This window comes from Furipterus horrens, unplaced genomic scaffold (genome assembly GCF_987537825.1).
Source record: "Furipterus horrens unplaced genomic scaffold, mFurHor1.1.pri manual_scaffold_4, whole genome shotgun sequence".
Classification (NCBI taxonomy): Eukaryota; Metazoa; Chordata; class Mammalia; order Chiroptera; family Furipteridae; genus Furipterus; species Furipterus horrens.
This window is the reverse complement of record NW_028327174.1, coordinates 34,923,615-35,045,510: the sequence shown is the minus strand read 5'-3', so window position 1 is coordinate 35,045,510 and position 121,896 is coordinate 34,923,615. Positions and strand designations below refer to the sequence as shown.

At 38.3% G+C, this 121,896-nt stretch overlaps 1 protein-coding gene across 3 annotated transcripts; it reads left to right on the top strand.

The window, feature by feature from the left end:
- The first annotated feature begins 7,646 nt into the window (after positions 1-7,646).
- Positions 7,647-100,127, top strand: BCAT1 (branched chain amino acid transaminase 1). 3 transcript variants are annotated; one of them, XM_090272926.1, is made up of 11 exons: positions 7,647-7,838; positions 34,637-34,708; positions 49,028-49,228; positions 56,664-56,774; positions 58,745-58,864; positions 75,211-75,374; positions 82,165-82,307; positions 86,930-87,015; positions 89,924-90,064; positions 92,456-92,530; positions 99,765-100,127. In XM_090272926.1, the coding sequence occupies exons 1-11, from the start codon at positions 7,833-7,835 to the stop codon at positions 99,804-99,806; spliced, it is 1,161 nt and encodes a 386-aa protein (XP_090129052.1). In that variant the 5' UTR covers positions 7,647-7,832; the 3' UTR covers positions 99,807-100,127. The 3 variants fall into 3 exon arrangements, with proteins under 3 accessions (XP_090129052.1, XP_090129054.1, XP_090129053.1); XM_090272928.1 differs by lacking the exon at positions 7,647-7,838 and adding an exon at positions 33,441-33,552; XM_090272927.1 differs by lacking the exon at positions 7,647-7,838 and adding an exon at positions 34,095-34,563.
- The last annotated feature ends 21,769 nt before the right edge of the window (positions 100,128-121,896 follow it).

The following is a 121,896-nucleotide window of genomic DNA, read 5'->3' as shown; positions in this document are numbered from 1 at the left end:
GCTGGGGATGCACTGTGAACAAAATGGATCAACTTCCTGCTCTCATAGAGCTTACTTCCTACCAAAGGACACACAAAATTAACATAACTGATCAAAAAAAGAGTTTGCTACAATCTCATAAGTACTTAAGAAAGAAAAATAAAGAGACTGTAAAAAATGAGTTTGGAGGGAGAGCTGCCATTGTACATGGGTTAGCCAAGGAAGGGATCACCAGAAGGTACTTCTGAATACAGACCTGAAGGAAGGGGAAGAGCTAGCCAGAGAATACCTGTAAAAATGCATCAAGGCCAAAGAGCAAGAGCAAAGGTCCTGAAGTACAATTTGCCTGACTTATTTGGGTAACAGCAAGGAAACTAGTGTGGCTGGAGTGAACAGAACAGGGGAGAGTAGTAGGAAATAAAGTGAGAGCATTAATGAAGAAGAATTAATTATGTAGAATCTTAAGAGTTTACTCTGAGTGAGATGGGGAGACATTGGATGATTTTAAGGGGAGCAGAGATAAGCTCTGAATAAATGAGTAAACTGAAAGGAGTCAAGAGTAGAAACAGTGAGATTAGTTGTTTATAGCAATAATCCAGGAGAAGAAATGATGGCAATAATTTATAGGTAGATGAATGATAGGAAATAGATCAATAATAGATAGATGATAAATAAAGACAGATACTGTTAGATGAGAAAGAATATGCTGGCAGACCATATGTGGGTTATGAAAATAAAGGAAGAATCAAAAATGACTTCAAGATTTTGGCCTGAGCAACTGTAAGCAGGTAATTGCCATTAGTTGAGATTGTCTGAGGAAGGGATGACTATCAGGAGTTCTATTTTAGAAGGCTGAGTTTGAGATGTTATTAAATATTCAAGTGAAGGTTGTCAAATATGCAGTTGGATATATTGTCTGGATTCAGCAGAGGTTTGGCTTGGAGACATAAGTCTGGGAGTCCTCAGCATAAAGGGGGTATCTATGTAAGGTCATGACACCTATTGAAACCACCCAGGGAGCAAAGGTAGATAGGAAAGAGAAGTCCAAGGCCTGAGCCCTAGGGCATGTCAGATTTATCAGCGGGTTGATGAGATGACAAGAAACCAGCAAAAGAGACTGAAAAGGACCAGCAGAGAAGTCAAAAGTGGAGGAAGGTGGAAAATCAGATGAGGGAAGGGTCCTAGAAACCAAGTTTCAAGGAATACAAAATGATCAACTGCTGATAGTGAAATAAAATGAGGACTAGAAACTGACCTTGGAATTGCAGTAAGGGAACAGGTAACTGGTGATCTTGAGGACAGCAATTTCATTATAATGTGTTCAAAACTGAATGAGAGGGGAGACGTTATAGACTGTGAGAACGCACGCTGCTTTTTAAGTGTTTGTTGTGTTGCTGTAAAATATTGTGCCTATTATTAATATAACGGTGGTATGCACTTAAAAGTTTAAGAGGGTCAATTTCAGGTTAAGTATTGTCACCATACACCCACACACATAAAAGCAAAAAGACATAAGGAAACTTCTGGAGGTAATGGATATATTTATTACCTCAATTATGGTAATCAGAGAAGGAAAACTCTGACTCCAAAAAACCTCCGCTGCCTTGCGGCATACCTCTTCAGGGAAAGGCTAAGGAGAAGGGAAACTCTGACTCCAAACCTCCGCTGCCTTGCGGCATACCTCCTCAGGGGAAAGGCTAAGGGAGTAAACCCCGACAGAAAATCTGGAGCTGGAGTCCCTAAGGCGGTTTGACGTTGTAGTCAACACCGGCAACTCCTGCGGCGCACCTGAACCCAAGCTGTATCGACTCCGTCTTTCCCTTGGACCCTTCAGCTGCGAAGAGAGGGGGGGTCTGCTGCATGGGCAACAGCAGACCCTCCATATTACCCTGCCCAGGCTCTGTAGCTTCAGCGTCATCACAAGATGTCGATTCAACACGGGAGGAGACAGATACCATGTCACTCCCGAGTCGGACTGCACAGCCATTCTCGGCGGTGCAGATAGACTCTTAAGAAGCTACACCATCGTCTCTCGAGACGGACGGCTGCCGACGACGACGAATTATGGTAATGATATCATTGGTGTATACATATGTCAAAACTCACCAAATTGTGTAGATGTTGTATATTACCTTAATAAAGCTGTAAAAAAAAAAATTAGCTGTGAAAGGAAGGAGAGAAATGGACAGAAGCAGAGAGAAATGGAGTCAAGTGCATTTAGTGTTTTAGTTTTGGGTTTCTTTTAGTTGGAAGAAATAACATGTTTACATGTTTGTGAAAATGAGTTGATTTGAAAGGAAAAATTGAGGCTGCAGGAGATAGTAATGGGAATGGTGGGCCCTGTCACTAAACATGTGTCAGAGGAGGAAGCCGAGGGCCAGGTGAGGGTTCAGGCTTCACCAGCCACAGAGACAGCCCGCCCACAGGACAGGGGAAGGTACTGAGTATGGGCATAATGTTGTTAGGGGTGGCGGATGGGAATCTTTTCTTCTGATTGCTTCGATGATTCCAGCACAGCCAAAAGGGAAATAGTGCTGGGGGTTTGAGGAGAGAGGAGAAAATATAAAGTAACCTAGAAAGACTGGATAAGGAAAGCACAGCACCATTGCCAGACAGAACGAGAGTGAGCATGAAGATTTGTAGACCCAATGTGAGACCGGCTACCGTGACTACATGGTTTTGAGCTGCATGGGTACAGACACAGAGTAGATGGAGAACTAGAGTTAACTAAGGTTGTGACGTACCCCGTCAGGTTCTATGGGAGACAAGAAAAGGAGTCAGTAGAGTTGAGAGTGTGTGCAAAGCAGTGACTCTACTGATGGACATGGGATTTAAGCCAGCGAGGGAGAAAACATAGGACATACGTGTTGGGATGAAAAACAGTGCAACAGTAATAGGATCAGTGAATGGAAGATCCTGGTAGAGTCAAAAATACTGGCGATGGAATAGAAGATGGCAGTCAGTGAGGAATCCAGAATTTGAGATGTGACGGGGCTGCAGCTATTGGTAATGACAAGATCCAGGGTATGGCCACGGCAGTGACCAGCTGTGGGAGTGTTCCAGCCACTATGCAAGTTCAAAGCTTATGTTCTTTCTTCAAGAGGAGGCCTCCTATGGCATCTAGCAACTGAGCTAGTTGACTCAGGTGCTCTCTTTATATATCTTCCTTGGATATACTTTTGGAAAAAGAAAACAGCCCTGAGTGGTTCATGTTTTCATATTACACACCAGCATAACAAATAGAACACATACCAGTATTTTTTAAATGGAAGAGGTATTTTATTCTTCCTAAATGTGTAATCATAAATACTTCGAATGAGAGCCCTATATACCTTGCAAGACAAACATGTTTTTATTATTCCTCCCTGGCAGATCAGAATTAGTATTATGGTGGTGTTATATAAACATTGCATGCACCTTCTTGTTTTTATGATATACAAAATGGAATCACTTATTCTGCAGGACTTTTCCTCTATAAAATTCTCACAAAGTAACTAGCACAGGGCATTGAATAATAAATCAAACACTCTGTAAAACCTAGGCGTTCTCTATACACCCAGATCAACAGACTGATCTTTGCCATGTTATGGGAGACCGGAAGTTTCTCAGAGAAGAACTTCTACTGAAAATTAGCAGCCATGCGTGACACTGTTACAGGGGCAGACTAATCCTGACCACTGTAACACATATCAGCACCTTGTAGGTCATAAGAGGGAGATATCAGTACATGTATCTTCATGAAAACTTTGTCCAACACGTGCTTATCCATGGCCTGCAATCTCTTCTGGGACAACTATACTGGGTTAATTTCCTGACACTCAAAGCATTTTTATCAGCAACAACCAAAGGGTGCTGGGATTTATTGTTTTCACCAATCAGGTCAGACAGTGTTCACAGTACAGACACCTGGGATTTCTTGACAGTCTCTGCAGGGCCAGGGCCAGCATGAAGTACATCTGTGGCTCTGCTGAGACATCCAGGTACTTGCTCCTTTCACACCAGTCTAAATGCCAGACCCAGGTGCGTGGAGGTCACTGTCAAAAGGAAGAAAGAAAAATCAAAAGAGCCTATGACTTTCATTATTTGTGATGAGGCACAATAATATATTTTGTCTTATCTTCGAGGAAGGCTAAAGGGGTCAATGTATTGATGAATTTATTTCTTGAGTGAATCAGGCAGGATAGAAATGTTAATTTATTTGAGAAAACAGATAGTATCCCAAACAACCAGTGATGGCCATACCCATTGTATCTACTACTTGGGCTTTTTGTCTCCATTGAAAAATGCCCCTTCTGCCAAAATAGATGGGTTTCCTCATAGTTTGCTCATTGCTGTTAGTACGACAGAAGGATGGGTAATATTTTTCAGGTAGATAATATTAATGCTTAATGCTTAATAAATTCAAACAGCCTTCAGTGAGTATTTCCAGCTTTTCTTCTTTGTTCATTCACCCTTCCACCGCTGCCTATAAGGAAGGTCTCCTGACAGAATTTAATTCACTCTTCCCGCTATAATTAACCTCAAAAGGAGCAGTAATACAGCACAGAGGTTGAGAGCATGCATTTTAGATCTAGATTGCCTAGGTTTTCCTCTAAACTCTGCCTCTAGGACAACTAATGTAATCTCTCTATGACATTTTCTTGCATGTAAAGTGGCCATAAAAACAGTATCCAAGTGAGGACTAAATGAATTGCTAGTTGCAACATACATAGAACACTGCCCAGCACATCACAGGTACTCTGAGTATTAGCTCTGTTATTGCCAAAAATATACCAGACACCAAGTAGTTTCTCTCAGCTTCTCTATGTCTTGTCCATTTTTATTAATTATCTATTGCTGGAATGCAAATCACCCTGAGATTTAGAAGCCAAGATCAACAGATATTTCTGATTTCAGAGTTTCTGTGGGTTGGGAATCTGGGACTGTTTTGCTAGGTGGTACTGCTTCCAAGATTATTCACATGGTTTTTGGTGGCCTCCATCCCTCTCACATGGGCCTCTCAGCAGGTCACTCACATGGTTATTGGCAGGTCTTGGTTCCCCTGCCCATGGGCCTCTCAGCAGGGTGTCCTCCCAGCTTGGCACTGGCTTTCCTCTGGGTGAGTAATCTGAGAGGGGGGGGGGGAGGAGAGAGAGAAGGAGAGAGAAAAGGAGAGAACATCTCTCTCTCCCTCACACACACACAATAGCAACAGTCTTTTTAAACCTAATTCTGGAAGTGCTATCCCACTACTTCTGCCATATTCTATTCATTATTATCAAGTCCCTCAATCTAGTCCATCCTTGGGGTAAGAGATTACACAAAGGCAGGGATCATAAGGGACAGCCCACCATACCGACAACCATGAACTGATTTAGAGTGTCCCTAACTAACTTTGCATATATATAATAATATAATAATATATAATATTATTTTCACCAATGAGAACCAGTTTCTAACATCTACCCTCTTAATGAGCATACAGACAGAAGCTTTGCCAATAGAAGCCCCTATTTAACACCCAATATGCTAATTCACAAGTCCTGATCAGTGGAGGTAGTGGAGAGGAGGTAGCCTGGCCTTTTCTGTGCAGTGCTGGATGACCATTCTGGAACACATGCTGGAGAGCAGGGCTGCCTAAACGAATTGCCATGGATGTAATATTATGCCAACTACACTGCAGTTTTTTAAATTACAGCCTTTATTATTCTTCCTCTTAAGATTTGCTGTTTTACCCAAGTCCTACATCTGTGAAATCCTCTTATTAAAAAAATGACTATAAATCAGAGCATAAATAAAGGAAGTAATAAAATGATAGCACTTACATATTTTCCTACCTTACAGGAGTCTCAGAATAGAAAATCCAGGCAAGTGGAATGTCTGTGTTGAATCCCACAGGACAGCAATTCGAAGCTGAGAGAGTACTCTGTTGACTTAATAAAGCTCTCACTGGCATTTCTGCCTCACAGAGTTTTGAGGGCTTGATCTTCCTTCCATTCTCAAATGCAACCGGACAACAGGAGGGCATCCAACACTGATAAAATAGAAATAGTACAAAAATAATCTTTAAATTAAAAAAATGAAGGTTTCAAGTAATAAAAGCAAAATTTATATGTAATATATATGATCTCAAATGTAGAGAAAAGAAAAGCCTGAAAAGTAATATCTATATTATTAACAATGAAAGTTCTGAAGAGTAAAATTTTACTTTTCTTCCATTTCTAATATTTTCAAAATAAAGCCATGTGTGTGTGTGCACATGCGTACTTGAAATATATGAGAACTTAACCATAGTAGACTTTGAATGCCAATCATTAGTTAAAATCCATTTAGAAAACTTGGAAGTTGAAATTCAGCTACCCTTGAATAATCTAAGACAGTGGTTCTCAACCTTCCTAATGCCACGACCCTTTAATACAGTTCCTCATGTTGTGATTCCCAACCATAAAATTATTTTTGTTGCTACTTCATAACTGTAATTTTGCTACTGTTATGAATCGTAATGTAAATATTTGATATGCAGGACGTATTTTCATTGTTACAAATTGAACATAAAGCATAGTGATTAATCACAAAAACAATATGTAATTATATGTGTTTTCTGATGCTCTTAGGCGACCCCTGTGAAAGGGTCGTTCGACCCCCAAAGGGGTCACGACCCACAGGTTGAGAACCGCTGATCTAAGAGATTAACGTTCAAACTTAGAAAACTTTCTTCATAGCGTTTTAGATGCAGCCTGTTCTGTTCCAGAATAAACACTGTAGTAATCTATTCTCTGTCAGAATCCACAGTCCAAGACCCCTAAGCATCTATCTTTTCCAGGTGTGGGATTGGTTTCTCACTCTTCTGGTAGTCCATAAGGCCTGAAATGTTGCCTATTAAGAAAATGTTTCCCCAAGAGGTAATATTGTAAGTAAATACGAGTTTAAATATGATCACAAGTATATCATTCCATCTTTCTATTTCCTGAACTTGAGAAACTTGTTACGGCAAATCAGTCTGACCGAACATCCTGCCTGCTCTACATTCACCCACAAAGCGGAGACTTCTGCTGATCAGTCTGTACACCACCCATTTTCTGGAACCACATCAGCGGTTTTGTGAGAATTTGAACTCATATATAACTATCTACGCACTGCCTACCTGTGGCTACTTAAATTTAAATTTAAGTGAAATAAAATAAAATCCTATTCAGTTCCTCAGTCACACTAGCCACGTTGCAAGTGCTGGAAGATGAGACTTCCAGGTTGAAGAGCACTCGGTTCCTGGGGAAAAAGGGAGGAGTACCCAACGCATTGTTGCTGATGATGCAACTAGACCAAAGCCGAAAGGATGCCTAGTGGCTGAGGCACCCAACGGTGCGAGGAAGGTAAGGATGCTGCACAACACAAGCAAGGGCGCATGGCCGTCAGTAGCAGGAACCAAGGTGAACTGGAAGTTGTAAAGCCAGAAATGGAACGTCTAAACATTGTCGTGCTTGGTGTTAGCCAACGAACCCGGACTGGCAACTCCAGCGTGTTCTATCTACCCTGGAAATGGCAAGCCCCAGAAGTGAGCGGGGAGTGGGTGGGTGAGGCTCGGGGCTGGGATCTGAATTTTCATGCTGGAAGAGACTCTACCCTCATGGGGTTGCGGGGTGGAGTGGGAGCGAGCAGTCTGGGGGAAACACACCCTCACAGCTCTTCCTGCTGATGCAATCTGCCCGAGCGCCAGCATCTCCCCGCGAGAAGGCCAGTCTGCAGTCCCACCGCCACGTGTAGCAGCTACTGCCCCAGCCACTTCCTCAGACCTGCCCGCAGCCAGGCGCAGGGGGCCTGGGACTCATCGGGTCTGTCCTCCGCTCCGTTCCGCCATCCGCACCGCCGCGGGAACCATGCAGGTAACTGCTCATGATTTTGACTGTCTTTTACCAAAAACTGTGTGTACGGATGACGCCTGCGAATCCTCCAAGACGCAGTGGGCAGAAGGGGGCCGGATGAAGGACCACGTTTGTTAATAACTTCTTTGTCCGTCACCGCTGGACAGGACCTTTTCTTCTTTCCAGACTTCTGTTTAGTCTCCGCTCATGGGATGTGCCCCGGAATCTTTCACAGCTGCATTTGTGAACGGAGATGAAAGGCTGCGGGCAGCTCCTTCCCCTGCCTGTTATGAAGCTTGAAAAGGAAGAGGAAGCTTTTGTCAATTTCTAAGATGCACAGGAGGTGGGGGAAGAGGTCTAGGGGGTGACCCTGGCTGTAAACAGGGGTTTTCTGCTGGGTGTACCTCGTGAAAGAGGGAGGTGTTCAACTAGGTGAGGTTAGTGGCAGGGGTACCTAAAACTGTCTCATCGGCAGGAAAAGCAGAAGAGTCTCCTCTTATCTGGTACCTTTCGAAAAGATTCTCCTCTATCTGGTACCTTTCAAAAATTAAAGCTTCTAGGAATTACAAATCATATAAGCCCGAGGGCATTCTTTTTTTTTTTTTTTTTTTGCATAAAGAGACTTTACTGAAAACAGAAAACCGGGCGAACCAAGTATTACAAACAGGAATGTAGACTCGTAGCAAAACAAAACAGAAAAAAAAGGGGGGGGGGCTGAGGGCATTCTTTTATTGAAAGGAGTGAGCATCCATTATAATGGCGTTCATTCTTATGCTAATCAAGGCTAATTAGCTTAGCTCCCTATTGCTTCTGAAGGGTTAGGTGTAGGAGTAAACACTCAGTCTTCTGTTTTCTGGGTCTCACACATTGGAAAACTGCAATCACATAGGAAACTGAAGAGCAGCTTTTTAAAAGGAACGTGAAGGATGGGCAGCTCATCTTGACAGCTAACGTCTGGGGAGTATGAGATTCCTCTATGCAATCCGAATTTTGAGGAGAAATAAAGCCATGCTTCAGGGTTTTGAAAGAGAGAGGTGAAGTAGGGTTCTCCACTGCACTTGTCCACAGTCTCACTTACAAGCAATAATAAGTAAATGGTGCCTTTTTCAGCAACAAAAATACCCACTAAGACTAAGCAGGAACTGAGTGGAAACACTATCTTGCATTGAAAAGAGATCATGCAAAGGTGCCATGGTGAAAAATTTAGCAGCCTTTTTATTCTATAGTTAGGTATTCTATTTCTGGCTTGCTGATGATGTCTGTTTAACTGCAGCTGAAAAATATACTTCAATTGAATATAGCATTATGAAGTGAAAGGAGAAAATTATGAGAATAAACAGCCTTGGTTTTCCAGCTTTTCTCTCTTATGTAGAGTTCTAGTTGATAAAGCATTTTTGTAAGTTCATGGCCTCTTTCATATGAGTTCAGAATCCCCTGTTCCTTTTATAAGGTACACAGGAAACTGGAGGATATGTTTAGGTAGACTCATTTCTGTTTTTTTAAATTTTACTAAGATCTGGAAAGAAAGGATTTTATTCTAAGCATGATCTAAGGAGGATGTGAGGTTTCTTTAAGTATGTTTTTATTATTCATAAAGCTTCCTACTTACCATTTACATAAGTATTGCTATCATAATTATTAGTTTTAAAAAAATGTTATTTACCCATAGCACCACGATAAGCTCTGTCCTCAATCAGATTCTCAAGACATGGCCTTGCCTGGGAGCTTGTATTTTAAGATACAGTCAGAATGGGCAACTGAAGAAGAAACATAGTACATATATTGAATAGCATGTGTATAAAAGGTTCTGTACATATGTTTTACTAGATTAATTAAAGGTGGAGATTTTAAAGAGACACATACCCTAAAGGGACAGAGATATGAGAAGCCATTGCCAAGGATAAGTGAAAGAAGGCAGAGAGCTGTTATTTTTTCTCAGGAGGCAAGACTTGAGGCCTAGCAGTGAGATGGGGTTTCCATTCCAGACACAGGATGTGGCCTCTGTGCAAGGCTCAGAGACGCAGAGGTGGTTAGGCCGGCCTAGTGAAGTGCACTGGTGGAATGTGTGGTAGAGAGAAAAAAGAAAAAGGCAAGAGAAAAGGACAAAAATTTAATTTTGGTCAATATTTCATTTAGTGAGTTTCCATAACGAACAATTTCATTTGACTATAGAACTACACATAGAAAGAAGAGTTAGGAAAATTTTCCATTTATAAGCAAGAATTTTTCTTGCCTGTCAGCTCATTGAAGCTGAGAAGGTCTAATTACTTGAAATGGGTTTAAACCTTATGAAAGAAAGTTGAAAACAGTCTCTTGATTATTACAGAGGTTTGTGCTAAGAATTAAAACCAAGTTATGATTCCCTTCATTGCCTGTGTATCTACCAATTGTTTTCATAATTTTAATTCAGGTCAAGACTTTTAGTTTTATAGGGTAAGAAAAAGAATTTTCCTCCTACCCCTCTAGGTTCTTGGCGGAGATTCCCGTGTTATAAAACACAGATTAACAAGAGAAAAACAAAGTTTAACAACCTCCATGTATACCTCCAGTATACAGGGGAGAGACCCAGGAAAACCCTGGAACTCCCTGAAATGGCCCAAGCTACCACCTTACATACTACCTTCAGCTAAAAATAAAAACAAACAAAGAAATGTGAAAAAAAAAACACAGTTGAAAGGACAGTTATGGGACTTTATCAGGGAAAGCAGAGTAAACAAGGGTAAAGTTGTCATTCAGATTTAAATAAGGGCCTTCTAAAGATTTAGTTATCTTTCTCTTCCTGCACAGAGAGGGAGATACACTTACAAATGAAGATTTCTCTTTTAAATGTAAATTTCCATTAGAGAAAGGCAGCTTCTCTGTTTTTAGAGATTCTCCTGAGTCTGCGGCCACTCAGAGACATTTTTGGGGTGGCATGTGCTCTCTCCTTCAGTTCTTTATTTCTAATATCAAGATGTAGACCAGCGAGGTCGGGGCCTATTAGTTAATTATTTCTGTGCATAAATGAAGGCATGTTTCTAAACTGGGCATCTTGAGTGTTTGGATTGGCTATATCTTTTGCAATTTTAGGTTGTGTGTCTTTGAATGGCCTCTTCTTAATGGGTGTAGGAAGTTGGAAAAGGGAAGAGCTTCCTCTATTTCTCGCTTTAGGCTTGGCAACCAGTTTCTCTAATAACAGATACCATCCTGCAAAAACCTACTGGAATATTCAGCCTTATGCCCAAGGGCATTTGGTTACCATATCAGAGTGATAATCTGGGACTTTCCATCCCAGGCATCCTCTGCTTTCTGTGATACTATCATTCTTTTTGAGCACAGGAGGCAAGTGTGACTGGTCTGCTCACTTGACAGTTGTAAATATGAGCAGTCTTTGTGTTGTAACTTTATTCTTTAACAGCTGTCCAAATGTGCTAAATATTTAATATGACTTATTGTAAACATTCCTACAGATGGGCTTTCCTGACCTTCTGTAGTGCATTTGGTAATGCGTTTGGTGCCCTCAACTCAGGCCTCTGAAATTGGATTCTATATAAGTCAACTGAGATACAAATGTGCAGTGAAACTCAAATTTTTGAAATGTTTCAAAATTAAGGATTTGGGATGCTCTGATTCATACACATAGCTTGGCAAATATGTGCACATATTTTCATCATAAGATGTGTTTGATTCATAATGTCCATGGTGAATGCAAAATAAAGCAAAATTGGTCTTTTCTGTAACAACAGGGTTCAAGTACCAGTTGCACCTATCGTTCCAATTAATTCCCTCAAAGTGACAAGCTGATAATATTGCCTCTAGACATTGAGTACTTACATCCTTAGAATAACTTAGAAATTATATCACCTTATTAACACAGCATAGCATATCACATAAACATTTTTCTATTGTCATATGGGTCATGCCTTTTGGTGGGAAAAGCTATTTTGCAAAAAAAATTTTCTTGTGTTCAGTGGTTAATGAGAGAAAGAAAATCTCAAGAAAATAATCATGCTCCAAAAATATAGACAAAGTCAAGAAGGAAGGAAATAAAAGAAGACAAGTTTTAAAAATAATAGGGAAAATAACATTATAGCAAGCAATAATCCGGAGAGGCCATGTGGTAAGACACATGTTTCTTTGTGAAAAAAAAATTGTGAAGTACTTGTAAAATCAGTTCCATTAATAATAGTCCTATATTTCATCTAAAACAGGAACCAATTTATTAGTTCTTTATTTGGATATGTAGATCTGGATATTTGATCAATTGTATTTACAGTCTATCCCTCAGTTTGAGAAATATTTTTCACTCTTTTGACACTAGCTGGTTATTCGCCTTAGGAAGCTTTAAGGAGCTTGGGATGGAATTAGAGTTCAGATTATGTCTGACTCCTTATAAACCTAGACAGAAAGAACACCTGCTGGGATGTTCCAGGCCAAACATTCCACTGATGTCTCTAGCATGACCAACAAAGATCTCATCACAATTTGGGCATGAGGCCAAGGGTGGATTTGCACAGGATGATCACTTAGCAGTTGTTAGAATTCCACCACCACATTAAAGGGTGATTTTGCCATGTACATTTTATGGTAAATTTTTATCATGTATATTTCATTTACTCTTGCAGATTCAGATTCAAAGTTAAATTGTTTTGATTTTAGCACTTCCTAGATGTTGGTTCAGGAATCTGGAATCACAATAAATGTTTCTCTGAACTTTGAAGATAAAAGATAGAGTTAGAAAGTCTTCTTAGGGAAGCATAATGCATTACTTAGGGATTCCATGGTTTTCAGCATTGGGGAATGTTCTGTACACTTGCAAGGTAACTTAATGCTGGTGTTTATAGGAGAACACATCCAGGCTTGAGGAAAGACTTCTTTGCTTAACTAAGATAATGATTCTTTATATTTTTAAATGCCATGTAAATTATATAACATGGAATTGAAACCTCAAAACATTTGTATGAGGAAAGCATTGCAACTATTATTAAGACCATTTTACAGGTGAGGAAAATGAAGATCAAAAAACTTACTAGAATTACTTAAGATCAGAAATAGCAAAGCATAATGAGACCGTAGGTATTTTGACTCCTAGTCCAGTCTGCTTTCCTCTTCACTGGTGGCTCTAGCCTCTCTTGGATCTGACATCACTTTGTAAATCTTATGAAAAATAGGACAATCTCTACAGCAAAATTTACACACATACATAGGCACAAAACTTTGTATCTATAATAAATTATGTGTTATTAAAATCAGCACAATAGAATCCATGAAGACTGGTAGAAAATACTGAAATAATCTAGTTATTTAGAGCAGCAAAGATCTGTTGTCTCTTGCCTTTGCAATTAGCTGAGATATAAAAATATATAAGCAAGAGATCCACACTGCCCTTTGAATACTGACAAGCTCAAAGAATCATCTGCTTTTAGTTCAAACAGAAAGGGAACCAATAGTTTTTGTTTTGTTTTTTGTTTTTAATCAGAATATGAGTCACCACTTTCTTTTTTATGTTTTGATAGTCTGAGGAAAGAAAAACCTTTTTTTTTATCCTCCTAGGTTCATTTCCTGGGGCCTTGCAAACTAGACTGGAAAAAGACAGATTAACAAGAGAAAAACAAGACTGTATTGACAGGCAGTGTACATATACATTGGAGAAATTCAGTGATGAATGCAAACAGGTATTAGAACTTGGGTTTACGTAGCATCTCAACAAAGACTAATACATTTGTGGAGAAGTGACAAGACATAGGTAAAGATTTTAGGCTTCCATGATGGCAAACTGTGGGAAGGTAAATATATAGGAAAATGAATGCGGTAAGGCTTGCTTGTGAAGGTCCAGCTCCTGGCTGACTTTCTGCCTTCCTCATGGCCATAAAACTTCCCTGGGAGAGATTTATCACAGCCCTCATTTCTGAGGTTTCTGCTTTTAGTCAGGGAAGGAAGCTCCATGAAGGCTTCCTTCTGCGTCTGTTAGGTCATAAATGCCTTCAGCTCAAAATAATTCTTATGCCAAAGTGGCATATTCAGATTCCCTCCAACAGTCACAGATTAGGAACTGCTTTACAGAATCTGCACAGTAATTTTTTTAAATTTTAATTTTGTTTTGAAGTATGTGCCTGATTGTTTTGTTAAACAGGTAGAGTGAATACACAATTTCTTAGTAAAGTTTTGTAGCTTGGGGTGGCTAGCCTTCCCATTTCTTAGATAACATTCCTACCTGTCTGTCATTCCTGTCAAAGAGACAGGACTATGTGGCTTTGTTCCTAAAAGGTTACCACCCCACCTTGGCCGCAGCTGATTGTAGCAAGGGTGGATATTTGACCCAAGTCTAACCATCTTGTACTTCTTTCTTACTCTCTCACCCCCACATTCAATTAGATATTATATCCTGTGGATTCTATTTTCTCTATGTCTATAAGTCCTCTCATTCCCCTTGCTAGCGTACTGATTCATGCTGTCATTATTTTCCTAAGGTACTAATTTGATCACTTAATTATCTCATTCAAAATACCTTTATGACTTTCCCTAGTATACACTGAATTTAGCTTAGTACTTGAGGTATTTTTCTAATCTATTCTCCCACAGTTGTTCTGTGTACATGCATTCCTCTGTAGTCATAATGGAGGGTTTGCTGTTCTCACATTTCCATACAGTCATTTCTAACTCCTTCTTCCCCATTTAGACCTTCTCTCCATCTATACCCTCCATCATGCCACTCACCATGAAGTTCGCTCATTCCCCAGGCATTTTTTTTTTAGAACAGCAACTGTATTGTATGGTGGAATGAATATGGGTGGGAGGTGGGAAGGTAAGAGTAGTGTAAACTTTTGAAGTAAAAACATAAGATATTGATCATATCTTGCTATCTCTCTGCACTTACCTTTCCTCTCCTCTGGCATGAACCTTGCACCTTCAATGGTGCTTTACAATATTAATTGAGCAACATTATTTTTTCCTTTAAGTTTTTATTTATCAATTATAGTTGACACTAAATGTTATATTAGTTTCAGGTGTACAACATAGTGCTTAGACATTTGTATAACTGATATTTCTTGCACACATCTGGCACTATATATAGTTATTGCAATATTATTGACTATATTTCCTATATTGTATTTTACATTCCTGTGACTATTACGTGATTATCAATCTGTACTTCTTAACCTCTTCACTTTTTCATGTCACCTCCCCCAAGCCCCCTCCCTTCTGGCAACCATCAGTTTGTTTGCTGTATCTATAAGTTTCTGTTTCATTTGTTCATTTATTTTGTTTTTTAGATTCCACATGTCAGTGAAGTCATACGGTGTTTATCTCTGTCTGATTTATTTCACTCAGCACAATACCCTCTAGGTCCATCCATGTTGTTGCAGATACTAAGATTTAATTCTTATGGCCGAGTAATATTCCGTGGTATTATATATATGCAGGGCTTCTTTATCCATTCATCTTTTGATTGGAGCATTTAATCCATTTATGTCTAAAGCAATTATTGACAGGTATGTAGTCATAGTTATTGCCATTTTATCAATTGTTTCCTGACTTTTTTGTAGCTCTTCTCTGTTTCTTTCTTATTCTCATGCTCTCTCCGCTTGTATGTTGATGACGTTTTGTAGTGTGTTTGATTTCTTTCTCCTTATTTCTTGTATATCTCTTGTAAATTTTTGATTCATTGTTACCATGTGCTTCGTATATACTAAGTTATGTTTTAACAGTCTATTTTAAGTTGATGGTTGGTTAACTTAAAACACATTTTAAAACAACTACTATTTTTACTCATCCTCTCCTCATTTATGTTTTCATCATTTTTTTTTTACTTCGTGTGTATCTTTTAATTTGCTAGTATAATTATACATAATCTTCCTACTTTTGCCTTTTAACCTTTGTACTAGCTTTAGTGTTGGTTGACCCACTGCTTTTTTTATGTGTCTGCCTTTATCAGTGAGAACTTTTTTCTTCATGAGATTTTCTTACTCATATTTTTGACTTCCTTCTTTTTCTTAAAGAAGTTCCTTTAATATTTCTTGTAATATTGGTTTGGTGGTGATGACTCCTTCAGCTTTTTCTTGTCTGGGAAGCTAGTTGATTGTTTTATATTTGTTTTAGTACAGCAGATACATTTTTCCATATCTAGATTTGTTTAGAGTCAAATTGACTCCCCAAAGATAGAGGTTTATAAACAGCAAATATTTACATGTTATGATGCCTATTGCTACACTCTTCTTAAAGAGCTGCTATTTCTCATTGATTTTTACAAAATATCAGTAATGAAACTGTATATAGACTGTAAGCATACATTGTAAATATTTGTGGAAAAGTTTATAAAAAAGATGTAACCTAGGAATATGAATTGAACACTACGAAAATCATAAGAAACAAATCCAATAATGCCAATCTGCTAAATCATTATTATTTTCAGATTTAGGCAATTATGTAAAGGGAAATGGCCCATGTGACATCCCAAGGAACTAACTTAAAATAGAGAACAAAGTCATGTGTCTGAGAACGTTAGCCAATTCAAATACTGTTTAACATGGTTTTCTTTTGTTTCAAACAATGCCATTTTTAGCAAATTAATTAATGCATACACTGACAAACAAATCCAACAAAAGAGGCATTTAGAGGCAGTGTTCATTGAATACTGAAATTTGGAAAGAAAAAATCTATTAGGTCATTTTAGGCATTTATTTCTGCGAAAGAAGGATTGTTCTTTTGAGTTTATTTTTCTGCCTTTGAATTCTATCCGTTAAGAACCAATACTTTCCAAATTTCCTGTGGAAAATTCTACCTAGGATGCTTACTATTTAAAAATTTTTTGATTATTAATTTACTTTCCTTTCTTTCTTTCTTTCTTTTTTTTTGGTTATAGAAATCATCAACAATTTATGCTTGGCTATGCTAATAGTTTTCCACTAGTCTTTGTTTATTTTTTAAAATATCATATATTATTACATATATCACATACTTCCTCCTGTGAAAGCTCTCTCCACTATTCATATCATCAGTCTGTGCTACCTCTCTCTTTTTTGTAATTATCATGTTTTCATTACTTATTTATCAAATTGGTTTTTTTAAGTAACATTGAAGCAAATATTCTATTAATAATGTAATTCAGTAAATATGTAGATATAGGATGTTTATTAGGTTTATGCTCCTTTAATAATTTCATGCATTCCTCTTACATTAACGTTGTGTCTGCTGGTAAGCCAGATACCTTGGCTCCTCTTGACCAATGTTCTTAGAACATTGTTTACAGTGGCCCATCAGTCTACCATTTGATGTTAAAGGTCAGTACTTGGATGCTGGAAATGAGGTGTCATTTGCAACCACATGAACTTAACTATATAGTTTGAGATAGATTTAATGGCTTAACGTTATTGCTAATACTTAATTAGAAGTGCCTTATATATACTTATACATGTGTGAAATGATGTTGATCAAAAGTATTACAGAGTTGTTTACAGTAACAAAAGATTGAAAGTCATGTGCTTACTTATCAGGTGTAAAAAGGAATGAGGTAGGCCTGGCCAGAGTGGCTCAGTTGGTTGGGCATCCTCTCCAAAGAGGAAGGTCACGGGTTCATTTCCCAGTCAAGGTGCATGCCTAGGTGGCAGGGTCAGTCCCCCCTTGGGCAATAAATTGATGTTGCTCTCACATCAATGTTTCTCTCCATCTCCTTCTCCACCCCCCTAAAAAAAAATATTGAGGTAAAAACAAAATTAATGGAGGAAAGAACAACTAAGTTCTCTATAGCTAACAGAAAAAGATCCATGAATTGTTTTACTGTATACATTTATACAATACGTATTTTTATTTTTTACACATTGAGCTTATTCTATTAAAAGCTGGAATTAAAAAAGAAATAGAAATGCCTAATGTCACTAATATTGAGATTAACTTGACTCTAGAGCCATTATCAAGAAAATCTGAAATACTGGGTAATTTAGCACAGTTAAGACCAAGGATGTATATCTTGACAGAATTTCTAGACTGTATATAATTGTAACTAACTTAAGAGACCTATTGAAAAGCAGTTAAAAAAAAAAGAAAGAAAAAGAAAAGCAGTTTAAACATAATGTGAACACCAAACTTTACAGTAACTATTATATGAAGAGTATGCAAACTCTTCTTCATATCTAACATTTATTATATATAATAATACTGACCAGGAGACAATGATTGGTTCAAGGTTCATTTAATTATGCAGCTCTTACTAAGACTATCAAATGAACATCAAGCATTCTTCGTACTCTTGAGAAATTATTTAGGGAGAGAAATATATAAAAATCGGATAAAGTATATCAGGTGCTATAATAAAATTCTCCATAAGGAACATAAAAAGGTTAGTTAGAGAAATCAGAAAAGGCTTTACAGTGGAGGTGATGTTTGAGCAGAACAGTGAAAGAAATACAGATGAACAAGAAAGTAAGAGTATTTTAGACACATACATGGTCTACTTTCAGCCAACCCCACACTTCTGGACCTAGATTCAATCTTTCACTCCCTTACCATAGAAGACCATGAGGAAGAGCATGCCTGGCCTTCCTTCCAGACCATGGGTAAATACAGAGAGGCCTGAATACCCATCATCCTCCAGGAATAAAATTTTGAAACTTGTAACATTGGCAACCAGTTAAATTCACCATTTCACAATTATTTTTTTATTTTTTAATTATTTTTCACAATGCCTTAATCATATCTGCTCTCTCTTGATGCTCTTTGCGTTTTCTCTCTTGGCTCAACCCTCACTAGACCCTCTTACCCAAATTTTTCCACAATACTCTTGGCAACTCAGCATAAGCATAGCCCACTTCACCCTCCTTAAATATTTCCTGCTCCTTCTGCCCTTAGGTGAGGTCATTTTCCTTCCATCCTGTTGAGTGGAGGTTGCTCATTTTCTCCATTCTCCTCTCTCGGAGATGGAGCCAGGCTGGTCTCCTTCACCCTGCCCACTGCTGTCTCCACATCAGACTCTACCTGTAAAACCCCTCTCTACCACTCCTCCCATCAGCCTGAACTGCCCCTCTCTTCCTTGTAACTATTGTTGAAAGGCAGCCTGGTCACTCTGCCCCCACTATTACTGAAGATTTTAGCACTTGGCTTCTGATTATCTCTTCCATTCCAGGTCCTGTCTTCCCATGTTATTTCAAGGTGCATGCATGTCCCGTTCCCTTTCTGGCATCTCATTCCCTTTAATTTCTCATCTCCATGATTAACTTGCTACATCCCTCATATGCCACCCATACCTATGGTCATATCCCAAACTTTTGAATCACTCTAAATTACACTAAGTCCTGTGGGTTATTTTTAGTCATGATGGACTGCAGGATGTAAGCCAAGAACTCAGACAGGTAGAGGAAAATCAGGTGTGTCGCAGGTTATATCCTTTACTTTTGTATAAGTGTGCTCTGTTATGTTTGCAGAATAATGGAATCACCTATCCGTGCATTTTGCAGAATGTATCCTCATCGTTATGTGACACATGACGGTAGTAACAAAGTATTTCAATTGGTGATGCAACAAGAAGAAAATAAAATATTAAAATGAAAATAAAATGATATAAAATAAAATGTTATAGTGGCAGAGTTGAGGGAAGCCAGTACTAATTCACACTGGCCGGTCAGGGAAAGCTTCACAGAGAAGGTAAACAAGACCTGAGTATCACCCTCCGCCCCACCCCACCCCCCAAAAAAATCACACACACACACACAAAACCCCACAGGGTAATAGTGTCCAATTTATAGGAAGAGGCAAATGAGACTTCCAAGGGTTTAGTGAGTAAAGGGGAAGAATTACAGGAATTGGGACACATGATTTCATTCCAAGGGCAGAGTGATATCCCTGGAGAGCTTGGAGCAGGGTGGAACTACATTTTTAAAAGTTACTGCTGAGTCAAGTGGTACACAATGTTTCCTTTTTTTTCTTACACAACATTTTGTTTTCCTTAGTTAATTATTGCATTATTTTCTTGCATTTGCTTACTTATGTACTTATTGTGAATGCTTCCCAAATACCTGGTAGCCTCTCAATATCATTTTGCATAGGTCAAATGTGTCCACTTGTTTTTTGCTTTCTTTTTTGTTTTTTTCTCTACTTTTCTTTTCTGCTACCTTCCTTGTTTTTGCTGCAATCTGTTCTGGCTTTTCTCTGGGCCAGCTGCACAATTGTCTTTCTAAGACTTATCCTTGCCTCCCATTATCCTCTCTTTGTTAGATCTCCAGATTTCTGTGTCTCGTGGCTTCCTCTTCCTTAGTTTACTTCCTCATTCGTGTGAAGTGTATCCTGCAGTAGTTGCTAAATAAAGAGTGCATGAGAGGTAAATATTTTGATTCCTTGCATGCCTGAAATACTTTTGTTCTATCACACTAGGTTGGTGTTTGACTGTGAATAGCCTTCTAGGTTGGAAATGACTTTTCATCAGAATTTTAAAGGAATTGCTTTTTCTAGTTTCCTCTATGTCACTAATGAGAAGCCCAAGAGTACTCTTATTTCTGGTTGTTTTTACGTGTAACCTGTTTTCTGTTCTTTCTTGACACATTTAGGATCTTACTTTATCATTTGTGTTTGGAAACTTGATGGTAACATAAGTCATTATTCACCCTAGGAAATTTTCTGGTCATATATGTTTGGTAATTTCTTCCCCTTTTGTTTGCCTGTTTTTTATTCTTTGTTTTTGGTTTTTTTTTTTTTTTTTCTGCCTTAAACTCTCATTAACTTAATGCTAGTCTTCCTTGATTGATCCTATAATTTATAAAATTTTCTCTCGTATTCAATTTTCTGGGTATGTGGTCAGCAGTTAGACAGACATGAGGAGAGCAAGGACAATGGGCAGATACAGAAGGTCACCACGTCAGGAAGCCCTGGATGCCTAGCAATGGGTAAAACTGGGAAAACACAGACCTCACCCTCAGGGTGACTTTTCCTCCCCTAGCATATCACTGATCATATGGTTTGGACCCCCTGACCTTTCATATCAATGGTCATACAGACTGCCTGACCTTTCCTCCCTGGAGATAACAGTTGTGTTTCAGCTCCAGGCCCAGAAAAGCAACAAACCTGGACAAGCAATGCCACCAATGCCATGACCAGCTGCATTGACTAATGATCCCCTGTGCTGATGCTGACCAATCAGTAGAGACCATGACCCCAAAAAGATCCACCTGGAAAGCTGATGAATATTCTATTGACATCCAGCTCTGGGACCTCTCCTCATATCTCCATCCTTCACAATTTTGGAATAACAGCTTTCCATAAGAATTAGTCACTTAAGCCAATCAATTAAGGCTAAACTCTTTAACTCTTTAGTTACAGCTTTAGTCACTCAAGTCTATCAATTAAGGCTAAACTCTTAACACCTGGGTTCTCCTAGCATTTTTTTCCCCCCTGTTAGTTTTTAGTTATCTCATTTCTATAGGGTTAGTTTACAAACCAAAACAACATAAGATACAAAAGTTACCCAATTTTGGAAGAATGGCAGTCTTCTGCCTCAGAGCCTGTTCCCCATGGAACATCCAAAGAATAAACCTGCCACCCTCTGCCATACCAGTGCAATCTAGGCTGCACCTGGAGTTCCTTCCCATCTAAAATACTCTCTGTTGGGAAACGTATGCAGCTGCAACATGATCATCCAGGCATCTTTGAGGAAGAAGAGCCTGAGAGCCAGAGGGAGCCAGCCAGGAGCCAGAGAGCCCTTCTTTATTTCAGATCTTCTTACCCATAATTCCATGCCCTCTGTAGGCATTCAGGTTCTTAGCCAATCCTGTCATAGACTGTTTACCATTGCCCTGGCAAACTTTTCCTACAGTCCCTCCCTACTCCTCCCCAGTGATCTGATCAGATCTCTATCATTGGCTTACTAGCCTATCTCAGGGGGAAGATTTTATCTATGTCATATTCCAACCTTTCCTTTAATTTAAAATGTTAGCCTTTATATTTCTAAGAGCTTTTAAAAGTCTCTTTTTAAAATTGCCATGTTCTTATTTTACGGATGGAATATCTTCCCTATATTTATGAACAAATTGATTATAATTAACACTTATATTTCTGAGGAAAGTAGTTATAATTAAAATTTTTTTTTTTCTGTTCTTTGCATTGTCCCTTCCCCATACCTCATTTTTATTTCTGTTTATTTTGGGGGCGGAGTGCATTTCATATAGGGGGCTTTCTTCAAATATCTGGTGACTTGTGTTGATATGTATATGTATTTATTTAATTTTTCAATTACAGTGTGCATTCAATATTATTTTGTATTAGATTCAAGTGTACAGCATAGTGGTAGACAATCATATACTTTACAAAGTTATCCCCCCGATGTTTTAAGTACTTACCTCACACCATACATAATTATTAGAATATTACTATATTCCCTAAGCTGTACTTTGCAACAGTCCATTTATATTTAAGAGTGAGCCAGTAAGAAGCCTATAGGAAGTGCTGTGCATATGCTTTGCTCCTTTTCTGGTTATTTTGATGTTGTATGGCAGAAAGTGGAAAAGCTGGTGTTTGTGCTGCCTGTCACCACCAGAACCAATAAGTAGAAACAAGGGTTGAATTTTTATGGCTGCTTTCTTCAGATACCAGAGATCTGAGGAGATGGCAGGTTATGTACCCTCAAAAACTGTCGTAACATCTTAAGTAGAGTTTTTTATAATGAGGTAAGGGGTTTGGAAAAAAAGATTAATCAGATAACATTAATCTGGCATATGATTTTTTACTAGCACTTCTTTATCTGCTGATCAATAATTCTTTATCTGTGTTCCCTCCCTGGAACACAATGGATCAGATACCATCTCCTTCACTTGCAGATTCCCTGGAGTACAAAGGCTGAAACACTCAATGACCTCCTGGAGTCACATAGGTCACAGAATAACAGCTTTGCACATGCATTAATCACTTAGGCCTATCAACTATGGAAGCTAAAACCTTTGACTCTTGAGTTCGCCTTCATGATCACATGGAAGACTAGGCAATTTTATTGGAGGACCCCTAAATATTATTAACTCTATGGCCTTTCTAAGAGTGTTATGTAATTTTTACAGGAAGAATCATCCAACACATATAGGACTTCCTGCCAGTGTTCTGTGGGTTCACCAGTGCTAGGGGACTGTTATTTCATCACTTAGTATATGAACTTTCACTTAATCTCCTTGAAATCCATGTTCATATTTCCTCAAGACTGGCTCTTTTGTGGCTCATTTCTCCAGTGAATAAACGTCCTGCATCCTGCTGCAGTCAGGAAGGGTAGTTACCTGGCTCCGCTGGGTGGACATGGGAACCCACTTACAAGTACCAAGTGGTATAGCCTGCTGCACACCAAGGCTGTATGGTATAGCCTTTTGCTCTGTAGGGGAGGAGAAATAATTTTTTCTCTACATTCTAGGTTCTTGGCAGATACACCAATGTAACAAAAGTCAGATGAACAGAAGAAAAACGGAAGTTTAATAAGCTGTATACCTTCTGTGTACGTGAGGGAGTCCCAGGAAAACTGAATAACTCACCAAAATAGCTGAAGCCACCATCTTATTATAAATACCACCTCTGACTGAAGACAAAAGATGTTGGGTGTGGGAGGAGTCTGTTATAGGTGGCTCTTAAGAAAAGCACAGTCATCAAGGATTTATCTTTGCACTGTTAAGAGTTTCTAGAGACCTGTTCATCCCCACTGCCCTGCCTGCACCTCCCGCTTCCTGGTAGGGGAGGAATATACCCTTAGAAATGGAGATTTCCCTTAGAAATGAAATTGTAAAAAGGGTAACTTCTATTGGTTTTCAGAGCTCCTTCCATGTCTGCTCTTTCTTAAAATTAACCAGCCTAAATAATCCTTAAGTTACAGAGAGTTTTTTGGGGGATAGTAACAAACTCTGTTCCCCTACAGCTCCTAGGCTACAAACCCGTGCAGCAGGTTACCTTACTGAATACTGTAGGCAATGGTAATGGTGGTATTTGTATGATGTGTTTCATGTTATGCTGGTTACATCATCCCTGGTCTATGAGAATTTTTCAGCTCCATTATCATCTCCTAGGACCAGCCATCATATATGTGGTCCTTCATCGACTTAAGTGTGGTTACGTGGTGAAGACTGTACTTGAATCCTCATGTCCCTTGTCCTTAATCGCAGCCCCTATTTTCTGCTTCTCCACTGTTGATTACAGCCTCTGGAGTATAAGCCCTGATAGTTTGTTTTCTTTTTGTAATGCAGACGCCTGACTTAAGCCTTGATTGCTGAGGCATCCTTTTAAAGAGGGCCCACTTCTAGGAAGGCTATTTCCAATAAACACATTGCCAGCCCCAGGACTAGATAAAAATCCAGGCCACCTCCCTCCCACTGAGTCTCCTTTGTTTTAAGACTTCTTGGTTGATTCTGATAACTGACTGAACTACCTGTCTTCTTCTTTTTCTGTCTTCCCAAGCTCTAAATTCCCACTCTTATGTTTTAAATTCATCAATTAAGAGTGAATCCATGAAACTCTAGGCCCCCATTTTTGACCCCAATAAATGGGGAATCCCAAGTGCCCGCTCTGTCTCTCCACACAGGTCCCTCCAGGGACTCGCTATGGGCCCCTCATGTGATAAACTCTTTTGTCACACTAGGGCCTATAAATGATAAACTTATAAGTGATAAATTCTATTTTTCTTCAAAGTTTCTTGAAGGGTATCGCTGAAGGATGCCTTGCAAACCATATTAAGAACCATAAGGTTAGTCCAGTTGTAACATTGGTTTAGAAAGAAAAGAGAGGTCAGTGGGAAGCTCACTGGGCCCAGGTGCATGACCCCCAGGCATTTCTAGCCAATAGCATTACTTTTGATAGACTGAGACATGCACAATTCATCCTCTGTCTTCTCTTGTGCAGAAGGAGTTAACAAAGTAGGCCCGAGGCTGCCAGACTTGCAAAGGTCCTTTGCAAATCTGGCCCTTGGTTGATGTTGGGGAATTGTGATTTCTATAGAGTTCCACAAGTCCCTGATAAGAGTGGCTCACTGTGCCTAAACTATTTGCATAAACAGTGTGGTTTCTGTTGAACACCTGCTTTTGTTCTTGAGAGTCTGAAATTTCGGTATGTGCTAGGAAGGGTGCCTACTTGACCAGCCCCCCAACAAAAAACTTAGCACTGAGTCTCTAATGAGCTTCTGTGGTAGACAAAATTTAACATGTTTGTTGTAACTTGGTGGTGGAGGAATGACGTGCATCCTGTGTGACCTCAGAGACCCTTGGAAGCTTGTGTCTGGTTTCCTCTGGACTTTGTCCCATTGCCTTTTCCCTCTGCTGACTTGCCCTGTGTCCTTTTATGTTCTGTAATAAATCACAGTGGTGAGCACTGTGGCCAATTTTCTTATCTGTCAGATGGGTTTTATGATGAAACTGTCCACCTTATAGGTGGTGTTATGAGCATGGAATGTGTGTAGAATTAAGGACCTGATGCAGGATGCATTTGATAGAGGATGGTTGTTATTCTGGAGTATGTTCATGGAAAGAACAACTTGTGTTTGTGTGTGCATGCTTGTGTCTTTGTCAGAGTAATACTGATGTCTGCTCAAATGCCTCATTTGACAAAAACAGGTTCACATGCCAGCTTATAAAAACCCCTGGTTCTTTCACTAAAGTGCGTGTGTGTGTGTGCGTGTATATTAGTTTCATCGCTTAACAAACAAAATGATTTGGGAGTTTTTTATGATCAAAATTCACATGTTGAATCCTAACCCTCTAATGTGATGGTATGAGGAGCTGGGGCCTTTGGGAGGCCATCAGTCCCTCAGCAGTAGGATTGATGCCTTATAAAGGTGGATCCCGAGAGATCCCTTGCTCCTTTCACCCCTTGAGGACACAACAAAAAAGCTGCAGCCCTAAAAAGGCCCTCACTTAGCCATGCTGGCATTGTGATCCAGCCTCCAGAACTGTGAGAAATGTATTTGTTGTCTAAAAGGTGCCCAGCCTGTTTGGTTAGAGCAGTTTCCCTTTCCTTGTCTTCCTGCTTTCCTTTGATGTGCACCTGGCAGTCTGTAGAGTAAGCACCCATGACATTTTCTAAAGGCTGAAAATTACAGAAGGAAGGAAGGAAGGGGTATGGAGTACCTACTGTGTCCTAAACACTGAAAACCCAAAACAGAATCAAGTCACTGCCCAGACAGGAGGGAACTGGCACATCAACCAGCAGGGCAACCACCAAGCATCCTAACTGTTCTAGTAAGTGGCAGGTTGCACTAGCGTCTCCAACCCGCAGGACTCACACGAGTGTTAGGAAGTTAGTTAGCTTCTGGTTCTCCACCTCTATTTAAGTCTTTCCCAAGCCTTGCTTACAGGATGCTTCCCCAAGCATCTCGCCAGTACTCTTTCCCCACCTCCTTTTTCACAACATTAGTCTCTCCCACTCTACAAAAGAAAAGCTTTTTTCCCCCATTCACTCTAAATTATTCAGCAAGCTGCAGAACCACCAGGGCTAAAGAGAGGTCAGATTATTGTATCAGTAAAACCTCTTCTAATCAAGTCACCACAGACCCATTTATCAGGCTTCATGTCTTTGTCTCATTGGTATTTTACGCTTCCACTCCAGTGGAAGACGACCCCAGAAGCAGAAAGTTTTGGAGTGCGTGGCAATACTCATTTTGTCCATGTTAACGATGGAGGCAGCGGGAGCAAGACAAATTTTCCTTGTCTTCTTTCCTCCCCTTGACTGTGGCTTGTAAGTTATCAGAGCTGTGAGGAGCCCTTCTTCATCCAGGTGACAGATAGGTGGTATGGCTCCATACTTCATTGCTCCATATTAACATTCAAGTATCTGAGATGCATAAAAGGCAGGCCAGGGATGACAAAGCTATGAGGTGTGCCAGTGGTATTTTCACCATGAGGAAGCTTGACAGTCTCTCTCATCCCACCTGTGTCTCTGCTCCGTACTTGGAATGATCTCAAAGAGGAGGAGGTGGTAAGTGCCCTGTTTACTTCTGATGGAGCAGAAGGGACCCCTCTGAGAGAAGTCGGTATTTTACATTTTCTTGAACATATATTATACTCACAGGAAAAGCATTTTAACTTCTACCAAAGATTACAGCATTCTAAAATAGGTAATTTTCCTTCTGCCCATTGTCAAACATCAACCACTTCTTGATTTTCCCTGTCTACCATGTCCTTATTAAAATTAGTTTATCTTAATGGGAGTGTGTTGTAGATTCTATTGCACACAGTTTTCTCACAGTAAATTAAACTGCACTCTTGAAAGCAGAGTGCAGAGAGCAGCTACTTCTGTTCTGGTATAAAACAAATTGTTCTCCAAAGCAATCCAGGACATAATACCCTGAATTTTAAATAACAACCCTCATTTAGTTAGGATTAATCCCTTCCTCTCAGAAGATGATATGTGATTCTATTTCTGTCAAGAGCAAAACCATAACCTGAATGGTTTCCAAAAATGAAATTAAATTTCTAATCTTTCTATCTAGAATCTCTGGTTGTCTGTCTCCCTGTCCACCTGTCCTTCCTTTTCAGGGCACCTTGAGATGACCTACACACGTGCATAGGTAAGGGTTTCTTTATACAGAGGAGACAGGGAGTTCAAATGAGGACAAGGGAAAGGCCAGGAAGGGAGAGAGAATGCGAGAGAACATTCTGACGGACAGGCAGCTGCAGAGTCTGTTGAACACACAGACGAGCTCAGCAGTTTGCCCTTCGAGCCCAGTAGTTTCAAAGTAAGTGTGTGCCCACGGGGACATGTGAAAGAGACCACTGTAGTATCAGAAGCATTCATTGTATACATTTATGTTTTCTATAACCTGTAGGAAAAGATTAAATTGTACTTATATTTAACTCACATGGGTTGATATGGGCACTCTCCACTCAGCCTGTCACATCATCACACTGTCACAGACGTGGAGCAGAGTCTCGGTGAGGGGGAAGGGTAGCTTGCTTCACTCCTCTGAAGGGTCACTGGGCAAGCCTGTATGTGCACCCTATTTTAGTAAGTTGTGATTGTGCTTACGTGAGCCTGGTTAAGAAGATTTACAGATGATGTCACCCAGCATTAATAATCCTTGCAGAAGAAACAACTGGCTTTAAAAGATTTCCTCAAACATAAAAATTTAACAGCATAAGACCAGAATAAAGAAAATATTCATAATGTAAAAATCAGAAAACAACAAAAACAAGTTAATATTTTTCCCATTTTTTTTCCCCCTCACTCGAGGACATCTTGTCATTACTTGTTAGAGAGAAAGGAAGGGAGAGAGAGAGAGAGACATCAGTGCAAGATTTATTGCCTCCCTTATGTGTGCCTGGACAGGGGATGGTATGCGTGCAGACCAGGGATCAAACCCACAACCTTACGGTTATGGGACGATACTCCAACCAACTGAGCCACATTGACCAGGGCTACTTTTTTATTTTTTATTACAAGTTCCACATTATCCATATTCTGAGATGAAAATATCAATGCTTCAGTCAGAACTGACAAACAGTGGGCCACAAGATTTTGGTATCATCAAGAAGACTCTTTAACCTGGCTGCTGTGGCTCAGTGGATTGAGTGTGGGCCTGCGAGCCAAGTGTCGCTGGTTCGATTCCCAGTCAGGGCACATGACTATGTTGCACGTCAGGTCCCCAGTTGGGGGCGCGAGTGAGAGGCAACCACACAGTGATGTTTCTCTCCCTCTCTTTCTCCTTTCCCTCTCTAAAAATAAATAAATAAATAAACAAATAAAAAAAAAGAAAAGAAGTCTCTTTAAAAGGTATTTATATCTGCTATCATTTATGATTACTTGGCCCTTGTATATATTGGACCTTTAGCCAAGGATAGTATAAGAAAAGAATCATAATTAGAAAGATATTTTAACATGGTAATTATTTCATGCTTATCTCATCTTTTTTATTCCTTTTTTTTCATGTATTAGGTTATTTCCATAAATAATTAAATGAACATGTTAGGCTTGCGTGCTGTTCTGGTTAACACTGCTGTATAACCGGCCTGCTAGATTGTCTGGGCTAAGCTGTGTCATTTTAGTCTGGGGCCTACCACATGGCTTCAGTCCTCTGAAGGCTTAAATGGGCTGAATGTTCAAGATAGACAGTTCACTTTGTTGACAGTTGATGCTGGATGTTGGCTGGGAGCTTATCTGGGACTGTTAACTAGTGAGCCTGAACATCGCCTCTCCATGGGGCTTGGGCTTCTTACAGCTTGGTGGCTGGGTCCCAAATGGGGAAGTTTCAAGGGCCCTTAAGAGGAAGGAAGCAAAAGCTGCCAGGCCAGTTAAAAGTGTGTGTCTAGAATTGGTACAGCATCACTTCTACAATTCTGCCATATTCCATTGGTCAGAAGAGTCACAGGGCCCACTCAGACTCAAAAGGGTGGGGAAAATAAACTCCAGCTTATGATGGGTTTGAGCAGAAAAGCATTTGTGATGAAAGCTAAGGTTGCAGCTATTCTTGGAAAACACAATCCGATTTTTGGAAAATATAATATGTTATACATGTTCAAATTTTTTAAAAATTTTTATTTATTTACTTTTAGAGAGAGGGAGACAAACATCAATGTGCAAGATATACATTGATCAGTTGCCTTTTGCACACCCCCATCTGGGGATCAGGCCCGTAACCCAGGCATGTGCCTTGACTGGGAATCAAACCTGTGACCTTTTGGTTCACAGGCCGGTGCTCAGTCCACTGGTCCACACCAGCCAGGGCTCAAATTTTTACTGATGGAGTACAGAATCATAATGGGGACCACTGGAACTGTAGGCAAGGTTACCAAACTTGTGGTCAAACTGACTTCACCCATAGGTGTTTGATCTTGGGAAACTTAGCTGACCTCTCTGAAAATCTATAAAATAGACCCCATGGTACATGGTGGTGGTGGTAGAGGGTGCTCTTTTGAGTATTAGATAAGAAATGTATACTTAAAGGCCCAGGATATCATAACTGCCTGAACCACTGGCAGATATTATTCTGATTTGAGTTGGGGAGCGACTGGTTTAGAAAAAGTTTTTTAAGTGAGTACTCTGATGACAACATGAAGGATATATCAGACAGGGGAAGAAGGGAGCATGGGGAGTGCTGGGGAGACCATCTCTGGGGGAAAGGAGTGACTGTGAAGGACAGAAGTGGGTGTGAAACAGTGGGAAATAAAACGGTGAGAAATTGTAACCTAACCCACCATTCTTTTGACATTGTTTCTGTAAATGCTGACTCTGACTAATATGTACCTTGTAGGTGAATAGCACATTTGTATCAGAATCCTAGGAACTAGTTTCAAAAGATACAGACCCCGACCTTCAAGCATCCAGCTCCAGGAGATCTGCTGACCTTCATCATGGAGCCCGGATGACGTGAAGTCAGGATGACAAAACCAGGATGATGCACAGCAGACTATCACTTGCCTTATGAGAATGGACTGTGCTTGTCTGCACGTAGAGAACTTTGCAACCCCCTCCCTTGATTTCTTTGTTCTTTTCCCTTGCCCACCTTATAAAAACCTCTGTCTTCCCTAAGAAGGGGAGATGAGTTTTGAGACATGAGTCTCCCACCTTCCCCAGGAGATGGGCTCTGAGACGTGAGTTCCCCATATTCCAAGTTACTGGCACCTGAAAAAAATCCATTTTCTTTTACATCAGCACCTGCCTCTCAAATATTGGGTTTTGTAGCAGCAGGCAGCTGGATCTACTTAGGGTTACAGTTTTTGGTGACTCCAGATGGGACACTCATGCTTCTATCTTTAACTCTCTCTATAAGACACTACCTGACTGGCTCTTTGCCTGCCCTTCCAGTCTCACCCTGACTGAACACCCCCTGCTTGTCACTACCCCAGCCCTGGCTCTCTTTTGGGCCCTTGCAATCACCAGGTTCCTTCCCTTCTCAGAGATCTTTTGCCCTGGAACTCATTTTCATTCTGGATGTTCTTCACCCTTTCATATATATACATATATTTTTAATCCTCCAGATCTTCGCTTAAGAATCCCTTGCTGGAAGACCAGGTTGACAGCTTGGGGTGGGTGTGGGGGGCCTGAGCAAAAAATAAAAATAAGAGGAAAACTCATGGGCATAGACAACAGTGACTGCCTGCCAGGAGGGGGCGGAAGGGGTGGAGGAAGGTGTAGGAGGAGGGTACAGGGGGAATTAATGGTGAAGGACAGAGCCTTGCCTTGGGGTGGCGAACACACACTACAACGTACAGATGTGTTGCAGAACTGTGCTCCAGAAACCTTTATGATTTTATTAACCAATGTCACCCTAATAAATTCAATTAAAAAAAAAATCCCCTGCTGGAAAGTCTTTTGAGGACTTTCTAAGTCTGTTACATTCATTAGAGGCTCTTAAAGTATAGGTGACACTTGTTACATTTGCAATTTTACCTCTGTGAGATTAGTTAACACTTTTTAACATAAGTAACATTTTTTTTTCTACTGGGGCGGAGACAATTTATGATAATGGGATGGACTTAGGCTCACACTGTATTTGCGGCTCCTAGCCCAGTGCCTTCACAAATGCAACATACATCACAATATTTGAGATATTTATTTTTTATTTTTATTTTTTTACTGTTAAGTACTTACTGCTTAGGAAAGAGGTAGAATGAAAAATATATGTATAGGAGTCATAAGCATATAGATGCAGCCATGAAAATGCACAGGAAGCAAAACCATTGGGTTGAGCAAAATGAAGGCTATTGGGAATCTAAACGTGTTTAAGCAGAATAATTGGACAAAAGTCAAACTATAGTCACTTGAAGGGGAGGAAATAGGAGAAGTTAGTAAAAATGGCACTTTCACAGATCTCGCCTCTGAAAGGGAGGGAAGGTAGCAGTGGCACTGTGGCCACTCTTTCATGACACCATTCTTGTATTATATTTGCTTTCTTGACTGAAAATTGTGGATTTACAGGTAACCTTTAAAATAGCCAAGGAAATTATAGTTGTATAGTGGCAACCTTTAAAACACTAACAGGCTCTGAATGAATGTCTGGTGTAGACATTTAAATCAACCTTTTGAATGAAGTTTCTCATTGTTGAGCTTTGGGCAAGAGTCTCAAATTGGCAGCTCTAGAGTTTACTTAGCCTTTATTATTGAGATGGAAAGGGAGAGAGAGACAGACAGACAGACAGGCATTAATTTTGTTGTTTCACTTATCTATGCATCCATTGATTGATTCTTGTATGTGCCTTGACCGTAGAAATCAAACCTGCAACCTTGACATATGGGAGGATGCTCTAACCAGCTGAGCTACCTGGCCAGGGCTAGAGCTTACTTAGTCTTCACTTTTTATTTTTAAAATTTGATTTTAAATTTCTTTAAAAAGAGACTCCAGCTCTGGCTGGGTGGCTCAGTTGACTGAGTGCGGTCCCATGTAAGAAGAGGCTGCGGGTTCCATGCCAGGTCAGGGCAGAGAGAGAGAGACAGACAGACAGACAGACTCTAGGTTTCTGGGGACACTCCTTGATGAGGCCTGCCTGGGCTGTATGATCTTTGGAGCTTGGGACTCCACCCAGTAAAAGAGGCTTTTCTGTTCCTTGCCTGAAGGAGGGTGGGGTAAGGAAGAAGGGAATGTTGTTTCTGATAAAATTAGTTATATTACCTTTAGGACTGTACTAAATCAATTCTAAAACCAGACCAGATTTACCCGCTTTTACCCAGAATAAACTGCCCTCCTTTTCCCAGTTCGAGTCAGCCCGTTAACACTTCCTATTTAAAAGCCTTTTTGAAGGCTAATAAATTAGGCTGACATTGCCCTCAAGCTGGGGAGACACACCAGGAGAGACAATAGGTATTACAATTTTTCTTTTCTCTTTCTATTCCAGTAGTAATTCAAACATTCCTTTTCCAGTCCTCCTTCTAAATATTGCTATTACAGGCCTATACCAGAAAACTGTCAGAACAGTTTCATTGGGAGTCGTTGACGACCTATTTTCCCTGAAAATGATGTAGAGGTGGATCACAATGGCATCCAGGTCTTTTTTTTTTTTTTTTTTTTTTTTTTAATTTTTTTATTTTGGTTTTTCAATTACAGTTGTCCCCTTTTCCCCCAATTTCTCCCCCACCCAACCCACCCCCTCTCCCACAATCATATCCCTCCCCGTTGTCCATGTCCATGAGTCTTTCATACAGGCTCTTTAATTAAACCCTTCCCTTACTTATCCCCCTTCTCTCCCTCTCCCCTCCCCCCCAGGTCTTTCTTTGGGTAGAAACAGCTCTTAGAGAAGGGGAGCCTGGTGGCCCTGCAACACTCAGTTACAAATCCGACATGGTTTGCACGTGGCGTTTGGTGGCGGATGAACAACTGCCCAAACCTGGCTGCCCACTCTCAGGTGGGTGGGGGGCGGTATCGGAACCCAGTACTGCCTTCTGTTGGTTATCCATGGAAAATATGCCCTATGTAAATATATTTTCCCGAGGTTGCCTTTGTCTTAGCCGAGGGGCTTTTCTGGGCAGCTCCCCCAAGTAAGGATGCTCGAGAAGTGCCTGCACTCAGAAAGGTGCTCCCCGGTGGCACGCACCCTTGTGCCCCGGCCCGAGAGACCCGGCGGCAGGGAGGGACTAGGGCTTTGGTTTTCCCGACTCAAGAGGGACCAGGCTGGTGAAGGGGCTACGAGGGAGGATGCGTGGTTTCGTGCGTCTGGCCCTCGCGCGGGGCCCGGGGCGGCGGCAGCCCGCGCCACGAGATCCGTGCCGCTGGCTGTGGCATCCAGCCTCGCTCTGCGTGCCGCCGCCGCCGTTCTCTGCAGCCCCGAGCTCCCGGAGCCTCGCCATGGCCAGCCTGCCCGGCGCCGCCGCCGCGGCCCTCGCCCCGCAGGTACCTCGAGCCTGGGCGTTTTGAGGAAGCGGGAGGTGGATTACACTCCGGGTCTCGGAATCGCGCGTGGGCCTGGCCAGGCGCATTGCCGCCCTTGCCTGCAATATTTCGCTTCGCCTTGCGCCGCCGTTCCGCTTCCACCGAGGCGTCTCCCCTTTCCACAGCCCTGCCCGACAATCTAGGGTCACAGCCTGCGAACTCTGCCTCGGATAGGCCCCCGCGGGCCAAGTCTAAAGCCCCGCGGTAAAGTGCCGGTAGCGCGGAGCGCACCGCCACCGAGGACGTGAGAGTCGCCATGGAAGCCGCTTTGGGGAAGGAGGCGGGAGCGGGATTTCTGGGGTGCCAGAACTGACAGCCACCTCCTACGTGCCTTTGCCACCCCAGAATATTTTGCTGGCAGCCTTCTGCCTTTTTGGATTCCTTTCTTCCCTCTCTCCCGCAGTTACTTAGCAGATTAGGCTGTATTAAAATTTTTTTAAAAAAGGTTTCCACCTTTCTCCAGTTCGCCCTTTATCCATTGTGTCTCTTAAGTATTTTTTTTTTTTTTTAATTATCCCCAGTTCCATGAGGTTTTGTCCATAGCGTGTGGGGTTTGGTGTCCATGCGCCTGCATCGGAGGACCCTGCCCAGGGAGAACATAATTCACTCTCCTCCCCATCCCTTTTCCAGGCTCGCTATTGTGCGCCAGTGATTGACAAGACCACGAGGCTGAGCGCGCCCTGGAGATTTTTCTATAAATGGCTTAAAACCCTGGACTAGACTATTTACTCGGATATAAGGGAGACAATTACCTTCTTGTTCTGTGCTGGTGAACCGTGGCTCCGTAGGGCGAACCTGGATTTTCAGCAGCCTGCCCAAGCCAGCCGTGGAAGACAAAAATCAGCCACGACCCGGGCAGGGTGGGAAGTGAAGGACATCAGCCTCACGACCCTTTCCTTTGGGGCTGTGCCTGGGCGTTCGATCTTCCTTTTCCTGTTTGCTTGGGTACTGCAGCAGAGCACAATTGTAATGGTGAGTGGTATTGATTACCCCAGGCCCCAGTTACCCACCTGGTTTTACTTAATGGATTTAATTCTTCTTTAAGGACTGCAATAATGGATGCCTGGAAGACTGTACCAGGGAAGCAGGATCAAATGCGGTCATGGGAACTTTCAAGGTAAATTGTGTGCCAGGGATGAACTGAAACAACAATTCAGCTGAGGAAATTCATTTCTTGTTGACATCTGGGGCAGTTTTCACTGTGCTGGTTATACAGTAGTTTTTTGTTTGTTTGTTTGTTCTTTAATCCTTACTCGAAGGACATGCTTATTGATTTTAGGGGGAGAGGGGAAGGGAGGAAGAGAGAGAAAGGGAGAGAAACATCAATGTGAGAAAGAAATGGATAAGTCACATCTCTTCCGCACCCGGACCCCCACCGGGGACTGAACCTGTGACCTAGGCATGTCCTGACCGGGATCAAACCTGCAAACTTGTGGTTTACAGGACACGCCAACCAACTGAGCCACACTGGCCATAGTGACAGTAGTTTGATGTGTTGTTATGCTTTTTAAATTCCACTCTTAGTGAGAAAAACAATTTGGGGAACAGGAGTATATACATCATATCTAAAACTACCTAGCAGTTAATCATTGCTCATAGTATTTCATAAATCATAAATATTTATTGGAAAGTAATCAGTACGTGAATATTCACCTAAAGGTTTATCTGATTGTATAAGTATAACCCTCACTCCACTTGCTGAAAGTTAAACTCATGATTTTTCTCTTTAAGCAGCACCTAATATTTTACACTAAAAGTGTTGCATTTTCTTCTTTCCTCAATAAATTATGATATTACATATTAAATTTCATACTTCACAGAGGAATACTGAGGAGCAACTGAGAAAGAATGTTATAACAGTACTTTGAAAACCATAAAAAATACAAATGTAAGGCATTACTTTCTCTACAGTAATCATCATCTCCACCTCCGCCTCCTCCTCCCTGCCCCTCCCCTCCCCAACCGTGGAGGTTTTTGCTGCTTCTCTCTTCCTGCGCTGCTCTCCTGCTGCCTGTTTTAGTCACTGTCAATGGTCATCCACAGCACAGAGTGTCCTACTGATCTCATGCCTGGCAGGGCTCAGAGAGGGAGTGAAACTTGGCTCATCAATTTTACACACACCCTCAGCTTTTCCCATGTACCAGGAACTGTGCTAGGCTTTGTAAATCCAAAGATACAGTCAAGATAAGGTCTCTGCTCTCAAGATTTAGCATAGAGTAATTTCTTCACGAAAATAAGTATGTGAATTTTATTTGTCCACGTTATTCCTGGTCCTTTAAGGATAATATCCTCTATAACTTTGTAGCCAATCTGCTTGCTTTATGAAGACTAAACTCTAATGCATTTCTGGGGGGCTTAGATTTTGCTATATGGGTCCTTGAAAGAATACGCTAAAAGGGACTCCTACATGATAATCTCTAAGGGTCATCTTATACAGTAAATAAATTACTCAAAGAGCATATAGATAAATTCAATTTTTCCCAACACTTCTTTATACTTTTTTTTTTTTTAGAGTACTATGCATTTATTAAAGCTGGGGGCAGTGTAACAAGGGCCTGGGATAGAAGGCACAGCAGGAGAGAGCCTAGGTGGGGCTGCTGCCAGCTCACTGAGAGGTCAGAGAAAAGGGGCTTTGGAGACAGGTTCAGGGGTTGCCCCAGACAAGCTGCAGCTTCCCATGGCTCCCCTGGTCGCAAGACTCATGGGGTCCCTTAGAGTTCAGGAGATGCACACCTGAGAGGGAAGAATGGGGGAAGGGAAAGCCTTGGGCGTGCTCCCCCAAAGCAGGGGACATTCTTTATGCTTTTATACGTAGAATAATTTTTGGCAGAGTAAAGAATTCACAAAGTAAATAATGTCTTTATTTGTTAATTTAGATTTCTATTTATTAGATTTTAGTTGAGGGAGGCATATTGACATTCTACACTCATGTATGTACCTATCAAAACATGTGTTCTGATGGTGGTTGTATTCATGGTGCATATATGATGAGGCAAGTGAAAAAGGAAATTGATAATTTTGGGGGAAGAAAAGGGTGGATTTTATATGACCATCTTTGCTCTTGACCTATTTTTTAACCTCTTTCTTGATTTACCCCATTTATAAGTTTTAAATTGCCTTTGGGGCCTCTAGTGAATAGTTTTCATCTTGCATGCCCTCCCTCATTTTGAAGCGGTCATGTTACAGTGAGGATGCAGTTTTCCAACAGGGCCTAGCAATGAGATGCCTTATTACTGGGGAATCCTATGGGGTCTTTTTGTGGACTCCAGAGTCTCCTTTGTTTCGAAAAGGTCAGCTGTCTGTCTCTCCCCATTCCCCGTGCTTTGCAGGTCTCCACAGAATGTGACACTCCAAATCTGTCTTCTCCTCTTCATACCTCCTGTGAGTTTTCGTCTCTGAAAGACAGCCAACAGAGTATCTAAAACCCTTTCCAAATAGAGTTTAAAAAATGCACTTATTGTAGAACAAAATCATGCAATTTCTGATACAGTTGAAATGCAGAGGTAGTTTTTGAAAGTTTTTGTTGAGTTCAGCACAGAGACTAGCAGATGCAATATTACGTGTGCTGAGCAGAAGCTCTTGCCTGAATGTCGGCTAACACAGTCCTCAGGTGCTCTCAACTCGGTCGTGCTAGCCTGCTACCGGCTTCCCTATTTCAGAGCAAATGGTTATGCAGACATGTGTTTTGAATTAGGAAATTGTTGTTTTTTTAATATGCCCTGTTTTTGTCAATATTTCTTGTCATTTCACAATCCGGTCATGGTGGCCTTCCAAATTCTTCCACAAGCGAGCCTGTGATATAAAACATTCTGACTTGAAGTCATTGGGGAATATGGTGCATTGGAAGGAGACAGATTAATTATGCAGAAGAAAGTATCATTTTACAAATAGTTACTTTTTTCCTTCTTTGGAAAGGAAATATAGAAAAAGAAATTGGTTTTAAAAAAACACTCATTAAAATTGTTTATAAAATTTGTTTCTTCTATGCCAATGATTTTTTTTGTAGAACTGCATTTTATACCTACTCAAAACCAATGACACAATTTTAGTTAATATTGTTTACTTTTCCACTTTCTTCAACTGCACCACCTAATTGTTTAAATTTATTAGTGTTAGGTAATTTCTCTTTGAACTCAGGATAACAGCTGTTAATTTTAGTTTCTAGAATTAAAGGAATTTTCTCAAATAAAGGACTATTGAAGTTTTTGATGACATTCCAAAGCCACCAAATAGTACATTACTCTGAAAAACTGCATATAGGTCAATCCTTATATACAAATCAGAAAGTTAGAGGGTTGCTATTCACATCATTAAGAAATTGCATGCCTTACAAAAGAATGTAGTGGTTTACTAAAACAGAACTAGTACCTGGTAATGTAATCATTTATATTCAATTTCTAGAACATTACCTAGTATTAGCAAGTTCTTATTGCAAGAACACTAAATTGAGCATAAAAGCACCTTATTCATTATATCTGCTTTGATATTGACTAAGTTAATCTCTCTGGGTCTTGCCTCACTATGGTTAGCCCACAAGTATTTTAAGGAGAGTGTTCAGAAAAGTAAAAATTATATACTGGGCCATGATCATTTTTTTTTTTTTTTTTTTTTTTTTTTTCTTGTTCACCCTCTTCTCTGATAAGCTTTATTTTTAAAAAAGCTGAAAACTTTCAGGAGGTCCTCAAAGAAGATTTTGGCTTTGAAATACTTAAGTATCAGCGACTAGTTTTTTTTTAAATATTTTATTTCTTTATTTTTATTTTTTTTTTTATTTTGGTTTTTCAATTACAGTTATCCCCTTTTCCCCCAATTTCTCTCCCCCACCCAGCCCACCCCCTCTCCCGCAATCATATCCCTCCCCGTTGTCTATGTCCATGAGTCTTTTATACAGGCTCTTTAATTAAACCCTTCCCTTACTTATCCCCCTTCTCTCCCTCTCCCCTCCCCCCTATTGACTTCTATTCTGCTCTTTGTTCTATTTAGTTCCTTTGTTTGTGTTGTTCTTTAGTTTCCTGTATTAGGTGATATCATATGGTATTTTTCTTTCTTTGCCTGGCTTATTTCACTAAGCATAATTCTCTCTAGTTCCATCCATATTGTTGCAAATGGTAGGAGTTCCTTCTTTCTTTCTGCTACATAGTATTCCATTGTGTAAATGTACCACAGTTTTTTGATCCACTCATCTACAGATGGGCACTTAGGTTGTTTCCAGCACTTAGCTATTGTAAACAGTGCTGCTATGAACATAGGAGTGCATAAGTTCTTTTGAATTGGTGTTTCAAGATTCTTCGGGTATAATCCTAGTAGTGGAGTCGCTGGTTCAAAAGGCAGTTCCATTTTTAATCTTTTGAGGTAATTCCATACTGTTCTCCATAGTGGCTGCACCAGTCTGCATTCCCACCAACAGTGCAGTAGGGTTCCCGTTTCTCCACATCCTCGCCAGCACTTGTTGCTTGTTGATTTGTTGATGATGGCCATTCTGACTGGTGTAAGGTGGTATCTCATTGTGGTTTTTATTTGCATCTCCCTGATGGCTAATGATGTTGAGCATTTTTTCATGTGTCTATGGACCTTCTGTATGTCCTCTTCGGAGAAGTGTTTGTTCAGGTCCCTTGCCCATTTTTTAATTGGGTTGTTTGTTTTCTTGATGTTGAGTCGTATCAGCTCTTTATATATTTTGGAAATCAGTCCCCTGTCTGTGATGTCATTGGCAAATATGTTTTCCCATATGGTTGGTTTCCTTTTCATTTTGCTGATGTTTTCTTTTGCTGAGCAGAAACTCTTCAGTTTGATGTAATCCCATTTATTTATTTTTTCCTTTATTTCTCTTGCTTTAGGAGATGTATCCGTGAAGAGATTGTTACGTGAGATATCTGATATTTTCTTGCCTATGTTTTCCTCTAGGACTTTTATGGTGTCACGGCTTACATTTAAGTCTTTGATCCATCTTGAGTTTATTCTCGTGTGTGGTGTAAGTTGGTGGTCTAGTTTCATTTTTTTGCAGGTCCCTATCCAGTTCTCCCAGCACCATTTGTTAAAGAGGCTCTTCTCACTCCATTTTATGTTCCTTCCTCCTTTATCAAAGATTAGTTGACCATAGAGGCCTGGGTTTATTTCTGGACTCTCTATTCTGTTCCACTGATCTATATGTCTGTTCTTATGCCAGTACCATACTGTTTTGATTACAGTGGCTTTGTAGTATTGTTTGATATCTGGTGTTGTGATTCCTCCTGCTGTGTTCTTCTGTCTCAAGATTGCTTTTGCTATTCGGGGGCTTTTTTGGTTCCATATGAATTTATGGAGTATTTGTTCTAGGTCTGTGAAATATGTCATTGGTATTTTAATAGGGATTGCATTGAATTTGTAAATTGCTTTGGGTAGTATGGCCATTTTGATGATGTTGATTCTTCCCATCCAAGAACATGGTATTTGCTTCCATTTATTTGTTTCTTCCTTAATTTCTTTCTTCAATGTTATATAATTTTCAGAGTACAGGTCTTTAATCTCTTTGGTTAAGTTTACTCCTAGGTACTTTATTTTTCTTGTTGCTATAGTAAATGGTATTTTCTTTTTTGTCTCTGTCTCTGCTATTTTATTGTTGGTGTACAGAAATGCCTTGGATTTCTGTATATTTATTTTGTACCCTGCGATTTTGCCAAATTCACTTATTATATTGAGTAGTCTTTTAGTGGAGTTTATAGGATTTTCTAGGTATACTATCATATCATCTGCATATAATGAAAGTTTCACTTCCTCTTTCCCAATTTGGATTCCTTTTATTTCTTTTTCTTGTCTGATTGCTGTGGCTAGGACTTCCAACACTATGTTGAAAAGGAGTGGAGAGAGTGGACAACCTTGTCTCGTTCCTGAGTTCAGGGGGAATGCTTTCAGTTTTTGTCCATTGAGTATGATGTTGGCCTCAGGCTTCTCATATATAGCCTTAATTATGTTAAGATATGCTCCCTTTATTCCCATTTTGCTGAGTGTTTTCATCATAAATGGGTGTTGAACTTTATCAAATGCTTTTTCTGCATCTATTGATATGATCATGTGATTTTTGTCTTTCATTCTGTTTAGGTGATGTATTATATTTATTGATTTGCGAATATTAAACCATCCTTGCATCCCTGGAATGAAGCCCACTTGATCATGATGTATGATCTTTTTGATGTGTTGCTGGATCCTGTTTGCCAATATTTTATTGAGGATTTTAGCATCGATGTTCATCAGTGATATTGGCCTGTAGTTTTCTTTCTTTGTTGTGTCTTGACCTGGTTTGGGGATTAGGATAATACTGGCTTCATAGAAAGAGTTTGGGATTTTCCCTTCTTCTTGGATTTTTTGGAACAGTTTGAGGAGGATAGGAGTTAGTTCTTCCCTGAATGTTTTGTAGAATTCGCCTGTGAAGCCATCCGGTCCAGGGCTTTTGTGTGCCGGGAGATTTTGGATTACTGTTTCAATTTCCTTCTTTGTTATTGGTCTGTTGAGACTTTCCACTTCTTCTTGATTCAGTTTTGGAAGGTTGTATGTTTCTAGAAATTTGTCCATTTCTTCTAGATTGTCAAATTTCTTGTCATACAGTTGTCTGAAGTAATTTCTAACTATCATTTGTATTTCTGAGGTATCAGTCGTGATTTCTCCTCTTTCATTTCTGATTTTGTTTATTTGTGTCCTCTCTCTTTTTTTCTTGATTAGACTGGCTAGAGGCTTGTCGATTTTGTTGATTTTTTCGAAGAACCAGCTCCTAGTTTCGTTGATCTTTTGGATTGTTTGTTTAGTCTCTATGTCATTTAGTTCTGCTCTGATCTTGATGATTTCATTCCTTCTTCTTGCCCTAGGCTTTGTTTGTTGTTGTTGTTCTAGTTCTTGTAGCATTGTGGTTAGGTTTTTTATTTGAGATTCTTCTAGCCTTTTCAGATATGCCTGTATTGCTATAAACTTCCCTCTCAGGACTGCTTTTGCTGTGTCCCACAGGTTTTGGGTTGTTGTGTGCTCATTATCATTAGTTTCTAGAAATTTCTTGATTGCTTCTTTGATGTCATTGTTAACCCATTCATTATTTAATAGCATGTTATTCAATCTCCATGAGTTTGGGTGTCTTTGATTTTTTCCTCTGAGGTTGATTTCTAGTTTCAAGGCATTGTGATCTGAAAAGATGCTTGATATGATTTCAATTTTCTTGAATTTGTTGAGGCTTGTTTTGTGACCTATCATGTGGTCTATCTTTGAAAATGTCCCATGTGCACTTGAAAAGAATGTATATTTTGCTTCTTTGGGGTGAAAAGTTCTATATATATCAGTTAGATCCATGTGGTTTAGTGTGTTGTTCAATGCCTGTATATCCTTGGTGTTTCTTTGCTTTGATGATCTGTCTATTGTTGATAATGGAGTGTTGAAGTCCCCTACTATGAGTGTGTTGTTGTTGATATCCTTTTTGTGGTCTTCTAGTATTTGCTTTATGTATTTGGGTGCTCCTATGTTGGGTGCATATATGTTTATCAAAGTCATATCTTCTTGATGGATTGTTCCTTTAAGTATTATGAAATGTCCTTCTTTGTCTCTTTTTATTGTCCTTGCTTTAAAATCCATTTTGTCTGATATGAGAACTGCTACCCCGGCTTTTTTTTCCGGTCCGTTTGCTTGGAATATTTTTTTATATCCCTTTACTTTCAGTCTGTGTAAATCTTTTGTTTTGAGGTGTGTTTCTTGTAGACAGCAAATATGTGGGTCCTGTTTTCTGATCCATTCCGTTACCCTATGTCTTTTAATTGGAGCATTTAATCCATTTACATTTAAGGTTATTATTGACGTGTATTTATTCATTTCCCTTTGTACCTCTGTTCCTCTCCTCTCTTGTTTTTTCCTTCTTTTTTCTTAGAACAGTCCCTTTAGCATCTCTTGCAATGCTGGTTTGGTGGAGATGTATTCTTTCAGTCTTCCTTTGTCTGAGAAACTCCTTATTTCTCCTTCTATTTTGAATGAGAGCCTTGCTGGGTAGAGTATTCTTGGTTGTAGGCCTTTGTTTTTCATTGCTTGAAATATTTTTGACCATTCCCTTCTGGCTTGTAATGTTTCTGTTGAGAAATCAGTTGATAGCCTTATCGGAGCTCCCTTATATGTTATTTGCTGCTTTTCTCTTGCTGCTTTTAGGATTCTCTCTTTGTCTTGGAATGTTGCCATTTTAACTATGATGTGCCTTGGAGTGGGTTTTTGGGGGTTCCTCTTGATTGGAACTCTCAGTGCTTCTTGGACTTGCATAGCTTTTCCTCTCATCAGGTTCGGAAAATTTTCTGTCACTATTTCTCCTATCAGATTTTCAATTCCATGTTCCTTTTCTTCTTCCTCTCGTATTCCGATGATCCTTAAATTATTTTTCCTAATGCTATCCTGTAATTCCCTTACATCTTGTTCATATTTTTTCAATCGTTTTTCATTTTGCTGTATTGTCTGGGAGTTTTTCTCTACATTATCTTCTAACTCACTAATCCGATCTTCTGCTTCGTTTAGTCTGCTTTTGACTGATTCTACTGTGTTTTTCAGTTCAGAGATTGTATTCTTAAGTTCTTCCTGGTTCTTGTTAACGATTTCTATGTCTTTTTTTATGCTGGTGTAGTTCTCTGCAAGTTCCCTGTAATTTTCTTGGAGCTGCTGGTAACTTCCTTGAAGGTTGTCATAGTTGATTTTAAGGATGTCGAGTATATTGAGCTTCTTTACCACCATTGTTTTGAATTCCATGTCTGACATTTGGGCTATGTCTATTTCGTCTATCTCTCTTTCTGAGGATTCCTCTTTTCTTTTCATTGAGGGGTTATTTTTGCGTCTTACCATGTTGGATTCTTTTTGTTATTATTTATTTATTTATTTATTTATTTATTTATTTATTTATTTATTGGGGGGGTAGTCTGCTTTGACTTCCCTCCTTTGTGGTGTAATATTCTTTATCGAAGGTCTGGGAGTTTCAGTGGTGCAGTCTCTTTGATATCCTGAGCCTGATGGTCTTGAGTTACCCTTTATGTCGTTTGTTTATGCTGTTCGGTTATATTTCAGATGTTCTTTGATAGGATCTTCCTTCTGGCTACTTGGTTGAGAGTCACTCTATCTGCTTTGTCTTGAGTTCTTTTGTGGATATGCTGTTAAAGACATAAACACACAGCCCAGGCAGGAGACCCACACCCTCAGAAAGTATCCCCCACTCTATCCTGCTATCGTTAGCCAACTAGCCCGTATTAATATAAATGTAAAGAGATTTGAGCTTTTATACTATAAGAAGAATAGATACGAGTTGTTTTTGGGGAGGAAAAATATAATTTTTGATAGAGGGGTTGATAGATTAATAATAGTTGAGACTGTGCAAGCCAGTTAGTAATATTTACATTGTATGTTAAGAAAAATAGAAGAAAAGGATAGAAAAATACTTAGTATAGTAAGAAAGTGGGATTGTATTGTATTTGGGTTTATATAGTAATTATATTGTATTATTTAAAGTAATAGGGGGGCTAAGCTAGACACACAAACGAATAAACCACTATTAAAGAGAAAGGATGAGAAGGAGAGGTTATATGCAACACGTTAGAGATAAAGTTTGTTATTATTGGAAGAGGTGGATGAAAAACACCCCCCCAAAAAATCCCCAAGAAAATAGAAGAAAGAAAAGAAGAAAGAGAGAAAGAGAAGAAAATAAAAAATTTACCACAACCCCCCCAAAAAAAAACCCCAAAGGTAAGCAAGAAAGGAACAAAGAAAGATAGAAAAGAAAGAATACAGAAGAAAGAAAGAAAAAAGAGAGAGAGAAAAAAAATTGAACCAAAAAAAAAATATATATATATATATATACCCCCCAAAACCCCCCCAAAAAAACCCCCAAAGGTAACCAAGAAAGGAACAAAGAAAGATAGAAAAGAAAGAATACAGAAGAAAGAAAGAAAAAAGAGAGAGAAAAAAAAATTGAACCAAAAAAAAAAAAAATATATATATATATATATACACCCCAAAACCCCCCCAAAAAAAACCCCAGGAAAAGAATAAAGAAAGAAGGAAAGAAAAGAAATTATTAAGAAGAAAGAAAGAACAAGGGAGAAAAAATTTGGAAAGAAAAAAAAAAAAAACAAACGATGTTTTTACTCCGTTTTAGCCTTGGTGTGTTGCCTTCTTTTTCTGGGTCCGCAGCTGGTCTAGTGTGGGAGGTCAGAGGTTCTTGTTCTTTTGCCGGACTGGTGTGCGCACCCGGTTGCCGGCACTGCGCGCTACCTTGCTGCCCGCTGTAGCCAGTTGAGGTGCCCCTGCGCGCTCGGACGGCCCGAGAGTTTGCCCCGGGGTTGGAGCCCACTGCTGTCGGGCCGCGGTGGTTCCCCGTTCGTGCCAAGGTGTCTCTGTCCGCGCGGGCGGCCCGAGCGCTTTCCCCGGGATTGGCTCCCGCCTTCGCTGGGCCGCGGCGGTTCCCCGTTCGCGCCGAGGTGTCCCTGCCCGCGCGGGCGGCCCGAGCGCTTTCCCCGGGATTGGCTCCCGCCTTCGCTGGGCCGCGGCGGTTCCCCGTTCGCGCCGAGGTGTCCCTGCCCGCGCGGGTGGCCCGAGCGCTTTCCCCGGGATTGGCTCCCGCCTTCGCTGGGCCGCGGCGGTTCCCCGTTTGCGCCGAGGTGACCCTGCCCGCACAGGCGGCCCGAGAGCTCCCACTGACCCCAGGCTGAGGTGTTTTCGCGCTCGCGCGCTGCCCCGTGCCCTCAGTCCCGCTGAGCCGAGCTCCGGGAGTTGGTCTCTCGGCTCTTAGGGCAGGGCCAGGGACACTTGCGCTCAGTGGAATCGAGCGTCCGTGGGTCGCCGCCTCTCGCTGTTCCCGTGCTGCAGCCGCCCCGTTCCCTCACCCGTCTGGGTGGGCACAAACAGAGCCTGCGCTAGTGGTCTGCTTTCCGGCCTAGGGCCCTGCGCCCACGGGAGCTGTCTAGGGGTGTCTGTGCACAGTCCTCTGCGTGTTCAGTGGGCCCACCCTGTGCCCGTTGGGGCACTGATCTTATGTCCGTTGGGGAGTGTCCGAGGGACGCCTGGACTCACGGCCCCGCGCGCCTGGGCCAGTGAATGAGAGCACTTCCCTATGTGCGCCCCCGCGACCCAAGGGTAGGGTTGAGGAGTGGATTAGCGCGCCCCTGCGCCTGGGCTCCTCCAGAACGGCCTACCACACCCAAACTTTCCTCCCCTCTCCACCGTCCACTAGAGAAAAATATAAAGGAGAATTATGTTCTCACTTGCCCGGCAGCACGCTGTCTCCTGTCCTTCAGCGCCAATGCCACTTGGTCGAGTCCCGTCTCTGCCAGCGGGCAGAGATCCGCTCTCCGCCTGACTCCTCTCTGGGGTAGCCTGTGGTCGCCAAAAATCCTTTGTGTGCTTCCCGCCACAGCTCGGGCAGCCGCCCCAGTCAGGAATCCCGTTTCGTCCCCTTTTTCTCCGCTATCCTCACTAAACAGGTTGTTCCCAGATGGATTTTCTCTAATCCAGCAGTGCCTTGGCTCAACTCCCGCCAATGTCCAGCTGCTCACTGAGATGTTCTGTCTGCAATTAGACCAAACTGCAGACGGGTCTCCGGAGCCTAAAACCGCAACCTCTCCTCACTCCTCCGCCATCTTACCTCTCTCCCATGATCATTTTTAACGTTGGTTCTTTCAAGGTTTGTAAAAATAAAAACAAGAAGCTCTTTTATGAAATATAGCAAGTACCAGTTTGTTTTTTAAAAACAAAAACTGTAGCAGTCTGTTATGTCAGTATCCAAACCATGAAGCTCAATCCAAGGTCTGTGAAATTTAGAACTGAATTAATCAAACATAAGTGATGTGTATAATAGTTACTATGCTAAATAAGAGTTAGGCCAACACAATAAAGAAACATGGCTCCCATTTCCCAATTGTTCCCATTAATTGAAAGGATTTTAGATGAGCCAAACCAAGCTTTCTGGAGCATGAGCTGTCTATGTGGAGGGGTTGTATGAACTGTAAGTAAAGTAAGTCCTAGGTCGTTCGGAAGCTGAGGATACTACAGCAGCTGACTGAGCCAGATGGGGTGCTATAGCTCCCACACTCACTGCTGGAGGAAGAAAGAAGAGAGTTTGGATAAACTGGAGACATCACATGTCCCGTTTTATAGGTGGAGGAAATGGCAGAGAGAAGAAATGTCTGGGGTGGGGTCTTCTATACTCAAGTTTTAGTCCTGCTGTCTTTCCTTCCATGTTAGACAAAGGTATGTAAACAAGAATGCTGAAGGACTGTACTGTTTTCTGGCACTGGGCTTGGGCTAAGGTGTACCCCAACTACAGCTCCTCTTGTTCCTTGTTACAGAACCTGGATTTTTGTTTGCAGCTCACTGACCAGCCCTAGGTGACAACCTTGCGCTCCTCACCTTCCTTGTATCTAGAGAGCCATCTGACACAGTTCTAACCAGTGAGGCATAAGGGGAGATCTGGTAAAATTCTACTTTGTGATTAAAAGGAACAGATAAGTTTGGTATTGTCCTCCAATGTTTCCTTTCTTCTCTTTTCTCTTTTCTTTTCTCTTTTCTTTAAATCCTCACCTGAGAGGGCAAAAGAGAGAGAGAGAGAGAAACATCTATTGGTTGCCTCTGTACACACCCTGATAGGAATCAGCCTTTCGATATATGGGAATGATGCTCCAACCAGCTGAGTCATCTGGCCAGGGACTTTGGTTAGATCATTAAAACTGAAGCTATGGCTACCGCAGACTTTTATTGACCCTGAAGAGAAGGCCAAGAAAATCATAGAACTTTGATGTTCCAGAATATTGCCAGGCCTGCCTCCTCCAGACTTGTTATGTGAGAAAGCCAACTCCCTATTATTTTTTTATTTACTTGCAGTTGAATGCATTGATAAATAGTAAGTAAAAGACTTATTAGTGAGAGGTAGAATTGAAAAAAGTTTGTTGGGCTAAAATATTTGGACTTGAATCTGTAGCCATTTAACTGTTTATGGACATTGAACAGGGGAAAAACACGGTATTTGCTACTGAGGGGGTAGTAGAAATTGAGGACTCAGACATATTGAAGAAATACTTGAAAGGACAAGTGTCTCAGTTCAATGACTAATGTAGGACACCAAGGGTTGTGAGAATGTGGGAATGATAAATGGCCTTGAAAGTAACAACAATGAGAAGAAAATGTAGGAAAATTTGCAATGAATTTGTTAACGGAGGTCATCTCTAGGAAGTGGGAAGGAATGTGGTTTCAGAATAATACATTTCAGCCTGAATATTATTCTAAAAGTAAAACTCATTATCATTTATAATATACCAAATGATAAGGCAGCTGTAATACAGTGAAATTAATCAGAAGTAATCAGATCATTTGAAAATAATAAAAGCTGATGATATAAAAAGTTAAGTTCTGTATTTGATTTTGGGGGTAGGGGTGGTAGATGGGTACTTTTGTGTATTTAAAGAAGTGGAGTTTGACCTTCCTTATAACTTCTTGACAGGTTGAACCTGTGCCTAGTTAATATTGTTTTATAACTGGCCCCCAACCTCCTTCACCTGTGGTTTTTGTCTGCATTCTTGGGTATTGAAAAGTTAGTGATGGTACTATCTGTGATTTGTATGTTTACGTGCTTGGTCATTTGTAATGAGCAAGCTGGCCATGTGGAGTGTTGGTGAAATGCTGCTCTGTGAGGTTATTTCCTATTACTCCGTTTTTCCTTCTCTCAGTATGAGCTCCCTTTGTTCATTGTTTCCTCGGCACCGAACAGAGGATTAATATGTTGGTGTTCATTCTCTATTTCTCTGTGTTCAAAGAAGAAAACAGTTGCTTCACTCTGCTCACTGCTTGTACAGTTTCCCAGGGAGGTTTAAGGCTTATCCAAAAATTTTTGAGGGGGTTGAAGTATAACCATCACCGAGATGTTCAATTCTTAATGGCATTCTTTTTATTTTAATAAGTTATAACTGATGTTGCTGCATTTATTACAGAAGACACTCCTTCTTTGCCAAGTGCTCAACATGAGCCCTAGGATGGTAACAAAGGGGGTGTGTGTTCTCCTTTCTGCATCATTTTACCCCATCTGCTGTTTTTGTCCCTGTTTCTAAATATCACTGAATTTTGGTTCTGATATTGATTAGGCAGTGTACCTTGCCGAGATTTCAAACAACAGGCTAAGTTCTGAATGCAGGCATGATTTGTTTGGCTCACATAGTGTTAAATTTCTGAGTTAGTTGCCAACATTTATAAGTCAAATGGGGGTAATGGAGAAGGAAATGGGTGAAGGTAGTCAAAAGGGACACCGTTCCAGCTATAAGTTAAATAAGTTTTGGGGATAGAAAAAAAGAGTCAAGTGATTTCAGTTTTTAATAGCCAAGGACTTAAATTTTATTTTATTTTTCTAACCCTCTTTATCTGTAGCCAGTAGATATTCAGTTACTTTTCTTTAATGATGCTGATATTTCTTCCCCAGGCTAAAGATCTAATAATCACACCAGCCACCACTTTAAAGGAGAAACCAGACCCAAATAATGTGGTTTTTGGAACCGTTTTCACGGATCACATGTTGACAATTGAGTGGTCCTCAGAGTTTGGCTGGGAGAAACCACATATTAAGCCTTTTCAAAACTTGACATTGCATCCTGGCTCTTCGGCCTTGCACTATGCAGTGGAGGTAAGTGCGTAGCGATGAAGGATGGTGATGCGATTGTTCTTCATTGCTGTTATAGTTTTTGGGCAGCTGGGACTTTATCGCATCTACTCAAGGAAGTAATAAATGTCTTTAAAATGTTCCCTACATAGTCCCATTGCAGGTAAGTCTTAAGAATTAATGTTTTAGGTAATTTTGCATTTTCTATAATGTCAATAAAAAATTATTTGGAGCCAATAGGAAGGACAGTTGGTAAGAATATTAGAAATCAAAAAGCCTGTGCTTTCAATATTTAGTATATCACCTATCTTCTCAGATTTTCTAATAATTGAGGAGAGGCCAATGAGTACAATACTATGGTTAGATTTTAATACTACCTGCATGTTTTTATGATCAGCAATAATGTATAGTTATGCATGTTAAGGGACATATAATTAACTGTCATCCTTTAGGCATGAGTGGAATACTTATAAGCATAAAAATTAAATATTTAGAGATGTTTCTCTGGTCCTTCTCAGGATTCACACTCAAATACACAATATAGTCCCCATTCCCTTGACCCTAATTTTATTTTACTTATTTTTAATGTGTTGGACATCTTTCCCAGAATATTGGGATGCTGGAAATAAACAAGAGTCTACCTATTAAGAGACTAAAAGATAGAAGTTAGTAAGTATTCATAACAATAATTATAACATTACTTTTTTTTAAATTGAATTCCTGAAATGCATCCTGTACTGGGTACTTTACTATTTTAAGTGAGAAAACCTATGATTCTGGATTCATATTTTCTGGGCTCAAAGTCTGTCTCCTTTGCTCCATAAGGAGCTCTATGATTTGGGAAACATTTAATCACTGCTTGCTTCCAGTTTCTTTACCCATGATATTAAGGTTATGATAATGCCTATCTCATAGTGTTATTATAAGAATAAGGTAAGGTGATTCATTTAAGTCTATAGAGCCATATCTGGTGCATAATGAGAGTTCAGTTATTAGCTATTATTATTAACAGTTAAAGCACTATTGTCTGTTATAGAAGCAGATTCAGAAAAGTCAACTTTCCTGCTCAAAATTATACAACATTAAGAGAGGAGTCAGAGTTCAAATGCCAAGCTCCTACTCCCTGTGATATTACCTTGAATGTATACACTAAAATTACAAAAAGGCCTGTTCAGTGAACTTGTTCAAAATTATAACTTCAAATAATTGGGAACATATTCGCTGCCCCAATGTTCCACTAAATGTTGAATATAGAAGTCTAAGCTTCCATTCCCATCTGTGGGTCTTCACTGTACCAACTTGGATGAGTGCTTTTATAAAATAACAATGATAGCCGCCCTTGTCTATGTCATTGCTTACTATGAAGAGTGACTGAAGTCAGGTGCTTATGAACTTGAAAGAAGGAATCTGGCAAGGCCTAGGGCAGAGATTCTCAAACAAACAGCTTTCATCAGAATCACCTGGCTCCACCCTCAGAGATTCTGATTTCTAACAAGTTCCCATATCGTGTTAATAGTCCTGGAACTACATTTTGAGACTACTGGCTTATGGGAAGTGAATGAAAAAGTATTAATGTCAATTTTGAACGTTAAAAAATATTTTGATGGCTATTGGTTTTTAAAAGTCACAGGAAATCTACATAAATGAGTTGATTAGTTTTGTCAGTCTAGAGTTCTCATGACCAGGATAGTTTTTTTAAAATCTTCAACTGCTGTTAGCTGTTGTTAAATAAAAACTGAAATCGGTATTATTAGGGTTCCTTGCATAATATAAACACAGGGACTGCTTTGCATTAAGAACTGTGTTGTATATTATTACATTAGTTATCTATTCCAGTGTAACAAAATTAATAGCTTGAAACAGCAACTATCATTTAATCTTATTCATGACTCTGGGGGTTGACTAGGATGACTGGTTGTTCCTGTTTGTTGTCTTTTATGTGGTTGCTATCAGATAGTGGCTGAGATTGGAGTTGGCTCAAAAGCTTTCTGACTCACATGTCTGCTGAAACTCAAAGAGATGGTGGCTGAAAAGCTGGGGCTTTTTGGCATTGCTCTGTGTCCATGTGGCCTGTTCAGCATGGTGTCCTTAGAATAGCTAGACTATACTCTGTGACTTGAACTCCAAAACTGTGTGTCACAAGTAACTGAGCCCTGATAGAAGTTCTGTGCTTTTTATGACTTCGCCTTAAAATCACAGTATTACTTCTACCATATTCTATTGTCACAAAGGCCAGTTATTTTATTTTAGCATTTGATGCGACAAAATAGCAACTTGGCATAAAACACTTCTGCATACTGAAGTACTATAGTTATCTCAAGGAGAAGTAGTTGTGAGGTCGTTTTGCATTGTGAGCTGACCTGGCTACCTTTCTTCTTCTTTTCTTTTTTCTTTTTCTTTTTCTGTTTGTTTTTATAACCCAGCCTGGGTGGCTCAGTCGGATTGGAGCATCGTCCTGTACACCTTTTGTTTCTTTCTCATATTGATGTTTCTTTCTTGTTCTCTCATTCACTCTCCACCACTCCCTCTCTGAAATCAATAAACATATGTTCAGGTGAGGATTAAAAAAAGAGAATGGACAACAACATTCTCTCACCATCGGCAGAGGACGGAAGGGAGCAGTGGCCATTTTGTTGTTCAGTCAAATGCCAGTCTAGTTGCTCTGGTAAAGGAATTTGTCAGACATCATTTAAGTCTTTAAATGTTTCATTTACAGTTCATCAAAAGGGAAATTATTTTGGGTGAGCCTGACCCCAGAACTTCATGAGGGAAGAGACTCCACACAGCAGCTAGACCTGTGTGTGCAACTCTTTTCCTCAGTTTCCCTTCCTGAGCCCATGTAGATGAGCTACAGCTCACACCTGGGGGCCCAGCCTGCTTGTGATCTTCTCTCTCTGTCTTCCTAGCCTACAGAAGTTGGACTCACTTAGCTTCCACCATTGCATCTGCCAATTTCTTCAAATAAATCTGTTAATGTTATATGTATTTCCTACTGGTTCTGAAACCTGACTGATAGACCATTGGATTTTAATAAATTAGCATGGTGCAAACACATCATTGATATGGTTTCAGATTCTACATTACAACTGACCTTTAAGGAACCATCACTTGGCAAATTTAGAAGGGTATTAGAGAAGACAATCCATAATTCTCTGAGAAGACTATCAGAAATACCTCTCCCTGTCTCAACTACATGTCTATTTGAGATCGGGTTTTCTTTTGTGCATGTGCTTCAACCAAACAATGTATTGCAAGAAATTGAATGCAGGAGCAGGTATCAGAATCCAGTTGTCTTCAGTCAAGCCAAACACAAAAGATTTGTGATAACTGAAAACATTGCCATACTTCACACTAATTTGTTCGGAAAATAGAGGTATTTTTTCATTAAAATATGTTAACATGTCATGATTTTTCATATAAACTTAATATAATAAACTTCTCACTTCTAATTTCTAATATGGTAAATATTGATAGAAAAACCTCATAAGTAAAAAGTAGGGTCTGATTTATTTTTTCTTTTTTTTATTTATTTTTTAATTTTATTTTTTGGTTATTCAATTACAGTTGTCCCATTTTTCCCCCATTGCTCCCCCCTCCCAGCCCATCCCTTCTCCCACAATTATATCCCTCCCCGTTGTCCATGTCCATGAGTCATTCATATACGTTCCTTGACTATACCCTTTCCTTACTTATCCCCCTTCTCTCCCTCCCCCTTCCCCCCTACTGATTTTTTTTTCTTATTCTTTCTCCCCCCTCTTCCATTATTTTTTGCTACAGATACCCACTGACTCAGCACCATGTGAAAAGAGTGTTCTTTTCCCTCCTAACATTGTTATAGCTCCTCTGTCATGTACGCTTGGGTCTACTTCTGTATTTTCATTTTTGTTCCATTGTCTTGTCTATCTGTGTCTCTGTTCTGTTTCAGTGTTCTACTTATTTACCTGCACGGACACCACACTGTCTTAATCTCCAAATCATAGGACAAGTCTTTCTATTTAGCTCTTCAGCAGTGCCTTAGATATTCTTGGTCATTTGCTTTTCCATATAACTTTTGGATTCAATTTACAAGTCAATCAAATCTCATAATTCAGTTTATTAAAAGGAAATAAAATGCCCTGACTTGATTTTCATTTGAATTGCATTGAATATATAAGTTAGTTTGGGAGGAATTGGCATCTTTATCATATTCAAGTCTTTCTATCTGCAAGCATGGGATTACTTTCTACAACTAGCTAGGTCTTTAATGACTTGGCAAATTTTTGTATTTTTCTTATGGGTCTTTCACTTTTTTGCTATATCTTTCCCAGCTTAGTATTTCTTTTAATTTTATCATGAATAATATTGTTTTGAACTGCTGCTCTGACACAGGGAGTATAATTTTGCATCTGGCCACATTGTCTAAACAAATAATTTCAAGAGATTGTGTCAGTTTTTTTTCTAGATACTTAATTTTTTCTGTGTTTCATGATCTATGACAGTTTTATTTTTTTCTTCTTTAAACTGAATGCATTTTATTTTACTGGCTGTAGAAAATTGAATTAAGGTAGTCACAGCAGACAATTTATGATGTTCCCAATCTGAAAGAGCAAGCTTTAAATTTTACTATTAAGTATGTTTCCTGCAAGTTTATTTTAGATACCCTTTGTCAAGTAAGGAAACTCCCTTTTTTCTTAATTACCTAAGAAACTTTTAAAAAATTATAAATAAATGTTTAATTTTATCAGATGCATTTACTACATCTAATGATATCATATAGTTTTTTTTTCACATAAACTAAATATGAATTTGATTAACTGATTTTCTAATGTTACACCAACCTCTATTCCAGGCATAAATTCAGATTAGCCATTCTGTGTTATTTGTTTGTGTATTTTGCATCTACATTACTCGATATTATCATATAATCTTTACATCTATTTGAACCTACATCAAAGGCATATAATTTTAAAGTTGTGAAGTAAATGAAATGTTATGTAGTTACCTATTTTATTTTGTGTTTAGTAATATAACTCCACCAGCTTTTTTTTTAGTTGTAATTGACATATAACATTCTATAAGTTTAAGGTGTACAATGTATTGTTTTGATATATTTATATATTGTAGTATGATTGCCACTGTAGCCTTAGCTAATTCCTCTATCATGTCCCATAATTATCATTTCTTTGTTGTGATGGGAAAAATCAATATCTAGTTTCTTAGCGACTTTGAAGTTTATAGTATTGTTTATAATTATTACGCTATGCATTAAATATCGAGGACTTTTTATTCTACTACTTGCACCCACCAGCTCTATGTTAGAAAGTATTGGGTTGGCCAAAAAATCCATTTAGTTTTTCCCATAAAAGACACGTTTTCATTTTCATCAATAACTTTATTGATTTTTGATATTTTGGGTATGTCAGCTACCTCCCATGTGGTATAATGTTGATTGTTCTCAATTAATGTCTTCATTTGATTGCTTTCAACTTCAACTGGTCTACCCAACCATGGAGCTCGAAATCTCCAGCACGAAACTTCACAAACCACTTCTGACCCATTTGATCAGTCACAGCACCTTCTCCATACACTGCACAAATTTTTTTTTTTGCATTTCAGTTGCTTTTCTACCTTTCTTGAAATGATAAAGCATAATATGCTGAAAGTGTTGCTTATTTTCTTCCATCTTCAATATTAAAATGGCTACACAAAAATTCACCAGTTTTGACTATTTTTTTTTTAATACATGCTGATATGGCAGCTCTCATAATACAATCTAACAAAATTGTTTCAGATGAAGTTAAAGACAACCAAGCCCTGCTAGAGCCATCTTATGGAAAAAGCTAAATAAAATTTTTGGCCCACCTGCTATTTCTATGATATATTGATTTCTGTATCTCTTTGTTTCAGATATTTTTCAGATGTTATGAGCTGAGTCCAATCTGGCAACCATAACCTTTCCAAAATATTACAAACATGGTTTACTTTTTATGATTTAAATATGAAGAAACTTCGTATGTTTTATCAGTAAACTTAAATTGTAAATCCATGAGGAAGGGTGAACTGAATAAAAAGTAGCTTGTTGTAATGGCTGAGTTTCTTTATTTTACTTTATTTCATTTTTATTGAATTTATTGGCGTGGCCCTGGTTAACAAAATCATTACAAGTTTCAGGTGTATAACTCTGCAACACATCATCTGTATACTGTGTTGTGTGTTCGCCACCCCAAGCCAAGTCTCCTTTCATCACCATTTATCCCCCCATACTCTCCCTCACCTCTCCCTACCACACAGTTATCTATGTTCATGAATTTTTTTCTTTTTTTCTTTTCTTCACAATCCTTCCATACCCCCACCAAGCCAACAGCCGACAAACACCCCCTTCCCCAACAGCCGTAAGCCTGCTCTCTATCTATGAGTCTGTCTCTAGACAACCTTCTCTTTGAACTGATGCTTTACTCTGATTATATTTAATTAATTACTCATATATTTGCTCTTACAACATTGAATTTTGTGCTATTTAATCATGCTACATGACTTATATATTTTCTCTTTTCTCATGTAAGCTTTAAGACTATAAGCTTCCTAACCGCTCTACTTTTCATTATCATTCAGTCTAACATATTTTCTCGTTTCCATTATTTTTCCTTTTTGACTCACGCTTTATTTTGTAATGGGTTTCTTCTTTTCCAAAATGTGGACATTTTCTAGTTACAGTTCTGATATTGATTTCTGGCTTATCTTCCAGGGGAAAACGTGAAAAAATCATGCATTCTGCAGGTGGTGTGGGCCGGGTTTAATTTGCCCACTAGGTTAGTTTGTTCTTTTTCAAATCTGTCATATCTTTAGCCTGCTGTTCTGTTGATTACCTAGAGAGCCTGTGCTAAAATTTCTCACTAAAATCACTGATTTTTCTCTCCACTGTATCTGCCAGAACATTCTTCTTGGTCTTTTCACACCCTGTGCAGTGGTTTGGCTGGAGCAGCACTCTGAGCAAGGTGACGTAGGCCTGACATAGTGCAGTCTGGACCTGCTTGGTTTCTATGGTTCTGGGGACTGAAGCAGCTCTGGTCACTTCTACATTATCCACTATCCAAAGTTTGAATGAGTCGGGTTAGATGAAAAGATCTATGGACACTTTGAGATGCTCCACTGGGCCCTTTGGCCTCCACCTCTGCTTCCTAGGCAGTTAGTCCACATTGTGAGGTTGGGGATGTTTTTCTTCCAATCCTCATAAAAGTATGGCTCTGCCTAAGCACAGGATAACTTGATTCCCCACCAGGTTTTGGTAATACAATGACTTCTTTCTATTCCAGTTACTGTAACCAGTCTGTCAACTGTTTGTATTTCTAGATTTAGGGATCTCTGGTTGAGGTCTTTATAGGATGAAGGAGATGAGCACTGAGAGACAAGTCATTCTTTTGAATACAAGGACTGTTTTCATTTAGTTAACCTCTAAGATTTATCTCTCTTTTATCTTCAGTTGTTTGAAGGAATGAAAGCATTTCGAGGAGTAGATAATAAAATTCGACTCTTTCGGCCAAACCTCAACATGGATAGAATGCACCAATCTGCTCTGAGAGCAACTTTGCCGGTATGTAAATTTAGGGATTTCCTTTGTGTTTCTCTTGATATAATGGCTCACTGTGAGTTTACCAGCAAAGAAATCATTTCAGAATGCTTACATATTCAATACAAGCCATATGAGCACTGAAGTTATGTCTGCTTTACTTTGTAATTAGTGAGAGGAAAAAATGTAAGGAAGTAACCAATACCATTTGGCAATTCCACAATCTATTTCTAAGAATGTTTGTGGGGAATGAATGTGTATGTGGGAGATAAAAGGATAAGGAATAAAAACACGCTTCAAACTAAAGTAAATAAAATTTAAAGACTGTGAAATTATAACACTGAAAATGGAAAACATGATGTGCCACGCAGGTATGTGGGGGATATTTTGCCTAATTGCTTTAGACACTAGCAGATATACAGTTATTTAATTAATTATTTTGACATTTTACCCCAAGTTTTATTTTAAAAAATACATATATACAAATGGTTTCTCATGGCTATCGGATCCCAGCTATGCCATTGTCATGGAGCAAAGTTCATTATAAGGTGGGTTAAATTTAGATGTTAAGATCCACAGGTACGTGGAGGTGAGGTAGACTACTTCCATTCCCTGAGATGTGACCAGGCCACCTTTCTGAAATTAAAGTCTTTTCCTTCTTTTCCATATCCTGAATACCTAGCCTTCAGGAACCTAGCCCAGGCTGTGCATTAAAGAAGCTAAACCCAAGTAAATAGTCCCATTAGTCAGGCTCTTCCTTTTCCCTGTTTCTGTAACCCATGCTTCACTCACCTGCTTCAGCGGCCATAGCAGGGCAGCAGAAGGGAAATTAAGGTCAGTTCTTTGTACTTGGTCCTAGCTTCACTCCTCCACCATTACGGACAGGTCACTGGGGAAAACTTTAAAATGGGGACAGAAGGAAAGGGAAGTAACATTTATTGGATATCAACTGTGCTACAAACAGTCTTCGTATGTTTAACAGCAGTGAGCAATTGTCCAGAAGGTCAGCACTGTAAATTTAGTAGCACTTTACCTTTGTACAGAGAGGAATGCTCAAGCCCAGAGAGGTTAACTGACTTGCCTAAGGTCACACAGAATGAATGGTAAGAAAGTAGATGCAAGTTTTAAAATTCCTAGAAAGGTTTTCTTTCCACTAAATCTTATCTCTAGACAGCAGTGCCAGAGACCCAATCAGGTGATACAGGGTGATGATATGTATTATATGATTAGCAATCCTAATTTCTGTAATATTATCACATTATGATTACTGTTAAAATAAATAGCCAAATCCTGAGGTTATGAGCTCTATACAGATGCATGTTTCTGACTTATTTATCCCCTGGATAACCCATCACATGTCTGAAAGCATGTTTCTCCTGCCAAGTGAGTAGAAACTACTTATTTGACAAATTGTCACCCATTTAGTATAGGAAAATCTTTTCCTCCTTAGAAATAAATTACTCTAAGCTTTTGCCCATTTTTGTACTGGGTAATGTCTTTTTCTTACTAATTTTCAGGATATTGTAACATATTCCAGTATGATCCTTTGTTAGTTATGTTACAAATAACTTCACCCAGTCTGCTGCTTCTTACATCTTTTGAACAACAGAATTCCTTAAATTTTAAGTATTTAAATTTTATCCATCTTTTTGTTCATGATTTGTGCTTTATGTCTCTTCTTTAAGAATTATTTTGTACCTTAGGGTAACAGTGGTATTTGTATCTTTTAAAAATAAAAGTCTTATGTTTTACACACTTAAGTGTGTGATCCAACTAAAGTTGATATTTGGGTGTGGTAAGAAGTAGGGATCCAATTTTATATTTTCCCCACATGCATAACCCATTGTCCCTTCATAATTTGAGGGGGAAAATATCACAGGAAAAAATTGTTTGGTTTTATTACGTTTTTTAACAGTCTAAAGCTTCATGAGGATTATTTCCTGTGCTCCAAATGAAGACAATATCATTATTTATTATGTTTTTTATTTCTTCAGGGATTTGACAAGGAAGAGCTTATGGAGTGTATTCAACAGCTTGTGAAAATGGATCAAGAATGGGTTCCATATTCAACATCTGCTAGTCTGTATATTCGTCCTACACTCATTGGAACTGAGGTACCAGCTGACTCCCTGTTTGGGGATACTTTGGTGGCGAAGTTATTATTGTGTACTCTCGTGGGAAACTTTCAGTGTACAATGTGAGCTAGCCCCCAATGTCATCATTAATGACTCCTTTCTCCTGAGCATCAAGACCAGGTATCAGAAAACACTTTCTGTAAAGTGTCTCAGAGTAAATATTTTAGGCTTTGTGGGCCATCTGGTTTCTGTCACAACTGCTGAACTCTGCCATTGGAGCACAGGAACAGCCACAGAGATGAACATGAGTGAGTCAAGGGATGAGGAAGAAGCGAGGCTGTTTGCCTTCCTCTAATTAAAACTAACCATTATTTCCTCAGTTTACCAGTCTAGTGCCTCTGGTCCTGGCATCACTAATGGTTTAGGAATTTGGAGGAGAGAAAGCTACTTCTTTTTCTTTTCATTTTCCAGAAGTCTTGGGATTACTTGGTAAGGAGGGTGAGTGAAGGACCCTCTTCCCCCGTAACCAGTGAGTAGGGATTCCTAATAAAAAGAGTATGCTCCCATTGGGTGGAAATTTGAAAAATATTTTTTTATAAAGTTCACATTATTAAACAAAACACTAAGCATTAATACATAAACCCCTTGTAAAACATTTAAATTAAAAAGAAAATCATTTATATTATCAAAATGTTTCTCAGATTTAAAAAGTTTCAGGATTATTTTAACCAATATCTTCTGAAACACTTATTTATAGATAGTTAAAAACTTTAAGAGAAACTAACATCTGGCATGCTTCCAACTACTGTCAATTGCAAATTAAGATACAATCTGAACTCAATATTTAACTAAAGAATATGTACACAAATAGTTTCTAAAAATTTTATTTACTAGAGAAGAAGCCAAAATTATATGGTGATCAGGTTCAATACTGGATACCTAATAAGCCTACATCTGAAAAAGACAGGGTTTGCTGATTTCGGCACCTTAATTAGTAACTCTGGGCAGGCATGTGCGTGTGTGCGTGCACATACACACGTGCACTTTTATTTCCTTAGTGTTTTGGTAAGTGTACTGGCCCTTTGACCATAGTCAATAGCAAAATATGCACAAGCACAACCTCCGAAATTCCTTTGATCATTGCTCCTAGCCTTGCACTTCTCCAGTCAATCCCTTTCATGACTCTCTTCATGAGAGAGGTAGTTGAGTGAGACAGTACTAAATAATATCAGGGCTGAGAGTAAGTGTCATTAGAAGGGTTGAGTCTGACTGTAGGGACAACCCTCTAGAGTGTCACTGCAGATCTGCAAGCTACGAGTAGATTTGACTTTTCACTGTACTCAAAAGACAAACTGACCTTGGCTCCTGTGGAAGTTGATTACTTGCTCATATTCAGTTAACTTGTACATCTACATTGGAGAGCCCCTAAATACATTTCTGGAGTTGAGATAAACTAGAGAAGTCTGCTTTGGGAGAATACCAGTTTCAGATGCACAGAATACAACCCAAATAATACAGAAGCATTTTAAGTTACTTCATATAGACAGTTTCCCTAGTCACAACTTGACTGGAAATCATTCAGCATGAAATTTTCATTAAGAGCTCTCATTTTAAAGATCTTGCTGCCAAATGGCCCACTCCTTGATTTCTGGTTCACTCCATATGGATCTTGTATACATTTTATAGACATATCTTTTGTTTCCTTTTATCACCTTGTAAACTTATTATATTATACCTATAATTTAACCAATAATTGTAAGAGTTTCATGAAAAGAATTCCCTTTATTCACTGCAGTTGTTTATTTGTGCTTATACATCTTATCTTTTCTCTAACAATTAGCCTCTATAAACAAAAGAAGCTGAATATATTTGATAACTAGGTGTTAAAACAGCAATTTGTAATCATTAATTTGGGTTTCTCACACTTAATGCAGTCTTCTGCAATGTTATTTGAGATATATATATTCATTCTACTTTTTACAAACTTAAGTTCCTATTTGCATAACTCTGTTAGCATGTTTCATGTTAACAGTCCCCATTTTAGTATCTTCAACCCTTGAGTCTGTTTTTAGAGATCCAGCTTATTTGCATTGATTATTGCTTGTGATAATCAGCTTATCATCAGGCCACTCAGACCAACTGACACCCTCTTGAGGCTGTTCTTGTCCATTTCAACTTTATCACAGGGGGCGATTGTTATTTTCTTTATTTTACTTTTGGGAGTTATGGTGCACCTGGTTATTAGTTACACCTCAGTTCATGGCCCTTGCTGTCATGGGTCGTATGAGGTCCCTCTATCTTTTATTCCCTTTTGTCTTCATTTCCCATTCTTCTCCTCTCCCCCCATTGAAAATCATTTTCATGTGCTGAGTGAATATTCTTTGGTTTGTATGTGTTTTTAAGTATCTCTTAGGATTTTGTCCTATAAATCTTATTGCGTCTCTTAAATGTTTTCTCTCTGCACTGTTGTTCATTTCTACCCAGGTTACTCTGTGTCTTTCCAGTCTGTCGCTTCTAACTCTGCGTAGTTCTGCACCCTGGTCATCTATCTACCATACTCTGCTCAGTTCCCTTACTGGGATTCCATTTCCCTGGTACTTCATGTCATACTGCAATGAGCAGTCTGAAAATGTACCACACAGGGAATTAGTGAGAATTGTTGTCTCCCAGGAAGAGGCCCATGGCCCATCTCACTCTTTCCATCCCGGGAAAGCCCTGCTGCTTTTCAGGAAAGTGCTGCTTCTCTTTGGTGAAATAGTCACTTGGTTTTTGGCATCAGCATCACTGGTCTTACGAAGCTCTCCTTAGCGTCACTGCGCTCAGTGCTTTCTGTGCACTAACCAACAACAACCTTGTGAGTAGGTGCTACTGGCTCCCTTTTAGAGATGAGGAGACTGAGGCCGAAAGAGGTGAAATGAGAACCTCCAGGCTCTTCACTTGTGTGCTTCAGCATCTTTATGTATTAGCGAGTGTGCTAGTTCTAGGGATACAGTGCTGAACAAAAGCCTTTTTCCTGTTCCCAGTCTGGGGGAATTTCCTTGTCAGGTAAATGTATTGAAAAAGTTTTCCAGTCTGTAGCTTGTGTTTTGTATCTCTTCACTCTTGTATCCATACTTAATTTTAGTGTAATTAATTTTTTTATGTTTTGTGATTTTTATTTTTTTATTTTTATTTTTTTGTTTAGAGGGAGGAGAAGGAAGGGAGAATGAGAGGGAGAGACACATCAATGTATGAGAGATATGTTGATCAGTTGCCTCTTGCGGGCCCTCGTCTAGGGACCTGGCCCACAACCCAGGCAATGTGCCCTGACTGGGAATCAAAGTGGCAACCTTTTGGTTTGTAGGCTGGCACTCAATCCACTGAGTCACACCAGCCAGGGCTGATTTTTATGTTTTAAAGAAATTTTTCCTTCCTCCAAGGTCATATCTGTGTGTGTGTTTTAGAGTTTTGCTTTTTCTAATTAAATGAATTTATTTGGAAGTGAACTATAGGTGAAGTGCTTAACTATTTTTCTCCATATGAATACCCAGTTGTTCCATCACTATTTATTGAGTGGTCCAACCTTTCTTCCTGACTTTACAATGCCAGCTATTGGTTGATATATCAAATTTTCCTAGATGAATGCTATTCCTTATCTGTTCTCTCACTCTCTGTCATCCTTTCTTTAAAAAACATAAATGATAGCCATACTATGAACAGTTTTCTTTGTGTTATTGTCTTCGTACTTATAATTTACTTGAAGATCCTTTCTATACAGTACACATGAATATACCTCTGTTTTTTCCATTTTCCTAGCTGTAATGTGTTCATACCATCATACATATATGCTATACTTAATTGGTTACAGGATGCCATAAATTATTAGATACACTGTTACTTTATGCACTGATATGGAAAAACATTGCCAGTTAAACTATGATCATATTTTCCCAATAATTCTGAAAGATTCATGATCATTGGTCATACCAGAGCTTTTTTGTTTTAAATGTATATTTTCTTAGGAAATCTGCAATTTCTCCTGCCATCAGTTGCACTTCTGGGCTTGCGATAAGCATTTTTATGTTTGTGTGTATCTTAATAATAAAAGCTAACACAGCTTTATCTTTCTGTGGATTTGTTCCTACCACAGAACTTTCATGTCAGTCATTTCCATCAGCTTGAAAATATGCCACAATATCTCCCATCTAAAACGAACACACTCCCTTTGCCTTGTGTCCCACTCTACGCATCTATTCACTTCTCTGCTCCCTGTGTAGCAGAATTCCTCACAAGATTTGTGCATACTCACTTGTATGCACATTAGAGGACTTGGCTGTTGCTTTGCAAGAAAATATTAAATTGCATTTGTTTAATGTTATTATACATTTTTGTTTCACTAATATCAAATACATGTCTTGCTCCTGTTTTTGTGCCTTTCTATGCAGTAACTTTTCTTTTAGTGCCAAATCATACCATATCTTTTTGAAGATATTTTAAATGGCAAACTCAACATGGGAAGCATTACCAATGCTCACAAGGCATTGGAATTACTGTCAGTATGAACAGCTAATTCCAAGTCTGACAATGTCAGTCTTGCCATGACTGCTACTTGGCAGTAGCAATTGTAAATTTCAAGTTTCAGACATGTTAAGTATGAAAAAATGGACATTTTAGAATTTGTGAGATATGGTAGCATAATTTATATCTCAAGTGCCCTGTTGATCAGCCATAATGTTGATATTGCAACCATTAGAACCATTATTAGTAAATTGAGTAAAGTAGGAGAATCTTAAAAATGCAGGCTTTCTTTAAGAAATGTATGCTGCAGACATATCCCCTAATGCACATAAAGACATATTGAAGGATATTTACTGCTGCTCACACAATTTGCTGCTAGACTGGTGTTAATGTGAGAGGAGACATGTCAAGTTTTCCTTTGGGCCAAAGCAACTGAGTGGCAACCATTTGTTGGGATGAGGAACAGTGAGGGAGAAGGGTTTTATTTGTTTGTTTGTTTGTTTATTTGTTATTGTTGTTGATTTGTTGAAGTGATGGTGGATGGAATCAAGAGTTTAAATTTGGATGTGGTAATTTAAACCAGTGATGTCAAGTAGGTAGATAGATTTATAATTTACCTGTAATTCCAGATAGAGTTAGGAATTTAAGTGTAATGTTTAACATAAACATTAAAGCCCAGGCCTGGATGATATTTTCAAGGGAAGAACTGTAGATAATGATGAAAAGAAGGCAGGAACTAAGTCCTGGGACAGGCCAGCATTTAGAAGAGAGGAAAATGAAAAGGAATCAGTCAAGAGCATGAGAAGTAGCAGCCTGGAAAGTAGAAAGTAGAGCCAGGGGAGGGCTCAGTGTGCTGGAAGCCAAGGGAAGAATGAGGAAGCAGTGAGCCACTGTGGCAAATCCTGCCCACAGGGCCAGTGAGGTGAGGACTGAGAACTGACTGCTGGATTACCACATGGAGGTCCTTGGTGATCTTAATTAACGTATTTCAGTGGGGTGGCGGGGTCAAAAGTTTGTGTCATGGATTCAAGACAGAATGAGAGGACAGGAAGTTATGATGGTGAGTATGTACACGTCTTGTGAGGAATTCTGCTACACAGGGAGCAGAGAAATGAATAGATGCGTGGAGTGGGACATGGGGTAAAGGGAGTGTGTTCGTTTTATATGGGAGATATCGTGGCATATTTTCAAGCTGATGGAAATGATTGACAAAAAGGGCAAAACGGATTGCTCAAATATTCAATAAACTCTACTCCTATCAAGGTTCTACTTCTTGTTAGGGCCAGAGACCCCACATTGCCTGTCCCAGAAACTGCCGCCTGTGTCAGGACTTGCAAAACAGGCTGTGGTCAGCGGTCACTGTGTTCTTGGGAACCGTGGCCTCCAGTCTCTCAGGGCCTGAGCCCACACCTGGGCTGAAATAAAGAGGGTCTGCGTCCCCAGCCATGCACCCAATCGTGAATTTCCCTATTGTCAGAGGCAACTGAGGCACAGCTGCCAGCATCCTGCTGAGACCTGGTTTCTCTCCCCTTGAGCATTTCCCAGGAGCAAGGAACTTTCTGTTCCCATAACAACCATCACTAACCAGAGAATATTGTTGTTTCACCTACATCCTGGAGTTTGGAGCTGACCAGCAGGGTAACTCACCCTCCTTGGGGGTCTGCTTCATGCCCTTAAAAACCCCCCTACCCCTTCTCTTGCTGCCACTGTCAGCTCGGACTCAGCCACCTGCTTGAATGTCCTTCAGTAAAGGCTTTGAGCTGGTGCACTAGCTCCTCCCTCCTTCTGGGCACAAACCTAACACTTCAAGGGTGATGGTGCAGTCAGGTTGTATATGTGACTAGATGAGGGGCATCTAATCACCCCACGCCCCTCTGGCTCGCAGTTTTTCCCCGCATGCTGTTACTTCATTGACATCACTGTCTTCCTGAAGGCTCTTCCCCTGAGGGTAACAACATCCTTTTCCTTCATCAGCCCACTCAGGACCTTCTTCCTCACTGGGTCGCCTGGGTTGAGACTTGCCTATTTATTGCAGTTGTCAGCTCCCTGTGTTGGTCATATTTGTCTCTATTTCAGGCTTAGCACTGTGCTGGGCCCAGTCCAGTGACCCAAGGTGGGTGGATTCACAAAGTCAGTCCTAGTGGTGAGGCTGGGCCAGTGAGGAGATGCTGGTTTTGAGGCCAGTCTTGGTACGAGGAAAACCCTCCTGTAGACTTTTCCTATCATCTAGAGAAGGGGACTGGCAAACTGTCTGTGAAGGGCTAGGTAGCCAGTCAACTCCTAACTCTGCCTTTGCGGCACACACCCAAACCAGCAACAGGCAACACATGAATGAATGTGCCTGTTCCAATACAACTTTAAAAAAAATAGGCAACAGGCTGAAGTTTGCTGGCTCCTGATCTAGAGTCAAGGAAGCATGGATTTTCTAACAGTGACTCGTTCTGGCTTTTCCTGAGTACTTCCCCACAAGTATTCTTGATTACTTGTTTAATCACCCAGGCTAAAATTTCTGTTGATTACGAAGTTACCAAACTGTATTTCCCAGGTCATCAATATAATAATCCTTGTCATTCCCCCAAATACCTATTTTCCACAGTTCCAACATTAAGGATTGAATACAGTTCTATGGTCACATCTGCAATCATCGTAATGCTCTGTGTATTGGTATACAGTGAATTTATTGACCATTATTACTATCATCAATTATTATTTATAAGAGCAAAAAATAACAATACTTGAAAAAGATGAAAAGATCAGACCCTGGATGCTTTCCACAGAAAGCTATTTTATTTAATCCACATTATACTAACCCTGTGATCAGTCATCACTGCCTTTACAAAATGGTAGATAAGGACGTTAAGCATTTTGTGTGTGTGTGTGTCTGTTTCACCTTATCTTTAGTTTTCTTTTAACAATTTTTTAAAAATAAATTTTAAGACCATTCTTATTTAAAAACTAAAAAAGAGTTGATTGTTCAGTGAAATTTACACTATCTTTCTCTTTGAACAGACTGAGAAATAAACTCATCCCTCTCCCTTATCCATTTTATAGCAAGCCTCAGAAAAGCCTGGACTTCAGCCCCCCCACCCCCAACATTCTTTCTATGTCTATATATTAATTATCTGATAGTCTAAACATGGCACTGAAGGAAATCAAGCAAGAGACAAAGGAACATTTTCTCTCGTGTCAATGCAACATATTAGGCTTTGCATGATTTTTTTTTTTAATCAAAATAATTCAAGTATGGTAAAGAGTCACCTGTGTTGTTTTCACAGCCCTTTTCTATGAACAATGTCTTATTAAAATAGACAAGTCATTTGGCAAATATTTAGTTAACTTGGTATAATGTATGACACTACAGAGAGAGGACAGAGATGGTCTTGCACTGTTTGAAGTGTACAAATGAGCAACAGGCAGAAAATTAAATAAACAGTGGTAAGAGTGATAGGCATTTTATCTAAATCTAAGGAAGTGCAGGTTCCTCTAATAGCAAAATACACAAGCACTTAACCTTGTCTAGAGGTCTCATTTCCTGAAATAACATTTAAGTAACATTTAAGTTTAGATGGAAGAGTTTTTATTACTTAGGAGAGAGGGGATGTCTTAGTCTGCTCTGGCTGCCAAAACAGAGTAACACAGACTGGGTGTCTTAAACACCAGAATTTATTTTTTCACAGTCCTGGAGGTTGGAAATCCAAGATCAGAGTGGCAACAGGGATCGTGTCTGGTGAGGCCTTCCAGATTCTACATGTCCACTTTCCCACTGTGTCCTTACAGGGCCTTCCGTGTTGGGGGAGAAGGAAAGGGGTAGAGCAGAGGGCTGAGGCTCATCCTCCCGTGTCTCTTCTTTTTAGAGAGATACCAGCCCTAAGGAATAGGACTCCACCCTTTTGACCTCATTTAACCTTAACTATGTCCTTAAAGGCCTTATCACCTAAAACAGCAGGTTTGTGGTTAGAGAGTCAACATACAAATTTGGGGGGCAGACACATTTCAGCTCATTATCGGGTGGGGATGGAAGGAGAGTATTCCAGGTGAAGGGAATAAGTGGGAAAACATTGAGAGGTAGGAAGGTGAGGAGAAATCCAAAGGGTAAAGGGCTCCCTCCCTGTGCTTTGAGCATGAGCTTCTTCGCATCTGAGTGCTATGGTGAAGGCTGAGGGTACAGGGATGCAAGCCCCGGCTGGAACTCTATTCAGGTTAGGAAATATTAGGTACTCCATTGATTTTTTTTTTCTTTTCTTAATAGTGATATTGTAAAAAAGAGCTCTGAATTAAGAGGAGAACTAGAGTTTAATAACTGAAACCTTGGGCAAATCATTTCTTTGAGCCTTAGTTTTGCCAACTGTAAAGTAGACATACTATAACCCTTAAGTCCTGGATTGTTGGATGTTGTGAAATGATGACCGTGAGCCCTGACTGGTGTAGCTCAGTGGGGTGGGCATTATCCTGTAAACTGAAAAGTCATTGGTTCGATTCCCAGTCAGGGTACGTGCCTGGGTTGTAGGCCAAGTCCCCAGTTGCTGGCATGCAGGAGGCAACCAATTGATGTGTCTCTCCCTCTATTTCTCCCTCTGTTCTCCTCTCTCTAAAAATAAATAAAATCTTAAAAAAAAAAAAAGAAAAGAAATGGTGACTGTGAAATATCTTAGAAACAAAAAAAAATACTACATAATTGTTGAGGATTTCTTTCTTTTATCTTTCATCAAACCAACTAGTTTTTCCTACAAAAGCACTGCGTGGATTTGTTATCTGTTCCTTTTGTGACGCATGCTCAAGGGCCTGCATGGACCACACTTCAGTCCATTTTCTCTGCTAATCTTTTAATTTAATTTAATTTTTATTTTTAAAAATTAATTTAATGCTTTTAAAAATTCTTCTAAAATTTTTATTGTATTTTTCACTACCATTTAGTCCCCTTATAAGCATTCCCTTCCCCGCAATCCCACACTATTGTCCATGAGTCTTTTTTCCTTTTTGCTCAACCCCTTATCCTACACCCTGAGTTTCCATCCTGCTCTCCGTCATCTATGAGCCTGTCTCTATTTGCCTTGTTCAGTTTGTTCATTAGATTCTACATATGAGTGAGATCATATGGTATTTGTCTTTCTCTGACTGGCTTGTTTCACTCAGCATAATGTTTTCCAAGTCCATCCATGCTTTCAGGGGGTAAAATTTTCTTCTTCTTTTATGGCCAAGTAGTATTCCACTGTGTAAATGTCCCATGGTTGTTTTATCCACTCATCTACTGATGGACACTTGGGCTGCTTCCATATTTTGGTGATTATAAACAATGCTGCAATGAACATAGGGGTGCTTATATTCTTTCAAATTAGTGTTTTGGGTTTCTTTAGATACAGTCCCAGGAGTTGAATCACTGAGTCATAAGGCAGTCCCATTTTTAATTTTTTGAGGAAACTCCATACTGCTTTCCACAGTGGCTACACCAGTCTGCATTCCCACCTACAGTGCACCAGGGTTCCCATTTTCCTACATCCTCACCAGCACTTGCTGCTTGTTGATTATTGATGATGGCCATTCTGACAGGTGTGACATGACATCTCATTGTGGATTTAATTTGCATTTCTCTGATGATTAGTGATGTTAAGCATCTTTTCATGTCTATTGGCCATCTGTATGTGCTTGCTTCTTCTGTCAAATATTAATTGACTATAAAGTTGTAGGTTTATTTCTCGGCTCTCCATTCTGTTACACTGATTTATGTGTCTGCTTTTATGCCAGTACCATGCTGTTTTGATTACTATGGCCTCATAGTATTGTTTGATATTGGATAGTATGATTTCCCCAAGTTCTTTTATCTTTCTCAGGATCACTATTGCTATGCAGGGCCTTTTGTAGTTCCAGGTAAATTTTTGAAATATTTGTTCTAGTTCCGTGAAATACATCATTGGAATCTTGGTAACAATTGTGTTGAATCTATAGATTGCTCTGGGAAGTATGGACATTTTAATGATGTTAAGTCTTCCTGTCCATGGAAACTGGGTATGTGTTTCCACTTATTTGTATCTTCATCATTTTCTTTCCTCAGTGTAGTCTTATGATTTTCTGAGTACATGTCTTTTACATCCTTAATTAGATTTATTCCTAGGCACTTTATTCTTTTTGTAGCAATTGTGAACGTGATTGTTTTCTTAATTTCCCTTTCTGTTAGTTGGTTATTAGCATATAAAAATGCAACTGATTTCTGTATATTAATTTTGTATCCTGCTACTTTGCTGAATTCATTTTTCAGTTCTAGTATGTCTTGGTAGGATCTTTGGAGTTCTCTATGTACAGTATCATGTCATCTGCAAATAAGTTTTACTTCTTCCTTTCCAATTTGGATGCCTTTTACTTCTTCTTGTCTGATTGCTATGTCTAGGACTTCCAGTACTACAGTTATATTGAATAAAAGAGGTGAAAGCAGATATCCCTATCTTGTTCCTGATCTTAAGGGAAATGCTTGTAGTTTTTGCCTTTGAGTTTGATGCTGGCAGTGGGTTTATAACATATGGTCTTTATTATGTTTGGGTGTGTTCCCTCTAATCCCAATTGCTGAGACTTTTTGTCATAGATGGGTACTGAGCTCTGGCTGGTGTGGCTCAATGGAGTGAGTGCCAGTCTGTGGACCAAAGGATCACCAGTTCAATTCCCAGTCAGAGCACATGCCTGGGTTGCGGGCCAGGTCACCAGTTTGGGGCATTCGAGAGGCAACCACACATTGATTGATGTTTCTCTCCATCTCTTTCTTCCTTCCTCCTCCTCTCTCTAAAAAACAAATTAATTAAATTAAAAAATAACAATAAATGGGTGCTGGATTTTATCAAAAGCATTTTCTGCATCTATTGATATGATCATGTGGTTTTCATCCTTCCTTTTGTTTACGTGGTGAATCTCATTTATCGATTTGCAAATGTTGTACCAACCTTTCATTCCTGGAATAAATCCCACTTAATCATACTGTATGATCTTTTTGATGCATTGCTGTATTTGGTTTGCTAATACTCTGTTTGGGATTTTAGCGTATGTTCATCAGGGATATTGGGCCATAATTCCCTATTTTGGCTGCTTTGTATTTGTTTCTATGTAATAGGTAGATCTTCAATGACTCTTGTATAGGCCTTTGTCAGACGCTGCTTGTGATTGGCCCTGTTTAACCTGTTTGGAGCTACCAGCAATCCACAGCATGTTGCTCCCTATGCTAGATCTGTTTGTGTGCAGAAAGAACCAGGCTACACACCAAAGCTGGCTTTTTATCAGCACCAGGCTCAGGGGTAAGTCAGTTACAGTGTCAGAGCTCCCAGAGATCTGCCTTAGTTGTTAAAATAACCACTGATATAGCATCCAGCTGTACTCAGGAGCCAAGCTTAAGATCCACAGGAAGGGACAGATTAAGTCCTATGGGCAGGGTTGTTGCTTCCCCTCAGGCTGATGCCACTTGGAGGGGATTACTGTGCCTGAGAAAGATGGCTTCTGCTGTATGGGGATGACCCAGCACAGGGATCCTGGGGGTTGTTCCTTTGGTTCTCTCCCAGGGCCACCAACTCCAGACTCTCCTCACATGCCTCTAGTCCACTCTGCCCTCTCTCTGCCAAAGCCTAGGATAAGTGGCTGCAAATGGAATTTTATGCATTGGCTTTCTGCGTCTCCAGCTGTCTTACCCTGGTGGACAGAAACCCCACTGCTTTTCATAGCTAGATACTTTCTGAGTTCCATTTCTGACTCTGGTGATGTAGTCTGGGAAAGCCCAGCTTGGGATTTAGACCCCACTCTCCTCAGGGGGAACCCCCTGGCTGCTGAAATTTCCTTCTGGCACTTTAGCTGCCACCCATGGAAGCCCAGCCAGCCTAGTTGCACCTCCTCTGCACTCCCTGCCAGTCACATTGTGGTGGTTTCTTCTGTCTGACCTTGGTTATAAGGCTTCTCTCCAGTTAGTCTTCAGTTGGTTATTCAGGATGAGTTCTCTATAAGTTAGCTGTAATTTCAGATTGATCCTGGGAGGAGGTTAGTGTAGCTTCCACATCTCCACCCTCTTGGGTCTCTCCTCTGATCTTTTCAAAGAACTGACAAGATTAAAAAAAAAAAGATTGTTCTTTGGATTTTAAAAAGAAAAAGAAGCATGCTATTCTTTTTCTTTTCTTTAAGATTTTATTTATTTCTTTTTAGAGAAAGTGAAAGGGAGGGAGAAAGAGAGGGAGAGAACCATAGATAGGTTGCCTCTCGCACACCCCCAACTGGGGACCTGGCCCACAACCCAGGCATGTGCCCTGACTGGGAATCAAACCGGTGTCCTTTTTGTTCACCAGCCAGTGCTCAGTCCTCTGAGCCACACACCAGTGCTCAGTCCTCAGGGCTGTTCTTTTTGAAAAACTGTTTCCATTATTTCCAATAATATTATTTCTTCTCTATATTGGCCTGGGCTTGGCAGAATTATTCTTAAACCTCACATCACCACAGTGCTTTCATCCCTATCAGTACAGGACATGTGACTGTTATCTCTTTGCTCAGCTCACTAAGCTCTTTCTACCATTGTACAGATCACTTCTGAAGTCCTGCCACTTTATGAACAAATTTTCTGACTAAATCAGACAGAAGTGGTAATTTTCACTGTGACATGTCTCTTCGTTTTTCACCGCACCCAAGTGCCTTGTTACATTGTACAATATATATATACATATTTAATACTCTTGTATTTGTATTTGTGAGGTATAACATAGACTAAGAAGAGTTTATTGTTTTGTACACATCAGACTTTCAACTTCAAAGTCATTGTGGTCCTTGAGGAGTTATATACTCTGCATCTGAGATTTAGAGTCCTCATTTTCCATGGAGTATTTAAAATACCCTCTTCAATTCCTCATGTATTAGAATAATCAAAGAAACTAGTAGAGAAGAATAAAAAATCAAAGTGTTCATAAGGAAATGAGACTTATTGAAACTGATTTACACAACTTATCAGCTGTTATCCTTAACATTTTACCTCTATTTATATGGCTTTTGCTTTATTTGAGCAGAAGCCTAACCTTGTCATTATAAAATTATGTTTATACCATTTGATTAATATTGTATAGTAAACTACTCTTAACTGTAGCTACTGCTACAGAATTTAAATTACCTTTGAGGACAGAAGGGAGAATTAAGATAAAGACGCAAATGGTTCCTGAGAGTAGAAACCCAATGGGCAAGCTCCCTTTCTGATGCAGTTACATTTTCTTTATTCCTGCTCTTAAAGCAGGGTGACCATTTTCATTTAGTAGAAGTCACAAAGTTCTCTCCATGAAAGGACAGTCAATATGAGTAATTTCTTAAGGATGAGGGTAACTAAGTTGTCATCAACACCAATACTTGAAGGTTATATAAAACATCAGTTGACCTTGTTTAAGTTTCAGAAAATAAAATGTTAGTACACATAAACACATTTTCTTTCAGCACTGAAAAAATTCAAGTCTATGATTTACTTTCTTCCTAAAATTAGAAGTATCACTTAAAGGTTTATTGAGATATTTTTTCTCAGAAATAGGTTTGCCCTGGCCCATATGGCTCAGCCAGTTGGAGAGTCCTCCTGAACACTGAAGGATTGCAGCTTTGATTCCCAATTACGGCACGTAGGGGAGGCAACCAATCAATGTTTCTCTCTCTGTCTCTCCCCCTTCCTCTCTTTCTAGAATCATTGAAAAATATCTTCATTTGAGGATTAAAAGAAAAAAGAAAAAAAATAGATTTAATACATAGAATTATTCCATTTTCCATCTGTGCTCTCTTTACTATCACCTAGTGGAACATATAGTTTGCCTGTCAATTAACATTGGGGGACGGTAATGAATAAGATGAAATTTATCTCAGAAAAAAATTTCCATGATGATGAGTTATTGCCATTTTTTTAGTGTAATGCGGGTTGCAAAAAAGTACATGAGTTCAGAGTGAAGAAAGTCCAGGAATTCATGTGATATCTAATAAAAATGCTTATCTACAAATAAAGCTATTTTGTTCAGAAATTTAGAAGCTAGATAAATTACTGAGACTGTGTTTTGCCTATTGTACTTCTAAATTATGTTGAGAAGATTCTCTTAATTACTCAGTGTAAAGGTCCATAAAATTTTTAAAATATTAAGTTTTAAAGCTCCTCTGATATGAAGGGATCATTGTACTTTAACTGATAGGTGAATAAAAATGCAGAGACGAGATAGTCAACTTTTATCAAAGCTGTGAAGGGAAGATGTGCCTATTCTGAGATGTTCTTTACCAAACAATGAAACTGAAAAAAGGCAAATGCAGCTTTAAGGCTCTTCACTCTTTTGGTGGGGGAGCCCTGTTCAGCCCCTAGTAAAGAACAAACACAAACAAAACCTGTTGCCTGCTGACTCATTTCTTTAACTTGGTTACTGGTCGCTCAGTGTCTATTTGCTGCATGGCCACCCAGGGTAGTCCTCATGTTTACATGGCATGCACATGTAATCAGCTTCCCTTTTCCTATTGGTGGCATGCTTTTCAGCTGGCATCAGTGTGCACACGCACAGACATACTTTTTTATGCTCATGAGTATTTTACCTGCCTGATTCTTGATGACCTGGACATAGGTAGGAGGGAGCAGGGCCTTGGTAGGGGAGTGGGAAATATAATTACAATTCAGAAAAAGAATACAGTATTCCCTCACTTATCGTGGATATTACATTCTAAATCCTTCCCACACACTTATAAACCATTCCCAGTCCCTTATTAACATTTCCCATTCCCTTATTAACCTTTTCCACACTTTTATAAACACTACTTATGTTCTTAAACATATTCTACACTCTTAAACCTACGTAACTTTAACAACATATGTATACAGTACCGCAAAATCCCGCAATATAGCGAAAAATCTGTGATAAATAATTAAATATAATATTTTTTAAAATCCTGCAATACAGTGAGGCCACGATAAGTGAACTGTGATATAGAGAGGGACACTGTATACCCAGACCCCCTTTCAGCCTGTTTCATGAAACATTGCAAAAACCAGTGGAATTGAGTTTCCTCTCATTGTTTCCCTGACAGATTCCTACCATTATCCAACCAGACCAGGCTCTTAGTGAAAACTAAACACAAGCATTTTATATCCCAAGACCCAATGTAATAGTTACGACTTGTTTTCTTACTTCCTGTGGTCCTGAGTGGCACAAGATAGCCCAGTGAGCTCAGTTGCCTATATATATCTATATGATAGCCCTCAAAACATCCAGTCTCTCCATTTTTTCTCCTTAATAAACAACTGATAGTAATTACTTATAACTGTTGTTGTGCTGAAGGAATTTGCATGATTTTGCAGTGTTGGCTTATGATAAAAGTTTGTTTGGAAATCCAACTTCTGTTTTTGCCATTCATGATACAAGTTCATGAGTCCTTCAGCCTCTGCCTTTTGGGGGGTTGTATTTATCTTGTCTGGTGTCTTTACTTCTAGTGTAGCGCCACTCTTTCTGTCTGGTACCCATCATGTCTATGAATACAGAAGGTGAAGTTATAGAAGCAAATATTATATTTCACTCCCAAAGACTAAAATCATGTCTAAGTTTTCTTTTTCAATTTCCAATCAATGCAGCATTGAAGGATGTTATATAGCTAGTTGTTAAAAAATATATTTCTCTAAAAATCCTAACAAAAAAGGGACATATTTGCTTTTCATCTAAAATCAAAATGATGCAGAAAGCAAAGCAAAATGAAACTTAAGTACTCAATTCTCTGTATTTTCTTCTTAGATGACTATCAGGCTTTGCGTAACTCAATGTCAGAAGTAACAGCTCCTGTCCTTAGATGGCACCTTTGGGAGATAGTTACAAATCTATTCTAGACTCTGAGACTGGTGTCTGCATTTTAAGTGAACAGCTGTGTGTACTTTTATTTTATTGCAGCCTTCTCTTGGACTCAAGAAGCCTACAAAAGCCATGATTTTTGTGATCTTGAGCCCAGTAGGACCTTACTTTTCGAAGGGAACCTTTAAGCCAGTGTCCTTGTGGGCCAATCCGAAGTTTGTAAGAGCCTGGAAAGGTGGCACCGGGGACTGCAAAATGGGAGGGTAAGTCAGTCTGTGTTTTTGTCTAAAGGAAAGAGCTCTTTGTGACCATTTAGTTGCCATTCACTTCAATACAAGTACCTATAGTCATTCAATTTGTAACACTCATTTTTATTTTGTGTTTAGTTTTCAGTGTTTTCACTGTTTAAAGGAAAACCTGTGGCCCTTTATAGGGAACAACATTGGGTGTTATGCCTAAGCGTGATTTAAATCTGTGCTTTGAATGAACTGCCCCTGGATGCTGGTCTTCTGACTGCAGGCTGTCGGCTGGCTTACAGAGCGTCTGGTGCTGGGGCCAAGGCCCTCTGGTAGCTCCAGGGAGTCCTGTCTGGGGCATGTGCCTGCTTCATTGAAGTGCTGTCTTCATTGCCACAGACTGTAGCCATACCTGCTGCCAACTGGCTGAGGGACAGCCCTGCCTTGGCTCTGTCAGGCCAGTCTCATAGGCCATATGTAGCTGGCTGGAAATAAAAGAGCATTTGAAAGTGTTAGACAATTTCAGGGGTGGGCTTGGCCGTGACTGAGGAATGCCCCTATGGGTGAGTTAGAATAGCTGCATTAACCAGCACAGACTCTTCTTTTGTGGATACCAAGTGATGTGTATCACGTACCCAGGACAGTGGCAGCCCTGGAAGGTTACTCAGTGACAATTTTCTGGGCCCTGGTACAAAATGTAGATTCAGGAAATCCTGGGAGAGTTGAGCGTCATGCTGCTGGGATGTGAGAGAGATGTTGAAGCTGCCTTTGAACCTCGTATTGTCTTTCTTTCCTACCCCCCCCCCAAAAAAATTATAAAATTCTATGTCCTGTCCTTCCTGTTTGCAATGCAACAACTGCATTCTGTCAATAGATAGAGAAATCCTAATGCATTTTGTTAAACTAAGAAGTCACTTTCTTTCCCTTCTGGTTTAGATCATTCCTTCCTGAATGTGTACTAGGCTAACCAGGTTCAAATGACTTCTGGTTACTCTCCTGGTTTCTTTTTCACTTGTTCAGACTTCTTCATATGCACTGCATACCCTCTGTATTATTCTTTCTTAGAACTTCTCTTAGAGTGCATGTTACAGTAAATCAACAATCTTGATAAAAAAGTAATTATTTAAAATAGATTGTCTTCCTTGTATGTTGCTTTCTAGCTCCCTCTACCTGCCCAGGGAAAAGATAACATGGGGACATTGAGAAATTGCAGGAAAATCTTTAGTTTTGGTATGTGGGCTGGTGGTTATTTATTATTTTTAAAAATCATGCAATATGGACAGAATACATGATCACTGTAGGTCAGTTAATAACTAATACTGTGTTGGCAAGGATGTGGAAAATGAACCCTTGTGCACTGTTGGTGGGAATGCAGATTGGCAGAGCCACTATGGGAAACAGCATGGACATTCCTCAAAAAATTAAAAATGAAACTGCTTTATGACCCAGCAAATCCACTTCTGAGTGTTTATCAGAAGAAACCCAAAACACAATTTGAAAGAATATATGCACCCCTGTGCTCATTACAGCATTATTTATGATAACCAAAATATGGAAGCAACCCAAATGCACATCTATAGACAAATAGATAAAAAAAGCCACTATACATTCTCATATGTACAATGGAATATTACTCAGCCATAAAAAAGAATGAAACCTTATCATTTGTGACATAGAAGGTATTAGTGCTAAGTGAAATAAGTGAGTCAGGGAAAGATAAATACCATATTAGGGGCAATCCCCCAAAATGGGATTTATTTGTAAAAAATTGTGTATTTATTCTTACACTTAAACTTCAGTCACCTTCAAAGCACTCTCTCTTTGAAGCAATATACCTATTGAGATGTTTTCCCACAGTTTTTGAACTCATCTATTTTGATGCCTTTTAGTGCTTCTGCCATTTTTTGTTCCACCTCTTCCAAATCGGCAAAATGTTTCCATTTGAGGATTTTTTTTCATCCATGGAAACAAAACGTAGTTCAGGGTGAGATCAGGAGAATAGGGAGGGTGGGGCATAGAGATTATGCCTTTTTTGGTCAAAAACTGCTGAACAGTCAGTGTGGTATGGACAGGTGTTCTCGTAAATCACCCACCATGCAAATGCATTGAGTCTTCAAAAAAATCCACTGAAGTCAAATGCTGCCTCTCAGAACAGCGCCAGCTAATAAGTACACGGATACAGAGGGTTCCTAGAACACTCACCTAGAGGGGGAAGCCTGCATTACAAGGGGCCCGCCCTCCAGAAGATAATTTTGTTTTTTGGAGGGTCCCCCTTGTATGATTTCATTTATATGTGGAATCTAAATACAGAATAAATGAACAAACATTAGAAACAGACTCATAGATACAGAAAACAGACTGATGGTTGCCAGAGGGCAGGGGGGTTGAGGGATTGGGTGAACAGGTGATGGGATTGAAAAGTACAGATTGACAGTTATAAAATAGTGACAGGAATGTAAAGTATAGCACAGGGAATATAGTCAATAATATCGTAATAATTATGAATGGTGCCAGGTGCGTACTGAAAATATTGGGGGGAACACTTTGTAAAGTATATGATTATCTAATCACAATGCTATACCCCTGGAAGTAATACAAAATAATACTGAATGTGAACTGTAATTAAAAAATTAAAAAACAATCAAGCTTTTAAAAAACGAATACTTTCTATAAAATGTACAGCGTGAACCCTAATGTCCCTATGGACTTTCATTAATAATAGTGTATCAATATTATCTCATCAATAACACGTGTACAGTGTGCCCTCACTTATCACAGGTATTACGTTCTAGACCCCACCCCCCATGATAGGTGAAAATCCACGAAGTAGGAACCTTACATTTATTTTAGTATTTATATATATTTTAAGGCTTTATAAACCCTTCCCACACACTTATAAACCATTCCCAGTCCCTTATTAACCTTTCCCACTCCTTTATTAACCTTTTCCACACTTTTATAAACACTACTTATGTTCTTAAACATATTCTACACTCTTAAACCTATGTAACTTTAACAGCATATGTATACCGCAAAATCCCACGATATAGCGAAAAATCCGCGATAAATAATTAAATATAATATTTTTAAAAACCTCACGATACATTGAGGCTGCGATAAGTGAACCACGATATAGAGAGGGACTACTGTACCGACTAATGCAAGACGTTGGTGGCGAAATAGGGTTTATGAGATCTCTGTACTTTTTGCTCAGTTTTTCTGTAATTTTGTAACTAGTCTAAGAAATAAAGTATATATTTTTAAAAATTAATACTTTGACGCATTAGCCTCCGGTAGAGCATGATCAATAGCAGTCAGCTTGAAATCTCTTTGAGAAAAAAATACTTGATCTCATAAATACACTGAGCTTTTAATTCTCTCTTCTGCCCTAGTAGCTTTATGTTGCTAAGGAGCCATAGTCTTAATTCTGCCATACTCTCAAAAGTGTGTGTGTGTGTGTGTGTATGTGTGTGTGTGTGTTTTTAAAAGGCTAAATATTCATACTTTGAAAATCCCGTATGTGTTTTTGTAATAGAGTAAAGGAAATTCTACTTATGAGAAAAATTATTTCCCTATTGTCATATATGGTAAAATCTCAAGAGCTGTGTCTGTGAACTAGAGAAAAGTCAATTATAATAGTTATTCTTTTTACCTATAAGAGGCTTATACAACCTGTTACTTAGCTTTTGTTGTTATTATTTTTTTTCCATACAACCCTATACAGTATTTATATAAAGCAAAAGTTTTTATTTGACAGATGATTTCAGTGAGGCAAAAACTGTGAACTAAGTTGACATAGAGCCAAAGAGTAGGAGTGCAGGAGCTGCACCTGAGCCCGCCTGCCCCAGATCCATGCTTCCTGCTGGCTTCCCCCTAAAGTTGGGTTAACACTCATTATTTAAAAATATTCATTATTTAACTCAGTTATTGCTTATTTGTCATCAATTTTGAATAAAGGTTATCTGACTTTTTAACTAGAATTGTATCATCTTTAGATTAACCAATAATTTGTATTTTATTGTCTGTGTTTTGAAAATCTTTTCTTTCTAATCTTTATTACATTTTTTCCATTGTTATTTAGTCCCCTTATACCCCCTCCCCCCAGTAGTCACCACACTGTTGTCCATGTCCGTGAGTCCTTTTTCCTTTTTATTTAATCTGTCTACACCCTATTCTCCCCCCTCCCCACTAGCTGTCATCTGCTCTCCATCTATGACCCTGTCCCCATTTTCCTCGTTAGTTCAGTTTGTTCATTAGATTCCACATATGAGTGAAATCATATGTTATTTTTCTTTCCCTGGCTGGCTTATTTCAGTTAGCATAATGTTCTCCAGGTCTATCCATACTGTCATAAAGGGTAAAATTTTCTTTTTTTTTTTTTTTTTGCTGCTGAATAGTATTCCATTGTGTAAATATCCCATGGTTGTTTTATCCACTCACTTACTGATGGACACTTGGGCTGCTTCCAAATCTTGGTGATTGTAAATAGTGCTGCAGTAAACATAGGGTGCTTATGTTCTCTTGAATTAGTGTTTTGGGTTCCTTCAGATATATCCCCAGAAGTGGGATCACTGGGTTGAATGACAGAGTCATTTTAAATTTTTTGATGTATCTCCATATTGCTTTGCACAGTGGCTGCACTAATCTGCATTCCCACCAGCAGTGCAAAAGGATTCCCCTTTCTCCACATCCTCGCCAGCATTTGTTGTTTGTTGATATTGATGATAGCCATTCTGACAGGTGTGAGATGATATCACATTGTGGTTTTAATTTTCACTTATCTGATGATTAGTGATGTTGAGCATCTTTTAATGACTCTTACATTACCTCCATGTGAGTAAACCTCCTCATGCCCCAGATTGCCATAGCCATGAAATATAATGCCTATTTCCCATAGCTTTCTAGAATATTTTAATTGTTAGTCAATATTTTTCAGTTGCAAGTCAGAAACCAACTCAAGCCATCTAAAGCACAAAAAGGATTGATTGGCTCATCTAAGTAGGGTGGTAGCAGTGGCTCTGTAGAGGACTCAAATTGTAGTTTTCATGTTTCTTATGCCCTTGCGTGTCTCTTACTACCCTCTGTCCCCCTTCCCTTGTCACAGCTTCTGGCTATGTGTTGGCCTAGGGCTCTCCAATTTCAGAGGTCTTCTCCTGTGAAGGCTGGTGATCAGGGACACCGCAGACCCCAGGCTGCATCATTAAAAACAAGTGGCCATTATCCTTGAAGTGAGAAAATATATCTTTCACATCCTAAAGATAAAATGAGCTCAAAGAAGCATTTACATGAGCAGCTTAGGTTGCACACCCACCCTTTAATTCAGCTGTACAGGGGAAGATGCAGATGCTCGGTCAACCCAAGCAGAGTGTTGACTGCATAGAAAACACCAGGGAGACTATAGATGGAAGGGAAACTCTGCAGTTGAGTAGAACAGATAGCCACTATACTATGTGGCTCTTGTGCTTAACTGACACTTTTATTATTTTTTAAAGGTTTCATTTATTTATTTTTAGAAAGAGGGGAAGGGAGGGGGAAAGAGGAAGAGAAACATTAATTTGTGGCTACCTCTCTCACAGCCACAGCTGAGAACCTGGCTCACAACCCAGGCATGTGCGCTGACTGGGAATCAAACCAGCGACCCTTTGATTTGCAGGTTGGCACTCAATCCACTGAGCCACACCAGCCAGGTTAACTAACACTTTTACTTAGATACTACTCTAGATTTTAATCTTGCCCATATATAAAAGTGATCAGTTAAAAGTCCTAGAAGGGTATTTTGTGGAAGATAATATTAATGCTTTGTAGTAGTTATTTTATGTCTGGAAGTTGCTTGTTTCTGTGTACTTCTGGGGGCTTCATAGTCCAACACTGGGTCTAGGGTTTATTTCCTAGACTCTGCTGTGATGTGGTCATGCTTTTCAAACTTGTTTGCTCAATTCCTCTGAAAGTCAAGGAGAGAGAATTATACAGCCAGAGGCTGAGGGAGGCAAGCAAGCATCACATTTATTTGAGGACTCTCATTTTTTATTTTAAACATTCATTCATACCTTGTAATATATGCCATTTAAGTTTAATAAAAAATAAATTAAAATATTACCAAACTAACTTGACATTCTAGGAAGATATATCATGTTCCTTTGATTTTGAATAACCCCAGAGGAAGTGTGCACATTGAGAAAAATGGGCTTTGAGAATACTTTTTTTTTTCAAATAAGGATTTTTAACATCTTGTCCCACATTTGGGGGAATTTAGACATTTATTAGATATTTTGAAAGGTCTCAGTTAAGAGCACAGACATGGTGTTCTGCTACTTAATTGCTGTTACTTGGTAAAAGTTACTTCTCTAAGCCTCCATTTCTCATCTGAATTATGGAAATAATCATAGGGGCTGTCTCAGTACCGGTGTGAGGGTTAAATGAAATAATGCATGTGAAATTGTTTGGTAAGTAAAAAAAAAAGCACTCTATTACTTTTAACTTTTGTTAACTTGGCTATTTATCTGTGTTCTTGTATCTCTACTCTTCAAGTTAGAATTCCAGAATTTGCTTCTCTCTCTCTCTCTCTCTCTCTCTCTCTCTCTCTCTCTCTCTCTCGTGCATTTAGATCCTTTAAGTTCTATGATCTAATATATATATATGGTTCATGATAATTGTTTGTATAAGGTATAATTTTTCACTATATGTATATATATATATATAATATATACAGTACACTGATTATATCCATGTGTGAATTAAGGACCAGTATTTTAGCATAAAAAATGCAGATAAAGGTTGAAGTATATTTATAATCAGTATGTTTCCTGTTTCTTAAAAGGAATTATGGCTCATCTCTTTTTGCCCAATGTGAGGCATTGGAGAATGGGTGTCAGCAGGTTCTGTGGCTCTATGGAGAGGATCATCAGATAACGGAAGTTGGAACTATGAATCTTTTCCTCTACTGGATAAATGAAGATGGAGGTAATGCATTCAGATTTCAGTTCCTTGTTTGTTTGTTTGTTTGTTTGTTTGTTTTCTTCAATCATTTCCAATGGGATTGGGAAGACAGGAGCTAGGACCTTAGAGTAGGGGAATAAGCAACACAATTCCAGTGTCTCGGAAGTGCTGTGCTTTTGCTGTCCAAGTAGGACAAGTTTACAGAATTGATGAAGGTTTTGTTTTTCTGTTTTTGTTCTTGTTTTGTCTCTAGATGTACTCATTATTCAGATGTCAACTTAAGGAATTTAAATCGACATGATTTGAAGATTTGCTGCCTTATTCTTTCACTCTCTTCAACATTTTTCTTATTGGAAATCTCTTATTTGGAGATAGGTCTCAGATCAGTTCAGTGGTCATACACCATATGCTACGTATAAAATGCTGTAGTAGTAAACATAGTTACTGATTCTATTGATATGAAATTTTGTATACTCCCTTGCCATTATTCTTTCAACAATTATTGCCTTTTATACATATTTTGATAACATCTCAGAAGCCTTGCAGATTTACTCTGGAGCTCAATTTGATTGAAGAATACTATTTTAAAGGACATACTGCTCTTTCTTGGGATTGCACTTAGATCCTGGTTCATTCAAGTCTATTAATATACTCATATGTCTATTACAAAAAATCAGTACTTCTGATTTTTTTTTTTTTTTTGGTTTTTCAATTACAGTTGTCCCATTTTTCCCCCATTTCTCCCCCGACCCCACCCAGCCCTGGTTTTTTTCAAGCACCTAAACTGTGCTTGAAAGATGACAGCCAATGTTGAACTCTATACTTAGGAGATAATAGATTGATTCAACTTATTCTTCCCATCTGCCCATTCCTACTTTCACCCCCCCCCCCAAAAAAAACCCACACAACTTCAAACAAAAACAATTACATCAGACAGAAGTGGCAACATCATCATTTATGGATGGGAGATGTCAGGGTTTAAGCACAGTCTGAATCAGAGCTACAGGATTTAACCAGAAACAGTCTTGGTGAAAAATTATCTCTTAAACAAACAATTGTCATGGACCATTTCCACTATGGCTTTTAAAGGTCAGAATAGAAATGAGTGAATTTGTCTTCTGACTCTTACAAAATATACAAGACCTTAAGAGTTACTATTCAGATTATGGTTGCCTGAGATAACTTTAGTGTTTAAAGTGAATATACCTCTTCAATTTGAGGGTATTCTCCTAACAGATTAAATAAACTTTGAGGCAAGCAGGAAGGAAACAGAATACATGTTTAGACAGTACTGTGAGTGAAATCAGTAGAATGTTAGGGATAACCTTTGGGCTAAAACCAAAAGAAGACATTGAGGCAACTCTATATTAACTTTGATTTATACCATGTGGCTTTAAGAAAACATAAAGAATAGAAGTTGAAAATCACTGAAAAATTGATTTTCACTAACTTTACCGACAATAGGTATAAGCACAGTTCTTTTATAATAACCTGCCATCTTTCATGAACACCCCACCCCTTCCCTGATTCTTTTGAACAAATGCTGCCCCGGAAAGGTCAATCAAGTAGATAATCTGTTCACAGCATAGTGCAGGGCATGACGACTACATGTGGCACTTGTTCCATAACTCATGGGTTCTGCTTCCAGTAACAGCAGGCCCAATGGTAAGATCACATAGACCTGATTCTCTTTTTGACTCAGTCGATAAGTAATTTAACACATACACTTGCTATTCACTGTTGGAACAATTTTTACCTTGTACCTGACCCTGGAGCCACACTGAGAATTGGGCCCAGTTTTTGTAGTTGAGTTTAGAGATGGTTTGGGGGAACAATCATGGCAATGAGTGTTGACATTGCTCAGTCTGCTCAGGCCCTAGGAGATTTCTTGGGCATCAAGCATTTGCACCAGCTTTGCTTGGAGTACTCTTTCCTCTGATGTCAGCGGCTTTGCTGGCTTGCCGCCTACACTGCCTTCAAGTTTTTGCCCACATATGCCATTCTCAGGAAGGCTTTCATTAAGCACCTTAATAAAAACTGCAAACTCCTCCCCCCAGGTCCCAGCATTTATCACCTTTTCTCTTTCTTTAAATTGAAAATGTAAGTTAAAAATGCATTTAATATGCTTAACCTACCAAACTTCATAGCTTAGCCTAGCCTACCTTAAATGTGCTCAGACCACAACATTCAAAAAATGCCAACAACACAGTACACATAGAGTATCAACGGTTTACCCTCGTGACCACAGGGCTGACTGGGAGCTGGGTCTTGCTGCTGCTGCCCAGCATCAGGAGAGACTGTCGTCATGTGCACGTGTCCAGCCCAGAAAACGATCACAATTCAATGCTTGTTTTTCTGCTGAATGAATATCACTTTCATACCATCTTCAAGTCAAAAAAATCATAAGTCAAACTATCATTAAGTTGGACATGCCTGTATATTTGTTGAATAAATGAATAGTTGTGCTGATGGTATTTAGGGCCCTTACACAAACCCACATTCCTGGTTCCCATTAGTGCTTGACTTTGGGATGTCACAGATGAATCCTGCTGTTATTGCTTCCAAATTCTTCAGCTCCTAAAAATGATCTCTCTGTCAAAAACAAGCTGCATTTGTAGGCTGTTTTCCTCATGTTGGGCAATCTGGAGCCAGTTCTGGCTCTCGTAAGCATGTTTGTGGTTGCAGAGGAAAATGCATATTTCTCACCCAAATGTTGTCATGTCATCATCTCTGTCTGGCAACCAGAGAAACAGATGTTCTGTTCCTTGACCTCAGGCTAGTGGTTATAGTTTGGGTGTTAAATATATTTCATAAAACTGCATTTGCACATGTGGGGCCACTGTTTGCTTTTAACTTTATGGAGTCTTAGAGCTCAGCAAGCTTTAGGAAAAGGTCCAGTGTGGGGGCACTGGAAGTATGTTTGTCTATATGTGTGGTGTGTGTGTGTGTGTGTGTGTACATAGCAACACACACATGTATATTCATACATTCATGTGACTAGCTAGCTAGCTATTGCAAAACACAGGTTTATTTTGGGAGCAACATTTCAAACATGATAAAAAGTAGCCCCAAGGATATTGCCAAGACCAAATTTTCCTCTTTCCAGAAAGCAATTTTCAGCAGATGATTTTCAAGCACAAAATTAAAAAAACAAAACAAACAAACAAAAAAAAAACACTGCAGTATCCTAGCAAAGAGGATTATTCATTCATTCATTTTTTTTTTAAATTCAAAAATACTACATATGCCCCTGAGCCAGGTAGAATGCTGAGTGTTGAGGACACAAGAATAAAAACAGAATTTGGATGTTCTAGACGGCTTCTTTGCTGGGGATGTCTGATGTAACCACAGTGGAACAACCCTGCTTTGACCACAGTATACTAAAGGAAAGGGAAAGACCCCAATGTTGTGACACTTAAGGTCTGGTCCTGTCTATCCCTCAGTGTCACCAACCTTGCAAGTCACTTATATTTACAAGACTTCAGTTTCTTCTGTAACATAAGGACTGCAATAGGTGATTTCCAAAGTCCCTTTTACTGCATAGCATGGCTTGGCGGAACTCAAAGACACCAGTGTGATGTCTACACAGCTTTTGCCACCTGGTGATCCCTTCAAGCATACCTTGTGAGTTCCTCCACAAACATGGTGGGCAATGCATTGTCTGTTACAAGATTCAACATCTTTATAAAGCAATGAATGATTTAAGGTTTGAATTTCTCACAAGATGGAGATTCCTGGGTGCCAGAGCTGGGGAAGAGAGGATGATGTTGGGCATCAGAGATTTTCTTCTTAAAGGAGTGTTTGTGGTTGATGGTCCACACTGGCTCTTATAGACAGATCACCATGCCAGCCCTCATGGTGGTTTGGCACACCTGCAGTCTTTCTCAAGTAGACCAGCATCTCGGCATTGGCTTTCTATGAGTCACCTATGAAAATATGTGTTGATTTTTTGGATTTCTTTTTTTTCTTCTTCTTTCTTTTTTGTTAGCCACATACATGCTTGAGCCCATCCTGAGCCCATTACATTGAATCTTAGAGGGTGAAGTTAGCAACTCCAAATGTAATGTGTCTACTCACTCTATGGTTTGAAAATCCCCACAGAGATTTATCAAGGGTAGAGTGGGAGCAGTGGCCAGCATGAATAGACACCAACACTTCTGGGGGGTGGGCTCTTCCACAGTATTCTTAAAAGGTTTGTTAATGACCAGTGTTCTTGAGTAAGAGCCTATCTATGTTATTCTAGTTACTAATCAGCTTTAATCCACTGAAATAAATTTTGACTTCAGAATGTTCCTCGTAAGTGTATTCTATGACTGTTACTGTTTGTTAGAGGAAAACCATCTCTTTCTTTTTACTGGTTGAAGATACATTAAAGATGATTAGATGAGTATCTTTTTTTCTTTTCTTTCCTCTTTGTTCTTTTCCCTCTTCCTCCTCACCTTCTTTTTCTTCTTCTAATAAAGATCTACCTAAAATCTGAACTGATTTGAAAATTTTGACAATGCAGAATAGTAACATCATTTTCGTGTTTATTACTAGCAAATTTGTAAGAAACAGTTTTTTGTTTTTTTTTTTTTAATGGCTATTGATATAAGGTATGGCTAATACAGGTGAAGTTTGAAAATATTCCTATTTCTAATTGACAGAAGAAGAACTGGCAACTCCACCACTAGATGGCATCATTCTTCCAGGAGTGACGAGGAAGAGTGTTCTGGACCTGGCTCGCCAGTGGGTGGGTCTTTGACATGAACAACTTTTATAAGCATGAAAAAATAAAAAATAAAAATAAGCCTAGCTTAGTGTTGAAATAATATCCTGTAGTTTCAACCATTGTTATCTAATCTTTCATCTTAATTTGAATGAAAAGAACTCTTCTAGGACCGTTTTGGCAAGACTATCAAATATGTATTGTTTACAGGGTGGGCAGAGAGAACCAGTTTGTCAAGTTGTCCTAGTGAAGAAGTATTCTAGCACTAGTCTCAAGGTCTATATCAGGTGTCTCCTTCCAACTCACCTGGTTTATACTTTGGTTCCATTTAGCCAGTCCTCAACTTTTCAAGTCTTAAGTGTATAGTTTCCACGTGGCAATAAATGATTCATAGTTCTTCTCTTCCTCTATTTATTCCAGCATAACCATGCTTATCATAGTAATTAAAGAACTTTACTGACATAAATGTTTACTAAGATAGCATTATTAGTTTGTCTGCCTTCTTTTTACCTCCTTCATGCCCTCTGGGCCTCCCCAATTCACATGCATGCTTATTTTAAAATGAAAACACTAAAGCAAGAATAAAATTGTTTTCAGTAGACTTTCTTATTCATGTGACACAGGCAAGCATGTTGAACTATTTGGTATTGGAAATGACATTATAACATACTCAAGATGAATGTTGAATGAGTTGGTTATCTGGCAAAGGTTCTTGGACAGAACTTTTGACCCATGTGTTAAACTGATGTTCAAGGCACATAAAAAGGCTTTGAGAAAGCTGTGGTCAAACAGTACTAATAGGGGAAATGTTTAGAAACACACGCATTATCTAGGAGAGTATTAGCACAGTTCCTCTGGAAAAGACTTTGGAAATAGAGGAACTGGGCCTTGTCTACTACAGGGCTTTTGTAGAATTATTTATAGCACAACTGCCACATGCTGGCTGGCACATTGGGCATGACATTTACAAACTGTTTATATAATTTCAAACAGCTTGCCCTGTCCTAAATATGTTTGCAGTTGGAAAGATGTAGTTTTGAAGCTCAGTAATTTTTGTTTTATTAAAGAAAGAATTCAACCAAATACAGAAGGTTTGATGACAAGTTGCAAGTGGAAATGCTTTCCCACACTAATGATTTGCTAGCATGAAAATAGGTTATTATGGAGGAAGTTTTTTCTTGACTCCTTAGCTGTAATTTATTTTAAAAGCTATTTTAAAACAGTGAGACATAAATGCCAAGAAGCATGTGGGGGGTTACCATGACTTGCCAGACAGGGGAAATTGTCCAAAGATAAGTAAGAGTGAGCAGAGTAAAAACAATTCTGTATATTCATGAGATTTTATTTTTCTTTTTCCAGAAAACAGAGCTCAGCTTGTTTTCAGTTAACGTGGCTGATTTTCTGGAATTTATTTACCTTGAACAACATAATCGAAATTACAGACTAAGATAAATTGAAACTTGCAAAAAGCCGTATTTCTATCATAGGCATTTTTTCCAACCCTTCTAAATATATACTTAGAGCGTGATGCATTTTTCTAATGTTTTGAATCTTGCCAGCAGCTATGATTTCAATTTTTATCTATTGTAGATTTGTAGGTTTTGAAAAATATTCTCCTCTTATTGAAAAAAAATATCTATTCATTCTTTGTTGTCCTTAATTAAATTGGCCTGTTTACAAACTTTGCACTTTAATGACTAACACAAAAGAATAAGAATTAGATGAAAGACTTTGTATTAAATAGTTTAAACAGATATCTTTAAAAATCATTATTTTTTGTTTTCATTTCTTATCCTGGAGCAAATGAAATGTTCAAATAGTTCAGCAGAAGTTGATGAGGTTACACCAATAATTCTGTGATGACAATCTAATATGATATTAATAATAAGGGAGGGGATTATTGCTTTAAAGTCACCTGAATCAGTGAATTTAATTTATGAAGAAAAAAATATACAATGCAATTTCTCAAAGTCCAGATATACTTTCAATGTTTTAAAATAATTAGATCTTTTAGATATTTAAACTCACTCTATGTTTTTACTCCATGAAAGACCCAGTAAAGAAAGGACCACATTTGGAGCAAGTTGAATAAGACCTGAATTCAAGTTTACTTTCTGCCATTTACCAGCTGTGTGACCTCCGGGGTGTCACACAACTGCCTTGAACTTTTCTTTCTTCATCTGTAAAATGGGGATGACAAAACCCTCCTTAAAAATGAGAGAACTTGGCATGCATTGGATGCTCAATTAATGCTAGCTATAATTAATAATGTTATGATAATATATTCTTTTTTATGATAAATAGGATTTAAGATGCTGTCAGCGTAGAGCACACATTAAGTTGATACACACATGATGTGCATCACCTTGTGAGGCTTTAGCCATGATGACAGATAAAAGGCAAAAGAAAGCTGACATGTATTAAAATATACTGCACATTTTATAATGATAATCTTATATTTTATATTCTGATAATCTCATTGAGAGAGGCTGTGACCTTAGAGTGGATTGCTTAACAATCAGCATGTTTACCAGTAAGGTGGTACTGCTTTCTTCAGCTGTCCCTCTAAGGATGATTATGATATCATCCAGGTTCAATAAGAATGTAAAGTAGCCCTGGCTGGTGTGGCTCAGTGCATTGAGCACCCGCCTTCAAACTAAAGGGTCACTAGTTTGATGCCCAGTCAGGGCACATGCCTGGGTTGCGGCTGGGTCCCGGCTGGGTCCCGGCGCACAAGAGGCAACCACAAATTATGTTTCTCTCCCTCTCTTTCTCCCTCTCTCCCCGTCTCTCTAAAAATAAATAAAATCTTAAAAAAAAAAAAAAGTAAAGTAGGAAAGTAGTAGTCCAGGGCTTTTTTTTTTTTTTTTTTTTTTTTTGCATGCCTTTTCCTGGGAAATACGTACTTTAGAATATTTTGTATTGCAAACAGGGTGAATTTAAGGTGTCGGAGAGGTACCTCACCATGGGCAACTTGACGAGAGCCCTGGAGCAGAAGCGAGTGAAGGAGATGTTTGGCACCGGCACGGCCTGCGTCATTTGCCCGATTTCCGATATACTGTACCAGGGAGAGGTAAGGCGGTGTTTCCTCACCACCTGCTATTCTAAGCGTGGCCCAGCATTGAATTTTTAAAAATGCATGAACAAAATGCTAGTAAGACCCAGGATGCAATGGATTTTTTTTTTTTTTAATAACTTAGCATTTCGTTAATTGAGGTGAAGTGCCCTTGGCCAAGTATCCTATCTACCTTTTGTCCGTTTGGGGATTCAAGATGTGTCACTAGACTTCCAATCATTTCTTTCTACCGGCTCTCTAAGGAGTGTGTGTCATCACCATTGAAGTGGTGAAAATGATGCCTCAGAACCCCAAGTTAGTAGAGAACCCCAAGACATAAATTTAGGGCAAGATGGGAAGCCATTGTGAAAATTCTCAAAAAGAGCATTTTTAAAAGTAAGGTGATAGAAGCCAAGAATGAAGGTGACTGAGGTGAATGTTTTTTATTCATTCATTGATTCAACAAATATGTATATGAAGTACAAACAAGGTGCCCGAGGTTGTTCAGGTGTTGGTGATATCATAGTTAAAAAGGGACAAAACCTTAGGGAAGTCAAAGCATACTGATACAGAACATGGTCAAAATTAATACTCAATTTTAATGTAAAAAGGTTTAAAAATAAAAGACAAAACAGAGAAAGAGAGCAGAGAATGAGAAGAAACATACATTTTCTTTTTACCTGTATATATTCTTTGTATACTGTAGTGCCTGTGGCTAAGAAGAAGTTAATAATTTCTCTTTTTACCCTAGGTGATAAAGTATAATGGATAATGGTTGAGCCATTGTTGAGCTGATGATTGCCAGTCAGTGAAAATACCCAAGGGGAGCTGAGATTTATACTGAAACATGAAACAAAATTTGATAGTTTGGGTGACAACAGTTAGATTTCAATTTCTGGTTTCTGAAAACATTTCCAAAGTCCTGGAGTAGGAATAACAAATAGTTATGGAAGATTAATTTGAATGATCAGCTCTTACACTTATCACTGTTACTATTGTTGCTGTTGTTGTTATTTAGATCATGTCACACATTTTTTTATTTGGCAAACCTGGTGCATTTACCAAAGTCTTCCTGAAGGAATTCAAGCATTTGGTTGGAAGAAATTTTCTCCTTCCAGTAAACCAGTCTGATTTTATATGTGCTGTTCTTCCAGTTTTTTGGTCAGATTTTTTGCTTTGTCTTTATAACAAAGATCCAATACTTATGATTAACATCATCAGCTAACTTTATCACCTGAAGTCATGTGGATATTATTCCTAAAATGTGAGTTGGCTTAAATTACTTATTAGTAAATATAAATTCTATTGTTTTAATATTCAACATCATAATTATTTTTCCTCAGCTGATGGATTGATTTTTTTTTTTCTTTCTGATTTTAATGGTGGCTGCTTCTTTGCTTGAGGTTTTTGAACTTGATTTTAGGGAATGGCTCCTGACATAATTCCATCTACAGACTGTTTCAATAGAGGTGAATGATTTCATTATCATTCAGTACTTGTACTGATTATAAAGCTAGTGTTTTATATTTTATTATGGTAGTATTTAGGTAATGTATTATTGGTCTACTTTTTAATGAACTAAGGTTGCCATGAGGTCAGATATTTTTAAGTCCAATTATTATTTCACCTCTAGAAATAAGAAGTTTATAAAATTTAACATGTTTTTAACGGTCTTGTTTTAGAGGGCATTCAGAGCCAAAAGGTACATCTAATTATCCTATTATCCTAAAGGGCATAATAAGAAAGGTGAGAACCTGGGCTACCTACTAAAGTCAAACTATCAGATGCCTGCAAGCCAGCAAGGCATGAATGGGCATGACTGAAATGCAAATTAGGGTCAAGAAATCTTTCTCAGCCCTGAATTCAACCATGCTATCCAGCATTGTAGAGGTTGTGGCACCGGGAACAGATAGCGGTTTAGAAGACCCTTTTGTGAAGGCACGCACTTGCTTTAATTTATGTTCCTGAAATGACTGGCTTTAATTTGTGGCAAAATATCTTTGCATTCTCATTTCCTGCTGAGAGGGTTAGATATGAAGGCTCATCATTTATCCTTGTTGATTCGAGGCATGCTGGAAGAGGTAGGGTTCTTTTTAAGTTTAGCCACTATTTTAGCCATCCCTAGCTTCTCATTAGTTTCTCAAATCATTCCAAAGACTGGTATATAAACCAGTTGTGCGCTAAAATCAGTTAGTAGGCAATGAACAACCTGTTACTGGCTACTTTTTATTCAAATTTGGAATAGAAAAGAGGCTTTGATATAAGGAGCTAACAGAATCAGACTAGAATAGTGCCATTCCTTATTTCAGTGGCATTGCCTAAATACAGTGGCATCCCTGAGTGCCTTATTGGTTGTCACTGTATAAATGAATATTCTCAAATTATCTCGTGTTTGGTTTTCTTTCACAGACTCTACACATTCCGTCCATGGAGAATGGGCCTAAGCTTGCAAGACGGATCTTGGGCAAATTGACTGATATTCAGGTAAGGGCTTCTTTCTGTTAAAATGTCATCCTATTTTAATCAGTACTTAGAACTGAATCATATTTCAATGGCAAGAAGAGAGGAAATCCTGTCATTTGGGGTCAACAAATTAAATTTAAGGAAGATGTCCCTGTTAGTATGTATGAATATAAGCAATGCAGAAATGGGAAAGAAAATGCATGTTTAAAAAAAAAAAAAGAAAGAAAATAATTATGTAATTGTCAGGGACCCCAAATTACTATATATAGATATAGATATAGATATATATAAAGTCTAAATATCTCATTAAAATATGTAATAGTTTTATAAAAGAAAAAACTTGAAAGTAGAAGAATGCACAAAAGAAATATAATATTACCTGTGATTCCAACACTGACCATTGTTAATTTTTTATCTCAACTTTTAATATTTTTAAAGCAACTTATGTATTTTTAGGTACATATATTTTCTAACAAAATAGAATTATACATAATTTTACCTGCTTTTTTATTTAATAAATCATTTGCTTTTTTATATTAAAATAATTTTAGTTCCATGTATGAAGTTAAACTGAATTCTATTATATCTATATACCACCATTTTAACATATTATTATATGTTAATTTTGTTGGCAATTCTTTTACTCTTATAAACAGTGCATCCCTGATTATCCCTTAGGATAAATTCCTGGAATTTTAATTGTTGGGTCAAAGGGTGTGCACAACTGTTGTTTTTATATGCTAACTTTGTTTTGCTTATTTTTTTGGAGTAACAATCTAATGTCTCACAAATCACTTAAACCATCTTTCAATGCAGGCATATCGACTACCAGAAAATAAGAGACTGTTCTAGAATTTGTAAATACTTCGGAAAGTTGTTGGATGATTTTGTTGAGCCAATGAGTGCCTGTCAGTGAAAATACCTAAGGGGAGCTGAGATTTATATGGAAACATGAAATGAAGTTTGATAGTTTGGGTGACATCAGATGGTGTTGGGTGTTAACACAAAGCACAGATTCAGTTGGCTGGGCAAGTAGCAGGTCCCTACAAAGCAACTGAAATCCTTGGATTGTGATAAAAACAGTATTTTTTAAATACTTAGCAACATTTATGCAACACTAATAATATTAATGAAAGGAAAGAATAATAGAGGTTTTAAAATCAATGAGTTATCTTACCTCCACTCTTCAACAAGTATTTTTCTATGAGAATTTTCTGCAAATTAATTAAAGGGGTATCTTAATATTGAAGACATAAATCTATTCAGAGTTGTTTTCTATTTTTGTACATAGAAGCAATGAAGAAACTTAAAGAAATTTAATAAAAGTTTATTCATGGGTGTTTCAGGTATTTATATGTATATTTTTAGAGTTGTCTGAGTAAATCTGATGAAAGTAATGTTATCAGTGTTTTGCTCAAATAAAAAGATACAAACAAAACTAAAATATATAACTTGCCAGATTATAAAAACCTTTATTAAAAACAGAATTTGATAGGTTTTTAAGAGGGGAGGAAGTGTGGTTATAGAGATAAGAAAGAAAAACCACTTTGGAAAATTTTCTTGAACAATTTGTACAGAAGAGAATATTATATTCTATAGCAGTTAATAAACAAAATGAGATTTCAAGGTTACCTTTGTGAGATTATATACAATAAGAGAATTTGAACTGACTTGATTTGGTTGTAAAGGATTAAAAGAAAAGGAAAAGTACTCAATGATGTTGAAGAGAAAAATCAAATTAAATTTGAATTGAGAGAAAGATCTATGTAGAGGTGTTCGAAAGACATAATCATGAAGCTCTGGCTAAGGAAAGCAACAACAGAAATGTGTGTCATCACCATTGAGGTGGTGAAAAATAATGCCTCAGAACCCTAATTTATAAGAGCATCCCAAGACATAAATTTGGGGCAAGATGGGAAGCCATTGCAAAAGTTGTCAAAAAGAGCATTTTTAAAGGTAAGATGATAGAAGCCAAGAATGTAGGTGACTGAAGTGAATGCTTTTTATTCATTCGTTCAACAAATATATGTATTAAGCATGAACAGGGTGCCAGAGGCTGGTCAGGTGTTGGTGATATAGTAGTTAAAAAAGGGACAAAACATTTAGGGAAGTCAAAGCACACTAATACAGAAGACAGTCAAAATTAATACCCAATTTTAATGTGACACCATGTCAAAGGGTTTAAAAATAAAAGATAAATATATAGAAAGAGCAGAGAATAAAAGAAACATATATTTTCTTTTTGCCCATATGTATTATAGTCTCTGCAGCTGAGAAGTAGTTACTAATTTCTCTTTACCCTAGGTAGCAAGGTATAATGGATAATAGTAGTAATATTAAAAACTAATAATACAGTCGAAGCTCATACTGAACAAAGAAACAAAAGGATACAGTCACACAGAACACATGAGATAATACAATGATTCTGAATTCGACCACAAACCAGAAGCACCAACTCTGGTCCAAATTGTTACATACCAAAGGACCATCATGATGATTCTAAGACCACATCTTTCTTCTTCAATTATTTTATGCTTGTGGGCATGGAACCTAAAGTTTCAAAATTGAGCTCTTACAAGATAGCAAATTGGTGCTGTCAGCCAAGCTACTATGTTGTCTGTTTCTCTCCAAGAGAAATAATTTAAGTAATTATTGAGGGGAAAAAAGCATAGAATTGCATCATGTTTCACATTTGACCACTTTGACATTACATGGAAACATGGCTGTTCCCTACGAAATGTTCTGCTAAATTGAAAAAGAGAAGAGCAACACCCCAAAACAAACAAACAAATAAAACCTTGAGATTCTTTCCAAGGTGACCTTGTGGGAAAAATTCCTTCTTAACTACAGATCTGATTTTCATTTAACCTGTTTACTTTTGCGTGTAGGAAAGAATCTGTGAAGTTAAGTATTCATTCCCTTTGGCTAATTATTCATATAGTTCCCTGGGTCTTAGATTGCCCTACAAATACCTCTTTGGAGAGGAATATTTCAAAGGGCAGTTTCTTTTTTTTCCCTCCTTTTTTAAGCAGCAAAGAAAAACACTTCTGTGTTCATACTTCAACATACTTAACCTTGGAGGACACACTCAATGTTGCCTATGTTTCTTTTTCCTCCCATTGCTCTTTGCTGGTCCCCTTCCATCCTATTCACTTGTGCTCCGGCCCTTTGGGGTCTTCTCTGTTTTCCAATATGAGTTGCTATCTGCTGCTTCCTTTCTGCTTCCGTATCGTCTACAATTTGTCCACTTGATAAGGTATTGGTTGTCCTTCAAGACACATGTTCTTTAGAAACCTTTTAAATCTCTCTTGAATAACATCCTTTTCCTCCAGTACAAACACATATTCACCTACTTAAGTGCACTTAAGTGCTGCTTCATTCTCTAGCTTCCATAGCACCTGGGATTATCACATTGTGGCCTTTAAATTATATTCTGGTTACACACTTGTCTTTGTTCTAGGGTTGTTTGAATGTAGGAATTGTGTCATTCTCTTTTTGTAACCCCCAATCATCAGCACAAGGTCTGGGCTGTATTACATACTCAGCAATATTTCCTGAATAAATGAGAAAGGAATAAATGGGTGAGTGATAGACCCAGCACATGCTAAAGAGCAAAAATGTGTTGCCCTTGTACATTAACACATTTTGAGAAAAAGATGAGAGGAGGGTCTTGAATTATGTCAAATCATTCTTCAAAAAAACTTTCACAGAAGCTGATTAGAATTTGTCAAAGTAACGTACACCTTGAGACTGCTGTCAGGATTAGCTAAAAGCTGGAACCACCCAGGTCTTAAACACCAGGGGCGGTATATTTGAATGACTGGCTGTGCTGCTGCTGGTGTTTCAGAAGGTGAAAGTAGTGATTGTGGAGACCGAGAGGTGGATGTCTTAAATGGTTTAGGAAAATGCAGAATACAGATGATGCATCATAGAAATGTACACTTGACACTTGTATTAACCAACGTAACCCCAGTCAATTTAATTTAAGAAATAGATAAATAGACTTCAATATAAAAAAGGAGAAGAAAAGCATGAGTGGGATGGGAGCAGGATTTGTATCACTTGCAGGTTACCAGATAGAATTTTTTTTTAAATCTGTTTTCCCACCAGTGGCTACAGCTTTGTTAAGACTAAACAACCCTTTGTGGTTATGTTATATTTCTTATTTTCAGTGGAAAAGCTTGATGACTTTCAGTTGCAGAAGGTAGAGCCCCACCCCTTTTCCCTGTGGATGTCCTGAGCTACCCTTCAGTTTGAGTGCATTGTAAGGGAACATTTCCAGACTGCCCTAATGATGTAGTCCTTTGATGAGCTTCTCAGCCTCTCCCTGTTTTCCTATACACACTACTCCACATGTTATGGGATGACAGAGCTTTGCATGGCCATTGAATGGGATTCAGAAGAAGAATGACAGATTATTATGTTGTGGGCGGCACTTACTATATTTTAATGGCATTGTAGAAAGTAAGTGCATGATACACAGGTTGTTCTTTTATGTTACTAAAAATTCTCTGCTGAATGTAAAAGGCATTTTAGCAAGGGCCATGTAAAATTTTTTGCCATACATACGTTGACTGTGAAGTAGTGGACTTGTCATTAGTCATGTTTTGGTTGAGTGTTCAATTGGCATTCATGAAAAGAAAAATTCTGCACATCACACAGATGGTTTTACACATGGGCTCAAAGTACTATCCCACAACCTCTGTGTGATTTGCTATGTTGCTTTAACCCCATGTTTGATTCCAGTGAACAAAATTCAGGTGAATGTGACTTGCAGAAGGACTGGCAAATGTAGAAGGCATGAGTCTGCTGCTGTGGTTGGTCATGACATTGACAATGGTAAAAGGACAGCCTCACCCATGTAGGCATGTGTTCCCTTTCCCCTCCTCCTCCGGATACCTTCCCTGGGGAAAGCATATAATTTTTATCTCTGCTAAAATCTGCCATCTCTACTTTGAGTTATTTTCCCTTACAAAATTAAATTGAATTATCCATCATCCACATGAAAAGTTTGATTGCTAACTGCCTAGGTCTACACATTATGAATTACCTGTATTATCCTATCTCCTAGATACATCTCAGAATGTTATGATTTCACATAAAAGCATAAATTGCAGGATGAGAGGGGTAAAACAATACATATTATGCAGGTTCACAGAATACTGTGGCCTATGACTATCATTGTAACCAAAATTGATTTTCCACTGGTTACAAAACTAAAACAACTACTTGAAAGCAAATTTACTTTAGTCAATGAGATTCAAGATGAAATTATAGTGGTCATGAGTCACAGTTCTGTAGATCTGCTAAAATGTCAATATGCTGACATTCAAGTATTATTAATGGCAAAGCATCTAATGTATTAATGGGAATACAAATAAGAAAAATAAAGCATGCATTTTACTTTTACCTCACATCAGGTTGACACCACACATAAATCGGGCAGAATTTGGGAATGTTTTATCCAGTATTCATCATGAATCAACAGAGTCAATAATGGGAGGCCACACTCTTTAGATACCAATTTATTATGTGGATTAAGCAAGTTACTGGCTTCTTTCTTTCTCCTTTTCACATAAACCAGAAGGTTGTAGTTAGACCCCTTCTTGGCTCCCAGTAATTTTTCCAGTTTGGTAGATTCTGCTCACTGAGGTCTTGAAAACAGTATGGAATAATGTGAAATAGAAGGAACCACAATGGGCAAAAGGAGAAGAACTGAGCTTAGAGATCTTTGTATGCACAATGCTTAGAGCCTTAGTGTCCTTACATATAAAGTGAGAAACTTACCTTAAGAGTTCATTGCTCTTCACATTTGATTTCTAAGCAGCAATACTTTCTACAAATCTTTCCTGGAATTCCAGAATACAAAACCAATAAGAGTGGAATTGTTCTTGAAGTAAAGAAGTAAAACCCAGAGCCCCATTTATTTGGTTCCTTCAAATAAGGTGATCGATAAGGTTCTTTCCATACAGAATATTCATATGTTTTGTATCAATGTCAGCCTATGTTATATTAGGACTAAAGGATCAATTTATGGTGAACATCCTCTGATTTAGGCAAACACCTATGGCAGACATAATGGCATGTGGCTTTGGGCAGGGAAGAACTGTCTGTTCCAAGTCAGTCTCCGCACATGACTATACAATCTCGTGGAGGGAAGTCTAGATGGTGTTCAAGAGTGTGGATTTTGGTTGTGAGAGCGACCTTGACTAGAGCCTGGACTCTACATTTTACTAACCATGGCCTTGAGTAAGTTATTTAATCTCCCTGATAAACAGTACTCTCATTTATAAAATAAAATGGGGTTGATAATGGCACCTACTATCTGGGGCTCCTGTGGGGATTAATGAGGTAGTCAGTCTGTAAAGCTCTTGGCACAGCGGTGCTGGCTTGTAGTACTTGCTCAGAGGGTGAACATGCATTTAAACACAGATGTTTGTTGGATGAATGAATGAACAAATGAATATAGAACTGGCTTTCTATTTCTGATATCTCCAATATCTTTATGTTTCATTTAATTCAATTTTAAATATTAAAATTTAGGTCTGCGAAAGCAAATATGCTGATACAAATAATCTGATTATGATGCAGGACCATGATTCTTGCAGGAGTAATAAAAACTGGGACACTAACATAATACAAACAACTTTCATTTAGAAAACAAAGTCACTCTTCAGATCCCCCGGGCTTGTCCATATAATATTCTTTTTTTGTCCATGAACATAAAATGCTGTTGAGAAGGGGAATTTTAGAGCAGTCATTCTCAAACTTTAGCTCCCATCAGAATAACCCGGAGAGCTTGATGAACCACAGGCTGCTGGGACACATCTGCCATTTCCGATTCAGGAAGTCTGGAATGGGGTTTGAGGATACCCATTTCTAACATGTGGCCAATGCTACTGATCTAGGTAATGTACTTTGAGCACCACTGCTTCAGAGTCAAGATGATAATAGTTAAACTCCGTCATTTGGAGAGCAGAAGCTAAATACAGAATGGTAATGAAAAGGCATGCCCTAAATATATAAGGGACCTACATCAACTCTGAATTCGACTTCAACAATAATTAGAAATTTTGTAATTCTTTCCAGGCATTTGGTTGTTTCTGTCTAATATTATTTTTAATGTGGATATCCTTTTAATATCCAAAACGGAAGTGAACCCTTTGTATTCCGTTGTTTCTGTTGAGTTTGTTTATAAGCTATTCCAGCACTGTTAGCTTATATACTGAAAGATCTCTTCTTGTTTCTGTTGTAGTACGGGAGAGAGGACAGCGACTGGACCATTGTCGTATCCTGAATGGAAAATACAGCATATTATCTCTGTGCTATTGGGACAGACTGTTGCCTTTGAATTGTGATACGTTCTTTGGCTACCTGTTTTTAGTTGTGCGTAATGTAGTTTATATTATCAGTGTTCATAGGGTGATGGTTTCTTCATGCCAGAGAAAGTGAATCGCAATCATCAAATGATGTTTTGTAAAGTTGGTAACAGATGCTTATCTTCCCTTCCCTTAGAAAGATAATGATGTAAGCCATATAGCATAGGATTTCCCTCAGTAATCTTAGTGCCTCCCCCAGTACTTCATTCACTCAAATACAAAAATGCGTGTTTGTCCTTTAGCGTTATACCCTCCTCCTCAACCAAGGAGTTTGTGAGTGTGTCTAAAAGCTGATCTGAGTAGATTTCATAGGTACCACTTCCTGTGACACATTTTGATCCTCAGAAGGTGTTTTCTTGTTTTAAATCAAGACTTGGAAGAACTGTATTTCCTCATGTCACGTTGTTTTGCAGGCCCCCAAGTCCATCTTAGGGGAAATCTCTGCCTTCTTCCTGATGTCGCGCTGTCTTTGTGTGTCAGCAGGATCTGTGTGCATCCCACTGTTGCCCTTCCCAGGTTATGTTGGGATTGTAATTGACTGCTTGTTAGACTGAGGGTCTGTGCCTTAGAGATCCCCAATGCCTGGCACGTAACAGATACTCAGTAAGTAACGACTAAATGAGTATTTACCTTCTATAGAAGTGAACCTTCTTTGTTTCTATATTATGAAACCTCTTTATTAGAATTGTGATTGATTCTGAAATTGTGTATACTTACCTCATAATGTCTTTATTTTCCATGAACTGGTAAGTCGTTAGAGATACTCAGAGGCATAGTTCCTCGGAGGAATTGTTGTGTGTGTAAAGACCATCTCGGAACTGAAGTTGCAGCTCTACAGAGAAGTCATGATATCATACCAATGAAATGGAAATGACGAATGTTATATGTTAAGTGTTAAATACAAAATAAATCATCATAGTTTTTTTAGTAGAAAGCAAAGAAGGATACTCTGACTTTTATACTTTTGGTCTCATAGGTGCTGTTTTCTGTTCAATGGGGAGATGAGTGCATGGTTAGGGTACAGGGAGATGATATTTTCCTCATTTAGGAGCTCTGAGTGAACGTCATGGTCTCGTTTATCCAGGGGCAAGTGAAAAGAAAATAGAAAACATTTACCCTTGGAAAGTCAACTCTCAGACATTATATTTGGATTTCTGTTGGTACTAATCACTTTCATCTCACTGATCATATTTTATTCTCTTTTCAAAGCAAGGAAAACACATTCTCAAAGTTGGATGCATTGAAAAATTTTCCTTCAGGCACTTAGCAGCACACAGCAAATGGGGCTTTGATTCTTTTCCAAGACTTTTGGCCATGGGGTCTCTTTAGATAGGAAGGGTAAAATGAAAATTAGGGAAGTATAAGATGAAAAAGAATGGTAAAAATATCTTTTAGGGGGCTTTTAATTGTTGATCTGAAGTCTTGGGAGAGCCTGCTCTTCTCAGACCTCAGGTGCTTTATCCTTCTCTACACTCCAAATAGCATTCTAAGGGTATGTATGCATTTGCCTTGGCTAAATACTGGGGACCCATTTTTAATAGAGTGTTCTAGAAAAGACTTCCAGGTAATTTTAACCTGTCATATAGCACATAAATGACCAGACTCACACTCCTATGAAAAATGGAAATCATTTGTTTGCCATAAATGCATTTTATTCTTCGTATCTCTAAATTTAGTATGACATGCCCATTACAAAAGCTAGAGAACAATGTTTTGACATTATGTGTGTATTTTAAAAAAACTGAAGGTGTCCTAAAACAGAGAACACAGTCAACCATTCTCCTTTAAGTAATAAGACAGGAAATTGACCTTGACACTAACTTGTTAAGTAGATTTAAAGGAACATCTGCACATCTTTTTTCCTTGTGCACTATTTATTTAATTGCAGTGGACTAATACAGCAAGAGTGGCACATTATAACTTGGCAATTATCCATTCTTCAAGACTTAGTTATTGTAACACTAATTGATCATTTAAGGCGTGAGATAGTGTAGCATTAGGAACATGTAAGGCCAATCTGCTCAAAAAGATCAACAAATTAATATTGTTGCTGATATTTGCATAATTGGCTACAATTATTTAATGTTTAATTGGTTGATCAAATGAGATTCAGCAATTCACATGTGCATGAATATAAACAGAACTGGTGGCACTTAAAATGATAATGATTAACTTATTTTGCATGTTCTCTTCCTCCCACATTTTTCTTTTTTTTTTTTTTTTTTTTTTCATTTCAGACCAAGTTTGTCAGCTTTTTCCAAAGCAGATCAGTACAAACCAAATTTTAAAACGAAGCTGTCCAGCATAGACAAAACATGAATGAGCATTTCCTGAAGATATTTGCTGTTAGAAATATTCTAAGTTACAGTAATTTATTAAGGATTAACTTATTGTGCCAATGGAAGGGTCCACATCAGGGATGTGCACGAGGCAGCTGGCAGACATGAATAAATTAATAATACTTGTTTTCCCCTTTGCTTTAAAAAATACAAAGGAAAAGCAAAAGCAAAAGAGAAATCACCGAGAAACTTTGTTAGGAAATCGTGATTTTCCTCCCCAGTAAACACCCTTTATTCTTTTGTCAAAAGATTTCTGTAAGAAAAAATTTTAAAGATCAGAGGTAGCAGCCATAAAGTGCAGTGTTTCGTCAACTATGTGACATATTAAGGTCAGCACTCCTGAGGCCTACATTATATACACCCTGGGTTAAAATTCTTCACCATATCAGTTTGTTGCTTGATACAATTGTATCTAAACAAGCAGTCTTGCTTTCTTCAAATCAGACCATTTGTGGGCACTTGAAGGCAATTAATGAGTATATCTCAGTCAAAAGAATAGTAGGAGCCCATTATTAAAGCTGCAGTTTGAACTCTGCTTTAGGGCTTTGTGCTGTGAAGTCAGCTGTCAAATAAGCTTATTTATTTCCCCTCTTCAATGCACAATCATTGTATTCTTTTTTCTTAAAAAGTTTATTTTTAAAATTATGTGTCCCGTTTACCCTTATGATTGGGGAAAATGTGTTTTAAGCAGAAAATGATAGCTTTTGTTCACTTTCAATGACTGATATTGAAAATATTAGAGTCATAAATATTCATTGCATGTATTAAAGCAAAGGGCTTACCAAGAGTTAGAGAAACATTGTAAGGGTCCCTTATTTCATGTCCTGATTCTAAATATGATCAAAGAATTCTTCCTTGTAATGTGAATTTGCAGAAACCTCTAAGTTACAAATAGTAATGCAGGCAAGTAATTTTAGTGGACACTTTGTTTCGTCACTTGGCTTTGCTGCAAGTAGAATTTGTTCGGCTATCTCTTTTTCAGATATCTCTTTGAAAAAAGAGGTAAAAGGTACCAGCTTTTCAATAATCATGACCTATTAATTGACAAGGATCATGGAGATTGTAGTTAATTTGATCAGTTAACTTGATAAATGTTGATTGAGTACTCACATGTACATCTAACATAACCTGCAATAGAATTAGGAAGTTAGTTTTAGAAAATAAATGGTATATGTAGTATACAACCTTCAAGTTGTTTATATACTACTACTTAAACAAAAAAGCAATATTTAATGTGGTTAGATAACAAGGAGAGAAAGACCAGAGCACATCTCTTAATAAGAAGTTACGATGAATATTTTCATCTAATTTTTAAAGGATATTTGTCCTTTTTTTCTTTCCTATAGCCAAAAACTACTCAGTCTAGTTAGTAGTTAGAGGTTATTCAGCCACTGCTTGTGATATGAATTACCTCCTTCTGGTTTATGACTTACTGCCAACCTCTAGTCCATTTGTTAAGTGCATTCTTTGGAGCACTGTTGAGTTGTCATGGTACATCTAACAAAGAAACACCTCAAATTACAGCATCTTTGCTGACCTTAAAGTTAGATAACACTGAAATAAAATGTTTCTAGAGTGAATTTTTTTTTTTGACAATGTCTGTTTAAAAGTGTTAGCTTGAAAATAATGGATCTAGCTACTCAAAAAAAAAAAAAAAAAACAACAGGTAGAAGACTAATTTAATAATGATGTCTCGAAGTCTGAGGTTTTAAAATAAAGGCCAATTAAACTGCTGCAAAAAAGTTCATTTTTATCCATGCCAAAAAGCCCTTTAAAAATACAAAGGTAGAAGAAAGTGATTTATTTTCATCTGCAGCATACATGTCATAATAAAAGACTTCTCATTTATTTTAGGGGTAAAGACTGGGAATAAAATATATCAACAGGATATAGTAGTGTTTGTGGGTAAATAATTTCTTAGGATCAGATATATGTAAACATTTGCTTTAGTGAATAAAATTTAGTCTTAGAAAATGAAGTGGTCTTTAAAGTCTGCTGGGTAACAAGTATTAAAGTTTTAGGTAGGTAATCTTATTCTGTCTGAAAGGATGTTTTTCACCCTACAGTAGACACAGTAAGACCTAAAATTTGAGTTGCATAATGTTCAATTTATGGAATCTGCTATTGGGATTGTAAGGATCAACTTTAAACTGTGGTATTGGAATGAATTAAAATGTAGTTTTGTCAACAGATTTCTCTGCATATTCACTATCCTTGTTACCCATTCTTGAATTATGGAGAAAAATTTATGTAGTGAAGATGTCAGAAGAACAACTAGAGGTCGAGAAAGAAAGGAATCACAGAGAAAAAAACAATCAGGCTTGCTTCTGTGTTTTCCAAAGGAGCTTTTTTTCTGCCAGCCATAGGGATTTTCAGCTTTCAATGTAGATGCCAAATGTAAATACTAGTGCCAATTAGGAAGTGACCAAGTGTAGTGGCAGTTCATCAGATAGGAGAATTAGGCCATGGTCATCAGTCAATGATCCGAGAGTTGTGTTCCATGGAAATTGCTTTACATGACTACCTATTGGAATAACACTTTATGTTATGTTTGCATAGTCTACACGATCTGTTGTGTCATTTCTTCAACGATTTTATTCTAAGATTTGTGAAGCTTCTTGAGGCTGAATAAAAGCCTAAGTGATAAGGAATACATTGTGATTGGAGGAGATTGGGACTCTTTTTCCTCCTTAGAACTAGTATTTACCAGGATCCCCTTTCCTTAGTGAAGACTTACTGATTTGGAAATTAGTTGAATAGTATCATTTAGTTTTTAACTGAAACTTGCAGCAACGTGCAGTTTCCTCAAGCAATTGCACGTGGTCATTAAAGTCATTCTCAGGGTTAAGAAAGGAACTCAGCTGCCCGAATGAGTCTACTTCATCGATGCATTTTGAAGAAGGCTGTAATTCTCTCAAGAGGATGGTAATAGGTAGATTTTGAATCATCTTTAAAATGAGCTAGCTACTCTGTGCCTCTGTAAATGGTTTCCCTGTTGATGTACAAGAATGAATGATCCTGCAATGTGCTCAACTAGCTAATACACGGAGCCTAACTCACACTCTGAGGAATTTGTGCTTACTTGACAAAATAACTTGTCTGAGAAAGTAGTTTTTTAAATTACAATTTAAAGATAGGGGAGAATATCAGCTTCACTGGAATTTTTAGAACATGTTCTCACATCTAAATTTCATTGTAATGAAAAACCACAGCCATTGCTAATCTCAAATTTCTCCAGTAGTGTAGTGATTCTTGAATGTCTGTTTACGAAAAATAAGTAGAAGGAAATAAACACTTTGTAAAGAAGGTTTGGGTTTCATGAAAATTTGTTTCAATAGTATGTTAAAAGGAAATTAAGCTCACTAAAAGCGTAATGATGGAAATGTGGAAAATATTGTGGGTAAAGGAAACTACCTCGTTCTTTGAAGGTTTAGTAGAAGCACAACTGAACATTAAAAATGGCTTTGTGACATATGACCCATCTGGTGTGAAAGAACTCTGTAATGTCTAAAGGACCTGGAATAATTGTATTTTGCTAGCAATAGACACATTCTTCATTGTTTGCAGGTTCTTCATCAGATCTGTAATTATGCACTGTGTCATCAATAAAACAACTTGAAGGAATGTTGTTTATGTAGTCCTTTGAAATTGGCATTGTTGGATGCATGAAATAATAATGCTTAATTATCATTTTAATGCTGTTCCAAGGTTTTGGTCATGGGATGTAAATGTAGGGTGGTATTTTTAAACCAAAATGACATTGAGAGAATGAAAAGAATTGAATACACTAGAAAGACCTGAAACCATACAACTGGGCAGAGTACAAATGTGTCTCATATTTTCAAACATTTGGATAAGAAATACAATGTGCATTTGAAATTGTCCTTCCTCCTAGTTATGAATCTGTCTTTAGTCAAATTTAGCTTTGTCTTCAGAATTTTACACAGAATAAGGGGAATAAATTACTTCTTCCCATTCACTGTTATAATTAACCTACCTTAACAACACACCCATATGTGACTAACCAGCTTTAGAATAAAAGACACTATAAAGTAAAAGGCATTTGATCTAAACCTAGCGAACATCAATGATGTGTCCTTTTAATCAAACCAGGCCTTGTATAAATTGCCTTCACACACATATCTCTTTGAGAGAATAAAGCCAAGTGCTGTATATCTGAGGGTCACGTATTTCACATTAATTTTTTTATAATTTGGCTCAGTGATTGCAAGTGCAGCAAAACCTAAGGTTTTTCAAGGAGTTATTATAAACTACCGTATGTAAAAGTGTCAACGTGCTCAGTGACCTTCTTCTCCAGACCCTGTCAAACTGAAAATACTGGCCTTCATGAAGATCTTTATCAAGAAGTTGCATGCAGTTTGGAAGGTCCAGGGAAAGGTTATTCATCAGTTTCTCTTACAGCGTCAATGCCCAAATCCCACAAGAGAGACAAAGATAGACTTGTCATTCCTGAGGGTGATGACATACATCCACTGGAGCTTATATAATTTATCAGATGAGACAACAGTCTCCTTCAGGGTAGAATATGTCTCTTCTATATGAGTTTATTAACAAGCAAAAAAGGTGGGGAAGGTGGAGGCAAGGGTGAATTTTCAACCTTGATAATTATTTTTCTGCTAAGCTGATTCAATTCGATTGTAAACGTATTTTTTTAAATCAAGAATTGATTTCACATACATGACATATAGTTGCCTTCCACCATGATAACTTATCTTTAGATGAAATGGTCTATTGTAGACTGACTATAATGGCAATGATGTGCAGGATCATGTTCCTATAACCCGAAACCCCACAGTCAATATGCTAATTCTTATGTGTCTGTAGAGCAATCAAGGGGCTTGTTCTCATGTCTGTAGGCAACAGGGAGAGTGTTGATTGAAACCCACTATCATTCTCTCCAAAGGTTTTCATCACTAAATCAATAGGATTTTTGAAATAGCTATAAGATTAACTCATGAAAAATTTTAGAGTCGCAAAATTCAGGCTGATTGTATTCCAAATGCAAAAGAGGTGATTAAACCACATTCATTTTAAAGATAGCTACAATGATCTAGTAAACATTTCTCATTAACATTATCTCTGGCTTCTTCCAAGCCAAGGCTGAATGTCACAAGACATGCGTGTTGTCTAATGATTAAGAGAATGGCTAAGAGCCACCAATTGACACTGTGATCTTAAACCAGTTCCTTAAATTGGAGAAGAAAATGGAGATCATAAAAATACCAATCTCATGGGTGATAGAATTAATGAGTTAATATTGTAAAGTATTTAAAACAGTTTATGAGTAAACTGTAAGCTGATGGAATTTTATGAACCTAAGGACTGGTAGGGCAGATAGATACTCCATGAAAATGCTGTCATTATCAGCCCCTTCCTCTATGCCTGGTGGAGATGGTGAAAGTTCCCAGATTCAGAGTACAAATAGTTGCCACAGGACAAGTGGCATAACCTAGCTTCCCCAAAGTGCTTACGGAGAGTTAGAAATGTGTGATCTACCGAAACTCAGGCCCAGAGGTAAAAGCCAGAGCTAGATTAAGAAATGATTGATAAAACTATTACAAAGTAATTAGATGCTTTTAGTTTTCAGAAATATGAGTTAAGTTCCATAGTCCACGTGAATATAACTGATGGTTAATTTTATGTGTCAACTTGACTAGGCCTTGGCACCCAGTTGTCCAGCCAAACTCTACCCTAAATGTTCCTGTGCAGAAGGTACTTTTTAGATGTGAGTAATATTTAAATTGGTAGGGTTTGAGTAAAGCAGATTGCCCTCCATAATGAAAGCAGGCCTCACCCAATAGCTGAGGGCCTTAAGTGCCGACAGTTTTCCCAGAGAAGAAGAAATTGAAACATAGAAACCTTGCCTGAGTCACCAGTCTGCCTGGCCTATGGTGTAGATTTCAGACTCGTAAGTGAAACATCTTATCTAATTTCCGACCTGTCAGCCTGCTCTATTGATTATAGATTTGCCAGCCCGCACAATTCCATGAACCAATTCCTTAAAATCTCTCTTTTTTCTCTCTCTCTCTCTATCTATAAATATATATATATATATATATATATATATATATATATATATATAATCAATGCATAATATAATCAGTTATGTTCAAAACCATGGTCATGCTCTCCAAAGGTCTTTGTCATTTGGGGGGGGAGGGTAGTTTTACAATTGTTTGTATGGAAAAATGATACGATAATTAATAAATAATAATATAAGAATAATCTGTTTCATGTACTCACAACTATAAACTACTTTTGCCCTACCCTGTATAATAATATATATTTCTTCAATATATGCATAAAATATATAACATATTATATGATAGATATGAGTTTTATATATATTGGTTATGTTCCTCTACAAAACCCTGATACAACAACAACATTCTTACTGATGGTTTTCTGAGGAAGAAAATCATGTGCTGTCTTATTCCCTTTGAGTCAAGTAACTAAGTTAAGGCATGCTTAGCCTTCAGAAAATTATTAATCACATAAGGCACTAACAATAATTTGCTCTAATTGCAAACATAGTAATTAAGAGAAAATAAGAATTTCAGGACTGGCAGCGTTGTACAACCCAAACTAACCATATGAAGGTAGACATCAGTGAAATTTCAAGCATCAGTGAGAAAAATATTTCCGAGTGTTGGACAATTGAATGCCGCATATCATATCATTAGCTTAGTGTTTCTGGACTGAATGTATGCCTTGAAAATACCAGGTGGCCACGAGTAGATGTAAAGAACTCCCTTTTTGGTATAATCGAGAGATAGGGCTATTTTTTCAGGTAAACAGCCATCGTGATAAAAATCAGCTCTGTAGATTTACTAAACGCAGGGCTACATTAACCATCATGGGAGTCATCTGCGCCTGTGGACTCCACACAGTGCAACTACCAGGTTCAGATCCACACTTACTGATGCTCTCACTGCCATGCTCAATTAAGGAATCATCTTTGTAATCATTTGGGCTTTCATTTATCACCCCCATATATTAAAATTTATATATATATATATATAAATATATATATAATATTTATATTTTATATATATATATATAAAATTTTAAAAGCATTTTATTTATTCATTTTTAGAGAGACATGAAGGGAGGGAGAAAGAGAGAGAAAGAAATATCAATGTATGGTTGCTCCTCACATGCCCCCAACTGGGGACCTGATCCCCAACCCAGGCATGTGCCCTGACTGGGAATCAAACCAGTGGTCCTTTTGTTCTCAGGCTAGCATTTAATCCACTGAACCACACCAGCCAGGACTAAATTTATATTTTGCAAGACATATTTTTTAAACTCCTGAACAAAGACAATAAATTGATCTGCTTCTCCAAAGAAATTTGACAAGGCAATTTTAAAGGCAATAAGAAACCGAATGAAGTTAAGTGGTAGGGACAGAGATCATTCAAAATAGCTCCTCACCAGTTTAGTTGTTCTCTCAGGATTGGAAGATGTTTAGTTACTTCCTTTGAGAAAGAACAGTGTTTGCGGGGGGCGAGGGGCGGCGGGGGGCGAGGGGTGGGGTGGGGGACGAGCTCGCTTTTTTCATAATCACAAGGTTAATGTTTGCATTTTCTGCAAGAGTGTTTTCCCCAGTTTAATGCAAAAAGTCTTTAATGACAACAATCCTTCTCCTGATACTATTCAACAGTTATTCTTCCTGCTAATCACTGATTTGAGTGACTTGTATTCAGTCAAGTGTACAAGGCCACAGAGAGTTCGGCTTTCATACTTCCCCTTTCCTCTAGTTGATTATGAGAACTTGTAATTATGTCAATGGTTGACCGGCCCATATAACTAGTAACTCTTCAAAATGTTACATTTTACCCCTTCTCCTATCTTCTCAGAGCAAAATACTTTAAACATATATAAGAAGTATGGCACCTATGAAGCACCTAGCAGGGTGCCTAGCATCTAATAGGTATATAATATTTGACAGCTCCACACCTTCCTTTCTCAAAGTACCACTTAGCTCCAAATATCGAATACTTCTTGTCTTCAGGCTCAATCTCACTCATTTCATGAGTTAATTGGAAACAGGTCTGATAGTGCATTAACAGGTGAGGTTCAGGGGTATAAAATTAGCTTTGCTGCCCTAATCCCAGCATCTGCTGTCTCTTGGATGAGCTACCGAATCCCACTGAGCTTTCTTCCTAACCCTCAACCTACATGTCCGTCCACTCTGATTAATGGATTTCTGCCCTGGTCTAGTTCTCTTTAGTAGTCACCCTGCTCACAGCCTCAGCCCATTTGATGGGGGCAGAAACACCTCAAGCCTGGACTCTGTCTCTTGCCACCCAAATATAGATGGACCCGGTTTCCATCTAGATTGAAACATTTGGAACAAATTGCTGCCTCTTTCAATTATGGTTATTCCTGGACCCCATCAACTAGATTGCAACACTCTATTATTGAAATGACCTTGATTAGACCTGAGTTTGCCATAATTGGTTGGGCATGGGGATTTGGGCTGATTTCTGCCTCCTCCATAGAGTGGAGGCTGCTTGGCACTACTTTTGTCTGCCAGCTTGCTCTTGAGGTCTCAACTTGCAAGATCTCCCTCTTGGCCCAAAGACACATGACCATTTAGCATTGAAAATCATCCTAGCTTCCTGTTACCTGGGCTTAATTTAATTTCTTTCAGAGAGTGTCTTTAAAACCTGAAATACAACAGCAACTGCTGGATAAGTCATCTAAAATCTTACTACTCAATCTCATTACCAGACCAGCAGCACCACTAGCTTCTAGGCACTTGTTAGAAATGCAGGTTCTCAGGTCCCTCCCCAGATCTGCTGAATTATTATCCACATATTAACAAGATAATTTGCCCGTACTTTCAAATGTGAAAGAGCTGCTCTAAACACTTCTCAGCTGAACAGAACCACATAAAATGGAGGTAGTACTGAGAAACTATTGTGAGGTTAGGAACAAGATTCGTTTGAAAGGCAGAGTCACATTTATAAATGAAAGCATCTGTTCCAACGTTGAAGTGACTTTACATCCGGGAACTCAAGGTAGGCTTCAGTTGGCTCAAAACCTAACATATGCAAGTTTGATTATGAAATGTGCCTCCTAAATTGCTAATTCCTTCTGAGGTTTCTCCTGGCACTTCCTTTCTGTCTCAGTCTTGTGTGAGTAAATTATCATGGTGGCCTCTGTGAAAATTACCACACAGGAAACAACAGGAGACTCTTAATTACTGAATTCCTGCACACTATTTATTCTTTCTATTTAGAGCTATTAGAGAGCCTTTGGGCATATATATACAATTAAAAAGAGAAACAAGATTCCCAGCCAGATTGCAGCTGTTCCTAAGTTTCTTGGAATACTAACCTAGATAAGTGCTTCCTTTTACATTAAAGTAATCTCGTTGATAGTGATGGCTGGTTGGCTGGTTGGCTGGTAACCTGAGGTACTTGAGTATTTTCGTAAGGTGCTGTGGGAACAGTGCTGGGTCTAAGTGATCCCAGTGAGTTATCCTTTCCCACTTCTGAGTGTAGTACGTTTCCTAGAACCTGAAATTAGACACTGGAGAGTTAAGTCAGTTGGACTTAACTCCCACCAGAAACGTGGTTCCTTGTATGGTAGCCCAGAAGGAATTCTTACATTGGGCTGGACAGTCTCTAAACCAGCATAGATATGAGGAATTTGTTCTTTTTCAAGTTTCACAAGAAAAGGAGAAGCAGCCGGCCCTTTTAGGAGATGATTCTAATGTTTAAAGTATTAGAAATTTTTTTCTCTATAGTCTAAATCCTCTTTGCTATATCATATGAAGATATTTTCATATGTTACCTATAGAAAGACATCTACAAACTAAAGAAAATCTAGTTTTGCCCATGTAATATATCCTTCTTTATGAAAGAATATTATCAATAATTCCCACTTCTCCAGGTGAAATTCCAATTCTCTCTTTGTACCTCCTTTTTTCTCTATAACTTTTGCACCCATCTCTTAAGCCTCTCAAAGCTCTCTGCTTCTCTCACCCTTTGGGCTCTGGGCCTGGACAATGAACTTTAGCAGCATTCTGATCAATGGAGAGGAGTTAGTCCTTTTAAGTGGTATTTCTTTTATATTTCCTGATAATGGTGCTCATTTTGTGACATGGCTTTACACCCTCTAATTAATCAATTGCAGTGGTTTCTTTTTTTTACCTCCTTGGTTAAGTTTATTCTTAGGTACTTTATTTTTCTTGTTGCTATGGTAGATGGGACTTTTCTTTTAGTTTCTATCTCTGAGATTTTATTGTTGGTGTACAGAAATGCCTTTGATTTCTGAATATTAAATTTGTACCCTGCTATTTTGCCAAATTCACTTATTAGGTTGAGTAGTTTTTTGTAGACTCTATAGGGTTTTCTATGTACACTATCATGTCATCTGCAAATAATGACAGTTTTACTTCCTCTTTTCCAATTTGGATGCCTTTTATTTCTCTTTCTTGTCTGATTGCTGTGGCTAGAACTTCCAACACTATGTTGAATAGGAGTGGAGAGAGTGGACATCCTTGTCTTGTTCCTGACCTCAAGGGGAATGCTCTCAGTTTTTGACCATTGAGTATGATGTTGGCTTCAGGTTTCTTGTATATGGCCTTTATTATGTTGAGGTATGCTCCCTTTATTCCCATTTTGCTGAAAGTTTTTATCATAAATGAGTGTTGTACTTTAGCAAATGCTTTTTCTGCATCTATTGATATGATCATGTGGTTTTTGTCTTTCATTTTGTTCATGTGGTGTATTATGTTTATTGATTTGCGAATATTAAACCATCCTTGCATCCCTGGGATGAATCCCACTTGATCGTGGTGTAGGATCTTTCTAATGTGTTGCTGGATCCGGTTTGCCAATATTTTGTTGAGGATTTTAGCATCTATGTTCATCAGCGACATTGGCCTGTAGTTTTCTTTCTTTGCTGTGTCTACAGTGATTTCTTCAGTGCCTTTTCCTTTTCAGCCATGGTGGCTGTCCCTACTTCTGCTCACCATCTTTGTTTACGATACTTTCTCCAGTTTGCCAACAAATACTGTCTTGAGGTTTAGTTCTAACTCTAGATGTTCCTTTTGTCACTAAAATGAAATTTGGTGTCACCAGTGACTAAACAAAAAGGAAGCCTAAGAAAGTTGTAGTGTAATGCTGAGCAGCAGTCTGAAGTCAGGAGTTGTGGATGTGAGAATCCGACCACTACCTCCTCCACCAGCTCTGCCACCTGACTGCATGGCCTTGATCAGATTAACTCCTCTGAAAAGAAGGGCTTTGATGAATTGAACCCTCACGTCCCTTCTCGTTCTAGGCTTCTTCAGCTCTGAGAAATCTGTCATTAACGGCCTTGGGGTCTCCCATGATCCTGTCTGTCTCACCCCTGCCCCTTAATTTTTCTGCTTTTAGAGCTCCTTGATTAAAAATTACTCAGAAGGGAATGTGAAAGCAATGCTCTACCTTTTAAAATGACACTACTAAGAAATATATATATCTATAATCTAAAACATTATAAAGATTAATACTTTCAGCACCCATGCATCCACCTCACAACTTTAAACAAGTATTACTGTGAAGCTTAATCCTCTGGCTGTCCTTGCAGCTGTTGCAATTCCCTCTCTACCTTAAGAGTTAAACGCTTCAGAATAGTCATTTAATCTTTAATATAAATTTATATCATAGTGTTACTGCTGCAAGGGATATTGTAGTCAAGCCTAATCTCTAATAATCAAATAGATTATATGAGTCTTCAGGAGGACTTTTGGCAAGTGGAAAAGATGTGGGGATCAGAGTGGTGATAGCTGGCTCAGAGAATCATAATAATCAGATGTATTTGTCCTACGCATATTAACAAAGGGATTTTCGCTGTCATGAGTGCTTTCATTTGCATATGTAGGGCTCTAGCCACAGTTCTAATTCTGACTTTTCCATTTTGTATTTGCTTCCTTTCCCTTCATTAGTTTCCTCAATGGAAATTAAATAGTAAAGAATTTGGAAACAATAATGATATATACATCAGAGAGACAAAAAATAACAACTTTTGGTTCCATTCGTCTAATAATGTATTTGTTTCATTTAAAACAAATCTCAGTAATCAGGTCATTCCTAGCTGACAGTGACCTATAACAAGACTTGGAATTACCAGGCTGAGGTTCTGCTCACAATGTTTTCAATATCATGTCTCACCTTTTCCTTGTTAACCAGCTGTCAGCCATGCTGGCCAACTTCCAGGTTCTCAGGTACTGCAGATCCACCTCCTGCCAAAACCTTTCGCACATGCTGTTTCTTCTGCTTGGAATACTCCTATCCTGCCCTTTACAACACAAGTCATTTCTTCTCCTTCATCTCCTCAGATGACCACCTTCTCTAAAGTGGGTCTTCACCCCCATTTTGCTCATCTAAGCACTCTTAGTTTTCTTCAAAGCAAGTATCACAGTTGCAATTTTACTGTCTCTTCCATTAAAATATAAGCACTATGAGGGAAGATGCTTTTTCAGTGTTATTTACCAGTTACTTACTAGAGTCCATAGCAATAGGAGGGATTTCATAATACCTTTTAAAAGAAAATAAGGAAGGAAAAATAAAGAAGGAAGGAAGGAAAGAAGGAAGGAAAAAAGGAGGGAGGGAGGGAGGAAGGAAAGGAAAGGAAAGAAGGAAGGAAATTGTGGAAGCACATTGACTGACTGTGGTTCCAAGTCTGTGCCAAAATAATTTCTATTAACATTTCTTCATTAAATTATTGGTTTGAAAGAGAATCTTGGCATTTTCAAGTCTTTTAAAAAGACTTGAAGCACTAATACTATAGTCAACAATCTTTGGGGGCTATTGTAAGTTATTTTAATTTAAATTGTAGGTTCATTTTTTTTTTTTTTTTACTTTGAGATATTTATAGATTCACATGCACTTGTAATAGATAATTCACAAAAATTCTGTACATCTCTAACTCAGTTTCTCACAGTGGCAACATCTTGCATTACTCTAGTACATCATAACCAGGACAATTATTGCTTTTTACAAAGTGACAGGATTTTTTTTTTAAGTTCAAATTCTTAATTCATTTTCCATCTCTTTCACAAAAGGGCTTGAGGTAGTTTATAAAAAGAATAAATATAATATCATTATTTTAAAATTCTTCACAAAGGAGAAAATGAGGTCAAAGTCATATAAGAAAATTTATTAACTCTCGAGGCTATTTCAAAATTTATAACCTGGTTCTAATTATTTATAAAGGAAAACAACCAACTCTTTAGAGGGAGACAAAAGCTTTTTAGTACCTAAAACAATAAAAAGTTCTTATAAGGGACAACTAATTATGCTTGTAAGAGATAGATTTTTATCACCTTCCTTAAATTACAACAAATGTGAAAACAAGTAACCACAAAACTCACTCACTAGCTAAATAGCTACCTCCCACCTGACCTTAGACTTTATCGTAGACTTTTGGGTTCATTCACATGTAGTTGATATACTCAATGCTAAATTCTCAAACTTCACCAAACTGCACTGAATTATTAATCTCCTGTGGGTCAATCACAGGGAAAAGGCAGTATGGTAATAATTAGAGCTATTCACAAATATGCTGGTTTTCCTTCTGTGGAGGCTCTGCTAAGATTGCAATTTCCTGACCTCTTGAAGTTAAGCTTGGTCAGTGACTTGCTTTGACCAATAAAATGTGAGTGGAAGTGACATGTGTCACTTCCTTGCGGAAGCATTTAATTGGTGGTGCTCCCTGCAAACTTTCTTTTTCCAGCCTCAGTGATCATGGAATCAGGAGTTAGTATGAAGCCTCTGTCATCCCAGGCCCCTGAGAGACTAAATTAAGCAAAGACCCCTGTTGACCCATGTAGGACATGTTGCATGAATGAGAAATAAACCTGAATGGAGTCATTGAGATTTGAGGGTTAATTTATTACCATATGCTAATTCATAACATAGCTCATTTTGGTTGTTACATATTTTAAAAACCTTATATTTATTTTATTGTTCTATTAAGTTAAGCTCTATTTTTTAAGTTTAGATAGGCCCATTTCATTCCATTGATGAATGTGGAAAAAGCTATTTACATATCTATAAATGGATCTTGCCACCAATTTAGCCACGTTTGATTACTCTTTGTTTGCTCTAAAAATGATCCACCCATGAGACTACATGAAAATGACTTCAACAACACATTGAAACTTTGGGAAGATCTCATAACTAGTCCCATAAGAGCTAGTTAAGTGGTTAAAGGAGAATAGCAATCATTAAACCCAATCTAGTGAATTTAGAAATGGAAGGAAGTTAGCTGTGTTTACCTTTGATACACCTGACATCTGTCAATGATGTGGACTGCTTTTTGCACTTCTTCCTTACAGGCACTGCTCACTCTTTAGTGATAAAAGGTAGGTGAAAAAGATACTCATACAGAGCATTTTTAATTATCTGTTAATTGGAAGAGATGGCAATTAAAGTGCCTAAAGCCTATATGCATATTCATAGATTGTCTTCAAAGGGTACAATTACCAAAGTCGATGAAAAAGATTATGAGTTAATATTGGATTGTGATTTGGGGCGGAGGAGGGTGAGGCATGTTCAGATATCTTCCTCCAAATAGCTGTTAAGATTAATTTGTCTCTCTAGTTTTGTATGATAATGTGTGGTGGTACAATTTGCCTGGGAGCATAGTACGTTTATCAAAGAACAAGTTCTACAGAGAGCAGTCATTGACAATTTTTCTAGGTGTATAATACATTTTAGATGCAGGATGAAATTCTTACCCAATAAAAAAGTTTAGATAATATTTTCCATGATATTCATGTCTAATATTATTTCCATTAGAAATAAGCATTTCTGCTTGTGGTAATGATTAAATATAATATTCCCGTTGTGAATTTCCTCAAGAACATGAAAACAATATTTTTGAAAGCAGTGGCAAAATTTTCTTTCAGAGCTTCCAAAAGTATGGAAAAGAGATTTTGGGATATCATGTTGAAGTCCTCTGCCTTGAAGAATATTTTGACATTTAAGATTTAGTGTTCAAGTGACAATGCAGCAAGATTAAGTTCAAATTCCACAGGGCACAGCAATGGATGGGAATTACAGACACTCTACTCTTTGCCTTCCTTCTGCTCAGCTGCTGAGGTCAGTGCAAGAGAAGCTGTGGAAGGGAAAAAAGCCACATACATTCCCCAGGGCACCCTCTAAGTGCCTGAGTGTCTGTCACTATTTTCCTGCCACTTCAGATAATGCAAGGCAGCTGGTGAAATACAAATGCTCAGTGACCACAGTTTGGAGATTTCCAAAGATAAAAATATTTTCAGTTACTTTGTTAATTGGGTCCATCTGAAAGAGTCATTGACTTAAAAAAAATTTTTTTTTATCTCAATAGACTTTATTTTTTAGAGCTGTTTTACATTCCGTCTCACATTCCTCAATTATTAGCATATTGCAACAATGTGGTACATTTGTTATAATTGATGAACCAGTATTGATACACTGTTATTAACTAATATCCGTACTTTACTTAGGGTTCACTTTCTGTGTTGTACAGTTTTATGGATTTCAACAAATGTATAATGTCACATACCCATCATGATAGTATCATACAGAATAATTTTACTGCCCTAAAACTTCCCTATAGGAGACAATGACTTTCATAGCTATGTTAGAACTGCATTTCCAGCTTCACTCCTCTGGGGACACAGTCTAGCTTCACAAGGCTGGGTGTTGTGTACTGAGAGGTGCTCTGAAATAATGAGAGACAAGTGACATGGCAGTTAAGTGAATGGGCCTTGCTTCGCCACTGCCAAGTCATTTGACCTCTCTCATCTGTGAAATGGGGTAAGAACAGTGCTTAACACAAGTATTACATGAGATAGCACATGTAAAGAACTTAGTGCCAGGCAGATAGTAGATACTCCATATATTTTATCTGAAATTATTACCAAAAAAATGAACCCAGGAATAGAACTAAACACACACACATACATATAAGTACAAGTTAATCTAAGAAAATCTGAATAAGATCAGTGTATCACTGTCAATATCCTGGTTGTGTGATAAATCCTACAATGTGGCATATTATTACTTATATCTGGGGAAAGTGGGTGAAGTGCACCCAGGATCTCTCTGTATTATTTCCTACATGGAGCCTGTGAATGTACAATCATCTTAATGATACATTCAATTTAAAATAATTAAATTGAATGTGGGGATAATGTTACAGGCGTTGCTTAGGATTTATAAGGCCATTAGAGATGGAGCAAAACAGCAATGTGGGATCATAGATCACACCCTGGCTGGGAACCAAAATTGGTTGTCAAGGCCTTTGGGAAAAGTTGAAAATATTTGAATATGGAATGAGAATTAAATGTTCTTAGAGAATTTTCTTTCTTAGTTTTGTTAGGAGTAATCCAGAAGTTGTGATTATAAAAGAAAAAAAATTAATGTGGTGCCTCGACTCTTCACAGTCTAAAGCTTCAAGTCTGTGACAAGCTGAGTAGTAGGAAACTTCCTTACATAATTCCTCACTTTAGGGTTATAACCACCACCACACTCTCCATGTCTGCACAAAATTTCTTGAAGAGAGATTTCAATAAGCCACAGCAGGCCATTATTTTACCCAAGACCTAAGCCTTTAGATAGAGCAAACAAAAAGTCTTTTTATAAGAGTCACCAGCTCTACAGGACACATTCTCAACAAGGGATTATTAATCATACATATGTGCAGTCTTTCTCCCCAAAATGAACTACCCAGATATAAAATGGAACAACAGGCTCCACTGAGGATTTGCCTTCCTTGAATTTAAATGCCACAGATGTATTTCCAGCAGGAAAAGTGAATGAGTAATTATTGCTTCACACAGTGATGGCCTGTATGTTTTAGACGGCTTCCTTTCGACTCGACTCTAGCAGAGGCATTTCATCTCCTGTTTGTAAAACACTTTGTTCACATAAACAGCTGTATCTTGGGAATTTCCTTGTTGTCCAACTTTCTAATTCTTCCAATTGATAAGTGCATTTTCAAGTCTGAAAGGTTGGGGAATGCCTTTTCCCCTATTGAAGATATTCACATTGCTTAGAAGTTCCAGCTTCAAAGAATTGAAATAACATATGCAATTTTTTTTTCCTTCTAAAGAGCTTTTGTTAACCAGGCTCCTCTCTCCTTGATCATTTCTGACAGAAAGTTACCGGCATGAACATGCTTGTGGTGTTCCTGGAACTGTTATGTGAAACCAAAATTCTTAAAGTATTTTGAGTTCAAATGTGAGAATAAGTGCCTGTGGGAAATTTTTACTGTGTACAAATATATATACTTCTATCCGTATTCTTAAAATTATAAATTATACTTTTAAATATATGCTTTACAGATTAGGTATTTATCATAGGTATTATCCATACTCTCCCAAGGTAGTAGCTCTGAACATTTGTGGAGTATTTTTAATAAACTAAATAGGACATTAAATCATATGCAAGTAACCCAAGCCATTGAATTTAGTTTTTCTTCTGGTTGGTATTGTTTCTTTTAGCAGCCTTAACCATCTATTCCGGATTATATCTCATTTGTTCTCAATGAAAATATTGTCTCATGCATTGCTTTTTTTGTTGTTGTTGTTGTTTGTTTTTTAGTTTTGTTTTTGTTTTTTTTTCTGAGAATTGTCCCAAATTCCCCTCTTGGGAAAAAAAAATAAAGAGGTGAGGAATTTTAACAAGTAATCTCTGGGCCCTTAGATTCAGTATTCTATGAATCAGCTCATGCAGAAAAATACTCAGAAAACTATTGACATCTAATATCTCTTTAAATATGATAATTTCTATCTTCCAAACTACTCTACAACTTGAAATATTCCAGTTCATTTTGTTTTTCCCAGCTTTAATTTTTATCCTGACACAAATTTAAAGCTATTTTGGTAAATTTTAGTTTACTTTTCCTTGAAACCCATTGAAGCTTAAAGGCAGTTATTTTTACATAAATAAAATGATCATTTTCCTTATGAGTAAATGGATATGAAACTTCACTCTGAGAGAAGAAAAGATAGAACTTAAAACTATATTAAGTCAAAAACATTTTGGATAAATTTCCAGGCAACAGTATCCACATTAGTTATGCTAAGAAAAATGAGGTGCTTTGAAGTAAATCTCTTATTTTTGGAAGCTGAAAGTTAGGGGGAATCGTTCTCTAGTTTTCTCTTGGATCCTCTCATTTAATCTGAGTATCTTCCCTCCATATAGATATACACATACACACATACCTTCTTTAGTATGATTTATTAACTAACTAAAAACCTAGATTAAAATGTATAGATAGACAGTTAGGTAATAGATAGATGATAGACAGAGCCTAGTATAGTGTCATTTATAGTTCTAACAATATGGACCAATTTTCCTCTTTGTGTTTAGTATTGACTCTGTTATGGCTTCAGTTGAACTGCGTGTTCTCATTCATCCTTTGTTATAGATATATGATGCTCATACCTGTGGATTATTAGGTGTTGCTTTTTCCCATTGTCATTCTTACTAGATTAGTTTGGTTTGGTTTTGGATGTTATAGTCCCATGCTACTAAAAAGTACTATATTTATTACTACTGTAGCTTATTTCATGGTTTGAGATTTTGGGCTTTTTAAAGGTAAAAGGAGTAATTTTATTCCCTTCAAAGAGCAAAATCTGTACTCATAAAATCAATCCTCTAGTAGAGAAATCTGCAATATTTAATGCGTGGAAGATGATGAACACTTTTATAGATTATAGTTTCTGTACCTTCCTCCTTAAGAGTTTAAATTAATGTTTTATTATATAGCCTTTCCAGGCAACCCATTACTTTCACTTTTATCTTCTCCTTATTTTGGCTTTTCTAAAATAATCTAATTTTCATTGCTTGAGTGGCTTGAGCATACATTGCCTAATAAAATGCACTTTTCAACTCTTACTCATTTCACTTAACGTTTTAAACTTGTCTCCAGCAATTAGAGAGGTCTTCATTGATTTTGGCTGCCAGTAACACTCTGCGTTATGCTTTACATCAGACTTTGCATAGGTTTTATTTTGTTGAGATAGACTCAATTACTTTTTCACTTTCAAAAAGCTACGTAGGCCTCTTCTTCCTGTCTTAAATTAGCTTTGAGGTCTGATTTGTTTCTACTCTATGCAAAGGAATATTGCTCCCACTGTCTGTTTTCAGTCCTCCTAATAATCAGTGACTTTCCTCAATGCTCTTTTTATATCTTCAAATTCTAGTTTTCGACAGTCTAGTAAACAGAAAATTGTGTCCTTTTCTCAAAAAACTTATTATTTTAGATGGGGAAAAATGGTAAGGGAAAATCAAATATTACCTGAGCTTGTTAAGAACGGGTAGGATTAATCTGGGAATGTTTCTTAGCCCGTGTGAATTTACAGCTATTGTGTAGGAATAAAGCTGGAGAGATAACTTCCTAGAGATTCCTCAATTCCTCAGAATATTAGAAGACTTGTTCTAGCCTATTTATTATGTGTATTAATGTTGACTTTGAAACCTTAATAGAAAACTGAAGGAACCCGATACAATTATAGTTTTGTAGGTTGGATATAGGGACCTTCTAGTTAAATGTATATGCATTTTTCTGAGTGTGTCCTTTGGTAAATACAGAAACATTTGGAAGACCTAGTTTTATTAATGTGATTTTGCAATTTCATTTTAGATGAATAATCTTG

Excerpts from the sequence above, each read along its gene's own strand:
- BCAT1 (XM_090272928.1), top strand. The coding sequence starts at position 33,508 with ATGGCCAGCCTGCCCGGCGCCGCCGCCGCGGCCCTCGCCCCGCAG. Across the intron at positions 58,865-75,210 it reads CTACACTCATTGGAACTGAG|CCTTCTCTTGGACTCAAGAA; the intron begins GTACCAGCTGAC and ends ATTTTATTGCAG. Across the intron at positions 87,016-89,923 it reads TGGACCTGGCTCGCCAGTGG|GGTGAATTTAAGGTGTCGGA; the intron begins GTGGGTCTTTGA and ends TATTGCAAACAG.